The 144,179-nt window shown below is 45.2% G+C and overlaps 1 protein-coding gene across 1 annotated transcript; it reads left to right on the top strand.

The window, feature by feature from the left end:
- Window positions 1-77,262: 77,262 nt before the first annotated feature.
- LOC147689111 (uncharacterized) lies at window positions 77,263-100,079 on the top strand. The gene is made up of 4 exons (XM_086939869.1): window positions 77,263-77,731; window positions 96,854-96,955; window positions 97,706-97,834; window positions 99,625-100,079. The coding sequence occupies exons 1-4, from the start codon at window positions 77,263-77,265 to the stop codon at window positions 100,023-100,025; spliced, it is 1,101 nt and encodes a 366-aa protein (XP_086795995.1). The 3' UTR covers window positions 100,026-100,079.
- Window positions 100,080-144,179: the final 44,100 nt, after the last annotated feature.

Genomic DNA, 144,179 nt, shown 5'->3' with positions numbered 1-144,179 from the left:
GCCTGTTACCATAGAAACAGTTCATGGAACACTTAACTGAGCACACAGGTCAAAAGTTCATCTCACAATGTTGCTAATCAAAACAGCAAGTGTGCTTGACTTTTCAACATATCAGCTTATCCTATGTAATGTTTCTTTCAATCACATTTTGTTAACCAATAAGAATCATGCGTTTAAAAAAACAGAAACATGCACCCCAGTTTTTAGTGTAGAATGTTCTCAAACAACCAATCATTTATTTTATTTTTTCAAAACTGCATCTTATCCACCATTTTAGAAAAATCTTACTGCCATTTCAATTACAGACACCATCTGAGTGCATCCAGACCTCCCTTCAAGATGCTTAGAGTGTTGATTGTGGGACACAGCTATATTTTCTGGAGCCAAAGGTATGAGAAAACAAAGGAATTCACAAAGACCTAGGTTTACCAAATGTAGACATTAAATGGACTGGACAGAGAGGGTTAGAGTGGCACCAATTGATGCCATTGGTTAAATCCTTTTTGCAGCTCCAACACCCTGACCTCATAATTGTGCACTGTGGTGGCAATGACCTAGGCATGACTGGGGTAGGTCTGGAAATGCTTATGATGGACACCTTTAGAGAATTGATGTCACTTTTCCCATAAACTACCTTTGTCTATTCTAACATATGCCAAAGGCAGATATGGAACTGGTCCAATCGATTTTGTCCACAGATTGAGAAAGCTAGGAAACATATGAATAAATCTGTTTCTGCTCTTCTCCGAGACTATAGAATGGGGTCCATTAACCACAACAATCTGCGTTTCAAAATGGATGGCATCTATAGGAGAGATGATGTCATTTTACAGATGAGGGAAACAGAATCTTCCTCATAAACTTTAGACTCTGCATTGGTACTTACTTGTAGGTACTAAAATCTCTCAATAAACACAAGGGCTCTTTTTAGAGCCACCTAAGAACTAAACACAAAAGCTTGATGTATATCTGAAAAATAATATTTGATCGTTGGCTTGGAGTCACGCACCCAATGCGCCAAAGTCTTGCAGCCAATGCGCACAAGTCGTGCACCATATGCGCTGCAGTCACACACCCTACGGGTTAGAAGCTGTAATTCCAACGCGTGCACAACAGGGGGCCCACACAAAGCGCCGCGCTGGGTGCGCGACTGATAATTTTACCGTAAAAAAAGATTTGCCCCTATCACTAATTTTTATTATGCCCGGGGACCCCATCCACCGGGGCTCATAAAAAACATTGGGAACCGTGGGGGAACCCCAATGCCCCCACGATCCCAGCCGGCTACCCGCGTCCTTCGGGAGCCGGCATTGCTTTTCCACATGGGGAGCTGCTAGAATGCAGCTCCCCGTGTGGAAAAGCAATCCGGTTTGGATTTTGAAAGAGAGAGGGGGCTACACAGCCCCATCCCACAATCCATAAAGCCCCAGGGCTGGTGGTCCCCAGGGCTTTGGGGGCCCGTTGAGCTGCCCTCCACAAATTATACTGGAAGGGGCTTTTGAGCCCCCCCCAACAATTTATTTTGTAGCCCCGGGGGTGGCGGTCCCTGGAGCCCCTTTAAATTTATTAATTTTGCTTCCAGGATTTGGCCCCCCCGGGGGCTAATCATAAAAGAAGCTCTGTTCTATACGGCATAATCCTCAAACCCTGTGCGCACTTAGCAAGTTTAAAAAAAAATGGGGGGCCTGGGAGTCCTTCTGGGACCCCCTAAGCAGGTCTAGAGGGCCAGGGTATTTCTACCCTGCCCCCTTTATACATTTTGCACACATATTCCACAGACTTCTTCAGCCTCGCTTCTACCGAAGAACAAAATGGCTGCCAACAGTTCCTAGTTTCGAATGTTGACACCCACTTGACAGCCAATTAGCATTCAGCGCATGATTGAGAGGGTGCGCTCAGGGTGCGCGCAGGATGCGCGGATCCACTGCAGCCATAGATATATATGTACTTTTAACTGTCATTTTCTCAGTAACTACTGAACAGATTGACACCATTTAAGCAAAAGGCATGAGTCTGAACTGAGGACTACCTCTTTTCTAAATTTGGAGTACATCCGTTTAGCAGTTCGGGCTGTAGCTGCGTCTAAAGGTCCTATGGGAAATTGCATGGATGAAAACACGTTTTGGGACTCCCCTTTTTTCTCGGCCCCCGCTTGACAAATCACCCGAGACTTTAAGGATAGGGGCAGACCGGAGATGGCCAAAAGTTTTTAAAATTTCACGAAGATTCATCAAACGGCGCCAAAGTTTTAGGGAAAAGAATGTTGCGGATTTCCTGTGGATAAAAGGTCCTAACTATAACTACCTACTGGCGATCAGCAGTAGGATATATATATATATATATATATATATATATATATATATATATATTCACCAAAGTTGCCCAAAGGCCAACCCAAAGGATAATTCCCCACAGTTCATTTGGTCCGACGCGTTTCAAGCATGTCGCCCTTCCTCATGGACCTAGAAAAACATGGCAGCAGCTGTGTTGACTACTAATGTGGTCCCTCTTTTATTTTCATTTCTTCGTCAATGCACTTTCCAATGAACAACAATAATGCATGATGGGATTAGTAGTGTCAATTATACCCCAGTGGGTCACATGTTGCCATGAATCCATTCGACAAAATTCTTAGTGGGTACAAAATCAATCCTTTACCTGCCGCTTTCAAAACATTCAACAGAGCACCTCCTGTTCCGCCCACCATGGAGACGGAGGCAGACCCGTTTCAATCCGCAGTGATGCCAAGCTGTGGCCGGGTCAGCCACTAATTTATTTTCACCAAAGTTACCCAAAGGCTGGCACACCCAGGTAAGTTACGCTTCTGAAATTCAACGGCAACCCAAAGGATAATTCCCCACAGTTCATTTGGTCCGACGCGTTTCAAGCATGTCGCCCTTCCTCATGGACCTAGAAAAACATGACAGCAGCTGTGTTGACTACTAATGCGGTCCCTCTTTTATTTTCATTTCTTCGTCAATGCACGATCCAATGAACAACAATAATGCATGATGGGATTAGTAGTGTCAATTATACCCCAGTGGGTCACATGTTGCCATGAATCCATTCGACAAAATTCTTAGTGGGTACAGAATCAATCCTTTACCTGCCGCTTTCAAAACATTCAACAGAGCACCTCCTGTTCCGCCCGCCATGGAGACGAAGGCAGACCCGCTTCAATCCACAGTGATGCCAAGCCGTGGCCGGGTCAGCCACTAATTTGTTTTCACCAAAGTTATCCAAAGGCTGGCACACGCAGGTAAGTTACGCTTCTGAAATTCAAAGGCAACCCAAAGGATAATTCCCCACAGTTCATTTGGTCAGACGCATTTCAAGCATGTCGCCCTTCCTCATGGACCTAGAAAAACATGACAGCAGCTGTGTTGACTACTGATGCGGTCCCTCTTTTATTTTCATTTCTTCGTCAATGCACGTTCCAATGAACAACAATAATGCATGATGGGATTAGTAGTGTCAATTATACCCCAGTGGGTCACATGTTGCCATGAATCCATTCGACAAAATTCTTAGTGGGTACAGAATCAATCCTTTACCTGCCGCTTTCAAAACATTCAACAGGGCACCTCCTATTCCGCCCGCCATGGAGACGGAGGCAGACCCGCTTCAATCCGCAGTGATGCAAAGCCGTTGCCGGGTCAGCCACTAATTTATTTTCACCAAAGTTACCCAAAGGCTGGCACACCCAGGTAAGTTACGCTTCTGAAATTCAACTGCAACCCAAAGGATAATTCCCCACAGTTCATTTGGTCCGACGCGTTTCAAGCATGTCTCCCTTCCTCATGGACCTAGAAAAACATGACAGCAGCTGTGTTGACTACTAATTCGGTCCCTCTTTTATTTTCATTTCTTCGTCAATGCACGTTCCAATGAACAACAATAATGCTTGATGGGATTATTAGTGTCAATTATACCCCAGTGGGTCACATATTGCCATGAATCCATTCGACAATATTTCTTAGTGGGTACAGAATCAATCCTTTACCTGCCGCTTTCAAAACGTTCAACAGGGCACCTCCTGTTCCGCCCGCCATGGAGACGGAGGCAGACCCGCTTCAATCCGCAGTGATGCCAAGTCGTTGCCGGGTCAGCCACTAATTTATTTTCACCAAAGTTACCCAAAGGCTGGCACACCCAGGTAAGTTACGCTTCTGAAATTCAACGGCAACCCAAAGGATAATTCCCCACAGTTCATTTGGTCCGACACGTTTCAAGCATGTCGCCCTTCCTCATGGACCTAGAAAAACATTACAGCAGCTGTGTTGACTACTAATGCGGTCCCTCTTTTATTTTCATTTCTTCGTCAATGCACTTTCCAATGAACAACAATAATGCACGATGGGATTAGTAGTGTCAATTATACCCCAGTGGGTCACATGTTGCCATGAATCCATTCGACAAATTTCTTAGTGGGTACAGAATCAATCCTTTACCTGCCGCTTTCAAAACATTCAACAGAGCACCTCCCGTTCCGCCCGCCATGGAGACGGAGGCAGACCCGCTTCAATCCGCAGTGATGCCAAGCCGTGGCCGGGTCAGCCACTAATTTATTTTCACCAAAGTTACCCAAAGGCTGGCACACCCAGGTAAGTTGCGCTTCTGAAATTCAACGCCAACCCAAAGGATAATTCCCCACAGTTCATTTGGTCCGACGCGTTTCAAGCATGTCACCCTTCCTCATGGACCTAGAAAAACATGACAGCAGCTGTGTTGACTACTAATGCGGTCCCTCTTTTATTTCCATTTCTTCGTCAATGAACACCCAGCCTTTGGGTAACTTTGGTGAAAATAAATTTGTTTGCCCCCAGGAACCTCCGGATTGAAGGGGACTTAATCCCCCAATTTACAATGTGCCAGCGGGTGTCTTTGCACACTTGCTATGTTAGGCCCCGCCCACTCCCTGCACCACTGTGCAAACGCACCGAAATAAAAAATATTAATATTTTTTTGGGCACTTGGGGTACTTTCGGGATCCCCTGAGCAGGCCTAGGGGTCAGGGTATTTCTACCCTGCCCCCTTATTTTGTTTTATATCTTTTTTTCTCTGTGTTCTGGTGACTCGCTTCTACCGCGTCACAAGATGGCTGCCAACACTTCCTTGGACTGTTGGCATCCAATCACAGTGAAGCTCGTGCTTGGGACTTAGGCTCCGTCCAGATATCGAAACATTAATTTCCTAATTTCTAAGCAGCAACTGAACGGATTTACACCATCTAAAAAAAGGTCGCTTTCTGATCCAAGCACAACCTTTTTGCCAAATTTGGGGTAATTCCGTTCAGTAGTTTCGGCTGTAGCCTTTCCCAAAGTTTCCTATGGGAAACTGATTTTTGACTTTTTTAATTTCTCAAAAACTACTGAATAGATTTACACTATTTAAACAAAAGGTCGCTTTCTGAACCAAGCTCTATCTTTTTGGCAAATTTGGGGTAATTCCATTAAGCAGTTCGGGCTGTAGCTCGTCGCTAAATTTCCTATGGAAATTAACATGGGGAATTCATGTTTTGGGGCCCCCTTTTTTTCTCAGCCCCCGCTTGAAGAATCACCCCAAACTTTCAGGATAGGAGCTGACCTGGATAGACTTTTTGTGGGCGAATTTTGTGAAGATTCATCAAACGACGCCAACGTTTTTAACAAATCAAAAATGCTTTTCCTATGGAAACTAGGTTGTAACTATAACTACTTACTGGCGACCACATATCTGGGTGTCTGAGTTTTCTTCTGTGGAGAAGCAGAGAACTGTGGCAAAGAAATTTTGGGCCCCTGGCAACCCAAACTTGGACTGCCTGTGAATCAGCCTGGCATATCCTAGAACCGGATCTGGTGCAGTATAGATATATAGCTCAGCGTGGATAGCATTGTGCTAATCCTATGCTTAAAAACTTTGATAGAAAAGCAGACATTTGAGGTGAGCAAATTTAGAGTGCCGCTTGGGTTGAGGGTGCTCAATACAGGAGCTGATTCCACCTAAACTTGGGAACTACCCAGAGTTCTCTCCTTCTTTTTTGCATAATTTAAGCGTCACTCTATGCCTGCAAGGGTATTGTTTTGACTTATACTGGGTGCTCCCTTGTGTCTGGTCAAAGCTAAACCTCTCTGAAGAGCTGTAATGACAGCAAAACACGTGTCAGGGGTTATTTTTATTGATTTCAGGTTTACTTGTATGGTATTTTACCAATCCAAAGCTGTAATACTGTGCCTGGAGTGGTAAATGGCTTTTGTCATTTTACAGCTCAGCGTGGATAGCACTTTGCTAATCCTAAACTTAAAGACTTTGCTGTACAAATGGCAAAAGACTTTGTCCATTTCTATCTCGGCGTGGATAGCACTGTGCTAATCCTATGCTTAAGAACTTTGATAGAAAAGCAGACATTTGAGGTGAGCAAATTTAGAGTGTCGCTGGTGTTGAGGGTGCTCTATACAGGATCTGCCTTCCACCTAAAATTGGGAACTACCCAGAGTTCTCTCCTTTTTGCATAAATTTTGTGCCATTCTATGCCTGCAATGGTATTGTTTTGACTTATACTTGGTGCTCCCTTGTGTCTGGACAAAGCTAAACCTCTCTGAAGAGCTGTAATGACAACAAAACATGTGTCAGGGGTTGCTTTTATTCATTTCAGGTTGACTTGGATGGTTGTTTACCAATCCAAAGCTGCAATACTGTGCCTGGAGTGGTAAATGGCTTTTGTCATTTTACAGCTCAGAGTGGATAGCACTGTGCTAATCCTAAGCTTAAAGACTTTGCTGTACAAATGGCAAAAGACTTTGTCCATTTCTATCTCAGCGTGGATAGCACTGTGCTAATACTATGCTTCAAAAAACTTTGATAGAAAAACAGACATTTGAGGTGAGCAAATTTAGAGTGTCGCTGGTGTTGAGGGTGCTCTATACAGGATCTGCCTTCCACCTAAACTTGGGAACTACCCAGAGAACTCTCCTTCTTTTTTGCATAATCTATGCATCACTACATGCCTGCAAGGCTATTGTTTTGACTTATACTGAGTGCTCCCTTGTGTCTGGACAAAGCTAAACCTCTCTCAAGAGCTGTAATGACAGCAAAACACATGCCAGGGGTTGCTTTTATTCATTTCAGGTTGGCTTGGATGCTGTTTTACCAATCCAAAGCTGTAATACTGTGCCTGAAGTGGTAAATGTCTTTTGTCATTTGACAGCTCAGCGTGGAAAGCACTGTGCTAATCTTATGCTTAAAGACTTTGATGTACAAATGGCAAAAGACTTTGTCCATTTCTATCTCGGTGTGGATAGCACTGCGCTAATCCTATGCTTAAAAACTTTGATAGAAAAGCAGACATTTGAGGTGAGCAAATTTAGAGTGTTGCTAGTGTTGAGGTTCTCTATACAGGAGCTGCCTTCCACCTAAACTTGGTAACTACCCAGAGTTCTCTCCTTCTTTTTTGCATAATTTATGCGTCACTCTATGACTGCAAGGGTATTGTTTTGACTTACACTAGGTGCTCCTTTGTGTCTGGACAAAGCTAAACCTCTCTGAAGAGCTGTAATGACAGCGAAACACGTGTCAGGGGTTGCTTTTATTCATTTCAGGTTGGCTTGGATGGTATTTTACCACTCAAAAGCTGTAATTCTGTGCCTGTAGTGGTAAATGGCTTTTGTCATTTTACAGCTCAGCGTGGATAGCACTGTGCTAACCCTATACTTAAAGACTTTGCTGTACAAATGGCAAAATACTTTGTCCATTTCCATCTCGGCGTGGATAGCACTGTGCTAATCTTATGCTTAAAAACTTTGATAGAAAAGCAGACATTTGAGATGAGCAAATTTAGAGTGTTGTTGGTGTTGAGGGTGCTATATACAGGAGCTGCCTTCCACCTAAACTTGGGAACTACCCAGAGTTCTCTCCTTCTTTTTTGCATATACATATATGTATATATATATATATATATATATATATATATATATATATATATATATATATATATATATATATATATATATATATATATATATATATATATATATATATATATATTACCACAATTCTTCCCTCACAGAAAGAAGGTGAGCCGCACACGTAACTTGCTGAGTTCTTTTAATCAATTATTTGTTGAAACAGCGTGGCAGTCCTGACGCGTTTCGGTCTAACAAAGACCTTTATCAAAGGTAAACCTGCACCCTGCATACCGGTTGTGTCCACAGCCAAATGTCTATATTTTGTAATTCACGCCTCCACTGGCTCTTTATACATTGCATTCTGGGGCATGTGGTTTCAAACGGCAGCCACTTTGTCTATCCCTCCAATGGGCGGTGCTTGTAGCGCTGTTTCTGAAGATCACTTATCCTGCTTTTTTTTGTTAAGAACTTTGTACCGCATTTTTACCCCGCAACCAACCCATTTTCAAAGTTGTTGCAGGTCCAATACCGAAGCCGGTCTTCGGCGGCACATCATTCCCCTGGTATGTTTTCACGATCAGCAACTTCGGCCCCTGGCTGGAAATGACTGGCGCTCTTGGTGGTGCGTCGCTCCTCGGCAGAACCCAGCCAACAAAACATTACCAAAATTCTTCCCTCACAGAAAGAAGGTGAGCCGCACACGTAACTTGCTGAGTTCTTTTAATCAATTATTTGTTGAAACAGCGTGGCAGTCCTGACGCGTTTCGGTCTAACAAAGACCTTTATCAAAGGTAAGCCTGCACCCTGCATACCGGTTGTGTCCACAGCCAAATGGTTATATTTTGAAATTCACGCCTCCACTGGCTCTTTATACATTGCATTCTGGGGCATGTGGTTTCAAACGGCAGCCACTTTGTCTATCCCTCCAATGGGCGGTGCTTGTAGCGCTGTTTCTGAAGATCACTTATCGTGCTTTTTTTGTTAAGAACTTTGTACAGCATTTTTACCCCGCAACCAACCCATTTTCAAAGTTGTTGCAGGTCCAATACCGAAGCCGGTCTTCGGCGGCACCTCATTCCCCTGGTATGTTTTCACGATCAGCAACTTCGGCCCCTGGCGGGAAATGACTGGCGCTCTTGTTGGTGGTGCGTCGCTCCTCGGCAGGACACAGCCGACAAAACATTACCACAATTCTTCCCTCACAGAAAGAAGGTGAGCCGCACACGTAACTTGCTGAGTTCTTTTACTCAATTATTTGTTGAAACAGCGTGGCAGTCCTGACGCGTTTCGGTCTAACAAAGACCTTTTTCAAAGGTAAGCCTGCACCCTGCATACCGGTTGTGTCCACAGCCAAATGTCTATATTTTGAAATTCACGCCTCCACTGGCTCTTTATACATTGCATTCTGGGGCATGTGGTTTCAAACGGCAGCCACTTTGTCTATCCCTCCAATGGGCGGTGCTTGTAGCGCTGTTTCTGAAGATCACTTATCCTGCTTTTTTTTGTTAAGAACTTTGTACAGCATTTTTACCCCGCAACCAACCCATTTTCAAAGTTGTTGCAGGTCCAATACCGAAGCCGGTCTTCGGCGGCACCTCATTCCCCTGGTATGTTTTCACGATCAGCAACTTCGGCCCCTGGCGGGAAATGACTGGCGCTCTTGTTGGTGGTGCGTCGCTCCTCGGCAGAACCCAGCCGACAAAACATTACCACAATTCTTCCCTCACAGAAAGAAGGTGAGCCGCACACGTAACTTGCTGAGTTCTTTTAATCAATTATTTGTTGAAACAGCGTGGCAGTCCTGACGCGTTTCGGTCTGACAAAGACCTTTATCAAAGGTAAGCCTGCACCCTGCATACCGGTTGTGTCCACAGCCAAATGTCTATATTTTGAAATTCACACCTCCACTGGCTCTTTATACATTGCATTCTGGGGCATGTGGTTTCAAACGGCAGCCACTTTGTCTATCCCTCCAATGGGCGGTGCTTGTAGCGCTGTTTCTGAAGATCACTTATCCTGCTTTTTTTTGTTAAGAACTTTGTACAGCATTTTTACCCCGCAACCAACCCATTTTCAAAGTTGTTGCAGGTCCAATACCGAAGCTGGTCTTCGGCGGCACCTCATTCCCCTGGTATGTTTTCACGATCAGCAACTTCGGCCCCTGGCGGGAAATGACTGGCGCTCTTGTTGGTGGTGCGTCGCTCCTCGGCAGGACCCAGCCGACAAAACATTACCACAATTCTTCCCTCACAGAAAGAAGGTGAGCCGCACACGTAACTTGCTGAGTTCTTTTAATCAATTATTTGTTGAAACAGCGTGGCAGTCCTGACGCGTTTCGGTCTAACAAAGACCTTTATCAAAGGTAAGCCTGCACCCTGCATACCGGTTGTGTCCACAGCCAAATGTCTATATTTTGAAATTCACGCCTCCACTGGCTCTTTATACATTGCATTCTGGGGCATCTGGTTTCAAACGGCAGCCACTTTGTCTATCCCTCCAATGGGCGGTGCTTGTAGCGCTGTTTCTGAAGATCACTTATCCTGCTTTTTTTTGTTAAGAACTTTGTACAGCATTTTTATCCCGCAACCAACCCATTTTCAAAGTTGTTGCAGGTCCAATACCGAAGCCGGTCTTCGGCGGCACCTCATTCCCCTGGTATGTTTTCACGATCAGCAACTTCGGCCCCTGGCGGGAAATGACTGGCGCTCTTGTTGGTGGTGCGTCGCTCCTCGGCAGAACCCAGCCGACAAAACATTACCACAATTCTTCCCTCACAGAAAGAAGGTGAGCCGCACACGTAACTTGCTGAGTTCTTTTAATCAATTATTTGTTGAAACAGCGTGGCAGTCCTGACGCGTTTCGGTCGAACAAAGACCTTTATCAAAGGTAAGCCTGCACCCTGCATACCGGTTGTGTCCACAGCCAAATGTCTATATTTTGAAATTCACGCCTCCACTGGCTCTTTATACATTGCATTCTGGGGCATTTGGTTTCAAACGGCAGCCACTTTGTCTATCCCTCCAATGGGCGGTGCTTGTAGCGCTGTTTCTGAAGATCACTTATCCAGCTTTTTTTTGTTAAGAACTTTGTACAGCATTTTTACCCCGCAACCAACCCATTTTCAAAGTTGTTGCAGGTCCAATACCGAAGCCGGTCTTCGGCGGCACCTCATTCCCCTGGTATGTTTTCACGATCAGCAACTTCGGCCCCTGGCGGGAAATGACTGGCGCTCTTGTTGGTGGTGCGTCGCTCCTCGGCAGGACCCAGCCGACAAAACATTACCACAATTCTTCCCTCACAGAAAGAAGGTGAGCCGCACACGTAACTTGCTGAGTTCTTTTACTCAATTATTTGTTGAAACAGCGTGGCAGTCCTGACGCGTTTCGGTCTAACAAAGACCTTTATCAAAGGTAAGCCTGCACCCTGCATACCGGTTGTGTCCACAGCCAAATGTCTATATTTTGAAATTCACGCCTCCACTGGCTCTTTATACATTGCATTCTGGGGCATGTGGTTTCAAACGGCAGCCACTTTGTCTATCCCTCCAATGGGCGGTGCTTGTAGCGCTGTTTCTGAAGATCACTTATCCTGCTTTTTTTTGTTAAGAACTTTGTACAGCATTTTTACCCCGCAACCAACCCATTTTCAAAGTTGTTGCAGGTCCAATACCGAAGCCGGTCTTCGGCGGCACCTCATTCCCCTGGTATGTTTTCACGATCAGCAACTTCAGCCCCTGGCGGGAAATGACTGGCGCTATTGTTGGTGGTGTGTCGCTCCTCGGCAGTACCCAGCCGACAAAACATTGCCACAATTTTTCCCTCACAGAAAGAAGGTGAGCCGCACACGTAACTTGCTGAGTTCTTTCAATCAATTATTTGTTGAAACAGCGTGGCAGTCCTGACGCGTTTCGGTCTAACAAAGACCTTTATCAAAGGTAAGCCTGCACCCTGCATACCGGTTGTGTCCACAGCCAAATGTCTATATTTTGAAATTCACGCCTCCCCTGGCTCTTTATACATTGCATTCTGGGGCATGTGGTTTCAAACGGCAGCCACTTTGTCTTTCCCTCCAATGGGCGGTGTTTGTAGCGCTGTTTCTGAAGCTCCCTTATCCTGCTTTTTTTTGTTAAGAACTTTGTACAGCATTTTTACCCCGCAACCAACCCATTTTCAAAGTTGTTGCAGGTCCAAAACCGAAGCCGGTCTTCGGCGGCACCTCATTCCCCTGGTATGTTTTCACGATCAGCAACTTCGGCCCCTGGCGGGAAATGACTGGCGCTCTTGTTGGTGGTGCGTCGCTCCTCGGCAGGACCCAGCCGACAAAACATTACCACAATTCTTCCCTCACAGAAAGAAGGTGAGCCGCACACGTAACTTGCTGAGTTCTTTTAATCAATTTTTTGTTGAAACAGCGTGGCAGTCCTGACGCGTTTCGGTTAAACAAAGACCTTTATCAAAGGTAAGCCTGCACCCTGCATACCGGTTGTGTCCACAGCCAAATGTCTATATTTTGAAATTCACGCCTCCACTGGCTCTTTATACATTGCATTCTGGGGCATGTGGTTTCAAACGGCAGCCACTTTGTCTATCCCTCCAATGGGCGGTGCTTGTAGCGCTGTTTCTGAAGATCACTTATCCTGCTTTTTTTTGTTAAGAACTTTGTACAGCATTTTTACCCCGCAACCAACCCATTTTCAAAGTTGTTGCAGGTCCAATACCGAAGCCGGTCTTCGGCGGCACCTCATTCCCCTGGTATGTTTTCACGATCAGCAACTTCGGCCCCTGGCGGGAAATGACTGGTGCTCTTGTTGGTGGTGCGTCGCGCCTCGGCAGGACCCAGTCGACAAAACATTACCACAATTCTTCCCTCACAGAAAGAAGGTGAGCCGCACACGTAACTTGCTGAGTTCTTTTAATCAATTATTTGTTGAAACAGCGTGGCAGTCCTGACGCGTTTCGGTCGAACAAAGACCTTTATCAAAGGTAAGCCTGCACCCTGCATACCGGTTGTGTCCACAGCCAAATGTCTATATTTTGAAATTCACGCCTCCACTGGCTCTTTATACATTGCATTCTGGGGCATTTGGTTTCAAACGGCAGCCACTTTGTCTATCCCTCCAATGGGCGGTGCTTGTAGCGCTGTTTCTGAAGATCACTTATCCAGCTTTTTTTTGTTAAGAACTTTGTACAGCATTTTTACCCCGCAACCAACCCATTTTCAAAGTTGTTGCAGGTCCAATACCGAAGCCGGTCTTCGGCGGCACCTCATTCCCCTGGTATGTTTTCACGATCAGCAACTTCGGCCCCTGGCGGGAAATGACTGGCGCTCTTGTTGGTGGTGCGTCGCTCCTCGGCAGGACCCAGCCGACAAAACATTACCACAATTCTTCCCTCACAGAAAGAAGGTGAGCCGCACACGTAACTTGCTGAGTTCTTTTACTCAATTATTTGTTGAAACAGCGTGGCAGTCCTGACGCGTTTCGGTCTAACAAAGACCTTTATCAAAGGTAAGCCTGCACCCTGCATACCGGTTGTGTCCACAGCCAAATGTCTATATTTTGAAATTCACGCCTCCACTGGCTCTTTATACATTGCATTCTGGGGCATGTGGTTTCAAACGGCAGCCACTTTGTCTATCCCTCCAATGGGCGGTGCTTGTAGCGCTGTTTCTGAAGATCACTTATCCTGCTTTTTTTTGTTAAGAACTTTGTACAGCATTTTTACCCCGCAACCAACCCATTTTCAAAGTTGTTGCAGGTCCAATACCGAAGCCGGTCTTCGGCGGCACCTCATTCCCCTGGTATGTTTTCACGATCAGCAACTTCAGCCCCTGGCGGGAAATGACTGGCGCTATTGTTGGTGGTGTGTCGCTCCTCGGCAGTACCCAGCCGACAAAACATTGCCACAATTTTTCCCTCACAGAAAGAAGGTGAGCCGCACACGTAACTTGCTGAGTTCTTTCAATCAATTATTTGTTGAAACAGCGTGGCAGTCCTGACGCGTTTCGGTCTAACAAAGACCTTTATCAAAGGTAAGCCTGCACCCTGCATACCGGTTGTGTCCACAGCCAAATGTCTATATTTTGAAATTCACGCCTCCCCTGGCTCTTTATACATTGCATTCTGGGGCATGTGGTTTCAAACGGCAGCCACTTTGTCTTTCCCTCCAATGGGCGGTGTTTGTAGCGCTGTTTCTGAAGCTCCCTTATCCTGCTTTTTTTTGTTAAGAACTTTGTACAGCATTTTTACCCCGCAACCAACCCATTTTCAAAGTTGTTGCAGGTCCAAAACCGAAGCCGGTCTTCGGCGGCACCTCATTCCCCTGGTATGTTTTCACGATCAGCAACTTCGGCCCCTGGCGGGAAATGACTGGCGCTCTTGTTGGTGGTGCGTCGCTCCTCGGCAGGACCCAGCCGACAAAACATTACCACAATTCTTCCCTCACAGAAAGAAGGTGAGCCGCACACGTAACTTGCTGAGTTCTTTTAATCAATTTTTTGTTGAAACAGCGTGGCAGTCCTGACGCGTTTCGGTTAAACAAAGACCTTTATCAAAGGTAAGCCTGCACCCTGCATACCGGTTGTGTCCACAGCCAAATGTCTATATTTTGAAATTCACGCCTCCACTGGCTCTTTATACATTGCATTCTGGGGCATGTGGTTTCAAACGGCAGCCACTTTGTCTATCCCTCCAATGGGCGGTGCTTGTAGCGCTGTTTCTGAAGATCACTTATCCTGCTTTTTTTTGTTAAGAACTTTGTACAGCATTTTTACCCCGCAACCAACCCATTTTCAAAGTTGTTGCAGGTCCAATACCGAAGCCGGTCTTCGGCGGCACCTCATTCCCCTGGTATGTTTTCACGATCAGCAACTTCGGCCCCTGGCGGGAAATGACTGGTGCTCTTGTTGGTGGTGCGTCGCGCCTCGGCAGGACCCAGTCGACAAAACATTACCACAATTCTTCCCTCACAGAAAGAAGGTGAGCCGCACACGTAACTTGCTGAGTTCTTTTAATCAATTATTTGTTGAAACAGCATGGCAGTCCCGACGCGTTTCGGTCTAACAAAGACCTTTATCAAAGGTAAACCTGGACCCTGCATACCGGTTGTGTCCACAGCCAAATGTCTATATTTTGAAATTCACGCCTCCACTGGCTCTTTATACATTGCATTCTGGGGCATGTGGTTTCAAACGGCAGCCACTTTGTCTATCCCTCCAATGGGCGGTGCTTGTAGCGCTGTTTCTGAAGATCACTTCTACTGCTTTTTTTTGTTAAGAACTTTGTACAGCATTTTTACCCCGCAACCAACCCATTTTCAAAGTTGTTGCAGGTCCAATACCGAAGCCGGTCTTCGGCGGCACCTCATTCCCCTGGTATGTTTTCACGATCAGCAACTTCGGCCCCTGGCGGGAAATGACTGGCGCTCTTGTTGGTGGTGCGTCGCTCCTCGGCAGGACCCAGCCGACAAAACATTACCACAATTCTTCCCTCACAGAAAGAAGGTGAGGCGCACACGTGGAGGGGTGAATTTGCCGAGGAGCGACGCACCACCAACAAGAGCGCCAGTCATTTCCCGCCAGGGGCCGAAGTTGCTGATCGTGTATATATATATATATATATATATATATATATATATATCTCCCAGTGTGACCCTCAGACCTGCGATGCGCTCGGCTACCGGTGTTCTGCGTAGGGGCCGGATCAGGGCCCAAAACGACAATTTTCAATCCAAGGACGCGGAACTCTCGGCTGGGGTTTTAGCCTTGATTTTATTATTTACTTCTGCTCGACCAACGCGTTTCAGCCTACAGCGGCTTGGTTCACGGTAAGTGAGCCATCATTGATTTTAACTTTATATCCCATTTTGCCATAAGAGGGCATTAAGGGATATGTAGTTTTCATATGTTAAATACAAATATATATACAATTATATACAATTTTACAGACAATAATTGCATACATGAAGGAATTTATGAAGCAATTTGGTTATTCTGTTGTGTGTCACAGGTTAGTACTCAATTGATGTGTTTGGCAGTCTCTTGTTTTCACATTCATTTCGCCAGCGCTTCTGAATGGACGTTTGTGATATGTAGTGCAGCGTTATGCGCTTAAGTCAATCATCCATTCAATTCCGCCATGCTTTAGCTCAATTCTCTCCGTTTTGTAACAGTTATGGGATTGGTCCCTCTGTTTGGGTTTTATCGTTGTTGAGGATGTGTGATTTCTACCCATTTTCCATCTTTAAGGTTTCCTCATAGATTTGTACAGTTCCAATGATATGGATTGTTCCATACAGTTAAATGTTGTATGTTGATTCCATGCTGTTTCAATCGGTGTGAAGGGTATAGTACCCTTTTCGACCAAAAGTGGAGACACATTATTGTGATTTCTTGGCTAAAGTGATGTTAACTGTCATATTGCTGTTTGATCATCATTCGAGATGCACATAGAGCTCTTCATCGCTGTTCATCCCTCTCGGCGCCTTGGTTTTTAGTCTGATGATTAGACGCAATTCCGTTTGTCTCCGTTTTTTGCGTCTGTCATCACCTCTCTCATTTGGCATTACTATGAAGATTCCATATAATATATACATATATATGTGTATATATATTTCCAACATCCCCACGAAAAACAGCAGATGCAGGGACTCCCGGTGAGCAGAAGGTTCTTTATTCGTATAGTCATAAGGCGAAGTCCTTCCTGATGCGTGTCGGCTGGTCCCACCCTTTGTCAAAGTCATTTTTTTGTTAGATTATTTCAAATTTAAAGGTACAGAGTACATAGACATAGAAAATAGCACATCCTTTGCCAATATGTCTCCCTCATAATGCATTATGTCCCTTAAACTGGCATAATCCTCATATCAATACAATTCCTATTTTTTACTTATTTTTTTAAAGAAATTCTTTTTACTCTTTTTAATAATTTTTACAGAGAATTCTATCTTTATATAAAGACAGGCCTCCTTGGCACAATAATTTCATATCTAACTTACCCTGGACAGGAAAGCATTTTGGCAAGCAAACTCTTGGGCCAGTGCCCGGTATCTAATAGGTAGTATTATGCTACCAATCTGAGGTTAAGCCTCTAATAGCAATATAAGTGGCATGGCCATCCTCACACTCCATTGCTGATCATGAGTATCCACGTGAAAATTCTAATTCATTAATCGGAATAAAAATTAGAGGATGTAAATGGACACATACATGGTTGGATGATAAAATATGATTTCTAATGGATCACTTCCCATAAAATATGTGCTATAGGGATCCTAAACAGGTCAATTCACATCAAAATATCAAATCCAATTTTATAAGTCCAATCATTCTTATAAATACAATAAATAGTTATACATGTGCAAAACTGCTAAGCATACATGGAGTGCCAAAGTGCCAAATGACCTTGAAATTGGATAAAACCATCTCCTATTGCCCAATCTTTCAATATCCCTAATCAATCGGAATTCCTACATTACATCCGAAAGTTATGCATATGCATAACTGCTAAACATGCCTAAAGTGCCAAAGTGCCAAGTATCATTCTGATTAGAATCAGGAATATCCTAATGTATAAAGTGCTTTACTGCGAAGATAAAACTGTTTCCTATTGCACAATCTTTAAATATCCCAGACCAATTTGCATTCTGGCGTTGCAACCATATAGAGCGTATTCTTAAGACACTGGGAGGGGGGCGGACTGCCATTCAACCCAAATGAACATCTAGCTCCTCCTTTCTGTTCAGACCATTTGGGAATTTAGTATTCAGATCCAGGATGTATCTAGATTCTAGACGTCTCAAGATTAAAACTCTGTTGCCTACTCTGATGTAGTAAACCAGGATCACTATCATGTTTGTCATAGAAGTGTTTAGCCACTGAGTAAGTGAAATCCTGATTCCTAATTGGTTGCTGATGCTCTAACATGCGTTTTTTCAGAGGAAAGATCATACTACCCACACACACTAGTGGGCATGGGCAACTATATATATGTATATTTCCTTAAAAAACACAGGTTTCAGGGATGTTATAATTAGGGATTAGCATTTAAAAACCTTAGATATTCACTGAAAAAACACATGTTTCAGGCATATTATAGTTAGGCTGATATTGCACTCACACAAAACCATAGAAATCCAGCCGCTATAGTTAGCTGAGCTAACTATACCTCACACCCCCATAATACACTGCTGATGACATCACATATTATATCACTCATGACATGGTCAGGGACATCACTGATGACATCACTGGTGACATCTCAAATGACATCACTGATTACATCACCAGTGACTAAGGGGCTTATTTATGAGCCTTGAGTCACTTTTGCACCACTGGTGTGTTACTTTTTGTGACGCACCAGCAGTGTAAAAAATGTGCCTGGTTGCGCCATATTTAAAAAGTGATGCATCTAGGTAGATGCGTCACCTTGTAAATCCCTGCGCTACATTATACCTGCACCAAGGTAAAATGTATGCAGGGGGGTGTTCCCACGCAAGAAAGGGTTATAGAAGTGATGCAGTGAAATCTACCAGATTTCACTGCGCCACTTCTAGGACTCAAATGTGTCAAATTCGTACGCCTGCCTCACAGCAGGCGTAAGACTGACGCAAGCCCTTTCACATGGGGCTTGCCACATGTGAAAGGACACATTGCTGGAGTTGCGTCACTTTTGTGACACACTCCAGCAATGCGTCACTTTTGCGCCATACAGATTCGTCAGAAATACTGACGTATCTGTAACTTCTCGCGACATGATGCGTCATACAGTAAATATGACGCATCAATCATGTCGCAAGGAGGGCACACTGAGAAGTGACGCATGGCTGCTTTCACGCAGCGATGCGTCACTTCTCATAAATGAGGCCCTAAGTGTTTCTAAAAAGTGTAAGAATATTTTATATATATATATATATATATATATATATATATATATATATATATATATATATATATATATATATATATATAATATATATAAGCTACTAACAGAGGACTGAGCCTACTCAAGGTTTTTGATTATACTCACCACAGCATGGACCTCAATTACCAGCATGCGGCTGGTTGTTGGGATATATGCCACGACCATTGAGGGAAGTCTTTCTCGCAATAAAGGGCTGGAAAGCAAGCTGTGGTGTTTCCTCCTTCCTGCTGTGCCAGGTCCATGAATAAGGGGCAGAACAGCCTTGAAACATGTCGGACATGGTGCCACTGAATGAGAGTCTGGAATGCGAGCAGCAGCAGGGCTTTTAAATCCGGATGGTGGGAGAGAGCGTTGTGTGCCCTGTCAGAGCTCAAGAGCTCACTTGCTTGATTACATAACTGCACGGCTACCCTTGGCCGTGTGGAGGAGCACCACTTTCATCTTCAACTGGAGGAAGTCAGAGTTTGGAAGGACTTTTGGAGGGAAAGCTTTCCTTTCATGTGAGCACACTCTCCCAAGGTGACTAACAGCATGCAAACCGGACTCTCTATCCTACTTAAGGAGATAATAGAACTGCTACTAACAGGGGACTGAGCCTACTCAAGGTTTTTGATTATACGCACCACAGCATGGACCTCAATTACCAGCATGCCGCTGGTCATTGGGATATGTGCTACGCCCATTGAGGGCGGTCTTCCTCGCAATAAAGGGCTGGAAAGAAAGCTGTGGTGTTTCCTCATTCCTGCTGTGCAAGGTCCATGAATAAGGCGCGGAACAGCCTTGAAACGCGTCGGACCTGGTGTCACTGAATGAGAGTCTGGGATGCAAGCGGCAGCAAGGCTTTTAACACCGGATGGTGGGGGAGAGCGTCGTGTGCCCTGTCAGAGCTCAAGGCCTCACTTGCTTGATTACATAACTGCACGGCTACCCTTGGCCGTGGGGAGGAGCACTACTTTCATCTTCAACTGGAGGAAGTCGGAGTTTGGAAGGGCTTTTGGAGGGAAACCTTACCTTTCATGTGAGCACACTCTCCCAAGGTGACTAACAGCATGCAAACAGGACTCTCTATCCTACTTAAGGAGATAATAGAACTGCTACTAGCAGGGGACTGAGCCTACTCAAGGTTTTTGATTATACTCACCACAGCATGGACCTCAATTACCAGCATGTCGCTGGTCGTTGGGATATGTGCCACACCCATTAAGGGCAGTCTTTTTCACAATAACAGGCTGGAAAGCAAGCTGTGGTGTTTCCTCATTCCTGCTGTGCAAGGTCCATGAATAAGGGGCGGAACATGGTGTCACTGAATGAGAGTCTGGAATGCGAGCGACATCAAGGCTTTTAAAACCTGATGCTGGGGGAAGGCGTTGTGTGCCCTGTCAGAGCTCAAGGGCTCATTTGCTTGAATATATATATATATATATATATATATATATATATATATATATATATATATATATATATATATATATATATATATATATATATATATAGATATATATAGATATATATAGATATATATATATATATTTTTTTTTTTTCAAGGTTTGCTCAGGAAACGCTGACGGCGGCCCCTCGGGAAGTGGCACCAATGCCGGCCGAGCACGCCGGTACTATAACAGTTTACGAAAGTTCCAAAATCACAGTGCTCTCAGTCCGCAAAATAACACCACACCACAGAAGTCTCCAAGGGTGTTTATTTAGACTAACGACATGTTTCGGCTGCGGACAGCCTTGATCACGTTAGTTTGAAAGAGGGCAGTTTCCTGTTAATATTGTCAAGGTACATGGACAAAGAAACAGGACTTCGTGGCTGTCATCGTCAATGTGTAGTTACATGAAAAAGAAATACATATACATGATTGTAACATCAAAAACTGAGTTCCTTAATAACCAACAGTTGTATTGAAAGGAAAAGGAAATAAATAAATGAATAAATTTAAATTTTACATAACGTGTATGTTTCGTTGTAAATGTCACAATTAATTACTGCCCGTGATACCTCCTCTCCTGTTAACTGCACAGAGGGAGGTGCCTTTATATAAGTCTTTATGCCCCACTATGATCAAAAATAGAAAGGCTGCGGCAACCACCGCCATGCTTGTAGTCGAAAATCGACTCACGGACTACCCGTTGCTATGGCAACCCAGCTCAAACTATTCACGAGCCAAATCGCTTAGGCTGAAAGCAATATGAATGTGCTGCGAGGCGGAAAAAATGTCATCGCGTGTGCAGTTTAAAGCCAAATCGCTTAAGCTGAACGCAATATGGATGCGCTGCGAGGCGGGGAAAATGCCATCGCGTGTACGGTGCCTACTTCTTAATTTACTAGTGGGCCAACAGTAAACAGTGCAATGGAACAATACATGCACACAGACTCCCGTGCATGTATTCAGAGCGTGAATGCAGCTGAAAACAAGAGTAAGTGTGAGCCAACATGTAGCAGAAATTAAACTACAAAACATAGTAAGATGCACAAAGTGCGTGAAGATCTCACAACTATGTTGGTTAAATACATTGGTGAAATTCACAGATGTAGGACAGCATGTAGCAGAAATGTAAACTACAAGACATTGTAAGATACACAGGTTGCGTACTCATCGCACATCTATGTTTGTTAAATACATCGCACATCTATGTTTGTTAAATACATAGGGGCTCATGTCAAAATATTCACTGGTGTTGCTACAGGTCATATACCACAACGCACATAAAAAAGATTTATAAAGGGAATATATATATATATATATATATATATATATATATATATATATATATATATATATATATATATATATATGTATATATACGTATATGTATATATATGTATATGTATATATATATATATATATATATGTATATGTATATATATATGTATATGTAATGAATTCATACTTGTATAGCGTACTTATACCCTGAGGCATCTTGGCGCTGTACGAATATCACTGTGGAACCCTTCCTGGCTTTTCCCTGTGAAATGCCCACTCCTGGGCACCCCCAAGGTGAAGCCAGGCATCCCAGCACTGTTGGGGCTGTTGTGGAGATTAAGCAAGCTATTGCCCAGAGTTGCAGATGATTAGAATAGGCACCGAGGCGAGAATTATCAGGTCCGAGGAAATTGATCCCAAGACCCCCGAGGTGGGAAATGAAACCTGGTCCCGGGTCAGACCTCTGCATCAGAGTCTGCCGCTCTAACCATTGAGCCACACTTCTCCACTATATATGTATATTCACTGAAAAGACCATAGTTTGGGTCCATATTTAAATATGTATTATATATATAGCAATCTGCATTGAAGAATGAGTGGATATGTAAAAATCTGGATAGAGGATTTAATAGCAGTGTGATTGATTGAGTAATTTATAGTGTCTCACTAATAATATTGGAAAGTGACTTAACTGTGTGAATATCTGTACTACTTGGTCAGTTAATGTGTAAACTGCTGCACCAGTTGGTTACTTGCTACGTGAAAGTCTATATTAGTTATTGATTAGTTAACTGATTATTTGCAATGGAGAGTGAATGTGTGTGTGCTTCGGTGGGGGATCTGTGACTGACCAAAGATGTGTGAATAGTTAATTCAGTACGTATATGAGGATAAGACTACGTATTATAACACTTGTTTGGGTGAATGAATATCTTTATGGGTGTGGTAATGAGCAAAAACATTTCTCAATGGGACATGCCCAACAAAGTAGAAAAAAGTAAAATACAGTGTATGTGACAGTTGTTGCATGAGTGACTGTATAGAAAATTGTATACTTGTAATTGTGATTTTATAACACACTAAGTTTGAGTTACTATTATAATGAAGTGATATTTGTATAAGTGTGTAGCTGAGTAACTATAAATAAGATACATTGTTTGCAAAAGTGAGTAGGATGACTGCATAACTGAATAGGATATGTGCTGGTGTGTAATGTTAATATAACTGTATAAGTATATTTGATAGTGTTCTATTGATCATTGACAACATATATGAGTGAATCTATAGGTAAGTGATTGGATGTGCGTGTGGATCTAGGAATTACTGAGTGGGTGTTCAAATACTTGTATTGCTATGTCAATGGATTGAAATATGGTACTCTGTATTTTACAGTGAGTGATGAAAGGTTATAGTAGTGTATGATGTGGTGTATCTGATTGTCACGTGGATGATGTCATAGGCGATGTCATCAGTGATGTCATTTGAGATGTCATCAGTGATGTCACTGACCATGTCATGAATGACGTAATATGTGACATCATCACCAGTGGATTGCAGGCGCAAGAGATACAGTTAGTACAACTAACTATAACGGAGGAATTTCAATGGTTTTGTATGAGTGAAATATCCAGCTAACTATAACACCCCTGAAACCTATGGTTCTTTTCCGTAAATGCACAGTGACTACAGCTGAGAATCAGCATCTAACTCTCTGAGCGTCCTTTCAGACGTGTCCGTTGTTTGTGTTTGCTGAGCCGAGAGCCGGGACCGTTGGTCAGTTAAGGTCGGACGAAGTGCGGAGAACTGCTGCGAGCTGCTACTGTGGACCACTAGGACCGTGCGGGATCCCCGCAGTAATCACCCACTCACCCACTCACCTGCTTTCTTTTCGTCTGCGGGTTTGGGTGGCGGCGCGGGTGCAGTGCAGCGCGGAAGCCAGAGATCCGGCCCGGCTAGAGAAAATGGGAAAACGGGAGCGAAAGCCGATCGCGGACCGCGGTCCGCCCCCTGACCCCGCTCCTGGTTCCCCCGGCTCCTGCAACGCAGAGCGAGTCACAAGGCACACGGCGCGAAGCACAGCTCGAGGGACTGGAGAAAGATCGTTTTCCTCTTGCAGCCGGCTCTTCGTCTCCGTCTGCGTCTGCCAACCTAACTGACCAGCCAGCCTGCCAGCCAGCCAGCCGGCCAGCCAGTCAGACAGCCTTCTGGAGGTGAGCCCGTAATACATTGTACCACAGTACCACAGTATCACAGTGGATGGTTACTGGCCTCCAGGACTCTCTGCCTCCGCCTCGAGGCTGTGCCACCTGCTGTTTGACCGGCCTCCCGTCCGGCTCCTGTCCCACTGCCTTGCAGTCCCTGCAGTTCTGTCTTGGTTCTGACCTGGTTGACGCCGCTCTTGCATTGGTGGCGGATGCTTGTCAGGCGTCTATCGGCCGGGCAGGGCAGGCAGGGCAAAAGGTGACCACATGGTCAATACAGAAAGGAGCAAAAAAATAAATTAATCCTCGTTTCAGCCCAAAATTTATACAAAATTCTGTTTTCTAAAAAACGCAGGGGATACCCTATTTTCAAAGATCAATGAAGTATCCGGTTTACAATCGCCCCTTGAGCCATCTCAGCTACCCCTGCCCTATCAGTTCAGTGGCACACAGTCCCTACAGGACAAGGACAAGAGCAAAGGAACGCACAGTACAACGCCTATAACCTCACCTCAAACAACATCAACGCCCCAGCCTAATAACGGCCAGGCAGGGCGAAAGACCGCATCCGCAGGAGTCATAACAGGGAGGAAACTGACCATAGACACCGACTCAATCCAAGTACACTGGCCAAATAATGTAAAGGATAGAACACCACCAAGAACACCAGTCGATAGCAGTTTTAGCCTCAGCGATAACGCCGAGGGCAACAGTATGAGGAATAGAAAAAGCCCAGAAGCCATAAGCCGCATCAGGGAACTCAAAAACAAGGAGGAAATTGGAATTGATCGTGAGACAGAGAAGGATTTATCCTCGATAGTCCTGAACACTCCTTAATAGAAACAAGAGGCAGGAGATGAGAAGACGGAAAGGATTCAAAGCAAAGTAGAAAGGCAAGTGAGCCCAGCGTCAGAGGTGATAGAAATATCCTCTTATTTGGGGAAGGAGGAATGGGGAGAACTTATAGCTGCATATCCGCAAGACCATAATAGAAGCAGGACGGCTTCAGACATACGGTCCAAGAGAACTGAAGGCACGCAGGAAAATCAAGTGGAAACAGGCACGCCAGAAGGAGTAGCAAACTGTAAGGGGCCACCCGGAAGCCAAGAAAAAAGCGCTTGGCCTAGCCTCGTAAAAACAGTACAGCTCTTGGTGGATGCTCTACACTACCAATCAGAGAAAATGGACGCCCAACTAACGTTATTAGACACTTTAGCCGTGTTTGTGGTTGCCATAGACGGGAAGCTGGGTACATTAAACACGTTTCTCCAGAGCAAATTGGACCATTTTCAAGACACAAGCAGGAGCACCAGCAGTGGGTGCAGATGCGGCCCAATCATTGACAAGCTATCCGTCCTCCCAACACTATTGACAGACCTGTGCACACAGCTCAAAAGACCTGCACAGCAAATCACTACGCTGGGCAGTGAGATACAGGGTCACCTAAAAATAAAAGACACCAAAAATGTTCTCCCCACACAAACAGAAGTGACTGAAAAGGAAAAACTGGTGAAGACCCAGAAGTCGCAAGAAAGATTGAACTGATGAGCACAGGCGTACAAGTACAAGCTAAAAAGAATGATCTAATCAAAAGCATAGCGGGCAACGACATGGGACTAATGAGCCTTTACCAATGGACACCATAGACGAAGATAACATCGATCTAAAGTTTAACACGAAACAGAGGCGAGCCAAAAAACGTAAAGGCAGGAAACATAAACTCTTCTCAAAACGCGAAGGATTCACACAACTCTTTGGCCGATCTATCATTACAGAGCAAAATAAATCACAATCTGGGGAAGAAAAAACTTTAAATCATAATCCCAACGAAATGAGCCATACAACTGATAACTTGGAAAAACCAGTTAACACCAGATCAGATGAACAAAAAGTCCACTCTCAACATGGCCATTTAGAACCTGCCCAAACACCTAGGAATAGCACAACACCTACTGATCCTGGCCTGTCAACCGCGTTAAAAAATAACACAAAGATCAGCCCCAATCCCACGCAAAACATAAAACAAGGACTCACTCTAGATAGAATGGACAAAAGAGTGAAAAGTCAAGCCATAGGATTGACGGATAGTCAACTACACGCTATTAACCAAGTAATTGTGACATCACATATACGAGGAGATCGCACAACAACAGAACCAGCACCTGTAAATCTGACAGGCAAAGCGCACTGGCCGTGCAGAGGGGGGAGACATAAAGAACCCTAAACTCCAATGTGTGGACCTGAAAACATCAATAAACATATACAACGGAGGGCGGTGCACAAACGATCAAGGGAATACCCCAGACGCTATATGGTTCATCCCAGACTTCGTCTCCAAAGGAAGACATGATATCCTCAACAGAAGCAACATATTACGGCTACTATCCCATATCCCTTCACTGGCAAATGTGTCAAGTACAGATTTGTTGTTGATTGAATTTATAGACTTAGAAGGCACAGGAAGGGAAGCGACGAAGGCGACTTGGGCCTCGGGAGCAATATCGCAGAAAATCCTATCTGAATCTGAGGTATTCAAAAACTGGGGCATTATGATAAAACCACATACAAAGCAAAGATATCCAGACATACTATACCCAGGAGCAAAGCTGGAGTCCAGGGATAATGCAGGCAGCCTTAGAACCTCGGTTCTTAGAGGAGCGGCAGGGCCATGTGGAACAGGCAGCAACAAGCACATTGAAATTACTTGCTGGAAAGGAGCAGACAGGGTAGCTCCAACTGAGATGAAAGATCAAAGATGGATTGTGAGAACCATAAAAAATAACAACTGACAAATTGGCCAGAACCCATGGGAGCATATGCAAATCGAACTGTGCATATGCTCCTGGAATAGTAATGGTTTAGCCACCAAAATGTTGGACCCAGAATTCGTAGCTTATATCAGATCTTTTAGTTTTAATAAACTTATATTACTTTTAAATGCAATTTCGCGAAGTTGTGCTCGGTGCGTGCTGCGTGTACGCACCCAACGCAGATCCCATGTGACCAAAAAATAGAGGTTTGATTGGTTTATAACACTTACTGTTCTAGCTATTGAAGAATACTACCCATTTTGATTACTCTTCATAGACTTTCCTTAGGAGAAGACCTGTCCTGAAAAGGACGTCACTTTTTCTTCATTGTAAACCTGAATTCCTTTTTTGGAGACAAAAATGGCAACACCACTGCAAGAATCATCTGATTCTGATGATTTTGTTGCTGAACAATTTCTAGCAGAACTTCCCCTTCCCGAAAGATACACATCCATCATATGGAAATATTTTACTTTTCCAGAGGGGCAAAAGAAATGTAATGCCACCAAAGTAACATGCAAGATTTTGCCAGGCACTACTGCCCAGAGGAGATCCAAACAAGACATACTCCTGTGGCACTGCTAGTATGCGCAAGCACCCCCAATCCATGCATCCTGTGAACTATGCTCACGAATAATGTAGAAGACTACGCCAAAATGCACCTCCACCACCGACAATACCAAGTACCTCTGGGGCATCACCTTCAACATCACCACCAGGCATACGTCCCAATTTGTGAAAGTTAGAATGCACTGTGTGAAGGGCAATGGTTTAATTTGTTATGGGGAGCAATCAGTAGACCTACTTTGCAGAGCAATTGATAACCATCAATGCTAGTTTTTTTTTTATTCCATCAAAGTTCATGGTTTTGTTCATCCTGTTCACTTTTTTTTTCTTTTTAAAAAAACAAAAAAAAATCAAAAAATCAAAAAATATATATAAAAGTACAAAAAACAAAGAAAAAAGTTATTTTCAGAACTAACTACTCTGGTTAAAGAAAGAGCTAATTTCATAAGCTAGTGTGTGAAAGTTTATATAAATGTATAGGTACTGCATAATTGAGTAAATAATGGATTTGTGGTATATGGTGAATATATAACTGCAGAACTATAAGGAAGTGCTGTAGCATGACACTGTAAGCTCTTTAGCTACAGCGTGCTAAGCTACTTCTGAAGCACAGGGATGCAACATAAGTACATAAATATGTTGGACATCTGTGCGTCCCTCTGCACTGCTGCTTAAACTGCAGGCATGTGGTGTTTGTGTAGTGTAGGGGATCGTGCTGGGGGTAGGGTTTTAGGGTTTAGGGTAGTGTAGTGGTGTTTATAAAGTGTAGGGGTTGTGCTGGGGGTATGTATTAACATTACACTATGACCACCCAAAGCACAATTGTCAGTAGTAACCACCCAAAAATTCCAGGTGAAGTTATTAGCAGAATGCTAGGAAAACGTTTATCAATTTTAAATGCTTGTAATCAAGTAAAATTCAAATAATCACATGCAGTGTGCCACAAACGAAATTACCACAGCAGTAAGTCTCCCCAACTCAGATTTAAAGTGGATAAAAACATGTTTCATGTGAGAGACCCATAGGCCAACGCTGCAGCTTCCACATGCTTCAACACCCTCCACATGCTCAGCAAGACCTTCAAATGGACCCACACCCGAATCAAAGAAGACCGTCACCCATGCACTCATCACCAGCAGGCTGGACTACGGGAACGCCTCTATGCCGGAATCAACAAATCTCTACTCCACAAACTTCAGACTGTCCAGAACGCCGCAGCCAGACTCATCCTCAGCATCCCAAGCCAAGACCACATTGCCCAGCATAAACGAGCACTCCACTTTCTCCCCGTCGAAAAAAGTGTAACCTTCAAGCTTCTCACGCACACCTATAAAGCCCTTCACAACACCAAACTCCAATACCTCAATCTCCTTCTACACCCCCAAAAGAAACCTCCACTCCAATGACCAGGCCTTGGCCAAAATCCTCTGCATCCACAGAACAAGAAAGGAGGCACACCCTTCTCCTACATCATGGCTAAGACCTGAAATTAACTCCCCCTCAGCATCAGATGAACCCCCACACTGAAAGCATTCAGGAAGAGCCATAAGACCTGGCTTTTCGAATGACCAAAGCTGCACAAATCCCCCCCACACACTCCCCCAGCACCTGGAGACCCTCACAGGTGAGTAGTGCGCTCTATACATCCCTGATTGATTAATTGATATGCCACCACATTGTTTGTTTGAGTGTTATCAACAGGCCCTGCCATTGGTTTGGCTGTCTATAACTCTTAAGGGTAGTTAAATAATCAGTGCAGCCTTCTTTAATATACACGAATGTCTGAAATTGACTTGGTTTGGCTTCACCTCTGAGAGCTACTTTCAGGGTGCTGGTGAGCTACCAGTAGTTTCCGAACTACTTGTTGGAGACCCCTGGTATGGATAGTAAGTGGGGAATTGTAGTCCTGAAGCACAAATGTAAAGGTCATTACACCACTACATGCATAATGCATAGCACTTTAAAACACTCTATTCCCTAAAGCCTGGCTCACTGTATGAGTACATGCTTACTGAATGAATGATTACAGTAATATAAGGAAAGACACTCAGTGAATTCCTAATTGGATGAATTTTACTTTAGTGAATTAATTACTACATGGTACTGAAAGAGTCACTATGGGATTGTAACAGCAGTCAAACTGTGTTTGCTGGAGTATATGGATAGTGACTGGGGAATTGTAGGCCTGAAGCACAAATGTGAAAGTGGTTACACCACTACATGCAAAGCACTTTGAAGCACTCCATTCTCTAAAGCCAGGCTCACTGCATGAGAACATGTATTAAAATTTGAAGTAATGGAATTAAATAAATTAATACTCAGATATAAATTAGAATACTCAAAGTTTAATAGAGAGTATCTCTGGCACGGAATGCAGGGAAAATAGGAGTTTAGGGTAATGAAGAATAATAATAAAAAGTTTTTAAAAAAGGGAAGTTACTAGAATAATAAGTCGGAAAAAAAGGGGAATGAATGGTAATACTCGTAATAAAAAAAAAAGTAACCTATAGAAATGCTTTAAGAAAGAAAAACAAGTTTAAATAAAGCTTTTTAGAAATTATACGAAAGTTAAAAAGTATGGAAAGAGGAACGTTTACATAAACACGTGGCGAATTAAACAGTGGAAATGAGAACACCTGTCAACTGAAAAACGTGAGTTAAAAGTGGGAGGAGCAATACATTTATCCCATAGACTGCTAAGTAACTGAAAAGTATATAAACCACACCAGTGGGATGATTAGATTTGTTTCAGAGAATCAATACGGGCGAATAAACTACGAGCAAGGTAATGATTCAGGGCTGAGGAAGCATCTTGAGAATATCTTTCATTTCCTCTGAGGGAACATATTGTTAATGTATATTTAAAAATACATAAAACATTATGTGCCCTCCAGAGGATATGGATGAATTTTGACGCAGGAAGGAAAGAATATCGAACAGAGGTAAATTATGTAAATGGGTATATATTTGATATTTTTTAAAAAGAAAGCAAAAATATTTAAATGATTATAAAATGTATGTTTAAGTTGAAATGGAATATAATAATGAGTTGACGAAAGAACCATTACAAGAAATATAGGTTAATTAAGGAATTACTACGTGCAAGGTAATGATTAGGAATGATGGTATCATCTTCAGTTTATCTTTCATTTCCACAGAAGGATCATATTGTTAATGTATATTTTAATTTACATTCATATTTATGATCCTTCAAGTGGAGTTGGATGACTTTCAACAGAGGATTTTTTTTTTTAGTATGCAAGTATTCCCTAATGATTGAAAAATGTACTATAAATACACTATTGACGCAAAAAGGAAATACTATACAATAAAGGAAAATACTCTTTAGCTTCTACAGTGAAAATGGGATAAAAGTATTTATATTGAGTAGTGCTTTTACCAATTTTCACTCGTGAAGAACAGGATGATTATCTTCGCAAGCACTTTAAAAAAAAATATCATATAATTGTGTCTTCAAATGTTAATGTTAATGATTGTAAAATGTAATAATGACATGAAATGTACATAAAAAAAAGAAAGATGAAGTAGTGAGGGACTGTTTGTCATAGCACTTCTATTTGTACTCTATCTGAAAGTAGAAAAAGCCCTAACATTACAATAAAGATGAGGGGGCAACATTTATATAATGTAAGCTTAAGGAATGAGTGCTTATGATAAAATAAAAAATGTGGTCCAACGCGTGATACCAATGAATGAAAAATAGATTTTGCATTTTACCTATGTGATGAATATAAAAGACTCAATAAAATTATTTTGAAAACTTGTGCATTTTTCTTTCAAGCATTCTTTGAAGAATTATACATTTAATGAAAGGACAATGCACTTCATGCTAAAGGAGAAAAGTCAGCACAATTATGATACAATAGAAAATAGAATAATATTTTTAAATACCTTTGCAGTCAACAAACTCGTAAGAAGAATATACAGTAAAAACACCCTACCACAACTAGTTTTTGAAACGCATTGTAAAATAAAGTGCGTCACAAAATGAGCTACGTACATGGTGAGGGTATCGTAACGTCACATAGAAAAAAAAAGCCAATCAACATTAGGATCAGGAAGGTAGAGTTAACCACACAACACTCAATCAATTGTTTTAGAAAAACTACACAAGGAAAAGGATTGGTCGGTAATACGTCTTCTTACAATGCTTCACAACCAATGAAAAAGAGGTGTAGAGAGTTTCTGTTTTTAACATAAGAGCAAATCAGATGACCTTGCAAGTACACGCGGGGGTAGGCAATAGTTGCTTACAATATATAATAACAATTAAAAAAGGGTAGTTTAAAAGAATGCTTTAGAATAAAACACACGTGTGTTTGATTAAATAAAGTTTACGAGGTGAAGTATAATCGACAATCTTTAAAAAATTAACAGGAAAATTATCAGTCACGACGTTAACATTATCGCTGCATTAGCGATCAATCACATGACTTACGTTTCACCACTGCTCCTCACTTCACTTGCAAAGTTCAAAAGAACATGTGCGACATTTGCATAACAAGTGTAGTACGATGCAAATTATTGAGGATGACTTGCTTTCGCAAGACCCCGAAAGGCTTCTTGCAGAATAAGTACGCACTTATCTGCAAGACCCCATTAAATGATTAACCAGGCTCTCAAGGCTAAACACGTCGGAAATCATCTCTCGTCACTTTCTGTTCATCCAGGTTGACCGTGAAAGTGCGTGTCTTCTTCTCTTTCAACTCCTTTCTTTTTCATAATAATCGTTACTCATACACCATCCAGCAAATACCCCACAGATGCAACCCCCTGGATTTGCAATAGTAATTGTTAGTCATACACTATCAAGCACATACCGTACAGATGGACTTACCCTACAGATGCACCCCTGTGGAGTTAGAATAATATTGTTACACCTACACTAACCTGCACTTACCCTACAGATGCACCCCATGGAGTTAGAATACTAATTGTTACCCCTACACTAACCTGCACTTAGCCTACAGATGCACCCTGCTCTCTCTTTCAAAATGCAAACCAGATTCACAACACCCTTGCACCACTTTCCAATAGAAGCCCATGTTCACACCAGAACATGGGTTTCGATTGGAATTCACAAGGCCATATTATCAAACCCATTAAAACGGTGATCATTTTTATTGCCCTGCTTGATAATATGCCCCTTGGTTTGGATTTTGAAAGACAGAGCAGTAAAATCTGTTCTCACTTTCAAAATCCAAATCAGATTGCTTTTCAACATGCAAGTTAGCATCTTCTCATGTGGAAAAACAATGCCGGCTCCAAAAGGATGCGGGGAGCCGGCGGGACCATGGGGGCAATGTAGCTCCCCCCACGGTCCCCAACATTTTTTATAAGACCCGGGGGATAGGGTCCCGGGGATATTTGAAATTACTGATAGGGGCTATTTTTTTTACTGTAAAATTAGAAGTCGCGCACCCAGCACAGCACTCAGTGCGGCCCCCTGGTGTGCACGCGCTGAATGCACGACTCATAATCTGTAGGGTGCGCAACTCCAGGGCCTTTGGTGCACAACTTCTACGTGTTTGGGAGCCGGCATTGCTTTTCCACATATGGAACTACTAACATGCAGCTCCCCATGTGAAAAAGCAAACCGATTTAGATTTTGAAAGAGAGAACAGATTTCCTTGCTATAGGAGGGTGGGATGGACACTCCAGGACACTGCAGGAACCGGCCCTTCCACAACACATAAAGCCCCGGGGAATGGTGGTTCCAGGGGCTTCAGACACCTTGCCCCCCAACTATTTTTTTTGTAGCCCCGGGGAGTGACGGGGCCCTCCAGTGCTCCAGGAGGGGGGCCACGCAGTCCCCCTCCCACAATACATAAAGCCCTGGGGGATGGTGGTCCCCGCGGCTTTGGGGACCTTTGGCCCCTCCCCCCACCATTTTTTTTTAACCCCGGGGCTAAAAAATGTATAATTTTGCCCCCGGTATTTAGCCCCCCCGGGGACTAATTATAAAAAAAGCTCTGTTTTATTTCTTTTTTTTTTACGGCAGAGTCTATGCACCCTACACGCACCTGCTGGGTCTTTTTAAAAAAAAAAAATGGTGGGCCCTGGGGGTCCTTCTGGGACCCCCTAAGCCAGTCTAGACGCCCCCTTTCTACAATTTGCACACATATTCCACTGACTTCTTCAGCCTCGCTTCTACCGAGGCACAAAATGGCTGCCAACAGTTCCTGGTTTCGAATGTTGACAACCACTTGACAGCCAATTAGCATTCAGCGGGTGATCGGAAGGGTGCACTTATGGTACGCTCATGGTGCGCTCAGCCAGCGCTCAGGGTGCACGGATCGTCCGTGCCCATAGATATATAAATGCTTTTAACTGTAATTTTCTCATGAACTACTGAACAGATTGACACCATTTAAGCAAAAGCCACAAGTCTGAACTGAGGACTACATCTTTGCCAAATTTGGCGTAATTCCGTTCAGCAGTTCGGGATGTAGCTGTGGCTAAAGGTCCTATGGGAGATTGAATGGGGAAAACGCGTTTTGGGACCCTCCTGTTTTCTCAGCCAAAGCTTGACAAATCATCCCAGAACTTTAAGGATAGCAGCAGACCAGAGCTGGCCAAAAGAAAGGAAAAGTTTGTAAAGATTCATCAATCTGCGCCAAAGTTATTGGGAATAAAATGTTGCGGGTTTACTATGGATGATAGATCCTAACTATAACTACCTACTGGTGACCGCCAGTAGGTAACATATATATATATATATTCACTGAAAAAACCACAGGTTTCACACCAGTTATAGTTAGGAATTAGCATTTAAAAAACCTTTGAAATTCACTGAAAAAACCATAGGTTTCACACCAGTTATAGTTAGGAATTAGCATTTAAAAAACCTATTAAATTCACTGACAAAACCAGTTATAGTTAGCTGGAAATTTTACTGATATAAAACCAATGAAATTCCACGTTATAGTTAGTTGGACTCACTATAACTTGCGCGTGCAATGCACTGCTGATGACGTCACATATTACATCACTCATGACATGGTCAGTGACATCACTCATGACATCACTGATGACACCATCCAGTGAATATGTGTCTTTCTGAAAAATAAATATTAGTGAGTAATGTTAAAATATTTAAATATATATATTATTGTTTCACTTTGTGTATAAGTGGCTACATGTGTTGGTAAGTAGCTACATGCGTATGTATATGGGTTATTAGATGTTTCTCTTAGTATCAGTATGAGTGTCTATATGGTTTGGTGGGGGTATTACTTAGCACATAGATGCATGAGTGACTGACTCGCTGTTTGTATGTGTTTTGAAGACAGCATATGTGCAGGACTGTATGGATGGATGAGTGTGTATATGTGTTTGTTAGTGAGTGAATGACTGTCTCACTAGTGTCTTTATCAGTAACTACATATGTTTTAATCTAGTATATGTGAATATTGATGTATATAAGTGAGTATATGTGAGAGTAAGAGATTGTAAGAGTTCATGTTTAAATAAGTATGTGTTTCTATAAGTGATTGTTTAAGAGAATAAATATGTGTAATTTTCAATACAAGTAAGGTGGAAGTGTGTGTATAACTCTATATTCAAATAAATGGATGTTCAATAGTTTATTTGCACGTGTAAGTATGTGTGTGAGTAACTTTTGGATGACTGTCGGTGTGTAACAGGATGTATAGGTGTATCACTTCATATGATGAGTGAGTATATGTATGAGTGACTATATAGAACTGTTGGTGAATGACTGGATGTGCATATAGATGGTGGAATTACTGAATTGCTTGTTGTAACTGATATGGGTATCTCCATTTTTTTTTAAATTTCAGTTTCTATTTTTGAATATGTGTTTCAAGGGTTACATTACAGTGAAAGGAGGTCTGTCACTATGTCACAAGGATGGTGTCATCAGTGATGTCATGAGTGATGTCACTGACCATGTCATGAGTGATGTAATATGTGACGTCATCAGCAGTGCATTGCACGCGCAAGTTATAGTGAGTCCAACTAACTATAACGTGGAATTTCATTGGTTTTATATCAGTAAAATTTCCAGCTAACTATAACTGGTTTTGTCAGTGAATTTAATAGGTTTTTTAAATGCTAATTCCTAACTATAACTGGTGTGAAACCTATGGTTTTTTCAGTGAATTTCAAAGGTTTTTTAAATGCTAATTCCTAACTATAACTGGTGTGAAACCTGTGGTTTTTTCAGTGAATTTCAAAGGTTTTTTTAATGCTAATTCCTAACTATATAAGACCTGAAAGCCCACCAGGAATCTCCAGTATGCGCCAGGGGACTGCATTGCAGAGAGGTGTAATGAAGCCACAACCCTTTTTACACCTCTCTGCAACGCAGCCCCCGTGCATGTTTGAAGAGGGGAAACTAATTCCCCTTGCATACTGGGGGCCCCTGGGGGCCAATTAGCCCACCTGGAACCTCCAGTATGCGCCTGGGGCTGCATTGCAGAGGTGTAATGAGACTATGCCCCTTGTTACACCTCTCTGCAACGCAGCCCACTGCCGCGTTTGCAGAGGGGGAACTAATTCCCCTTGCATACTGGGGGTCCCTGGGGTCAACTAGTCCACCAGGAGCCTCCAGTATGCGCGAGGGAGCTGCATTGCAGAGAAGTGTAATGAGGCCACACCCTTGTTACACCTCTCTGCAATGCAGGCCACTGGCGCCTTTGCAGAGGGGGGACTAATTCCCCTTGCATACTGGGGGTCCCTGGATCATATCTGCCCAAACACCGATATTCCGAACGATTGTAAATGACTTTTCTTGAGAAACATTTGGATTTGGATTATCATGTCCTATACTTTGGAATTTTTGAAAGACTGACTTTGAGGATGCTATAAATTACTCAAGTCTGCCCGAATTGTGTGGGTAAAATTGATACCTAGTCACTTTTAATAAGAATATACTTATGTCTCGTCTAACATTTGGAAGAAATATCTAGTTATATGACAACGGGATACCGACATAACTTGAAGGAAATAAGAACGCCCTGAAGAAGTTCTGTTGTACAGAACGAAACGTTTCGGCTGGCTGTGGTACATAAACTTAAGGAAAATAAAAGCATTTGAATATACACCAAGATTCAGCGCTTCAATAAGTACTCTAAGTGATATGATTTGATTGGACTCATTGTGAAAGTGGTGCTGTGCCAAACTTTGGAATATTCTCCACTACTCTCTACTACTTACTCTCTCCCACTCTCTACTACTCACTCTCTACTGCTCTCTACTACTCACTCTACTACTTACTCTCTACTACTCTCTACTACTCAGTCTCTACTACTCACTCTCTACTACTCTCTACTACTCACTCTACTATTCACTCTACTACTCTCTACTACTCACTCTGCTACTCTCTCTACTGCTCTCTACTACTCTCTACTACTCACTCTCTACTCTCTATTACTCACTCTCTACTCTCTACCTCTCTACCTCTACACCTCTACCTCTCTACCTCTCTCTACACGCACACATATAGACATATATGCATATATATATGTGCATATGCATTTATATATATGTATGTGTATATATAAAAAAAACAACGAAACATTTTTTTTTCTAATCAGCTACTTTTAAAACTGTCATTCTTTTTCCCCATGGTACACTCCCCGGTACGCTTACCGGTGCGCGTACCGGGCGCTCACCCCGCGAAAATCAAAAATTTTTTTTTTTTTTTTTTGCCCCGTGGGGCCCTTTTATGGCCCCCACATCAAACCTAGGGGGTCAAGGGGGGTCTACTCTGCCCCCTTATGGTCATTTCCCCCTTTGTTTTGGCCACCTCTTGTGTCTCGATCCTACCGAGACACAAGATGGCGGCCGCTCCGGACTGTTTAGAATGTTTACAGACACCCCAGAGCCAATCAGCTTTCTCCGCGCAAGTCGCGTGACGCGCCCGGTGCGCGTACCGGTGCGCTTACCGGAGCGCTGCTATAGATATATATATTTTTTTGAACCTTAATTACTCAAAATCCACTGGAGCACATATCTTGAGACATAGCAAAGGCACATCGGGCTACCAGTCCCTACAATTTTGCCAAGTTTGGTGGAAATCCATTCAGCCGTTCGGGCTAAAAGTGAAATCGACCGCCCTATGGAAATTAACATGGGGAAAACGCGTTTTGGGACCCCCCTTTTATCTCGGCCCCCGCTTGACGAATCCCCCCCAAACTTTCAGGGAAGGACCGGACCGCCATGAGACCATTTTCCTGAAAATTTCAGGCAGATTCGTCAACCGGCGCCAAAGTTATTCAAAATAGAATGTTGAGATTTAACATTGAAAATTATCCTAACTATAACTACCTACTGGCGACCGCCAGTAGGTAATATATATATATATATATATATATATATATATATATTACCTACTGGTGGTCGCTAGTAGGTAGTTATAGTTAGGATTGGCTACCATAGGAAATCCGCATCATTCTATTGGGAATAACTCTGGCGCAGGTTGAGAAATTTGTGTGTCATTTTCCAAAATTTTGGCCAGCTACGCTCCGCTCCTTCCCTGGAAGTTTCGGGGGGATACATGAAGTGGGGGCTGAGAACAAAGGGGGTCCCAAAACGTGTTTTCCCCGTGTTATTTTCCATAGGACGGTCTGACAAGTCTACAGCCCGAACCGCTGAATGGAATTACGACAAACTTGGCAAAAGTGTAGGGACTGGTATGCAGATGTGCCCTTGCTATATTTGGTGGAACTTGCTCCAGTGGTTTTTTTTTAATTAACTTCAAAAACACATATATATCTATAGGCGTGCTCCGGGCGCTCTCTGGTACGCGTACCGGGGAGCGCAACCGGCGCGCCACGGGAGTGCGCGAGCGGAAATCTGATTGGCTGTCGGGTGTCTGTCAACATTCTAAACAGTCTGGAGAGTCCGCCATCTTGTGTCTCGGTAGAATCGAGACACAAGAGGTGAAAAAGAAAGGGGGCAATAATTAAAAGGGGGCAGAGTAGACACCCCTTGACCCCCTAGGTTTTCTGAGGGGGGCCTAGAACGATTCTTAAGGGCAAAAAAAAGTTTTTGTTTTTTTTAAATTTTCGCGGGGTAAGCGCTTGGTGCGTTCCCGGGTACGCTCTCTGGTACGCGCACCCTGAGCGCACCACGGGGAAAAACAGTGAAAGAAAATAGGTTTTAATAATAATTTGGATTGCTTAGAGGTAGGGTAGCTATAAAAAGAGCTGTTGTGTTATGTGGGTGATTTCAGTACCTATAAGTAGGTACTGATGCAGAGTCTAAAATTGAAGAGCAAAACTCTGTTTTCCTCATCTGAGAAATGTATATTGTTTCCTCTGTAGATATCTTACATGTTGTAATGCAGGTTATTGTGGTATATTCAAATCAAACCATAGTCTCTCAGGAAAGCAGAAACAGATCCTTTTGGGACCTCTTGAGAAGGTCTAGGGGGTGAGGGGCACTCTACCCTGCTCCCTTTTCAAGTTTTTAAGTATTACATTTCACTCTTTTTGGGAGAAGGGAAGTACATGTTGCACTCTATACTATATGTCTCACTTTATACAATCATTTCGCTACTATCTCATAAATTACAAATAGAATAATAAAAAATGTCTCAAACAATTCATAATTTCTAAATATAAATTTATTCTTCAGAATTTTCATAATTTAAAAGAACTTCTAGCATTAACTGATCAGGAATCTCCTCATCAGAAGGGAACTCAATATAGTCCAAACATTCGCTTAATTCAGCATCCAAAGTCTCATCATTAAAATCCCCCATTCCATCTTCTCTCAAAAAAAGGTCTTCTTCATGGATAGTGTTATAAACAGGATCATTCAAGACCTCAATAAAACTCGCCTCAACAAAAGTCGCATAAATTTCAAAATTAATATCAACGGTGTCCTCATTCATATCCATATTCTTTTCAAACTTCTTGCTGTAAATTGCAGAAAAAAAATCACTTGATTTGAGCGTTTTTAGTAATAGATAATATAAAATTAGCTTTATCAAGTATTAAACTCCCCTTACAAATTAACAACTCACCTTTTAGAAAGCAGTAGAAGAGTTAGTACTGTGTAAATTTCACACCAGAAATAGAACACCAAAAATTCCTCACAAATGTACCTCAAAGAGTACTATCACAAAATGGCTGTGTTTCCCTCTCATTTTTCATGTATATTCTTGTAGAAAACCAATGAAACTTCATCATACACAAATTCAAAACCAAAGAAACATTTTAATTAGTTCTAAATTTCAAAAGCTAATTGACTCTTGGGTGTCTGTAAACATTCTAAATGGTCGCATAGTCCGCCATCTTGTGACTCTGAAGAACAGAGACACAAGAGGTGAAAAATAAAAGTGGAAAACGTTGATAGGGGCAGGGTAGAGACACCCTGCCCCCCTTATGTTTTATCAGGGGGGCCTAGGTTGACTCCGAAGAGCAAAAAAAGTTTTAGTTTTTTTTATAAAATTTCGCGGAGTAAGCTCACGGTGCGCGTACCGGTACGCGTACCCTGAGCGCACCACGGGGAAAAACAGTGAAAATAATTAGAGTGAAAAAAAAAATTTTGAGTGCTTAGAGTGCTGTTCCCTTACTCCGGTTCTCTCACTACCCTTCATTCTCTATCCTTTATTCCCCTTCCCCTTACTTTCATCCCCCAGTCACCTTCTCTTAGTACCTCTGCTTCAGTCCTGTTCCTCTCTGTTCCCTTTCTTCGCTCCCTCATTCTTTGCCTTTCTCTCACTCACCTTACTCCGCTTCACTCACTCCTTCTCTTACTCCATCTGTCCTTTCACATCCTCACTACTTCCTTCTCACATGTTATAGGTAGGAATTAGCTTTTAAAAAACCATAGAAATTCACAGAAAAAAACCATAGGTTTCAAAATTGTTATAGTTAGGAATTAGCATTTAAAAAACCTTTGAAATTCACAGAAAAAAACATAGGTTTCACACCAGTTATAGTTAGCTGAACATTTTACTCACACAAAACCATTGAAATTCCCACGTTATAGTTAGTTGGACTCACTATAACTCGTGCGCCCACAATCCACTGCTGATGATATCACATATTACATCATTCATGACATGGTCAGTGACATCCCTGATGGCATCACTGATGACATCTCAAATGACTGTGCAACTGAATGACAGAGTGGAACTGAGATGATATGACCACCTATAGGAGAAGCTACCTGCTTTTTAAGCTACCATCATCAGATGCATACCACATGTTAGAATCCATGTACAAGTAGACATATACCTCTGTCCCGGGAGTGTGGACCCCGGGACATTGCTGGAGACGGCCCTGGGGGGTGGTGGTCCCCAGGGCCATGTAGGGCTCCTGCATGGCCCCTCTACCATCTTCTGTGCAGCCCCGGTGAGGTGGTGGTCCCCAGGGCTGTGGGGGGGCTACGTGCCCCCAAATATCATTAAAATTGCCCCAGGGAGGTGGCGGTCTACATGGCTGCAAGGGCCCCACAGGGTTCCCGCATCATATTTTGGCATTACCCCCTGGGACCCGGCCCACCCAGGGGCTTAATTAAACAAAGCACAGGAGACCGTGGTTCATTTTTTTGCAACACAATTTCAGCCGGAGTTACGGATCCTACTTGAATCCCGCCAAAATATTTTGTTTAGATAGCTTTTGTTGGCCCTTGGGGTCCCTGTGGGACCCCCTGAGCAGGCCTAGGGGCTCAGGGTGTTCATACGCATCCCCCTTTCTTGTTTTTTTATCTTTTTTCTTGTGACTCGGTTGAACACTACCTGGTTGGTACTGTTGGCAGCCAATCAGAGCCAGGCTCGAGATTGGGAGGGTTTGAGGATCCACCGCGGTCACCAGTTAATAATATTTCTAAATATATTAATTTCTCTGGAACTACTTAATGGATTTACACCATTTAACAAAAAGAGTCACTCTGGACCAAGAACTACCTTTCTGCCAAAGTTGGTGTAATTACGTGCAGCAGTTCGGGTTATAGCTGCGACAAAAGTTTCCTATGCCAATTAACATGGAGAAAATGCATTTTAGGACCCCCTCTTTTCACTGCCCCGCTTGATGATTCACCTCAAAACTTTCAACACAGAAGCTGAAAGAAAATAGGTTTTAATAATAATTTGGATTGCTTAGAGGTAGGGTAGCTATAAAAAGAGCTGTTGTGTTATGTGGGTGATTTCAGTACCTATAAGTAGGTACTGATGCAGAGTCTAAAATTGAAGAGCAAAACTCTGTTTTCCTCATCTGAGAAATGTATATTGTTTCCTCTGTAGATATCTTGCATGTTGTAATGCAGGTTATTGTGGTATATTCAAATCAAACCATAGTCTCTCAGGAAAGCAGAAACAGATCCTTTTGGGACCTCTTGAGAAGGTCTAGGGGGTGAGGGGCACTCTACCCTGCTCCCTTTTCAAGTTTTGAAGTATTACATTTCACTCTTTTTGGGAGAAGGGAAGTACATGTTGCACTCTATACTATATGTCTCACTTTATACAATCATTTCGCTACTATCTCATAAATTACAAATAGAATAATAAAAAATGTCTCAAACAATTCATAATTTCTAAATATAAATTTATTCTTCAGAATTTTCATAATTTAAAAGAACTTCTAGCATTAACTGATCAGGAATCTCCTCATCAGAAGGGAACTCAATATAGTCCAAACATTCGCTTAATTCAGCATCCAAAGTCTCATCATTAAAATCCCCCATTCCATCTTCTCTCAAAAAAAGGTCTTCTTCATGGATAGTGTTATCAACAGGATCATTCAAGACCTCAATAAAACTCGCCTCAACAAAAGTCGCATAAATTTCAAAATTAATATCAACGGTGTCCTCATTCATATCCATATTCTTTTCAAACTTCTTGCTGTAAATTGCAGAAAAAAAATCACTTGATTTTAGCGTTTTTAGTAATAGATAATATAAAATTAGCTTTATCAAGTATTAAACTCCCCTTACAAATTAACAACTCACCTTTTAGAAAGCAGTAGAAGAGTTAGTACTGTGTAAATTTCACACCAGAAATAGAACACCAAAAATTCCTCACAAATGTACCTCAAAGAGTACTATCACAAAATGGCTGTGTTTCCCTCTCATTTTTCATGTATATTCTTGTAGAAAACCAATGAAACTTCATCATACACAAATTCAAAACCAAAGAAACATTTTAATTAGTTCTAAATTTCAAAAGCTAATTGGCTCTTGGGTGTCTGTAAACATTCTAAATGGTCGCATAGTCCGCCATCTTGTGACTCTGAAGAACAGAGACACAAGAGGTAAAAAATTAAAGTGGAAAACGTTGATAGGGGGCAGGGTAGAGACACCCTGCCCCCCCTTATGTTTTATCAGGGGGGCCTAGGTTGACTCCGAAGAGCAAAAAATGTTTTAGTTTTTTTATAAAATTTCGCGGAGTAAGCTCACGGTGCGCACACATGGGCGCGTACTAGTACGCGTACCCTGAGTGCACCACGGGGAAAAACAGTGAAAATAATTAGAGTGAAAAAAATAATTTAGAGTGCTTAGAGTGCTGTTCCCTTACTCCGGTTCTCTCACTACCCTTCATTCTCTATCCTTTATCCCCTTCCCCTTACTTTCATCCCCCAGTCACCTTCTCTTAGTACCTCTGCTTCAGTCCTGTTCCCCTCTGTTCCCTTTCTTCGCTCCCTCATTCTTTGCCTTTCTCTCACTCACCTTACTCCACTTCACTCACTCCTACTCTTACTCCATCTGTCCTTTCACATCCTCACTACTTCCTTCTCACATGTTATAGTTAGGAATTAGCTTTTAAAAAACCATAGAAATTCATAGAAAAAAAACATAGGTTTCAAAATTGTTATAGTTAGGAAATAGCATTTAAAAAACCTTTGAAATTCACAGAACAAACCATAGGTTTCACACCAGTTATAGTTAGCTGAACATTTTACTCACACAAAACCATTGAAATTCCCACGTTATAGTTAGTTGGACTCACTATAACTCGTGCGCCCACAATCCACTGCTGATGATATCACATATTACATCATTCATGACATGGTCAGTGACATCCCTGATGGCATCACTGATGACATCTCAAATGACTGTGCAACTGAATGACAGAGTGGAACTGAGATGATATGACCACCTATAGGAGAAGCTACCTGCTTTTTAAGCTACCACCATCAGATGCATAACACATGTTAGAATCCATGTACAAGTAGACATATACCTCTGTCCCGGGGGTGTGGACCCCGGGACATTGCTGGAGCCGGCCCTGGGGGGTGGTGGTCCCCAGGGCCATGTAGGGCTCCTGCATGGCCCCTCTACCATCTTCTGTGCAGCCCCGGTGAGGTGGTGGTCCCCAGGGCTGTGGGCGGGCTACGTGCCCCCGAATATCATTAAAATTGCCCCAGGGAGGTGGCGGTCTACATGGCTGCAAGGGCCCCACAGGGTTCCCGCATCATATTTTGGCTTTACCCCCTGGGACCCGGCCCACCCAGGGGCTTAATAAAACAAAGCACAGGAGACCGTGGTTCATTTTTTTGCAACACAATTTTGGCCGGAGTTACGGATCCTACTTGAATCCCGCCAAAATATTTTGTTTAGATAGCTTTTGTTGGCCCTTGGGGTCCCTGTGGGACCCCCTGAGCAGGCCTAGGGGCTCAGGGTGTTCATACCCATCCCCTTTTCTTGTTTTTTTATCTTTTTTCTTGTGACTCGGTTGAACACTACCTGGTTGGTACTGTTGGCAGCCAATCAGAGCCAGGCTCGAGATTGGGAGGGTTTGAGGATCCACCGCGGTCACCAGTTAATAATATTTCTAAATATATTAATTTCTCTGGAACTACTTAATGGATTTACACCATTTAACAAAAAGAGTCACTCTGGACCAAGAACTACCTTTCTGCCAAAGTTGGTGTAATTACGTGCAGCAGTTCGGGTTATAGCTGCGACAAAAGTTTCCTATGGCAATTAACATGGAGAAAATGCATTTTAGGACCCCCTCTTTTCACTGCCCCGCTTGATGATTCACCTCAAAACTTTCAACACAGAAGCTGAAAGAAAATAGGTTTTAATAATAATTTGGATTGCTTAGAGGTAGGGTAGCTATAAAAAGAGCTGTTGTGTTATGTGGGTGATTTCAGTACCTATAAGTAGGTACTGATGCAGAGTCTAAAATTGAAGAGCAAAACTCTGTTTTCCTCATCTGAGAAATGTATATTGTTTCCTCTGTAGATATCTTGCATGTTGTAATGCAGGTTATTGTGGTATATTCAAATCAAACCATAGTCTCTCAGGAAAGCAGAAACAGATCCTTTTGGGACCTCTTGAGAAGGTCTAGGGGGTGAGGGGCACTCTACCCTGCTCCCTTTTCAAGTTTTGAAGTATTACATTTCACTCTTTTTGGGAGAAGGGAAGTACATGTTGCACTCTATACTATATGTCTCACTTTATACAATCATTTCGCTACTATCTCATAAATTACAAATAGAATAATAAAAAATGTCTCAAACAATTCATAATTTCTAAATATAAATTTATTCTTCAGAATTTTCATAATTTAAAAGAACTTCTAGCATTAACTGATCAGGAATCTCCTCATCAGAAGGGAACTCAATATAGTCCAAACATTCGCTTAATTCAGCATCCAAAGTCTCATCATTAAAATCCCCCATTCCATCTTCTCTCAAAAAAAGGTCTTCTTCATGGATAGTGTTATCAACAGGATCATTCAAGACCTCAATAATACTCGCCTCAACAAAAGTCGCATAAATTTCAAAATTAATATCAACGGTGTCCTCAATCATATCCATATTCTTTTCAAACTTCTTGCTGTAAATTGCAGAAAAAAAATCACTTGATTTTAGCGTTTTTAGTAATAGATAATATAAAATTAGCTTTATCAAGTATTAAACTCCCTTTACAAATTAACAACTCACCTTTTAGAAAGCAGTAGAAGAGTTAGTACTGTGTAAATTTCACACCAGAAATAGAACACCAAAAATTCCTCACAAATGTACCTCAAAGAGTACTATCACAAAATGGCTGTGTTTCCCTCTAATTTTTCATGTATATTCTTGTAGAAAACCAATGAAACTTCATCATACACAAATTCAAAACCAAAGAAACATTTTAATTAGTTCTAAACTTCAAAAGCTAATTGGCTCTTGGGTGTCTGTAAACATTCTAAATGGTCGCATAGTCCGCCATCTTGTGACTCTGAAGAACAGAGACACAAGAGGTAAAAAATAAAAGTGGAAAACGTTGATAGGGGGCAGGGTATAGACACCCTGCCCCCCTTATGTTTTATCAGGGGGGCCTAGGTTGACTCCGAAGAGCAAAAAATGTTTTAGTTTTTTTTATAAAATTTCGCGGAGTAAGCTCACGGTGCGCACACATGGGCGCGTACCGGTACGCGTACCCTGAGCGCACCACGGGGAAAAACAGTGAAAATAATTAGAGTGAAAAAAATAATTTAGAGTGCTTAGAGTGCTGTTCCCTTACTCCGGTTCTCTCACTACCCTTCATTCTCTATCCTTTATTCCCCTTCCCCTTACTTTCATCCCCCAGTCACCTTCTCTTAGTACCTCTGCTTCAGTCCTGTTCCCCTCTGTTCCCTTTCTTCGCTCCCTCATTCTTTGCCTTTCTCTCACTCACCTTACTCCGCTTCACTCACTCCTACTCTTACTCCATCTGTCCTTTCACATCCTCACTACTTCCTTCTCACATGTTATAGTTAGGAATTAGCTTTTAAAAAACCATAGAAATTCATAGAAAAAAAACCATAGGTTTCAAAATTGTTATAGTTAGGAATTAGCATTTAAAAAACCTTTGAAATCCACAGAAAAAACCATAGGTTTCACACCAGTTATAGTTAGCTGAACATTTTACTCACACAAAACCATTGAAATTCCCATGTTATAGTTAGTTGGACTCAGTATAACTCGTGCGCCCACAATCCACTGCTGATGATATCACATATTACATCATTCATGACATGGTCAGTGACATCCCTGATGGCATCACTGATGACATCTCAAATGACTGTGCAACTGAATGACAGAGTGGAACTGAGATGATATGACCACCTATAGGAGAAGCTACCTGCTTTTTAAGCTACCATCATCAGATGCATAACACATGTTAGAATCCATGTACAAGTAGACATATACCTCTGTCCCGGGGGTGTGGACCCCGGGACATTGCTGGAGCCGGCCCTGGGGGGTGGTGGTCCCCAGGGCCATGTAGGGCTCCTGCATGGCCCCTCTACCATCTTCTGTGCAGCCCCGGTGAGGTGGTGGTCCCCAGGGCTGTGGGGGGGCTACGTGCCCCCGAATATCATTAAAATTGCCCCAGGGAGGTGGTGGTCTACATGGCTGCAAGGGCCCCAGAGGGTTCCCGCATCATATTTTGGCATTACCCCCTGGAACCCGGCCCACCCAGGGGCTTAATTAAACAAAGCACAGGAGACCGTGGTTCATTTTTTTGCAACACAATTTCGGCCGGAGTTACGGATCCTACTTGAATCCCGCCAAAATATTTTGTTTAGATAGCTTTTGTTGGCCCTTGGGGTCCCTGTGGGACCCCCTGAGCAGGCCTAGGGGCTCAGGGTGTTCATACGCATCCCCCTTTCTTGTTTTTTTATCTTTTTTCTTGTGACTCGGTTGAACACTACCTGGTTGGTACTGTTGGCAGCCAATCAGAGCCAGGCTCGAGATTGGGAGGGTTTGAGGATCCACCGCGGTCACCAGTTAATAATATTTCTAAATATATTAATTTCTCTGGAACTACTTAATGGATTTACACCATTTAACAAAAAGAGTCACTCTGGACCAAAAACTACCTTTCTGCCAAAGTTGGTGTAATTACGTGCAGCAGTTCGGGTTATAGCTGCGACAAAAGTTTCCTATGCCAATTAACATGGAGAAAATGCATTTTAGGACCCCCTCTTTTCACTGCCCCGCTTGATGATTCACCTCAAAACATTCAACACAGAAGCTGAAAGAAAATAGGTTTTAATAATAATTTGGATTGCTTAGAGGTAGGGTAGCTATAAAAAGAGCTGTTGTGTTATGTGGGTGATTTCAGTACCTATAAGTAGGTACTGATGCAGAGTCTAAAATTGAAGAGCAAAACTCTGTTTTCCTCATCTGAGAAATGTATATTGTTTCCTCTGTAGATATCTTGCATGTTGTAATGCAGGTTATTGTGGTATATTCAAATCAAACCATAGTCTCTCAGGAAAGCAGAAACAGATCCTTTTGGGACCTCTTGAGAAGGTCTAGGGGGTGAGGGGCACTCTACCCTGCTCCCTTTTCAAGTTTTGAAGTATTACATTTCACTCTTTTTGGGAGAAGGGAAGTACATGTTGCACTCTATACTATATGTCTCACTTTATACAATCATTTCGCTACTATCTCATAAATTACAAATAGAATAATAAAAAATGTATCAAACAATTCATAATTTCTAAATATAAATTTATTCTTCAGAATTTTCAAAATTTAAAAGAACTTCTAGCATTAACTGATCAGGAATCTCCTCATCAGAAGGGAACTCAATATAGTCCAAACATTTGCTTAATTCAGCATCCAAAGTCTCATCATTAAAATCCCCCATTCCATCTTCTCTCAAAAAAAGTTCTTCTTCATGTATAGTGTTATCAACAGGATCATTCAAGACCTCAATAAAACTCGCCTCAACAAAAGTCGCATAAATTTCAAAATTAATATCAACGGTGTCCTCATTCATATCCATATTCTTTTCAAACTTCTTGCTGTAAATTGCAGAAAAAAAATCACTTGATTTGAGCGTTTTTAGTAATAGATAATATAAAATTAGCTTTATCAAGTATTAAACTCCCCTTACAAATTAACAACTCACCTTTTAGAAAGCAGTAGAAGAGTTAGTACTGTGTAAATTTCACACCAGAAATAGAACACCAAAAATTCCTCACAAATGTACCTCAAAGAGTACTATCACAAAATGGCTGTGTTTCCCTCTCATTTTTCATGTATATTCTTGTAGAAAACAAATGAAACTTCATCATACACAAATTCAAAACCAAAGAAACATTTTAATTAGTTCTAAATTTCAAAAGCTAATTGGCTCTTGGGTGTCTGTAAACATTCTAAATGGTCGCATAGTCCGCCATCTTGTGACTCTGAAGAACAGAGACACAAGAGGTAAAAAATAAAAGTGGAAAACGTTGATAGGGGGCAGGGTAGAGACACCCTGCCCCCGTTATGTTTTATCAGGGGGGCCTAGGTTGACTCCGAAGAGCAAAAAATGTTTTAGTTTTTTTTATAAAATTTTGCAGAGTAAGCTCACGGTGCGCACACATGGGCGCGTACTGGTACGCGTACCCTGAGCGCACCACGGGGAAAAACAGTGAAAATAATTAGAGTGAAAAAAATAATTTAGAGTGCTTAGAGTGCTGTTCCCTTACTCCGGTTCTCTCACTACCCTTCATTCTCTATCCTTTATTCCCCTTCCCCTTACTTTCATCCCCCAGTCACCTTCTCTTAGTACCTCTGCTTCAGTCCTGTTCCCCTCTGTTCCCTTTCTTCGCTCCCTCATTATTTGCCTTTCTCTCACTCACCTTACTCCGCTTCACTCACTCCTACTCTTACTCCATCTGTCCTTTCACATCCTCACTACTTCCTTCTCACATGTTATAGTTAGGAATTAGCTTTTAAAAAACCATAGAAATTCATAGAAAAAAAACCATAGGTTTCAAAATTGTTATAGTTAGGAATTAGCATTTAAAAAACCTTTGAAATTCACAGAAAAACCATAGGTTTCACACCAGTTATAGTTAGCTGAACATTTTACTCACACAAAACCATTGAAATTCCCACGTTATAGTTAGTTGGACTCACTATAACTCGTGCGCCCACAATCCACTGCTGATGATATCACATATTACATCATTCATGACATGGTCAGTGACATCCCTGATGGCATCACTGATGACATCTCAAATGACTGTGCAACTGAATGACAGAGTGGAACTGAGATGATATGACCACCTATAGGAGAAGCTACCTGCTTTTTAAGCTACCATCATCAGATGCATAACACATGTTAGAATCCATGTACAAGTAGACATATACCTCTGTCCCGGGGGTGTGGACCCCGGGACATTGCTGGAGCCGGCCCTGGGGGGTGGTGGTCCCCAGGGCCATGTAGGGCTCCTGCATGGCCCCTCTACCATCTTCTGTGCAGCCCCGGTGAGGTGGTGGTCCCCAGGGCTGTGGGGGGGCTACGTGCCCCTGAATATCATTAAAATTGCCCCAGGGAGGTGGCGGTCTACATGGCTGCAAGGGCCCCACAGGGTTCCCGCATCATATTTTGGCTTTACCCCCTGGGACCCGGCCCACCCAGGGGCTTAATTAAACAAAGCACAGGAGACCGTGGTTCATTTTTTTGCAACACAATTTCGGCCGGAGTTATGGATCCTACTTGAATCCCGCCAAAATATTTTGTTTAGATAGCTTTTGTTGGCCCTTGGGGTCCCTGTGGGACCCCCTGAGCAGGCCTAGGGGCTCAGGGTGTACATACGCATCCCCCTTTCTTGTTTTTTTATCTTTTTTCTTGTGACTCGGTTGAACACTACCTGGTTGGTACTGTTGGCAGCCAATCAGAGCCAGGCTCGAGATTGGGAGGGTTTGAGGATCCACCGCGGTCACCAGTTAATAATATTTCTAAATATATTAAATTCTCTGGAACTACTTAATGGATTTACACCATTTAACAAAAAGAGTCACTCTGGACCAAGAACTACCTTTCTGCCAAAGTTGGTGTAATTACGTGCAGCAGTTCGGGTTATAGCTGCGACAAAAGTTTCCTATGCCAATTAACATGGAGAAAATGCATTTTAGGACCCCCTTTTTTCCCTGCCCCGCTTGATGATTCACCTCAAAACTTTCAACACAGAAGCTGAATCGGGCAATTAGTTTTGAAAATTTCACAAAGATCTGTCAAACGGCGTTAAAGATATTGGCAAATTGGAAGCTAGGTCCTAACTGTAGCTACCTACTGGAAATTGCCAGTAAGTTTGACATTTTATATATATATATATAAAATACCTACTGGAGGTCGCCAGTAAGTAGTTATAGTTTGAACCTAGTTTCCATAGGAAGAAATTTTTTTCATTTGCCAATAACTTTGGATTCATTTGACGAAGCATCACAAATGTTTCAAAACTAGTTTGATGCTCAACTCAGCTGCTGTCTTGAAAGTTTCAGGGTGATCTGTCAAGAGGGGGATGAGAATAAGGGGATCCCAAAATGTTTTTTCCCCATGTTAATTTCCATAGGAACTTTAGACATGGCTACAGCCTAAACTGAATTACACCAAATTTGGCAGGAAGGAAGATGTTGTTTCAGGTTGCCATTCAGCTGAGTTAACACTGCTCCCAATCCATATCTGCATACATCCATTGTGACAATAGTTTTTTTGCTTTCTACAAATGATTGCAGTGCAGATGCTGTAACTATCTCCTGTTTGACTCTTTCAAAAGTGCTCTGGCAGTGATCAGTCCATACCAACTCCACACCCTTTTTTAACAATACTTTAAAGCACTCTGGCACATTTCCAAAGTTTCTCATGAATCTTGCATAGAGCTCGCAGAGTGCTAGAAAAGATAGCAACTTCTCCCTATTTTTTAAAGCTGGGGCTTCCGCTATACTCTTAACCAGACTAGGTCAGGGCTTTACCCATTTTTCTGAGAAAACATGCCCAAGATATTGAATCTCCCTTGCCTTAAATATGCACTTGTCTTTCCACAGAGTAGCCCCCTTTTTCTTTAACACTCCCAACACTTCAATCAAAACACGATCATATCCACATTCTGTGTTTGAAAAATATCAAAATGTCATCCTGAAAGATCACAACATGTGCCATACCACTGAACATATCTGACATTAATCTTTGAAATAATGCTGCAGCGGAGGCTAAACCATACGGCATCCTACACAATTGAAATACCCCTTCTGGGGTAATGAAGGCAGTCAGATGACAAGTAGCTTTGTCATGCTCTACTTGATAGTATGCTGCCCTTATATCCGGTTTTCTGAACCAACTGGACTGGCCTACTTTTGTGATTAAGTTGCAATCCTTGGTAACAGATAGTTGTCCACCCATATGACTCCATTAAGGCTCAAGTCCACACACATTCAAAGGTCACCTGACTTTTTCTTTACTGTAACACAATGGGTGACAACCATAATGTTTCTTCTGCTTTCTCAATAATGCCTTGTGTGCACATGTCTTCTAGCATTTCAGTGAGATCTTCCCTCACACTAAGAGGGATGTTTTGTAAATTGTGTTTTACCGGTAGCACACTCTGCTTGACTTTAACAGTATATGTAAAGTCTGATAGATTGCCCAACTTGTCCTGATACACTTTGTTGAACTTTCCTTCCCAAAATGTTTTGGGCCACATATTGATCATAGTCTATGCCTTTCAATGGTGACAGGTATGTCCAGTAAATGTTCTTATTGTGATTCCAAATTCAACCTGATGGACCCATCCTAAATATTGACACCTATCCTAGTGACATACACATTACCTTTAATTGACTCACCAAGCACTCCATTGACAGACCAAAAGAAGCCAATCAAGTCTACTCAGCTTCCTTCAAATGCCACCGTAAGATATGTGGTGAAAAGGAAGTTTTATCTGACCATAACTTTTCAGATTTCTCATGATATATAATGGTGATGTGGGCACCTGTGTCAACCAAGAGTTTGATCTCTTGTCCTTCCATTATGACATTAATGTGTGGATCAGCAATGTGTTTCCCTTCTTCAACCTTTTCATTCCACACTCCCAACACAAATTCCTTTCATTCTTTATATCTATAATCATCGCTATCCTCATAAGTTCACTAATAACACACTAACACAGCTGCTCTTGCCTCTTTTACACACCCTAAAGAAATGACTTATTTTGCTGAATTTCTTACACTGTTGACCTCCAGCAGGAGAGTTTCTGAATGACGATACACGCGTTGGTGAGTCACACCTGAAACAGCTAATCCTCGAAAATTGATGAGATGTAATACTGGACCAATTCATTGTTTTGGGTCTTGTACATCCTGGGGGACCTTTGAAAACTGGTTTACTGGCTACAGCTTCAGAAATTGTAGCTTGGATAAACTCTCCTCTAAAAACTTTGCATCCTTGCAAAATCCTTCAATACTCTTAGCTAAGTCTATAGCCTTATCCAAGAATTGATTTTTGCATGTCAATAAACGCTTCTGTATTTTTTTTAATAACACCTTGCCACCAACTGATCTCTGATTAATTCTCCTGTCAAGTTGTCAGGCCCATTTGCCTGCCAACATTTTTAATGCTGTAACATAAATATCAATGTTTTCATTGGGCTGTTGCATTCTTGTAAAAAATGTTGATCTGTGTACCACCATGTTCTCTGTATTCAAAAAGTACTTGTCCAACTGAGCTACAGCTGTGTCGAGCTCGTCCAAATTCTCGGGTTCATGATCAGGTAAATGATCATTCACATTCAGACCCTCAACCCCTTAAATAGTACTACATTAGACTCTTCCTCCTCTCCGGTCTAAATTTCTGTACATCAATTGCTCCTAAAGATGCTTTAAATGATCTTAACCATAGATTCCATTTTAGTATTGGCTCACCTGGGTCCTGTACAAAAGAAGCAGGAGGTGGTACACTTTGCATTTTTGCAATTTGTTATAATGTCCCAAGAACAACAACAAAATGCTTAAAATTAACTGCTCCTAAAAAAACTAAAACCCTAAAAGAAATTAAGCAACTGACAATTAAAAGAAATACAGGCAAATGACTTTCATAAGCATGCAAATCGCTGTGGTTTGCACAAAAGAAATGTTTTTCTTTAAGTCAGCCTGTAAATTGCTGAGAGACGATTTACACCCAAAGTCAACTTTTGCGAGCGTATATTCTAGTTGCTATTATACTCAAGAATAAGAAAATAGGTTTTAATAATAATTTGGATTGCTTAGAGGTAGGGTAGCTCTAAAAAGAGCTGTTGTGTTATGTGGGTGATTTCAGTATCTATAAGTAGGTACTGATGCAGAGTCTAAAATTGAAGAGCAAAACTCTGTTTTCCTCATCTGAGAAATGTATATTGTTTCCTCTGTAGATATCTTGCATGTTGTAATGCAGGTTATTGTGGTATATTCAAATCAAACCATAGTCTCTCAGGAAAGCAGAAACAGATCCTTTTGGGACCTCCTGAGAAGGTCTAGGGGGTGAGGGGCACTCTACCCTGCTCCCTTTTCAAGTTTTGAAGTATTAAATTTCACTCTTTTTGGGAGAAGGGAAGTAAATGTTGCACTAGATACTATATGTCTCACTTTATACAATCATTTCGCTACTATCTCATAAATTACAAATAGAATAATAAAAAATGTCTCAAACAATTCATAATTTCTAAATATAAATGTATTCTTCAGAATTTTCATAATTTAAAAGAACTTCTAGCATTAACTGATCAGGAATCTCCTCATCAGAAGGGAACTCAATATAGTCCAAACATTCGCTTAATTCAGCATCCAAAGTCTCATCATTAAAATCCCCCATTCCATCTTCTCTCAAAAAAACGTCTTCTTCATGGATAGTGTTATCAACAGGATCATTCAAGACCTCAATAAAACTCGCCTCAACAAAAGTCGCATAAATTTCAAAATTAATATCAACGGTGTCCTCATTCATATCCATATTCTTTTCAAATTTCTTGCTGTAAATTGCAGAAAAAAAATCACTTGATTTTAGCGTTTTTAGTAATAGATAATATAAAACTAGCTTTATCAAGTATTAAACTCCCCTTACAAATTAACAACTCACCTTTTAGAAAGCAGTAGAAGAGTTAGTACTGTGTAAATTTCACACCAGAAATAGAACACCAAAAATTCCTCACAAATGTACCTCAAAGAGTACTATCACAAAATGGCTGTGTTTCCCTCTCATTTGTCATGTATATTCTTGTAGAAAACCAATGAAACTTCATCATACACAAATTCAAAACCAAAGAAACATTTTAATTAGTTCTAAATTTCAAAAGCGAATTGGCTCTTGGGTGTCTGTAAACATTCTAAATGGTCACATAGTCCGCCATCTTGTGACTCTGAAGAACAGAGACACAAGAGGTGAAAAATAAAAGTGGAAAACGTTGATAGGGGCAGGGTAGAGACACCCTGCCCCCCCTTATGTTTTATCAGGGGGGCCTAGGTTGACTCCGAAGAGCAAAAAAACGTTTTAGTTTTTTTTATAAAATTTCGCGGAGTAAGCTCACGGTGCGCGTACCGGTACGCGTACCCTGAGCGCACCACGGGGAAAAACTGTGAAAATAATTAGAGTGAAAAAAAAAATTTAGAGTGCTTAGAGTGCTGTTCCCTTACTCCGGTTCTCTCACTACCCTTCATTCTCTATCCTTTATTCCCCTTCCCCTTACTTTCATCCCCCAGTCACCTTCTCTTAGTACCTCTGCTTCAGTCCTGTTCCTCTCTGTTCCCTTTCTTCGCTCCCTCATTCTTTGCCTTTCTCTCACTCACCTTACTCCGCTTCACTCACTCCTTCTCTTACTCCATCTGTCCTTTCACATCCTCACTACTTCCTTCTAACATGTTATAGGTAGGAATTAGCTTTTAAAAAACCATAGAAATTCACAGAAAAAAACCATAGGTTTCAAAATTGTTATAGTTAGGAATTAGCATTTAAAAAACCTTTGAAATTCACAGAAAAAACCATAGGTTTCACACCAGTTATAGTTAGCTGAACATTTTACTCACACAAAACCATTGAAATTCCCACGTTATAGTTAGTTGGACTCACTATAACTCGTGCGCCCACAATCCACTGCTGATGATATCACATATTACATCATTCATGACATGGTCAGTGACATCCCTGATGGCATCACTGATGACATCTCAAATGACTGTGCAACTGAATGACAGAGTGGAACTGAGATGATATGACCACCTATAGGGAAGCTACCTGCTTTTTAAGCTACCATCATCAGATGCATAACACATGTTAGAATCCATGTACAAGTAGACATATACCTCTGTCCCGGGGGTGTGGACCCCGGGACATTGCTGGAGCCGGCCCTGGGGGGTGGTGGTCCCCAGGGCCATGTAGGGCTCCTGCATGGCCCCTCTATCATCTTCTGTGCAGCCCGGTGAGGTGGTGGTCCCCAGGGCTGTGGGGGGGCTACGTGCCCCCGAACATCATTAAAATTGCCCCAGGGAGGTGGCGGTCTACATGGCTGCAAGGGCCCCACAGGGTTCCCGCATCATATTTTGGCATTACCCCCTGGGACCCGGCCCACCCAGGGGCTTAATTAAACAAAGCACAGGAGACCGTGGTTCATTTTTTTGCAACACAATTTCGGCCGGAGTTACGGATCCTACTTGAATCCCGCCAAAATATTTTGTTTAGATAGCTTTTGTTGGCCCTTGGGGTCCCTGTGGGACCCCCTGAGCAGGCCTAGGGGCTCAGGGTGTTCATACGCATCCCCCTTTCTTGTTTTTTATCTTTTTTCTTGTGACTCGGTTGAACACTACCTGGTTGGTACTGTTGGCAGCCAATCAGAGCCAGGCTCGAGATTGGGAGGGTTTGAGGATCCACCGCGGTCACCAGTTAATAATATTTCTAAATATATTAATTTCTCTGGAACTACTTAATGGATTTACACCATTTAACAAAAAGAGTCACTCTGGACCAAGAACTACCTTTCTGCCAAAGTTGGTGTAATTACGTGCAGCAGTTCGGGTTATAGCTGCGACAAAAGTTTCCTATGCCAATTAACATGGAGAAAATGCATTTTAGGACCCCCTTTTTTCCCTGCCCCGCTTGATGATTCACCTCAAAACTTTCAACACAGAAGCTGAATCGGGCAATTAGTTTTGAAAATTACACAAAGATCTGTCAAACGGCGCTAAGGATATTGGCAAATTGGAAGCTAGGTCCTAACTGTAACTACCTACTGGAAATTGCCAGTAAGTTTGACATTATATATATATATATATATATATATATATATATATATATATATATATATATATATATATATATATATATATATATATATATATATATATATATATATATATATATATATATATATATATATATATATAAAATACCTACTGGAGGTCGCCAGTAAGTAGTTATAGTTTGAACCTAGGTTCCATAGGAAGAACATTTTTTCATTTGCCAATAACTTTGGATTCATTTGACGAAGCATCACAAATGTTTCAAAACTAGTTTGACGCTCAACTCAGCTGCTGTCTTGAAAATTTCAGGGTGATCTGTCAAGAGGGGGATGAGAATAAGGGGATCCCAAAATGTTTTTTCCCCAAGTTAATTTCCATAGGAACTTTAGACATGGCTACAGCCTAAACTGAATTACACCAAATTTGGCAGGAAGGAAGATGTTGTTTCAGGTTGCCATTCAGCTGAGTTAACACTGTTCTCAATCCATATCTGCATACATCCATTGTGACAATTGTTTTTTTGCTTTCTACAAATGATTGCAGTGCAGGTGCTGTAACTATCTCCTGTTTGACTCTTTCAAAAGTGCACTGGCAGTGATCAGTCCATACCAACTCCACACCCTTTTTTAACAATACTTTAAAGCACTCTGGGACATTTCCAAAGTTTCTCATGAATCTTGCATAGAGCTCGCAGAGTGCTAGAAAAGATAGCAACTTCTCCCTATTTTTTAAAGCTGGGGCTTCCGCTATACTCTTAACCAGACTAGGTCAGGGCTTTACCCATTTTTCTGAGAAAACATGCCCAAGATATTGAATCTCCCTTGCCTTAAATATGCACTTGTCTTTCTACAGAGTAGCCCCCTTTCTCTTTAACAATCCCAACACTTCAATCAAAACACGATCATATCCACATTCTGTGTTTGAAAAATATCAAAATGTCATCCTGAAAGATCACAACATGTGCCATACCACTGAACATATCTGACATTAATCTTTGAAATACTGCTGCAGCGGAGGCTAAACCGTGCGGCATCCTAAACAATTGAAATACCCCTTCTGGGGTAATGAAGGCAGTCAGATGACAAGTAGCTTTGTCATGCTCTACTTGATAGTATGCTGCCCTTATATCCGGTTTTCTGAACCAACTGGACTGGCCTACTTTTGTGATTAAGTTGCAATCCTTGGTAACAGATAGTTGTCCACCCATATGACCCCATTAAGGCTCAAGTCCACACACATTCAAAGGTCACCTGACTTTTTCTTTACTGTAACACAATGGAGGACAACCATAATGTTTCTTCTGTTTTCTCAATAATGCCTTGTGTGCACATGTCTTCTAGCATTTCAGTGAGATCTTCCCTCACACTAAGAGGGATATTTTGTAAATTGTGTTTTACCGGTGGCACACTCTGCTTGACTTTAACAGTATATGTAAAGTCTGATAGATTTCCCAACTTGTCCTGATACACTTTGTTGAACTTTCCTTCCCAAAATGTTTTTGGCCACATATTGATCATAGTCTATGCCTTTCAATGGTGACAGGTATGTCCAGTAAATGTTCTTATTGTGATTCCAAATTCAACCTGATGGACCCATCCTAAATATTGACACCTATCCTAGTGACATACACATTACCTTTAATTGACTCACCAAGCACTCCATTGACAGACCAAAAGAAGCCAATCAAGTCTACTCAGCTTCCTTCAAATGCCACCGTAAGATATGTGGTGAAAACGAAGTTTTGTCTGACCATAACTTTTCAGATTTCTCATGATATATAATGGTGATGTGGGCACCTGTGTCAACCAAGAGTTTGATCTCTTGTCCTTCCATTATGACATTAATGTGTGGATCAGCAATGTGTTTCCCTTCTTCAACCCTTTCATTCCACACTCCCAACACAAATTCCTTTCATTCTTTATATCTATAACCATCGCTATCCTCATAAGTTCACTAATAACACACTAACACAGCTGCTCTTGCCTCTTTCACACACTCTAAAGAAATGACTTATTTTGCTGAATTTCTTACACTGTTGACCTCCAGCAGGAGAGTTTCTGAATGACGATACACGCGATGGTGAGTCACACCTGAAACAGCTAATCCTCTAAAATTGATGAGATGTAATACAGGACCAATTCATTTTTTTGGGTCTTGTACATCCTGGGGGACCTTTGGAAACTGGTTTACTGGCTACAGCTTCAGAAATTGTAGCTTGGATAAACTCTCCTCTAAAAACTTTGCATCCTTGCAAAATCCTTCAATACTCTTGGCTAAGTCTATAGCCTTATCCAAGAATTGATTTTTGCATGTCAATAAACGCTCCTGTATTTTTTTTAATAACACCTTGCCACCAACTGATCTCTGATTAATTCTCCTGTCAAGTTGTCAGGCCCATTTGCCTGCCAACATTTTTAATGCTGTAACATAAATATCAATGTTTTCATTCGGCTGTTGCATTCTTGTAAAAAATGTTGATCTGTGTACCACCATGTTCTCTGTATTCAAAAAGTACTTGTCCAACTGAGCTACAGCTGTGTCGAGCTCGTCCAAATTCTCGGGTTCATGATCAGGTAAATGATCATTCACATTCAGACCCTCAACCCCTTAAATAGTACTACATTAGACTCTTCCTCCTCTCCGGTCTAAATTTCTGTACATCAATTGCTCCTAAAGATGCTTTAAATGATCTTAACCATAGATTCCATTTTAGTATTGGCTCACCTGGGTCCTGTACAAAAGAAGCAGGAGGTGGTACACTTTGCATTTTTGCAATTTGTTATAATGTCCCAAGAACAACAACAAAACGCTTAAAATTAACTGCTCCTAAAAAAACTAAAACCCTAAAAGAAATTAAGCAACTGACAATTAAAAGAAATACAGGCAAATGACTTTCATAAGCATGCAAATCGCTGTGGTTTGCACAAAAGAAATGTTTTTCTTTAAGTTTGCCTGTAAATTGCTGAGAGACGATTTACACCCAAAGTCAACTTTTGCGAGCGTATATTCTAGTTGCTATTATACTCAATAAAAAAATGTCTTATTTCTCTTTCCATGCAGAGTTCTCAAAAGAAGTAGCCTTACTTCTATTTCTTCAGAGGAGGTCAGACCGGAAGGTGGACTGAAGGCTGTGCAGGCAAGAACAACTGAACCCGCGATCAGGTTAGATGTGTGAGCTGCTGGGTCAATGTCCTGTTCACATTCACAGCTTGGCTTCACACACACAGCGTGGCTTCAAGCAGGTGCCTGGATGCACTACTTGCACTTGCCTGGCCACAGGACAGTACACCTTGGCTCAAGGCAATGGGCATGATCCCATTTTGCGCTTGATGAACTTTGTTGCATACAAGCCTCACGTCGACTTCAACTACCCTTAGTGTCAGTCGGAGCGCGACTCTCGTTCTGAGGGCAAAAGTTGCTCCACACGCCTTTCCCCTTTTTGTCATGGAGAGAAGTGGTTACCTTGAGTTTTGTCTCAACTGATATCCTTCTGTGCACTTTACCCTCTGGTACCCATTTTCTTCTATGAGCAGTGCAGAGATGTCTTCTTTCTTGCTTTGTTGATTTTTAGTTGTCACCAAAATCTTTAAGTGATAACCCATACACCAGCCAAAGTATTTATTTATCAGGCTGAGTCAAGTCTACTTCACAGGGACTCAGGGATAGCAGCCATGAATAGAATCCCATGATGTCAATGGGCATTCTATGACAAGCTCACACTCTGCATATTACATCACCACAGCTCCTTATGAGAGTATTCCTCAATTTTTAAAGGCAAAGTCTGACATCCTTCTTTTGCACTAGAGGGCATTGGGTGACGGAATGCCTTTTCCCTTGATCTATGATCAGCTGACCCCTTGCTCAGTTTGGAAAACCTTATCATACCGGCATTTTACTAATAAGTTCCAGTAAATCAGCCACTGTTATCCTCCTTTGTGAGTGACAAGACCTTCAGTTGCATGCTCAATACCAAGGGCTCTCGTAGGTATAGCTCTTTGAATCATCCTGGTGGAAAGATTGAAACTTAACCACCAAAACTGCAGAATACCATCTCAGCTACCTGAAAGAACTAAACATTATCCCTGAAGATGATTTCAAATCAGCAGTGCAAGCTCTGGTCATTTCGAGATTAAGATTTGGAAATTCCTAATTACCTGGAACACCTATGATCAGAGGTTCACCGCTCAAAGAAGTCTGCCAATCTACTGCCCATCTGATTGCTAGTTCTTGTTCTTTGATCACATTATGCCAGTCTTGGTTACTCTATTGTAGCCTGTCCATTGAGTTCATGTCTTTTCAAAACAGCATGTTTAACTCTCAAAATATTTTGCACTAACTTTCATCTCTACTTGACATACAAACTTTCTATCACTGGAGTCCAAGCATTCACCTGTGTTCTATTCCTTCAGATTACTGTTTAAAGAAAACCCTTAAAGTGTCTCAATCCATCTCAGATTGGCCTGCAAAGCTCTGGAATTTACTTTCATCATGTCACGCCAAACAGCATGATAATCAACCTGTTTAAAAAAAATATATCTTTATTGGTCAATATTCCTGCACACACTACAAGGCAGTTGCAGATATATTTATCAACAACATTATACAACAACTTGGCATTACTCAGAGTGCTCGCACAGGTGATGTGATAATAGCACATTGTAATAGAGGGATTAACTTTAGTAACCATTCTCAATCTATAGTCCCATTCCAGCTTGTATGCAGGAGCTGGACGGTGCCTCACCTCCCTATGTCCGCACCTGCAGGCCCATGTGACATCATCAGCAACATACTCAACTCTCCTGTTGGCCCTGCTCCTGGATCTCTATTCCTTCCCTTTCAGCCCTTTACAATAATTAGAGTGATGGGTCTGCTTTACAAACCTCTCCATCTTTTTCGTCCCTCACGTCCTTCCCTGAATAGGGAAATCTATTCATCATTAGTGTCCACCTCTCTATGTCCTCCTGAGCATTATCATCAGTTATGACATTCTTGAGGCATCCTTTTCTTCCAGGGCCCATTCAATTGTGTCCCTCTGTCATGCCTCAACTGTGGGTACCCTGGTTGAGTTCCAATGAATGGCTCACACCTTTTCTACAACGCCAGCCCCAATGCAGCAAACTTAAATTGCAGCCCCAAGAGACACTGGTTTGTATCTAGGGCGAGCGGCAGCCTAGTTACTCTGCACAACATTTCTAAGATTGCTCTGAGGTAACCCTGTATAGGTCCGCACTCCCAGAGCATGTGCAGGAGAGTGACATTGTGTGCATGGCATTTTCGGACAGACTGGAGGCAGTGTCATATTGGGATCACAGTTAGGCCCGGGCACTCCCAAAAAAAGTGGCCTACATTCCGGAATCGTTAATCGTTTTATAGATTTATATATAGTGTGAACCTGGCCTCTGGCAGGCAAAGGAGAACAACAGAGACTAATTTATGCACCTCCCTTCCTTGACAGGAGAGGGACACAAATTACCTGAGGAGCTCACTCACTGTCCCTAACCAACCCCACACCACCCTAACTTTCCAGTCCTCCTCCCTACCACAGTCCTCTGCAAAGAGAGTGCTAATGGCTTCCCAGCAAATACCACCACTCGGTTTGAGCTCCCAACAGTAAGGCCACGCCACTGACCAATATTAAACTAAACAACTGCCAATATTGGTGCCTCAAATTCATCTGTATTCAAATCAAATATTGGAATTCAACACAACATGGGTCCAAGACTTACAATTCAGTCTGAATCAATCTTTTTGTTTTATTTATATATGTCAAAACATTGATTTATTTAATTTCACAACATTTTCTTTTTTATCATCTATATCGCAAATACAAAAACTTACATTTAATAAAACAATCAAAATGTATTTCAGATCAATCCATACAAACTCTCACTCACCCTTGTCAAACATTCACATACATGACTCTTACAATCACAGCACCATATATCTATTTACAATCCATTTCCGATTCATCTTTTTGCATATTTACAAAAACCATAGCAACCTATTATACAACAATTTGTCTGGTTTTCATCTAATTGGAGCTTTTTTATACATTTAACATTCTTATGGCTCAACAAGAAACTTGTCTAAGCGTTTTGAACTCCTACTCGCTGTGGAGTTCTCATCAGGACCCAATTGCTTTTATCATAAAAGCCTGACTTTGTTTACCCGACGCTGAACAATCAATCTCACACATACGAACGCTTCGATGTCTCCTTCGATTGCCATCCATTGGATGGCAATCGAAGTAGACGCCGTTTCACTCGGTGCGAGCTCGTAGTTGCGCACAGAGGTCTGCCCTGAGCGCCCACATCCACTGATCGCCTCAAAAGGGACTACACAAAATGAAATGAGTGCCCCACATTACTTAGAGACATATGTATTATTTATTAATTTTAAACAATATTAAATATTTTTTACTATGTTTATTTTATTTATTAGTATTATTTACTTTATTTTACACATTTATTTTTAACAGAAAAAAACGATATTTTTAATTACGATATTCTTAACATCTATATTTTGGTTGCGACATTTTTGTACTTACCTTGTTGTAGATAGGATGTCAATACACTTGCCTTCGATATTCCAGCGTAAATGTTTCTGTAGGTCAATAATCTGTGAGTCGATATTTTGTCAGTGATTCATGTCACCTTGCATAATGCAGCCCACCTCGCACCATCGGGACGGGTCAGGGACATGCGCGCTCTAGATCTGGGAACAGGGCGAGCCAATCCAACCTCAGCTCTCTCGGCTACTGTGTGGCCTTTGCAGTACACTAGGAACTGTCCTGCGCTACTGCTGCTCTAACACCTGTTGTTGCCCTAACACCTGCTGTTGGTAGGTGTACATTCCGGTTTTGAACCTGCATCAAGCACTTAGGCAGCATATTTATCTCCACCGAGCCGACCAGCAACGTCTTTTCCCAGTTCCCACCCTCTTCGCACCGCAGTGCCAAAATCTGAAGCTGTGACACCAAGTAATATTATTTCAGGTCTGGTAGTTCCAGTCCCAACCCACCCCTATCACCGGCTCTCTTCATATGTTGGAGGCACATGATACAGTGTCGACTGGGCCAAAGCAGGTACATTAATTTTGCATCAAGTTTCATAAAAGTGGACCGTGGTATTCATTATGTCAGGTTTTATATAGTACATAAACAGCAAGGTAGGAAAGCTGTGTTTGCTGATGCCACTCTGCCCATGATCGAGACTGGTAGTTTGTTCCACAATTTTTTTTAATTTCACAAAAATTTTTTATTGAGAGAGATGAGCAAGCATTACAGACATGAGCATATACATGCATGGTTCCGGTATCAACAAAAGCAAGTATGTAAGTGTAACGGGAACAGAGGGGGGGTAAATTAAATTAAGATAAATCAATAAACAAATAAACAAATAGTAAGGAAAAAAAGAAAACACAGGCATTGCATCAGTACATTTTCACGGTTACAGTCATAGGTGGAGCAAGATAACCATATAATTCAATGAGGTCAGTTGCTTGGCCAAGTAGGCAATACGATCTATGGACAGGGTGCATATGTGCATCAGGTAATCATGGTGGTTTAAATAGGTCGAAGTGAGCGTCAAGCGAGGACCATAGATTCCTATAGGGGGGGCGCCAAGGTGTAGCGGCCAGCGCAATATTGTCGGCTCCTCTGAGGTTCGAAACCCAGTTGAGCCAGTGGGGGAAAGAAGCTTTGCCAGTGTCCTTCCAGTTATTCAGTACGATTTTGACCGCTGCTGTCAAGAGTAGGTCAAGTAGGGTTTTGTCAATTTCATTGAGGGTAACAGCTTTGGTAAAACCCAGGACTAAGGTTGCAAATTCCCTAGGGAGCGAAACATGCAGCACTTTGGTAATGAATTCGAAGATTCTATCCCAGTAGTCGGATACACAGGGGCATTTGAATATTAGATGTTCAAGGTCCCCACCCTCTGCCATGCAGTTCCAGCAGGAGACATCTTCTTTGATGTTGTGCAGGAAGAGTCTCCTAGGAGTCCAGAAAGCTTTGTGGAGAAGCCAGAATTTAGTTTGGGATAGTGTAGGGCTGATTTTGTGTCGTGAGGTAGACTCCCATATTCTGGCCCACTCCACTTCCGAAATTGGTGTGGAAGAGTATGAGTCCCAGAAGGACTGTGTGGATGATGTCAGCTTGGTGCTCTGTGGGCGGATCAGTTTGTACATTCTGGACACCTGATGACCCTGTCTATTAAGCGTGTGAAGGTAGCCAGGAAGGGAGGGGGTGATGTTGGATAAATCTGTTTTGGAGAGGGCCACTTTGAGTTGTAAGAAGTAATAGAAGTCTATGCTCTGGAGTTGAAACTTGTTTTGTAGTTCGTTGAAAGTGAGTGGCAACGGACCATCAAACAGCTGATGAGGGAAGTGTATACCCTTCTCTATCCAAGTAGGATTATTCATTGGTTTCCTTTTGTATAGCAGTTTGGTATTGTTCCACAGCGACTCCCACCGTGTTTTACAAAATTGGTGCGGTAAAAATTTGCTTACATGAAGGAGGGCAGCCTTCGTGTTTCTGAGGATGGTACCTGAGGATACAGTGGGTTGTGGCTTGGTAGTGAGGAGGGTGGAAGGGGGAAGGCCACGCAGAATGGATTTTTCCACCGACAGCCACACCGGGGTGTAGTCTGAGTGTGAAGTGAGCCAAAAAGCCCCTTGTCTGGCTAAGAATGCGGTTTGATAGAGCTTAAAGTCAGCTAGATTGACGCCTCCTAGGGATTTATCAAGCCTTTGCTTTTTCATGCTAATTCTGGCTTTTTTCCCTTGCCAAAGGAAAGAGGAAATTAATTTATCAAGTTTGGAGAGGAATTCTTTGGAGAAGGTGAGGGGTAGCATAGTGCTCAGGTAGTTGATTAGTGGTGATATCATCATTTTTATAGCTTCAATCCTTCCCCACCAAGTAATAAATCGTGGGGACCAACCGTCAAGGATTCTTTTAACTTTTGTCAATGTCAGCATTTCGTTGTGTATGATGGTGCTCAATAATTTGTCGGTAAACTCTATTCCTAAATATTTTATAACTCCTGTTTGCCAAGCTAGACCTGAGTTACCAAGAACTTCTTTGGTGGTGAAGATGTTTAGTGGTTTAACCTCGGACTTATCTTTGTTCAGCTTGTATCCCGATAGGTACGAGTATTTGCTGATTGAGGTCATGAGACCCTCGATCGATTTGGCCGGGTTTTCTGTCGCAATCAATATATCGTCAGCATATGCTGCTAATTTTATCTGAGTATCTCCAAAGGAGACTCCCTGAATGTCTTCATTCCTTTTGATGTCAGTTAGAAAGGGTTCAAGGGCCAAAAGGAAGAGTGCCGGTGAAAGTGGGCAGCCCTGTCTGGTGCCTTGGTAGAGGCAAAATGGGTTAGAGAGGGTGCCATTAATTGCTATCCGAGCCGAAGGGGAGGCGTACAGGGCCATCACCATTGTGATGAACGATTGTCCGAGGTTGAATGAACGCATACAGTATTGAAGAAAAGACCATGATACCTTATCGAAGGCCTTTTCAGCGTCCAGGGTGATCGCGACCATCGGGGATTGGGAGTTGTTAGCTTTCTCTAATATATGGCACAGAAGTCTGGTGTTGTCATTTGACATCCTGTGTTTCAGGAAGCCAACTTGCGACGGGCTTATTAATTTGGGAAGAACAGCGTTTAGTCGGTTTGCTAGGATTTTGGCGTATGTCTTGCAATCAAGATTTATCAAAGAGATGGGGCGGTAGTTTTTGGTGTGGAGAGGGTCTTTTCCCTCTTTAGGGATCACGACTATGTTAGCTTCACTCATAGAAGGTGAGATACATCCACTGGATGCCGTAGAGTTGAGAACAGTGTGGAGCGTAGGGGTAAGTTGGTTTTCAAAGGCTTTATAAAAAGATGCAGTGAAGCCATCTGGGCCGGGGGCTTTGTTATTTTTTAAAGATTTGATGGCCTCTGTGATCTCTGTTTTACTGATTGCGGAACCTAATCGTGTTTTGTCAGCTTCTGATAGTTTAGGAAGATCTAGAGAATCAAGATAGTCGGTGCAAGCTGCTATGTCCAGCGATTTGTTGTTCTTATAAAGCTCTTCATAGAAGGATTTAAATGTATCCAGGATTTTAGGTTGATTGGTGTGGGTAGTATTTGTGGCGTCTTTTATTGATGAAATGGTTGACAGCTTTTGCTTATGTTTGAGATACGAAGCTAGCAGTTTACCTGCTTTATTTCCTTCGCAAAGTTTTAGGGCTTTGAAACGGTTAATCCAAACGCCCGCTCTTTTACTAGTTATGGCATTGTATTCATACTTCTTTTTAGTGAGAAGGTCGAGGGGTTTGTGGTCTTGAGGGTTGGCCTTGTGCTGGTCTTCTAGGGTTCTTATATCTCGTTCCAATTGTTCCAGGTCTTTGTTTAATTTTTTATTGGTTTTAGCTCTAATATTTATAATGACTCCAAGGATTGTGGCCTTAAGAGTGTCCCATAGAGTGTTAGGTTTGGTATTAGCGGTATTGTTTAGGAGTAAGTATTCCTCAATGGCGTCCGCTATCTTGAGTTTGTCCTCTGGGTTGGTAAGAATTTCGTCATTAAAATGCCATCTTCTAGGTGGGCGAATCGAGCGAGAGCCTGCAAGTTTGGTGTGAATACAGGCATGATCGGAAACCAGTTTGGGGGCAATACCAGTTTCTTCAATCAGGTGTGCGAATGAGGTGGATAACAGGATGAAATCAATACGTGAATAGGAGTTATGTGGGGCAGAGTAGAAGGTGTAGTCTCTCCCATCGGGGTTCTGTAGTCGCCAAGAATCTTTGAGACAGTAGCGCTCACAGAGACGGAGAAGGGCCCCATGTGACCGTGAGGGGTGGAATGAGCACTTGGATTGTCTGTCTAGTAAGGGGTCTAGGGGTAGGTTAAAATCGCCCCCCACTATTAGTAGTTCATCTTGGGAGATATGCTCGATGGACCGAGAGACTGAGTCCCAGAATGTGGGATCATCGGAATTAGGGCCATATATATTCACTACGTGAATGGGATCATCCTCTCTGCGTAATTGAGTCACTAGTAACCTACCTTCTGTAACGTGAGTGTGTGATAGCAGTGTCAGGTTGGCATTTTTAGACAACAATGTGATTACTCCACCATTCTTTTTTGGCGCAGGAGAGGACAGGACGTGGGACGACCAATGTATGTTAAGGAATCGCAAGTCCTCCTCAGAAAGCCTGGTTTCCTGCAGAAGAACGATGTCTCCTTTTGTTTTTGCTAGATAGTCGAACACTTTCCGCCTTTTCACCGGGTGGTTAAGTCCTTTGACATTTAGTGATATTACTTTAAGATCGTCTTTGATTGAGTTGGAGTTAGCCATCGGTGAAATGTGTCATCGCTCGGTGGAAAGCTGGCGGTGTGATGTGCGACAAACGAGGTGTTGTGACAAGTTCGAGCGCCCTATTCTGACAAAATCGGATATGTTTTGACGCAACCTTTATTGATAAGACGTATAAGTAAGAGTATTGAGATGCGGGCCTGCAGCCTGGGGTGTGGAAACAATAAGGGGTAAAGTGGACTTGGTGTGGTGAACTGTGTGTGGTATCTCTGCGAAACATAAACATTAGCATAAAAAACAGGATGTGATACAAAATGAGGAGGAACCTACTGAGACTCTGCCAAGTGTCTGCTCCTACATCCTCTCTCTTTTCCCCTTCCTCTAGATGACCCCTCTCTCTCCCCCCACCCTCCCTCCCCCCCAAATACGTACGTAGGGAGTACGACGACAGTACCATGCTACTCAAAACAGGAATAACAATAACAATAATGAGTGCATATTATCAATCCCAGATGACTGTAGACGGTTAGTATAACCAACAAGAAAGCGACATAGAACAGATTTTTAGCAAAAATGCGAATAGCAGGTCATAAAAGTTTTGACCTAATATGAAGCAAATAGGTAAAGAGCTGTTTTAAGATTATGAGAGTATCTAGTAGATACGACCATGGTATACCAGTTGGGATGTGCTACCCCATCAAGTGTTAAGTTTGTGGAATGTTAAGACCAAGTCTGGAGGCGCTACCTTGAGATGAGCAAAGTGTACCATAGTACCCATTGGTCTAAATGTAACAACTTGCGTGAGGCAAAAGCATTCAGAATCGTAAATAGTCACATGCTACATGAAGTCACTGTGCTGGCCAGAGGAGGCCACTCTTACAAACTCACGGTACTGAGGAATCGATGAGCCTGGCAGGCAGAGCTTAGGAGCCCGTGTCAAAAGCCGAGTAAAGTTCTACGGTGGAGGATCCTATCGAGGCAAACGTTGCTGGACCACTGGAGGAGTGACGAGTGACATGGAACTAACTGGCCCCGTCTTGTTGATTCGGACACGTGGTCTTTCTTTTGTTGGAGAGGCCGGTTGATTGGTCCATTTCTTGCGTCGGGCATTCTTTCTAGATGATGCGCCAGGTCTTTCGGGTCCGTGAAGAATCTTGGACGGCCATTTATCATAATTCTGAACTTGGCTGGTCCTGCGAAAGAGAAGGGGATCTAAGTTTAGGACGGAGGTCCAGGAAGCCCTTGCGTACATCCATCGTGTCTTTGGAGAAGTCCTGCGTGAAGATGATCTTGTGGCCTTCCCATGTAATGGAGTGATTTTCCCTCGCATATTGGAGAATCAGTCAGCGTGTTGATATCTGAGTGGTTTGCAAATCATTGGCCTGGGCCCTTTAGCATTCCTGCTCGTGAAGGTAGGGATCCTATGTGCCCTGTCCAGTTCGAGGCCATGTGGGAACTCAGTCTTGGTAATCATGGGGATCCATGATTCTAGAAAGGCCACGCAAGAGTCAGCATCATTTTCTGCGTTTTCTGGTATGCCGAAAATTCTAACGTTCCCCTGTCTGTTGCGGTCCTCCAACTCCGCATTATGGCGTCTGAGGGCGTCGGTGGTGTCTTCCAGGCGTTGGATCCTGGACGCTGATTGTCGCGACAGATCCTCCACATCGCTAATCCGTTGTTCTGCGGCTCCCAGGCCTGAGGTTAAAGCGCTCATGTCGGCCCTAATTGCGGTCATTTCGAGTTGCATTGAGTCTGTGTTAGCTGTGGTTGATTTGGAGATATCCGTAAGGTCTGACAGTTTCTTCAATATCATCTCCATTGTAGTCGCCATGTCTGCTTTGCTTTTGATGGGTGAGTCGGAAATCAAAGGTTCTGGTTTCACTTTTTTTATGATGTTCCTGTCTTCTCTGAATGCCATTGTGCTAGGGACGGTTGGCACTATTAAACCTCGCTGGTCTTGTGGGCAGTGTCCAATGCGTGGGCAAGAGATGGTGGGCAGGAGCCTAAAGCCACACGACTCCAAGGGCGGTATCAAATAAGGAAGAGCTAGTGGGACTCACTTATAGAGGATCACCTCCGTGTGGAAGTAATAACAATAGCGACACTCCAGCGCACATTCCCCAGCTTTCCGCCTCCACGTGGTATTAATAGCCACTCCTCAGCGTTCATTCCTCATGTTGCATTGGTGAAAGTACATTGTTGGTCTGGGGGCTATGTTGGACGACGTTACTGACTTGTAGGGGATATCAGGGCCAGTGAGGTGTTCTCTCTCCCTGTAGTTAGCTGTGCCGAAGCGTGGTTGGCAGCGCTGGTGAGCTCACATCATATAGTGTCCTGCGGGTGCTTGCCTCTTAGTCACTTGTTTAAGGCGCTCGCGTTACCGAAGAGCTGCCATTTTAGGGTCAGGCAAGGCGGGCTGATCAAATAGGTGATGCGGGCGGATAGGTAGCAGTCCTTACCTTAACAAAGGAGATCTGTGTGGCTTTGGAGCGGCTCATGCCCCCTCAGGTGCTTCGGTCCTGGTCTGCGATGGTAGGGCGCGAAGACACTACCTTCCGTCAGGCGACGCCATCCGGACATCAAGGCGCCATTTTAGCCCACACCGCTGTCGGCGCGTGGCAGGATGAAAAAAACAGCTTTTCGTCGCAAATAAGGGTCGGTACTTCCTGATCAAGACACCGGAAGGTGCCCCATGGCTTTAGTAGTAATGTCCGTGAATAACCGCTGCAGTGCGTCGCAGTATCGCCGAGAAAGGGATTGGTGTCGCTCTCCTGAAGTGCGGAGCTCCTGGTTAGGCGGCCATTCCCACTGCCGTCCAAGCCACGCCCCCCACAATTTAACAGGGGCCTCTAATGCCTTGAATGCCCTGCCTATGTTGTAGATGCTCTGCTGCTTGAGCACATGCGTTATCTGTATACATAAGTATAGAACTTTGACCATTTCCCACTGCAGACCCACTTTCAGCAGATCCTCTCTGGGTTCTCTGGCATATGCCACCAGGGGGAAAAAGAACAATTTTGCGTTCTTTGAGCTGCAACTTTCAAATTGACGGAGCTAGGTCATCAAGAATGGCAATGCTTGAATGGGAGGCATCGGATGAATATATTCCAATGTGATCTTTAAACACTGGCATTACATTGTGATAGGCAGAGCTTTAAGTGGGCCGGGACCTGCCGGTGCTCAGCACCAGCAGTTTTTAAAACCAGGTGCCGGGACAGGTCCCAACGGGGTTCTCCATTTTTACCATCAGGGTGCTTCACTGTAACTTCAAAGAGGCTCAATATTCAGTTTCATATAGCACAAACTTGGAGCGTTTTACAATGAGCACCGGTTACATTGCATAAGGGCATAATTTTTTTAAACACAGGTCATGCTCGAACCTGCTTTCTCAGCTAGAAGGTGAACTGTTCTAACCTTAGCTCACAAACTCGCCCACAAGAACTAAACCATTTTTCAATATTATACACAACAAAGTCATAGTTTTTGCTTATTTATCCTATGCAACTTACAGCCATTGAAAAAGCCAATAGTCCTGGCTTTTTGCAGGTGTAATGTCCCTTGTGTTATACATCTGAATGAATGGTCAGTAGCAGCAAAATAACACTGGGGCAGCGCACTATGCTAAACACATATTTTTAGCTTAATCGTGCTAGGCCACACCCTTAATTACAGCGGCCACAAAGAATTCTTTTCTTCTAGTAAGGTCCATGAGTAGAGAAGACCAAGAATTAGGCAAACAGAGTGTCCGCAGTCATTTACTGTTAAAAACTGTTACGGGCATTGAGCCCTATCTCACGTACCCCATCTCTACTCAGGAACGTTTTCTATTGACAAGGTTCCGGTTAGACTTTTTACATTTGTTATTAGCAGTACCAAAAGGTAGCCACAGAGGCCAAGTGTTAGCACCCTGCGGCTGCGACTACAAGTCTCCGCAGGATCTGCTTCACTTCATGTTTTTCTGTAATTTTTATGTGGGACCACGTCGATATTTTTTATTTACTCTTTTAAAAAAATTGAAATTCTCCCAAGTCCGCCCAGCTCTCCTTTATCTACAGCTGCTTCACCCTGAATGTATTTTATTTGTGATAGGATTTTTTAAAAGCTGTTGTTTAGATTAGAAACAGTGTGCCCGATTGAATTGATCTTGTATGACGCATTTGTTTTAAATAAATTAATGTATCTGTTGTGTGTACCGTGTAGAATCCTGTACAGTTTATTAATTTGTATAAATTATGCTGAGTCTTGTCCGGAGGATCTTCATGCTTGCTTGGTATACTCTTGTTGAACTGTTTTAATATGTTTTAACTATGTATCTTTTATGGTTTTAAAACCTAAAACCGAATAAAGTGTTTTGAAATTGAAATATAGCGGCCATGCCCCAATGAGAGACCTCCCAGTTTTTTCATCCCACTTAAAGCCCTGGTTGTAGTACTCCACCTTAATCCCCCAGTCTCCCGTTATCAGGTACCTGTTGCATTCTGTATCCACGACACAGTTAAAATCAACCCCGGAACAGTGGCACAGCAGTGGTGGGTGCGACTAAATCCAGTATGTTAGGAAAGTATGTATGTATGTATGTAGGCATACTGTCACCCAAAGGGCATCCTGGAAAGTATGTCTTATTGTCCATGTTGGGAGCATAGGTAGTCAACAGACTAATGTCTGTTTAGTCCAGTTTACCAAGGTCTAGTAAATATCACCCCTCCACATCCTCACATGAGTAATGGTGTTGGAAGGGGTCCCCGGTGCCACGCATATGAGGACACCTCTCGAATAGGAGGAATATGTTGCAGCAAAAACCTGACTCTTCCACTTATGCCGGAGATTTGTACTTAAGTGTTTGTCAATTCCGTTTCCTGTAAAAACACTATGCCTATCGATTAACGTCTAAGGAGCATATGCACTGCATATCACGTGATTAAATATTCCGGCCACGGACATTCCATGTTAAAAATATGAGCCTCATATCCTAGGTGACATCTGTGTAAGTAGAGATATGCAACAGGCGCTGACATCAGTCAAGGGTATTCACTTGTTGGGGGTTGGCAGTACCCTCAATTTTGCTACGTATAAATCAAGGTTAACTTTCCTGTTCTGCATGATTTGCGTGTACTCATATTCAGCACAAACTAACAGTGGTAATGCCAGTAAACAAAACCCAAACTGTGTGTAACTTCTCCCCAGTCCTCCACCCTCCAGGGAATACACCTAGGGAACCATTCAACTTGTGTCTCCCTATTTTTTCCTTCCATTATCCCCACCAAGGGACGTTGATGCAAAACAATAACGTCAAAGTAAATGTGGCTAATACTGACTTGTGCAGGGGGGGTGCAGAGGCTAGCCAGTGACCACCCACTAGTGCAGGCGAGTCCGCACTTCGCTAGCTCCCACTTCCCAGCCGTCAAATAATGAGGATCACTGACAGAATATCGACCACCAGAATATAGACCTACACAAATATTGTGGTATAAATATCACTGTCAAAAATAAAAATATTGTTATAAAAAATATCGATATACGGGGGGCGTGACTTTGTGTCCCTCCGGCGCCACGAGTTGCCCAGCGTTGTGTAGCATCCTCCTAGGGGCCAACAATACGAACAAAATTGTACCTGCTTGTGCCCGCTGCCTAAAGGAAGCAACTGGTGTCTCTTATCTGCCCACCGGCACGAGATCTCTTGCGATCCGCGGAGAAGCGAGTCGCGGCTGGGCTTGGCCGCCTCTGATTCTGCCGCCCGTACTGGCCGCCTCTGCTTCCCTCGCCCGGACTGGCTGTGATGAATTAGAGCGACCTACCGGGGACTGCGAGCCTGCATCCTGGGTACCCATTGCAGAAGAGCGACCTCGCACTCCGACCGACGGCAGAACTCAAGGACCCCCGCTGAGGGGCCGCAGACGAGGACCGGGCCGCTGCGGAGGGCCGGCACCCACCACACGAGGCCGGTGTTCTTGGGCCTATCCGGGCCGGGCGCCCTGCCGCGGATCGCGGTCTCCCCGTGCTTCTGAGCCCGGCGCCGGGGGCGGCGGAATCGGTCTCGAGTGGAGCCCTAAGACTAGTAGGTGCGTGAGTGACTGCGTGGGGTCCCTATTCTGCTTAGTGGGACCCCGGGAACCGGTGCGGCCTCTACACCTGGTGGCACCGAGGCCGGCCTGCGCCAGAGCAGCTGTGGTCTGTGGGGACTTTCTGGCCTACGACCGCTGCCTGCCAGGCCCAGTGCTGCATTTTTTCGCGGTCTGGGTGACCATAGTGTGGAGGCTTGCAAGGGACGGCCGCCAGGGAAGATCCGCGTCGCCCAGGATTGGAGTACTGGTGCACTGAGGCTCCGGCTCAACACTTGCCGGTAAGTGGGGGTCCAGATCTCCTGCGGTGACAAAGAGGGCCCCCAAGGTTCACACCTGGCCGACGGAGGGTCGGATATTGGGTGCACAGCTACAGACGGAGGTGTGGTCTGCCCCGTATGCCAGGCCTGCTTCGAGGAGGTCCTGGTCCTACCCGCTGATTATCTGGAGAGAAGAGCTGGGGCTGCGACCGGCAGCATCGACCTTTGGACTCGCCGTGGGCCCCTTGCCCGAGGTTTCCACCCCTATCCGAACGTTTGGGTTGGCGGGGTTGACGGTAGAGGCTGAGATCTGTAGCCCAGCGGACCTATGTCCCTGGACCCTTGGGACATCAGCAGCAAACAGTACCTTGGGTTCCAGGGTTCAGCACCAAGTGCGCCTGAGTGAGTACCCGCCACGAGATTTCAGCTACAGGGACAAGGAGGTGAATACGGTGCTGCAGTGACGTGACCGCGGAAGCCTGATCTACAGCCAAGGCGTGCATCGTTATAGGGGGTGTTCTGGCTTGCTACTCCTGTATACTGGTGGGCCTCTAGGCCAGCAACATGGCGACCAGACCCCGTAAGGACAAACTGGACAAGGATGGAATGTCGGAGGGACCGCTGCCTGCGTCGTCCCCTGGGACCAGCAAATCGCCCCCACAAGGAGAAGATGATGCGCCCGCCACCAAGGCCTTCATTGTTGAGCTCTTTACGGCCATCAAGGAGGACATCTCGGAGCTCCGTTCCCAGCTGGCATCGGACTTGCGTGAGGTGAGGAGAGATGTGGACGGCATAGGAGAACGGGTGGTGACCTTGGAGGAACATTACCTGGGGCTGGCGGGACATGTGCACCAGCTCCAGCAGGATGTGCTTAGGCTAACGGAGCAGAATCTGGACCTCCAGGCCCATGCCGAGGACTTAGAAAACCGGTCGCGCCGCAACAACATCAGAATCCGGGCGGTGCCCTAGGAAGGAGAGGAGGGGGACTTGCGAGGCTATGTGGAAGCCCTCTTCCTACAGGTTTTGACGGAAGAAGATCTCAAGGAGATTCGTATGGACAGGGTCCACCGAGTTGGCCTGCCGCGGGGCCCAAGGGCACCACCCCTGAAATATTGGTCTGTGTCCATGATTTCCAGCTGAAGTAGCACATACTCAGGAAGGCAAGATGAATTAATCCCCTGCAATTTCGAGACCACCGTCCTCAGTTATTTCAGGACCTGGCAGCTTCGACACTGCAGAAGCGACGAGACTTCTGACCAGTGACCGCATTCCTATGGGATCAGAACATGGCCTACTCATGGGGCCACCCCTTTCGCCTCATCTTTCGTTGGCAGAACAGGCTAGTCCAGGTCAGATCTTTATCGGTGGACAGGGAGCTCCTTGGCGTAGAAGACACCACCACGACCCCCAGGGACGGGGGTTCCCCATCAAGACGTCGATCACGCTCCTCGGCCTGGCAGAGAGTGGGACGATCTGCGGCTGCGGGGGGGCGGAACCATCAGTTAGCCTGCACGAGAGGGGAGCAGCGGTTGCCTCAGTTGCGCTGATGACGGAGGCGGCACAGGCTGGCGGCTCATCAGCGGCATGAGGCCCCGAGATGGAGCTTCGTGGAAGCCGGAGGGACACATCTATTTCAGGTACCAGGAGTGACCTATGTACTCCCTGGGGAGAAACCCCAGCCCTGAGTTCTGGGTGGTCACTGCCTGGTTTCACAACCCCGACCCTTACGGTCATTGTCAAAAGCCCCTTTTGCAGGCCCTTTCATTGTTTGATTTTGCATTGCCTGTTCAGGCCTGAGTTTTCTAAGGGTTTGGGGGGGGGGATGGGGGGAGGGGGGGAAAGAGGTGGTGGGAGGGCAGTGGTGGTAGCAGGGGGACATGTATGAAAGATTCGTTGTGGATGAAATGCATCAGGTGTGCTGAGCTGGGGGACCTGGGTTGAGGGATGGGGTGGTGGTTGGTCACTGCAAGGTGAGGGGTATTCTAAGGACTGTGCTATCATGCGATGCTTATACTTACGGAGGAGTGGGGGTTTGGGGTGTCAGTTCTGGCTGAGGAGGGGTGGGTCTGCCAGTATGATACCGCTTGTTGAGCTGGGTGGGGTACCATATCCGTGATGCCTCTCACCTTGGGAACGTGGAATGTGAAGGGTTTGAACTCCCCCTAGAAACGGCAGAAGGTTTGGAAATATATCCTTGATCATCGATTAGATGTGGTGGGTCTTCAAGAAACCCACCTGGCTCGGAAAGACGAAACCCGCCCCAAGCATAAGCAATTTCCCCTTATTTATAGGTTCTCAGCCTCCACGAAACATAAGGGAGTGGCCCTTCTATACCGCTCAGTCCTACAATTCCAACCATGGGAGTGCGTAGTGACAAGGAGGGCCGCTGGCTCATGGTCAAGGTTATGCTCCGTGGCATGATGTGCACGTTTTTGGTCCTATATGCTCCCAATGTGGGTCAAAATGGGTTTATTCAAGGCCTACTGCGGATTGTTGAGGGCTTCGTTGAGGGGGCCTTGATTGTGATCGGGGATTTTAATTTGCTATGGCATAAGGAGTTAGACAGCTCTCATCACCTGAGAATCAGCGCCGGTCTCTTCTCCGCCCAGACGCAGCGGATGATGGAGGGCATGGGACTTATAGACAGTTGGCGCTTTCTCCACCCCCCAGTCTAAGGACTTTGCCTTCTTCTCCCATGTTCATCGCTCTTACTCTCGCTTAGACCATATTTTTTTAAGTCAATCTCTTCGGGGGAACCTGCGCGAGGCCAAAATATTCCCTCTATCTGTCTCTGATCACAGTTTGCTTGCGATCTGCTTACATTGGGCAACGGGGGGAAGCGCCCAACGCAAGTGGTACTTTCCATCCTCCCTGGTCCGGGATGAACCACCCTTTAAGGAACTACGTAAGGCTATCTGCAATTTTTTTTAATTCAACCACGAGAACGACACGTCAGTTTTTAATATGTGGGATGCCTTTAAGGCATCGATACGGGGCAGCTGTTTGGCTCTTAATGCTGCCCTTAACAGGCTGAGGCGGACGGAGCGGGAGGAGTTGGAGAGGGAGCTCTCTGCTCTTGAGCTGGCGCATAAACAGAACCCCTCCAGACAAACGCTAGGACCGCTGACGGCGGTCAGGGGCAAACTCAGGGCTCATTATAATAACAGAGCGGAAATTACCTTGCTGTAATTTGGGCGCCACTCCTATTCACAAGGGAACAAGGTAGGGAAACACTTGGCCCAACAACTCAGAGACAAGAGAGAGAAGGAATATATAGGTGGGTATCCAGGACACAGCAGGGACCTTGACGCACCGTGATGAGGCCAAGGCTGGCCTCTTCGGTGATTTCTACCTAGCACTGTACTCGGGGGATGCCCTTGACCCCGGGGAGCAAAGAGATTACCTAAACGCGCTCCCGCTCCCTCAAGTCTCCGCGGAGTGGAACGAACTGCTCACTGCCCCTTCACCAGGGAAGAGGTATTGGCTGCCATTAAAGTTCTGAAGCCCCATAAGGCACCTGGAGCGGATGGATTTACAGCTCTCTTTTATCAAACCTTCGCCACTGAAGTGGGCGACTTTTTAGTACAACTTTTTAATAGCATGGCGGAGACAGGCACGACTTCTGGCTCTATGGCGGAGGCTATCATATCGGTCATTCCCAAGCCAGGGAAGGACCCGTCTAAGTGCTCATCGTATAGATCAATAGCCCTACTTAACATAAATGCCAAATCGTATTCTTCCATCATCGAGAACAGGCTCCAGGATTTGATGCCGGCACTCATTCACCCGGACCAGTCTGGGTTCATTAAAGGGCGCCAGACTCACGACAACACCAGGAGAGTGATCCACCTGATCGAGAAGGCCAACAGTTTCAAGATTCCAGCAGTCCTAGTGGGCCTTGATGCCGAGAAGGCCTTTGACAGGGTGGATTGGAGCTTCATGTACCAGACTTTGACAGCGTTTGGCTTCTCGGCTAAATTCTTATCGATGCTTAAAGTAAACTACAGCAGCCCCCGGTCTAGGGTGGCGGTTAATGGACATCTGTCGGCATTCTTTTCACATTCGCGAGGCACTAGGCAGGGCTGCCCTCTTTCCCCCTGCTTTTCGCTTGAGCATCGAACCTCTGGCGCTAGCTGTGCGGGAGAACCCAGATATTTGGGGATTGCCCTTCACTGGGGAACAGCACAAGATCACCCTGTTCGCTGATGACATCCTACTTTCCCTTTCGGATCCCGCTCACTCTCTCCCCCACGTCCAGGAAGCCCTGTCCCGCTTTGAAGAGGTGGCGGGTTTTAATATCAACTACGGAAAGACCTACATTCTCAACCTCACGCTCTCGCCGGCGGAAGTGGATCGCCTCCGGCCACTCACGCCTCTGCCATGGACTCTCTCCTCCATACTGTATCTGGGCATCCATTTGACTCCCACGATTGGGAAGCTGTACTCTGCCAACTTCCCCCCCCCCCCCTATTGGTGAGGGTTCAGGGCAACCTGGCCCGTTGGAAGCTGCTGTACATATCTTGGCTGGGGAGAATCCAAGCGCTCAGTTTGTCCCTTATTCCTAAGCTCTTATACCTCTTCCAAGCACTCCCTATTGTTCTTGAGGGGGACTTCTTCCGGCGCATTAAAACAGTGATGCTCCCCTTCATCTTGCAGGGGGGCGTGCTCGGTTTTCATTTGCCACTCTCCGGCGTCCGAGGAAGGAAGGAGGGGTGGGCCTTCCCAACATGCACTTTTACTACAAGGCGGCGCAACTACGGGTGTTGGTGGAGTGGACCCAGCCTACGTCGGAGAAACATTGGTTGCATAATGATAGGAGTGTAGCAGGGAGAACGATATGGGACTTAGTGTGGAAGCCCAAAGCTGATAGGCCCAAGAACGCATACATTAGTACCCCCACCAGCAATACTTTGAAGGTCTGGGACTCGGTCTCTGGTGATGAGCGATGGACGTCATTCCCGTCCCCCTTTATGCCTATACACTTTAATCCTGCCTTTCCACCTGCTGCACGGGAAGGTCCTTTTGATGCCTGGAGGGAGGGGGGCTGCCTAGCTCTCACGCACTTGTTCCATGGCTTTGCCCCGCTCACTTTTGACAACTGTATGCGGGATTATGAGGTCCAACAGTCGGAGCAGTTCGGCCATACCCAATTACTCAATTGGGTGCTGTCCCCCTCGGTCAGAGATGCGGCCACCAGACCGCTTACCCCCATCGAGGCCTTCCTCTCTAGGACCTCCACCATGTGGGGTGTCATTTCCTTCATCTATAGCCTCCTTCTTTCTACAGTTTTTTCCTTTAGACGGCGTTACATGGCCCTTTGGGAGGAGCTCCTCGGCCGCACTATCTCGGACGAAGAGTGGTCCCACCTGTGGCATGACATAGCTAAACACAACCATTCGGTGGAGCTTCGGGAGGCCCATCTTAAAACATTGATTGACTGGTATTTTTATCTGGCTAAGTTAAGACGGATATTTCCAGGCTCTTCGGATCGGTGTTGGAGGCGCTGCGGCCTGCTGGGAGACTTCCGCCACATCTGGTGGGACTGCCCTGTCATCCGTCCCTATTGAGAGGAGATCCTGTCCCATATCAAGGAGATACTGGGCTACCCGATCGCGGATTCGATGGCCCATATTCTGCTGGGCCTTCGGGATCCGGATTTTGAACACCAAACCAGGGCGGACAAAAAGATACTTTGGCTATGTATAGGAGCGGCCAAGCTAACCCTAGCAGCGGCCTGGAAGAAAAAGGAAGCCCCAGCAATTTCCCTGTGGCATGCGAGATTGTGGAAGCTGTAGAGCATCAAACGAATGGCTGATATCTTCCTAGGCGATTTTAAAACTTCACGTTCCGCTGGGGATCCCTGGTCCGCTTTCTCTCCAAAAGATTGCCATCTGCGGTTTGCCCGCCTACGGTACGAGCTCTCCATTTATTTCAAGTATGAGTGTTGTCCATCCAGGTGACTGTGTGTGTGCAGATATTGCTACCACCACTGGGGAGGGGGGAGGGAGTGGGGGTGGGTGTGGGAGTTCTTAGTTCATGTTCTAGTGACGCCCCAACACATAGCTGAGGCGGAGAAATGGACAACGCAAAGTAGGGTGCAGGCCTGTTCCATGGTTTTTGATTCTGCAGTGGCACCCACTCCTTGACTCTGTGCTGACTCTCTATCCACGACCTATGCTATGCTTCATGTGCTTCCTTTTGACTCGTGGCCTACTCGGGCCTAGGTGCACGTGCTTATCTTTGGTCCATGCCATCTCTGCCGCCTGACTTTACATATGCCCCCTGCGTGGGAAGTTGTGCGGGACTGTCGCATGTTTTTCTTTTCTATTCTACAAAATATTAACAAAAACACCTATGACAAAAAAATAAATGTCGATAAACAAAATATTGTTTTTATTATATGTATAAAAAATTATGTAAAATTAAATAAATAATAATGGAAACTGAATTTTTTTTAATTTATTTGTAAATTGTAACAATTATAAGTAATTCATTTTATTTAAAAAAATTAAACTTACATACATAAAGGGGACGATTCCGATTTGGGAAAAACCACTCCGAATAGCTGTACGGAGCGTTTTTCCCATACGGATCGTACCCTGCAACGTCCCCATACGTACGATGAAGTACGATTCGTACCAGGAGCAGCACTCCATACGAATTGTACAAAGACCGTACGACTCTAATCTCCGCACGATTCTCCCTCAGAAACCCGCTGTAAATGACATCCGAGCCTGCAAGTACAATTTGTGTAAAGCGCTTTTTTTGCAAGAGCCCAAAACGTCCGGAGACGCAGAGTTCACTTCAAAACAGGTAAGGAATGCACCCCCCCACAGGTAAGGAACGTGCCCCTGGGTACAGTGCGTACACCCCATGTCTGCCGGGGTATGGTGCGTACCCCTGCGATCAAGGGGTGTATGCACTGAACCCCATGATCGCAGGGTGCACGCACCGTACCCTATGATCGCAGGGTGTACGGTACGTACACCCTGCGATCATGAGGTTTACGCACTGTACGGTGTGTATGTGATTGTGTGGTTTTCCGTACGAATCACCCTTACCTGACGTGGACCGTACGAATCACGTCCTCATACCCTGGTCCGGATCGTACTCATCCGGTCGTACAGCATGTTTACGAATCGTACGGTTCACTGTGAGGGTCCTTGTCGTACGGTTTCACCCTTGCACTTCGTACGGTTCGCGACAATTCGGACGGATTGACGAGATACGGATCGTACTACGCGATTCGGACGGATGTGTACGATTCGTACGCAGAGGGCTCCGGATACCATTCAGATGGATGCTTTTTTTCCCGAATCAGAATCGCCCCCAAAATGTAATATATATATATATATACATATATATTACTTAGAAACAATTAATGAATAATAATTTTAATGAATTTTAAATGTCATAAACTTACACCTGTAACATAAAAATTAATTTAACAACTATATTATAAATGACATTTTTTTAAATATTCAATAGTTTTTAAACCTACAATATGCTCTACATTGAGTGCGACAGTATGGAAAGTGTTGTATAGCGGACAGGTAAAAATTACTATTCCCACTGCAGCAAGTGCAACAGTAGGGAAAGTGTTGGATACGGGAGAGGTAAAAAATTATTATTCCCACTCCAGTGAATGCAATAGTAGTGAAATTGTTGGTTAGCGGTGGGGAATAATTTACGATTCCTACTCCAGTGAGTGCAACAGTAGGGAAAGTGTTGGATGGCGAAGGGGAAAAAATTACTATTCCCACTCCAGCAAATGCAACAGTAGGGAAAGTGTTGGATATGGGAGAGGTAAAAATTATTATTCCCACTCCAGTGAATGCAATAGTAGGGAAAGTGTTGGTTAGCGGTGGGGAATAATTTACGATTCCTACTCCAGTGAGTGCAACAGTAGGGAATGTGTTGTATAGCGGAGGAGAAAAAATTACTCTTCCCACTCCGGCGAGTGCAACAGCAGGGAAAGTGCTGGATAGCGGAGGGGTATAAATTACTATTCCCATGCCTGCGAATGCAGCAGTAGGGAAAGTATTCAATAGCAGTGGGGAATAATTTACTATTCTCACTTCAGTGAGTACAACAGTAAAGAAAGTGTTGGATAGCGGTGGAGAAAAAATTAATTTTCCCACTCCTCCAAGAGCAACAGTAGAAAAAGTGTTGGGTAGCTGAGGGGTTAAAATGACTATTCCCACTCCAACAAGTGCAACAGTTGGGACAATGTTGGTTAGAAGAGGAGAAAAACTACTATTCCCACTCCAGCGAGTGCAACAGTAGGGAAAGTGTTGGATAGCAGAGGGGTATAAATTACTATTCCCACTCCTGCGAGAGCAACAGTAGGGAAAGTGTTGGATAGCGGAAGGGTAAAATTTACTATTCCGAAACCAGCTAATACAACAATAGGGAATATGTTGGATAGAGGAGGAGTAAAAATTCATATTCCCACTCCAGCTAGTGCAACAGTAGGGAAATTATTATTTAATTTAAAAAATGTACTTCCCACCATTTACCACTATAAACCCCACAATCAAATTAATTACATAATTGCCATATTTAAATTGTAATTAATTTATTAGCATTAATTAACAAATATTTAATTAATTATAAATAAATTACCTCCCACCCTATTCCCCTATAAACCCTACCACCCATTTCTAAAAACATGACACAATTAACATAATCATCAAACAATTAATGAATTAATTAACTAATAACAAATAATCAAATTTTAAATAATTATTAATAAAGTAATTCCCACAATTAATACTATAAACTAAAATAAAATAAATATTATATAAAAAATATTAATAAAACATTTATAAAAATTAAATTACTTCCTACCCTACTCCCCTATCAACCGACAACCCACTCCTAAAAAAATGACACACTTAACATAATTACCAATTAATTATTACAAATTAACAAACAATTAATAAATAATTAATAATACTTTAATTCCAACAATTAACAGTATAAAATATTACATAACTAAATAATATTTAATGAAAAATAATAATTTAATTATAATTAATTTTCTTCCCACCCTATTCCCCTATAAACCCACAACCCACTCCTACAAATATGACACAAATTCACATATTTACCAATTAATCAATAGAAAATTAACAACCAATTATGAATTAATGTATTAATTAATAGTAAATGAATTCCTACAATTAACACTATACAATCTAAACTAAATAAATACTAATAAATACAAATTAGTATTTCATTTATTATAATCTAATTACTTCCCACCCTATTCCCCTATAAACCCACAATCCGCTATCAGCTATGGAACTAATTAAAATAAAATTAATAACCACTAAAAATGTAACACATATATTAAAAAACAAAAGGAATACTTAGACAAAAAATAGAGTATATGCATTTAAAATACGTACTAAAACATACTAAACATATAAAACTAACTAATCGATATATCGAAAATCGATATTTTTAAAAACTATATTTTTGTAAACGATATTAATGACTTCAGGAGTTTTGAAATCGATATTTCTTACCTTAAAGTCGATATTCTTGACCACGATATTAGTGCAAGTCGACATTTACAACTCGATATTCTGTCTCTATACTCAATAATTAGGCTCTGACTAAATCTAAGGGCTCCTGTCAGTAGCAACAAACAAACAAGGGCAAGGGAGATTCCCACACGTCCGTCAACTGGTTGGGTCCCTCGTGCCTTGCCTAGCCAACCTCTCCAGGTGCCATAAAGTGGTATGAATCTGGTCACGAACAGCAGGTCACTGCTTCACTAATGCATTATGAGGGCAAGACCCAAATCATATCCCAACCAGAGGCCAAGGTCGATGAGGATTGAGGCAGTTCTACACGTTTGTGCACCATTCCCCACATTATCCAGTGTGCAAGACCGATCCCCTTGGGTGCTATTACTGTGTGTCTATTGTGGAGGATGTAATCTAAGGGCCATCAATCTCCTCCTCTCTGCTCTGGTTGCTCCACAAAGTCGCTTTCTTTTTGTCCAAAAGTCAAGGTTCCATCATCCGCTACCACCACCCTCCTCCTGTTCGTCTGGGTCAAGTCGTTCGGTGTCTGAGGCGCGGCATCCGGCAACCCACACGTTCCCCAGAGGGCCTCTGAAGTTGTTCACTGTTGTGACATGCCAAACACCTCCAACCAGTCCCACTCATCCTCATGGTCTGTGAAGAAGTGAGCTCGGCCCTCATTCAGTGCTCTTAATTTTGGAGGGTATAAAAGAATGTAAGAGACCCATATCTCAGAGCTTTTGTTTGACTACGATGTCCAACAATGTAGTGTAGTTCCTATATTCCCAATAGGCTCTGCTCATTGGAATAATATATCCTATAGATATGATGTAGGACTTAATTCAGTAAACTTAATAGTGAGTGCCAGCTAGCTCAGAGGTCACTAGAAACTATCTTGAATACACAAGAAGGGATTAGTTTCTGACAACCGCATAAACATGACAACTTTGCTTCCCTGGGACTGGAACAAAATATCTTCAGAGTCATGGAAACAATAGATAACTATTTTACTCAGTCAATCGTGCATGCTTCGTTTCTACAGAGTTGCAGAGAAATAGTGAGACTGGCGTTTTCAATAAAAGGTTTATTAAACAGTCTTCTTTCTTATGCAAGAGAGGTAAACTGCTTCATTCGTTAGACAGAATGCAAAGTATAATGAGTACAGCGAGATTAGTATTATAAAATAATACTGTAATAGCATTGTATGGTTTCTAAGCCATATAAAAATACATATATAAATAACATAGGCTAAAATACTCAACTGGTGCTTCTAAAATACGCCTACCCCAATGTACCTAATCTAAGTCTAGTATGAGGGAAGAAGTAAGTGCAGTTTAGCATAAGTTTTAGTTCTGCCAAGAATTTCCAAAGGTTTCTCTAGGTTCTAATCAGCTCCATACCTTAGAATGAAGGAGGTCTGGTATGTCTGTCTTGGGACTTGATTTCCCAACACTCCACAAGGGGAGTCAGAAACTTTGGAGCTGGAATCTCAGCAGAGGAGGGCAGCTTTCTGGTCAGTGCGTCAGCTGGAGAGTCGGCTTCCTTCCGCTCTTGCTGTAGCGCACTGCGTTGCGCAAGTAGGTCGTCAAACTGTACCGAACCACACCGTGCTTTTCTATAATAAGTGAAGGTATATTTATACCTTGAAGGTGTTTAGGAATGCCAGCTTTGACGTAAAGTCGGGCATATGAACGTCATGAATGAACCCCTAAGGAATAGTTGTTAATGCATAATACATGAGTTTCTTGGAGAAATCAATATCCAGGCTAGGGGAAGTCCCTTCTGCTTAAGAGTCTGGTTTTCCAAGAAATCGTTGTGACGTTGATGAACGGATGGAATTAGCCATGCCTGTATTTGGGTAGAATGGGCTATGCCTATATAAGGGCTTGATTTCTATGTCTATATAAGGGCAACACAAATTTTACCTATATAAGGGCATGAATCAGGAAAATTCATTTGGAATCTAAAACACCATACAACAACAACACTAACCTGTAGGCCTTGTGCATCCAAGCCTTGAAGGGTACAATTAAACTACAACCACAGTATACTTAGAGCCATTGTCAGAGAAACCATAACAGGCTGATTCCCACTCATATCAAATAAAGTCAGTCCATACTCCCAGGGCTAGTAAAACTAATTGATTTTATAGTTAGAATGCTATTGCAAAATTACAAGTTCCAGATACAGCTCACAATGTTGGATAAAAATTAAGGTTGGTGTAATGTGCCAGAGAATACATGGAGGTCCTTGACTGCTAGGTTTAATATTATCCATGCACATGTTTTGCTTGCTAAGGATTGGTAAACCCCTGTCCATTTCATATCAATCCAGAGTTCTCAAATGTCTCAATTCCATGTGTACTGAATGTAGGAAGGTGGATATCTGACTATGGTTGCCCCCAACTTTTTGCCTGGTGTTTAGCTGGTTTTTCGACTTAGTTGGCCTGGGGCCCTGCTATTCAGGACCCCAGGCCCACTGCTCTCTCTGTAAAATGGATTCCATGTACTCTAGGTACATTTCTAATTGGATACTGAGTCACCTTATCAGCCCCTGTACAGTGTACCTTAGGTACCCAGGGCATACGTGCACCCAGGGCCTACCAGGGGCTGCAGCATGTATTATGCCACCCCTGGCTGGCCATCCAAATCTGACACAACTGGCTGATCAATCAGCTGGGGCAAGGTGGTGTAATCACCCTTTGCTTTAGATATAGTATCCCTATATCTAACCCTAAAATGGACGCATATCCTCCTATCAGTCACTCCTATGGCAGGCCTTATCAATCCTGAAGGCAGAGTGCGTGGAATTATGTGAGATGGTGCTCTAGCATGAACTGAGCCTGTCTGCAGCTTTCGGAACCAAGTCCTTTAGCTGTTTCCATGATAACGCTATACCATATACTCTTAAGTGCATTATAATCCTCGGGGTTATTGCTAAGTTTGGTATAGCATTATCAAAACATGTCGAGTAAGGTGTCATACAAATTGGAATACTACCCCCTCGCCAATTCTGACGACTGGGGTAGCATTCCACCCTTCTAGAGGGACACGACATGTATGTAACTGTGAACCCCGGTTAAAGTTAACTCGAGCCTCAGCATCACAAAATGGATGCTGCCACCACAGACACAAGTCTGACCTCCTGCTGCTGGGAGTCCTTCCAGCGAGGGGGGCTTGGACAAAGGGTTTCCTGCCTTGGGAGGTGCTAGCACCACCCCAGACAGGATTTTGTGTATTAGGTAGGACATGGCTGAAAGGAATGAGACATGCCTGGGGCACACAAGGTGTCCCTGTGCATACACCGGTCTAAACCAGTTCCTGTGGCTCTCCAGCCCCAGCTCTGGCGCAAGACCGGACAAAGGATAGGGGGTGTAACCACCCCCCTTCCTGGTTCCACCCAGAGGAGGGACCTAGTTGTAGTACAACCTCCTTTAGCAGGATAAAGGTAGGAGCTGGTCCCATTACAGATTAGATTATCCTGAACAACTTTACAAGAAGAAACTCTGGACTTCGACGTTCTGCTCCACAGAAGACTGAAGAAATCTCCCTTGTGGGCAAGGAGTGTCCAGCCTGCACAAGCAGGCACCATCAGCGTCCAGCGGCTTCCCTTTGTCGTCTTCCCTCGAGGATCCAGACTTCAGAGCCCGACGAGACCCGGATTCCCAGACCTCTCCGACCTCTACCTACATCTGCAGCACAGCTGAGATCCGCAGGTGCGACGAGACACGTGGGACCGGCCATCTAATCCCCCAGGTGGTGGGAGTGCCCCCAAGAATTTGGGTGGATTTACTTTGGGAGTTCCAGTGGACTCTGGCCTAACCAGGTCCCCTGACTTAGATACTCGTGTCTGTGAGACTGGCATGGGGTTTGCCAACTTCACAGCTTGTCCCAACACTTTGGACAAGTACAGACAGGAACTCCTTATCAATGGTCTAAAAGTTGAGGCCTATAGAGACACAGGGGCTAGCATCACCATGGTGACTGAGAGCCTAGTCCCCTCAAGGCAACTTATACCTGGAGCCGCATACCAGGTGACCAACATTGATGGAGTGCAGAGAGATCATCCCATGGCAGTGGTCAATCTCAGCTGGGGAGGTGTCACTGGTCCCAAGAGAGTGGCAGTGTCATCAAACTTGCCTGTAGATTGCCTACTGGGGAATGATTTAGAGATCTCAGCCTGGGCTGAGGTAGAGCTAGAAATCCATTTTAAAATGGTAAACCTCCATGGTAAGGTTAGTGGGGCAGTGATGGCCACAGCCCCAGTCCAAGATGTCCTCCCTGAACAGGTCAGGAGGGCTGTGCCAGTCACAGCCCAATCTCAGACAGATTCCTTCCCTGAACCGGTTGTCAAGGCTGTGATGGTAACAGCCCATACCCAAACTGAGTCCCTTCCTGAAAAGGTTTTTGGAGTTGTGATGGCCACAGCTCAAACTCAGACAGATGATAGTGTTGTGAAGCCTGAAACTATGGATCACTCCACTCAGACAGAGAGCATTGCGGAGGAAGAGAAATCTCCCTCCCACCAGACTTTAGGAAAGGATCAGCCTCCTCAGGGAACTGATCTTACCCCTTGTGAAGAAACTGCCCCAGAGGTAGTCAGGCCTAGCCTGGCAGAGCCTCTGATGTCAGTGGACCCTTCCAAGGTGGGACCCAGTCTGGAGCAGGTAACCTGCCCCTCCCTACCCTGCCTCAGTCAGCCCAGGGCTGTAGAGGTCAGGGAGGCCAGTGGTGGAACCCAAAGGGCCCCCTGTCCAAAAGAACTCCCCAATCAGCAGATTAAGGGCACTGAAGCTAGCAGACCTAGCCAAGTGAAAATAAAACAGACTCCTGAGGGATCCCCCTTAAACTTAATTAGGGACCTCCCACAGATGGACACTGTTGGGCACAGCCAAACCTGGGACCTAAGGGCCCCAAACCTGACCTGTCCCTCCAGTAAACCAAACAGAGGGACCCAGCCTCCAGCTTTACGTAGCCAGAGGTTGACCCTGAGAGCACACTGCAACTCAGTCCTGGAAAGAAAGGCATGTATGGTGGGTAGTGATTGGAGGAAGTTGAGCCCAACATTAGTGGAGTCTCACTTCAGTACTCCATCCCAACACCAGCCTTTTACTTTGCCAAAACACACCACAGGTAGAGATTCCCTATGGTGGAGACCCTCAGATACCCTTAGGGTGAAGGATTTCTTAGTGGACCATGAGATAGGGGGTAACCATGCCAGTGCATATACCACCTCATATGGCCACTCAGACAATATAGGCTTACCTGGTCAAGGATAGCCTTATCTCCTTTCGTTTGGGGGGCGGGGGGTTATGTAGGAAGGTGGATATCTGACTATGGTTGCCCCCAACTTTTTGCCTGGTGTTTAGCTGGTTTTTCGACTTAGTTGACATGGGGCCCTGCTATTCAGGACCCCAGGCCCACTGCTCTCGCTGTAAAATGGATTCCATGTACTCTAGGTATATATCTAATTGGATACTGAGTCACCTTGTCAGCCCCTGTACAGTGTACCTTAGGTACCCAGGGCATAGGTGCACCCAGGGCCTACCAGGGGCTGCAGCATGTATTATGCCACCCCTGGCTGGCCATCCAAATCTGACACAACTGGCTGATCAATCAGCTGGGGCAAGGTGGTGTAATCACCCTTTGCTTTAGATATAGTATCCCTATATCTAACCCTAAAATGGACACATATCCTCCTATCAGTTACTCCTATGGCAGGCCTTATCAATCCTGAAGGTAGAGTGCTTGGAATTATGTGAGATGTGCTCTAGCATGAGCTGAGCCTGTCTGCAGCTTTCGGAACCAAGTCCTTTAGATGTTTCCATGATAACACTATACCATATACTCTTAAGTGTATTATAATCCTTGCGGTTATTGCTAAGTTTGGTATAGCATTATCAAAACATGTCGAGTAAGGTGTCATACGAATTGGAATACTACCCCCTCGCCAATTCTGGCGACGGGGGTAGTATTCCACCCTTCTAGAGGGACACAACATGTATGTAACTGTGAACCCCTGTTAAAGTTAACTCGAGCCTCAGCATCACAAAATGGATGCTGCCACCACAGACACAAGTCTGACCTCCTGCTGCTGGGAGTCCTTCCAGCGAGGGGGGCTCGGACAAAGGGTTACCTGCCTTGGGAGGTGCTAGCACCACCCCAGACAGGATTTTGTGTATTAGGTAGGACAGGGCTGAAAGGAATGAGACATGCCTGGGGCACACAAGGTGTCCCTGTGCATACACCGGTCTAAACCAGTTCCTGGGGATCTCCAGCCACAGCTCTGGTGCAAGACCGGACAAAGGATAGGGGGTGTAACCACCCCCCTTCCTGGTCCCACCCAGAGGAGGGACCTAGTCGTAGTACAGCCCCCTTTAGCAGGATAAAGGTAGGAGCTGGTCCCATTCCAGATTAGATTATCCTGAACAACTTTACAAGAAGAAACCCTGGACTTCGACGTTCTGCTCCACAGAAGACTGAAGAAATCTCCCTTGTGGGCAAGGAGTGTCCACCCTGCACATGCAGGCACCATCAGCGTCCAGCGGCTTCCCTTTGTCATCTTCCCTCGAGGATCCAGACTTCAGAGCCCAACGAGACCCAGATTCCCAGACGTCTCCGACCTATACCTACATCTGCAGCACAGCTGAGATCCGTGGGTGTGACGAGACACGTGGGACCGGCCATCTTGAAAGAAGCAGCACTTCGCTCCAACACGACTTCTGAGGTAACCTCGTCCAAGTGCTTTGGGGACTGAGAAGCCCTGACCCCGAGCAGCTCCTGCACCGAAGACCAGCCCTCCAGCATCCACAAGATCTGCGTGGGGCCCTTCTGCCTGTTTGCTGCTCGACGCATTGTCTGGTCACTTGCCGGCTGGCTAGTGGCCTCCTAGATGACTAACTTTAAAATCTTCACTGCTGGTCTGGTTGCTCCAGACTGGCTCTTGCTCCCTTCCAAAAGAGGAGCACCCCGGACCCTCCTGGTCTACTCCAGATGCCGTTTCCACTCACCGCGTGGGTTGCCTTTGCTAAGGCCTATTGACTCCAAACCCGGATCCGACACCGCCGACAGTGAGAGCCTGCGTGGGACAGCTCGTGCCTCCATCCTGGTCGTCGAAGACACCACCTGGTCCACGTGGCTGCAGAGACAAGCGTCCACTCTCACCTGATCGCGACAACGACATCTGGTTCCACTCCTGGTTCCACTCCAGTCACTGGCTAGTGACTTTGAACATTGTCCCCTCTGCTTTCAGGTTCTCCTCTTCACTGATCCACCCTTGGATCACACCAGACATCTTTCTCCTGATCGCCTGATGCATCTTTTCTTCCAGGCTCCTTAGACTTCTACGCCGTAACCCGACACGACTTCACACCTATGCACCCGCAGCCTGTGGGTGAGGTAACACGAGCATTTCGGTGCTCAAGGGTAGATTGACTCTCCTAGTGTCCAGTTCCACAGTCGTTTTAGTTGTACATAGTCAGGATTGTCCGTACTCACCTTTTACTTGAACTGTACTGTCCATAGACACTGTTACGCATCTCGCATGTGAGTTCACACTCTGCACACGCATTCCGTGGGCCTCCTATTACCTACCTAGAGTTAGTGTAGCGTGGTCCCAGCGATCCTACAGCCTCTGGACAGCTCCATTCCTTTTATCGACTTTCACATTCCACTTACTTAGTATATGGTTTGTCGTGCCCCTAGGGCACCATTGTAATTTGTGCAACTTAAACGTATTTTTCTTAAGAGTCTTGTCATGTGCTTAGCCCTCTGATCTCATAAAGAGTTCAGAGGTGTTTGTTAGTTAATAAATACCTTGTTTATTTTCATAACTACCTGTGTGGTGTCCTTTCATTTGGTATTCAAGGGGACTGCATGAGAGCCTCACACAACTACGGGAAAACCTGCGAAAAAAGCAAGCCCAAAAATATTTTATTTGCAACTCGAGTCCCACTTTTACATCTCTAAGAGGCCTAGGAGCAATACTGTCTTAGTTAATTGGCTCACAGCTGACACAGCCATATCTACAAATTACAAAAAATGTTTGCAAGACGTTTGTAGCAGAAGAACACCATACCAGCACACAACAAAACACATTTAATGAGCCTTTGAGCAATGCACTTTAGAAAGCAAGACTGTTCCATAAACTGGAAATTAAATCACACTGGGTGTTATGAAGAGGCTGACAGGATCTTTTCAGCCTTCAGAGCAGAGAGAGCCGAGGCCTGTCAGCATCGCCCAAGTGCCACGTTGCAGCTTCCAATTTCAGAATGCCTTTCATGGCGGGAAGAAAGGATAGCTAAAAAGAGCTCTGATTGAGCAGAACGAAATGTGTTTACTAGCAGCGTTACAAAGGAATCTCTTCAGCTCGCCACTATAAACCCAGTTTCTCATCAGAGGAGACAAATCCGGCGCTCTGCATTGTCAAGAGGGAAGCGCCCTATGCGTGCTTCTGCGGATAACAAAAAACAATACATCCTTTGGCAGCCTTTCAAAAGCGCATTTTCTCCGTTTCAATGCATTCGTTTCATTTATTGGTGGTCACCGCTACTTGAAGGTTGCGTTGCAGCACTGCTGGCGAGGTGTTTGTGTCTCAAGGAGGAGTGTGAGCAATCTTAGGGACTGAAGAAACTGCACTGCTGCTAGGTATCAAACACGAGCGAATGCCAGAGAAATGGATTCACACATTTAACAACTAACGCTGAACCCGCATTACAAGTAGCTTCTTAATTCCAATGTGGGTGGTTAGCGGAGTTTCAACTAAAATAAGGCCCTTCTTACTAAATTAAATTAAATTTAAGTTTGCCCGTTTCTAATGCGCTAGAATCAACTCCCGAATGAGTATCTCTGCGCCATAGACCGCTGGGGAACCCGTCCTGGCTTTCCCTGTGAGATTGTCCCTACTGGGTATCTCCAAGGTGAAACCAGGCATCCCCGGCGAATGTGGGGGGCCGTTGTGGAGATGAGGCATGCTAATGCCCAGAGTTGCCGAGTGTGATCCCTGGTTAGAGTAGGCAACGGGGTGAGAATTATCGAGTCTGCTGACCCTGGTCCACGACCCTGCCGCATCGGGAATTGAACCCTGGTCCCAAGCCGTCCTCTGCTTCCGGGTCTGCCGCCTCTAACCAGTGAGCCACACCACTCCACTAGTGGGCTCATTTCTGTTAACAGGAGTTCCTGCCCAGCCCTGCCAACTCAGAAGGTGCCACTGTGTGTCACACGACATAGGCTCCGTTCACACAGTCACCAGGCAAGGAGCTGGCATCACACGGTGGCAGAAAAAACAAGCTGGAAACCTCTCCAAAGAGTGGATTTCCATCTCACCTTCGAGGCTTTGAACAGTCAAGTCCATTAAGGTGTGTGAAAACACCCTATGATATCAGTACTAGCCTCAGCAAGCATTTATTTTTGCAGAAGGGTGTTTGGTGGGGGCGAGGGACAAAAATGCTTCTTCTGTATTTCTTGGCACGCGGCCCAACCCCTCAAAGACCCAGCCCCCTCTTCACACGGTGACATCTTTTTGAGTTGGTAAGTCTGGAAACCCATGTCGGAATTGCATGATCCATGGTCACTACCAGGTCGGTTGTCTTTCAGAGGGGGGACTCCACCTACTCAAATTAGGGGCAGTGTCTGTGTGAAATATTGGGGACAAAGAGGGATAGCTGATAGAGCACGCAGGTCACCCGACTCAGATTACCACACTCACCTAGGCCCATAAACAACATATGATGAGATTTTAATCAGGTAACCTGTGCACTTACTCTAATCAATGATTTATAATTTTCGTTTAGGACCTATACCATTGACTTACCAATCTTTGTCATCGGTACCTATCAATCAATCAATCAATCAATCATGACATTTGTATAGCGCGTGACACACCCGGAAGGGTCTCAAGGCGCTGAGGGGGGGGGGGGATACGTTACTGCATGAACAGCCAGGTCTTGAGATGCTTCCTGAAGGAAAGGTGGTCCTGGGTCAGCCGAAGGTGGATGGGGAGGGAGTTCCAGGTCTTGGCTGCCAGGTAGGAGAAGGATCTTCCTCCGGCGGTGGCTCTGCGGATGCGTGGAACGGCGGCAAGGGTGAGGCTGGTAAGCATGGGCGAATTTTGCGGATCTCGCGTTCGAGAATTTTGCGGATTTGCGGATTCGCAATCCGCAAAATCCGCGAATTCCCGCGAATTTGCGGATTTTTTTTTTTTGTGTTCGCCCGTGTTTCTGCCAGTTCGCGAGGGTTTTTACAATTTCGCAATTTGCGAACTTACCTGTCGGGTCGCAAGTTTTGCGAACTTGTTGTTTCTACATGTCCAGCCTGTTTGGGACACTCTTCTTCATCACTGCCACTCTCTGTCACCACTGCCACTCTCTGACTACTCATGCCACCCTCTGGCCCACCCATGCCACCCTCTGTTTCATCACCACACCCTCTGGTTGTCCAGTGTACCTTATTTTCGGCAAAGCAAAGCACACCTTCCCTGCCTCAAGTGACCTGAATTAATTTGGGGCTGATTAATGTGTCACAGAATATTTTTTTAGCTGGCACCTGCTTCCTTAGTGCGCCCTGATTAGTGATCTTTTGCACTTGCTAAGTGCTTTCATTGTTGCAAAATTAGTTACAACACCTGCCCTGCCCCAACTGACAATAATGAATTAGGGGCTAATTAATGTGTCACTGAAAGAATTTAAAGTTCCAGCCTGGCACCTGCTTGTCTGCTCCTTTAGCTGTAAATCAGGACCTTTGTGGCATACAGTTAAGGTCAGAGCAGGGTCACACAAAATAGTTGCAAGCAGGCAACCGAATTCTGGAGGGCCCCCTCAGGAAGCACTACAAAGAATCGTTACAAATCATGAGGTTGACCTTTTGCACCTGCTCATTGCTTTTGCTGAAATCGTTTTTCGGTTTTTTTCGCGCTATTCGCGGGGCGCGGCGTCGTGCGAAACCGACCGCGGAAGCCGCCAATTCGTGCGAATGAGCATTTTATTTTTTTGCGGCTTGTTGTTTCGCGAGTTTTTTTGCAGTATTCGCGAGCCGCTTGCAGCGCAACACGCGAATTTACCCCAAGGTCGAGTACGGGCGCGGCCATTTTGTTTCCGTGACGTATTTCCGTTTCCGCCCGCTATGTATAATCTCGCGCACTAAGCGCATTGCGAGTAGAGGTTCGCACGAGATCGCGCGGGAAATCTACAGGTTCGCACGAGATCGCGAGGAAAATCTCGCGCGAACTTTCTTTCGCGCTCGTGAACGGGCGCCGGCCATCTTGTTTTTCATTCATTTCCTGTGTCTGGGCATGGTGTTTAATCCTCTTGGTATCTTTGCCATCCTTTGCTTGTTTTCAGTTTTTTTTTTACGATTTTGCTTCTTATCTATCCCTCTCTTTTCCTAGCTGTATATTTTTGTCTTTTCTGCTATTTTTCTTTACTTTTAAACTACTTTTTTAAACTCTTTTCTTTTCTTCTTCCCTATCCTATTCTTTCTTAATTTTCTACTTCTTCCTACCTTACCTGCCCAGACCATGGTCAAGCCAGGCGCCGTGAAGCTGCCCAGGCACTTGAGGGCCGCAGCGGCGGCGGGGAGTGGTGCTGGACCCAGTGGCAGGACAGCATGCGGGAGATTGAGGGGGGAGCAGGTGACGCGACGGGAGATCTTCAGCCCGGAGGAAGTGGGCGCGCTGGTCTACTTCGTCCAGCGCCGCCTGCCCAGGACCATCGCGGGAGGCGGCAGGATCGCGGCCGGCGGGTACAACATGCGGGAGCGCCGGAAGCGGTGGGAGAAGGTGTGCTGGGCCATATCCCACCTCTACGGGGTCCAGCGCACCTACAGCCAGGTCACCCATCGCTGGACGGACCTCCTGGACCGCGAGCGCGACCTGCTGGACCAGCTCGGCTTGGAGATCCCCGGGCTTGGTGAGTAGTAGTAGCCATTTAATCACTCACTACTATGATGTTTTCTCCTGCTCTGTGTTGTTGTATTGCAAATATTTGTTTTTTACATGGAGCAAGCCAATAATGCCGCTGATGACGATTACATTGTAGTTAAATTATATTTCAAAATCTTCTGTGCATTTCAGGTGCACTGCTCTCCTTCTCAGTGGCGTTGCTACTATGCTTATTTGTTTTCTATTTCGTGGTCTCATTGGCCTGAGTAACTATTATGTATGAGTGTACTTTACAGAACTGCGTAATGCTAGACACTAGGGGGCAGATTACATTTACAAGCCCCTTGCGCCACGTTTACGTTGCCTTGCGTGACGCAACAGCGGCGTAAACGTGCCGCATCCCTGCGAGTCATTTACAGCATGACGCATCTAGGGAGATGCGTCATGTTATAAAGCCATGGGCCTGCACCACAATGGGTGCGTTCCTAGTACGCAGGGTGGGCGCCGCGGTCCAGCGGCTGTGCGCCTCGCAAAATTGCCTGCGTGAAATGTACAAGATTTAACGCAGGCACTTCTGCGACGCTGCTACGTCAATTCAATTCCTTATGTCTGCTCGAAGCAGGCGAAAGGACTGACACAGCATGTTAAGTATTGGGTGGCCCTGAGCATTACTGGAGTTGCATTGCGTTGGCGACGTGACTCCAGCGATGCGCCGCTCTTACGTGACGAGATGCCTCACGCAAGTGCCTACCCTTGCGCCAGGGCGCGCCGCATTGTAAATGAGGCACATCTGCCGTGTCGCAAGGGTAGTTTTGCGTGACGCATTTGATCTGGCGCATCTCTGGAGATGCGCCAGAACGCGTAAGTAAGTATGCCCCTAAGGGGCAGAATTGCAATTACCGTCGCATCCCTGCAAAGTAGCAGGGATGCGCCATTAATTGTGCGGCCCGCTACCACCACCAAACATGGTGCGCCGTATTTGCAATGCGGCGCACCATGGGCCCAAAACGTCACCGAAGCTTTACTGCTGGAGTTGCGTCGCAACAATGGCGCAGCTCCATCAATGCTCTGGGGTACCCTATCTCCCCAATGCTGGGTCAAGCCGTACGTCTGCTTCAAGCAGGTGCAGGGTTTGTGTGACGCATCATTGTCCTAAAGGTGACTGATTGATATTTTGTAGATTTCCCTCAGCCACTATTAGGATGTGTTCCAGCGCAGGAATGCCCTCCCTTGCGCCGGAACGCCCCCTGATGGCGCAGGGCTTTATAACGGGATGCATCTCCCAAATGCGTCACGTTGTTATAATATTATACGCCGCACCATGGCGCCCTTTTTTGTTTAGCTGCTGCGTCACAAAAGTCACGCAAGAACGGCGCAAAAGAGCCACAAGGGCTTAAATCTGCCCCTTCCTTTGTAACCCTGACAATAAGAAAAATAGTGGCAGTGGATTGATAGTTTGACTATTTAAATGACTGGTAATGTAGCAGGCAACTGTTAGTGTTGTCACTGATCTGACTGAAATCACAATGGAGTTTGTCTGTCACTTTGCGTCTTGCCTGCGGACTGCTGCCTGCCAGTCCTAGGTGAACGTTTCAGTACTTTGTTTAGTGAGTTACGTGACTTTCGAAGTCACAGGTCCGCAAATAAATGAAAAGTAACCATAATCAATATAATTTCGCAGAAATATTTTGTTATTGTTCTTTTGAAATGTTTGATTTGGTTGACATTGACAAGCAACAATCATCCATGTTTTCTGTTCTTTCTTTCATGTTGTACGTCAGCTCCCCCCAGGGGCGAGAGGAGGACACAGGAGCAGCAGGCGGCGGATGCTGTTCATCAACAGGGCCAGGATCGGGCAGGCGAGGGCTCCTCTGCTGGCCCCAGTAAGTTTTCATTTTAGACTAGTACCCATTTTTCCTAGCGTTCCTCATTTGACTTTTTTCAAAATTGTCTTTGCTCTTCTTGTAGACTGTATCTAAATTCTTATCCTGCCTCTACTATGACTCCCTGTGGTATTACTAGATTATTCTTATTAGTCTGTCTGTGTAGCTAACTAAGATTGCACGGTTGGCGAAACTCCCATGATTCTAGTCAGCAATAGCTCTATCAACTTAGTGCAGTCCTCTGGGATTGTCCATAATGTCTTTTGAACTGTTCTATCTGGACTCATGCTTGCAAAAATTGCAAAACCTTTCGCTCAGTCACTCTAGTCTGGACCAAAAAACACAGATTGTATTTAAGTTTAAAAGCTTTATTAAAAGTAAACACATTTATTAAATGAAGTCATAATAAAACTAAACGTTTAACTGATAATGGAAAAGTGGTTAGTGCTGACGATTAATTGAAGACATTTCTTGTGGTCGAGCCGAGCTCTCACCTGGTTTCAACTTGATCTTGTTGTTAGAAGTCCATCTTCTGTCTGTGTGGAGAAAAATGGTGCGTGTTAAAAAAACAGCCTTCATCAGTTGTGCCTAAAAGTGCAGCAAGACAACCTTCCCTGGAAAAAGGGACATTTTTTTTAAGTTTAACGTAGACAGTCACAAATTACATTGTTTTCACATGTCTTCATTCCTAGACCAAATACTAGTGACTAGTGAGTGCTTCATTCTAACATTCCTAAATGTACTTTGTAGGTGGAACATCTGGTGGCGGGGCCAGTGTGGAGGTGGTGGTGCTCGACACGGAGGCGGAGGGCGATTCTTCAGGGGAGGAGGCGGCGGCGGCAGCTGTGAGAGTTGAGACGGTGGTGGTGGCGGCCAGAGGTAAGCTCTTATATATTCCTTACTTATTGAGATTGAAGACTAGCTGGGAAGGCAAGAATATGAGATGCATGGCTGGGTGAATGATGAAGCAATGATGGGTGGAAGGACAACAGCCTGGGTGGGTGACACAGAAACTGTATGTGTCCATATACCTGGATCATGCTACTATCTGACTCTTAGATAGCATATGTGTATCTAGAGCAGGGGTACTCCTAGTACGGCCCGCGGGCCGGTGGTGGCCCGGCAAGCCTTCGTTGGCGGTGCGCAGACCTTGCAGACAATCACTGCTCCCCCGGCCCCCACAGAGCAGAGGCTTTTTTGTATTTCACCTGTTAGCGCCCCTGCATCTCCACTCTGACAATCACTGCTCCCCCGGCCCCCACAGAGCAGAGTGGAGATGCAAGGCCACAAAGAGGTGAAATAGAACAAAGCCTCTGCTCTGTGGGGCCGGGCAAGCAGTGATTGTCAGGGTGGAGAAGCAGGGGCGCTAAAACAAACAAAGCCTCAATAATATGTTAATGGTCTTTTAAAGACCTGTTAAGTACTTTGGTGTTGTTGTCTGTGTGTGCGCGTTGAGGAAGCGGTCTCAACCCGGGCTGAAGGCTGACACAGATAGACACACACACAGTGAGATGACAGAGGGGGAGGGAGAGGGAGGGCAGGAGGGAGAGAGATGGAGGGAGGGCAGGAGGGAGAGCAGGAGGGAGAGAGATGTATGTAAATGCTGGGTCTGGTGGCTCAGTGGATGAGGGCATCTGCTGCAGGGACCTGTGTGCAACCTCATGGTCACAAGTTATCGTTTTGCTTTAGCCCCGCCCCCTCTGACTCCGCCCCCACCAGTGCGGCCCTCGGCCCCAAACTACACTGTAAATGTAGCCCCTGAGAGAAAGTTTGTGAGTACCCATGATCTAGAGAGAGTAGATGGTCAGTGGATGAACTAAGTGTAACTTTGAAGAGCATGTAACACTGCACCCGCACGTCCGTTCCAGTGTAGGAAAGGCAAGGAAAAGAACTTTTAATTTTGTCCAAATACTACCATAAATAGTAGCAGTAGTTTGTATTGCAAGCACTGCATAGATCCGGTTATTATGGTGGCCACTCCCTACCTCTCTTAATAAGTTTAGTAGTACTCAGTCATTCATGTGTGGATGTATCACTGGTCACTCAATAAAAAGCAAAGCACCTAAAGTCATCCCATATATAAGCAAAAACATCCCATGTGAAGTGATAGATAATCAGATTATTTATCTTCTTCAATTTTCCATTTCTAGTACTCATTTCCACTGTAGGGTGAAAGTTAAATTAATTAAGCAGTAGCCCTTGAGTTGTAATAGAGTATTCTCAGTGCCACCCGTAATAGAAAAGTAAGAGATTCACCACCTGCATGTACTGGACGGGTACAGTAACGCAACGGCAACGCAAGTCTAGGTCACTCCTCATGGCGTGCGTCTCTTTTTCTCGGGTGCAAGTTTACCGCGCTGGCATTATGCCGGCTTGCAGAAAATAACTTACCAATTTTCCTAAACAAGAGATAAGAAGAAGAATAAGACTGGTGTACTTTCATAGTCGACTCCAATGGAAGTCCACAGTGCTCATAGAATTTGTTCCTTAAACTCCCACTAATGTTAGAGCAAGGATGAAGAAGTGTGAGGTTAGATAGATACTGGCCTCAATAGTTATGTAATGCGCTTGCAAGTTGCTAGTTGTACTGCAGCACAAATTTCTGCTGAATGATTGAGTTAATCTTAAAGAGCATTGGTTACAGACTATGTCTTTCTTTCTTCATATAGGTTCTCCTTCCAAACGAACAAGGAGGAAGGAGCTGGCTAGAGCGGCCCGGCAACGGAGGATCGAGGCCACTGTTGCGGAATATCGGCGGCTGGTGGCCCTGGAGGACGTGGAAAGTGTGCGGTCGACAACTACGACAACGTCGTCTGCATCGGCCTCCGTGGCCCCACGGGCTGCCACCCAGCACAGTGGTCCACCGAGACTGAGCCGGGCTGCCAAAGGCAAACGCCACCGCCGAGCAGCAAGGCCAACAGCTGCCTCTCACAGGCCTTGCACCTGCAAGGCAGTGAAGGCACGCCTGCGCCGCACTACCCTGATGGTGTCCCGCCTTCAGCAGGAGCTCGCCTTGCTCCGCGAGGAGCATGATGCCCTGGCCCAAAAAGTTAACAGCATCCACCCATAGTGTCCCTTGCCCCTTTTTTAGAGACTTTTGGGGGGTGGGAATTGGGAGTTGGGTTTTTGGGGACTTTTGAAGGACAATCGTTGGGGTTAGGGAGGGTCTTGCGGGAGATTATTTTGTTAGGGATATAAATATACTTTTTCAAACTTTATCTGAGCATACCTGTTTTTTACTGCTTGCCTGGTGGGTGGGGGTTTAACGTTGACTGTTTTCCTGAAAGTTTATTTCCATTTTCTTCCTTTAAGTGTAAATGCCCAAATGTTTTCAACACTAAGTGCCTCTCACAGACTAAGTGAAGTGAATCCAAGAGTCCTAGGACTTTAGTAGTACTACCTTCAGTCTCTCGTCTCTCGTACTAATACTCCATTATACCCCCAAACCACCAAACGCTTATCTTACCTGTAATTTGTGTTTGGAAGTAGGGCTAGGCCCAGGGCTGGCTCCACGGGAAACACCGAATAACGTTGGCAATCTTGGTCGGATAAAATTTCCTCATAGCGGTGGTACTAGTGGTGTGACACAGTGGCAGTTGCATGCCTATGAAAAAAAAGAAAATGAAATCTGGTTTGTCCTCCTGAGCAATTCAACGGTACAACTGAGAATATAGCAGGTGACAGAAGTACAGTAGAGCAGTGCCACATTGTAGCCTAACAAATGGTAAAGTATAACTACTAATTCGGTTGAAGTTCTTTCACATTAGCAATGGTTCTTTGTCAAGCAGAGTAAGAATATATCATCGACAACTGTGGAAAGAAAGAATGCGACAGTACAGGGCCTGTGTGGAATTATTGATAACGATATTCAACATAAGGTCTCTGTAGCCAGATACCCGAGAGCCTTGCTGGTCACTATAAATCCATTCACAACAACACTCAATGGGGTTGGTCTGGAAGGTGTCAGGTTTACTCCCCGTGATCCAGTCGATGCAAATATGGTTCCACCTCCAAATGTCACCAACACCCAGAAGTGTAAACACAGGGTGTTCGAGGCATTAGGCGAGGGAGAAAAATAACAAACTAAAATAAAAAATGTGGGATGGGTAAAGGTAGGGTCAGCAGGGAAAGGAGACCTGTAACAGAAGACAAGACAGGCATCAGTGAAGTGCTGTCCTAACATACAAGGGTACTCTCATATAGTCTCACTAAATAGTCTGCAAGTCTCCCGCCTACTCATGGGAAATGTAGTTTCATAGTACGGTAGGCGCTTAGGGGCTGCGTAACCTGACAGAAGGTATAGTAGATAGAAAAGGAGAAATTGCTTTTTTTCTAGGTGTCCCCTCACTCACCAGGGTTGCCCCTTGGTGACATGCTTCATCATTGGGGCCATCCCAGTCCTCTACGGCCTGGGGCGTGCTGCGACTTGCGAATTACGTAGGAGCACTTACAAATGACTATGTGTGGTGCAGATAGTGGAGTGGACTAAGTGATGTGTTAAGGGATCAATGTAGAAGCCGAGAGAGAGGCAAGAAATGCAGTCACAGTCAGAGAAAAAGGCAAGGGATACTGTATCTATGTGGTTGTAGTGGTCCTGTTGGAAGTGGTAAGTAAGTTGCCCGCAGAAAAAAAATCCTCCTATTAGCGGCACTCCTCCATTGCAGCCGACGCTTCGTCCACCGATGTTGGTCACCAGAAGACACCCTGTCCACTGCCTGCCTGATGCTGAATTGTGGCTCGCTACTGTGAAGCCTGACTCCATCCTTTTTTCCCCATTGCAGAGACTGAAACCCGGCCTGTAATTATTCAACGAAAAACAGGAAGTGATATAATATTACAACACCACTGATAAATAAATATAAGGTATGTAGGCTGTGGAGTGCAAAAAGTCACAATTTGTTTTTCCTAGTAGACAGTACAATGTTTTTGAAAGTGCGTACTCTGAGTCACCTTTTGAAGGATAAATAAGTATGGGCAAATTAATGTAGCGGATCTTGCCCCTCAAGCTAGGTGTACTGTAAACTGTGTTTTAGAACAAAATTAGATCTTCCTAGCAGTGCTCCCACCCAGACCCTTACTAAAGCCAGTCGCAAAAATGTAGAAGACCCCCAATCAAATCTCAAAAAACGAGGCCTAGCAGAAAACTGGTGACAAAACTTACTTTGAAAGTAAAAGTAGGCCGAAGTACCCTAATTACCCATTACCCACCGTGGATTGCATTCAAACCACTTGCAAGCAACCAAGCAAAAGTAGCCATAGCCAGCATCGCTCCAAGACTCGAAATCCCCCCCACTCAAACACATGCAATAGAAATACTGCTAACCCTAACGAACCCTAAGTTAAGAATAGTGGCAAAGGCTTTCTTTAACTATGCCAAATCCCCCCTTTCCCACCATGGATTTTCTTCAAATGACTTGCAACCAAAATTACACATTCTCACGAGTGCTCTAAGACCCCAGAACTCAGTTTGAAAAATCTAGAACACCCCGAAACACATGCAATCCTGCTGCTAGGGCTAACCCTAACGAACCCTAAGTTACAAAAAGTGCCAAAACTAAAGGCTTTTCCGCGCGGATTTTGTCCCAACCACTTCTACCCGGTATTAGACCTTCCCAGGAATGCCCCAAGACCCGGCAACCCACCCGCCAAGAAGCATAACACCCCCAAACAGGCCAAAAGCAAAATCTCATACTTGCAATATTTCTGGGCCTTCGGTCCAAACGCGCTGCGTAGCTAGGCCATAAGTCGGTGTTGGCACAACGGATTTCCTGAAAAGCAAATGCAATCAAGATTAGAGTGTCCCAGCAGTGCTCCCAGACCACGAAACTCACCTGCAAACACCAGGAAGCCCCCCTAAGAGCACCTCAAAGGCAAGCAAGTCATCAAAAACACAAAAAAAATTCCGCCTGGGATTTGGTCCAAAACACTTTTATCCGGTATTAGAGCTTCCCAGCAATGGCCCCAGAGCCGTCAACCCAGGAGAAGACGAGTAGAAGACCCCCAAACAGCCAAAGAGCAAAAGTACAAAAATGGGGACTTAGTCAATTTTTCACAAATTTCCCAAATCACTCCGCGCGCGCTCTGCAGCTAGGCCCTAAGTCCCCTCTGCCACCATGGATTTGCTTCAAACCTCTTGCAAAGTAAAGTATATATAGCCAGCAGTGCTCCCAGACCACGAAACTCACCCACAAACACCAGGAAGCCCCCCAATTGGCCCCCGAAAACGCTACATAGAGCAAAATGTCAGAAATAGCCAAAATAAAATCGGCCTGGATTTTGTCCCAACCACTTCTACCCGGTATTAGACCTTCCCAGGAATGCCCCAAGACCCGGCAACCCACCCGCCAAGAAGCATAACACCCCCAAACAGGCCAAAAGCAAAATCTCATACTTGCAATATTTCTGGGCCTTCGGTCCAAACGCGCTGCGTAGCTAGGCCATAAGTCGGTGTTGGCACAACGGATTTCCTGAAAAGCAAATGCAATCAAGATTAGAGTGTCCCAGCAGTGCTCCCAGACCACGAAACTCACCCGCAAACACCAGGAAGCCCCCCAATTGGCCCCCGAAAACGCTACATAGAGCAAAATGTCAGAAATAGCCAAAAAAAAAATCGGCCTGGATTTTGTCCCAACCACTTCTACCCGGTATTAGACCTTCCCAGGAATGCCCCAAGACCCGGCAACCCACCCGCCAAGAAGCGTAACACCCCCAAACAGGCCAAAAGCAAAATCTCATACTTGCAATATTTCTGGGCCTTCGGTCCAAACGCGCTGCGTAGCTAGGCCATAAGTCGGTGTTGGCACAACGGATTTCCTGAAAAGCAAATGCAATCAAGATTAGAGTGTCCCAGCAGTGCTCCCAGACCACGAAACTCACCCGCAAACACCAGGAAGCCCCCCAATTGGCCCCCGAAAACGCTACATAGAGCAAAATGTCAGAAATAGCCAAAAAAAAAATCGGCCTGGATTTTGTCCCAACCACTTCTACCCGGTATTAGACCTTCCCAGGAATGCCCCAAGACCCGGCAACCCACCCGCCAAGAAGCGTAACACCCCCAAACAGGCCAAAAGCAAAATCTCATACTTGCAATATTTCTGGGCCTTCGGTCCAAACGCGCTGCGTAGCTAGGCCATAAGTCGGGGTTGGCACGACGGATTTCCTGAAAAGCAAATGCAATCAAGATTAGAGTGTCCCAGCAGTGCTCCCAGACCACGAAACTCACCCGCAAACACCAGGAAGCCCCCCAAACAGGCCCCCGAAAACGCTACATAGAGCAAAATGTCAGAAATAGCCAAAAAAAAATCGGCCTGGATTTTGTCCCAACCACTTCTACCCGGTATTAGACCTTCCCAGGAATGCCCCAAGAGTCAGACCCGGCAACCCACCCGCCAAGAAGCGTAACACCCCCAAACAGGCCAAAAGCAAAATCTCATACTTGCAATATTTCTGGGCCTTCGGTCCAAACGCGCTGCGTAGCTAGGCCATAAGTCGAGGTTGGCACGACGGATTTCCTGAAAAGCAAATGCAATCAAGATTAGAGTGTCCCAGCAGTGCTCCCAGACCACGAAACTCACCCGCAAACACCAGGAAGCCCCCCAAACAGGCCCCCGAAAACGCTACATCGAGCAAAATGTCAGAAATAGCCCAAAAAAAATCGGCCTGGATTTTGTCCCAACCACTTCTACCCGGTATTAGACCTTCCCAGGAATGCCCCAAGACCCGGCAACCCACCCGCCAAGAAGCATAACACCCCCAAACAGGCCAAAAGCAAAATCTCATACTTGCAATATTTCTGGGCCTTCGGTCCAAACGCGCTGCGTAGCTAGGCCATAAGTCGGGGTTGGCACGACGGATTTCCTGAAAAGCAAATGCAATCAAGATTAGAGTGTCCCAGCAGTGCTCCCAGACCACGAAACTCACCCACAAACACCAGGAAGCCCCCCAAACAGGCCCCCGAAAACGCTACATCGAGCAAAATGTCAGAAATAGCCAAAAAAAAAATCGGCCTGGATTTTGTCCCAACCACTTCTACCCAGTATTAGACCTTCCCAGGAATGCCCCAAGACCCGGCAACCCACCCGCCAAGAAGCATAACACCCCCAAACAGGCCAAAAGCAAAATCTCATACTTGCAATATTTCTGGGCCTTCGGTCCAAACGCGCTGCGTAGCTAGGCCATAAGTCGGGGTTGGCACGACGGATTTCCTGAAAAGCAAATGCAATCAAGATTAGAGTTTCCCAGCAATGCTCTCAGACCACGAAACTCACCCACAAACAGACGGAACCCCCCCTAAGAGCACCTCAAAGGCAAGCAAGTCATCAAAAACACAAAAAATTTTCCGCCTCGGATTTGGCACAAACCACTTTTAGTGCTTCCCAGCAATGGCCCCAGACCCGTCAACTCACCTGCAAAGAGGTAGAACAACACCCCCACAAGTGCGGAGTCTTTCTTCATTGGGCGTAAACCAGCCCTCTGCTTTGATGGAAATAGGAGTCTGGAGGAGGAGGATAGAGGAGCATGTTCTTCTGAACTTGTGAACCTGAGGAATGCAGACTGCGGCACCTTCAAATAAATTAGCAAACAAGTGAAGACAGTTCTGCTGATGGGCTTGTTTTTGTGATTATCTGATTAAAGTTTGAATTATATTAACTGTGCACAACAAAGAAAGACAGACACACAGGAATAAAAGTGAATAAGGATGAAAAAGAAAGTTATTGATTCGTTGTCTCATTTTCAGGGCTCGAAGTCGGTATCACGGTCCAGGAATAAGAATAAGGCTTCGTCATCATACTCTGCGAATTCAGCCAGGGTGAGGTCAGTGCCACCTGACAGAGTAGAAATTCCCTCATCTATGGTGCTGGCCACCTCCTCTTCATCCGGCACGCTCTCTCGTACTCTTATATCTGGTGGTATGAGGTGCTGATTCATCTTGATCATTGTTAACCTCTCCACATTTTTGGGCGAGAGGCGGCTCCGTTTGGGAGTTACAATCCCACCAGCCGCACTGAAAACCCGTTCAGAAGACACACTTGCGAGTGGGCAAGACAAGTAGTTTAAAGCCAGGTTGGTGAGCTGTGGCCACAATTCTTTTTTCCCATGCCAATACGCCAATGGGTCAGAATTAACATAGACCTCTGTGGAGTCATTCAGATAGTCCTTCACCATCGACTCAAGGTCCTCCTCCAAGGTTCCTCCACTTTGCGTAGCTCTTGCTGTGCCTCTGACCTTTTGAGAACCAAACCCACGCAGAGCTAGCCAATCCTCTTCAGCCTCCAATGTTTCTGTTGTCTTTCCTGCAGATGATCCGGTTGCCGGTGTCTTTAACGGCTGAGAGGTCACTTGTGCCACAGCCACAGGTGCAGAAGTGGATTGTTTTGACTGGGGATGGCCTGCTGATGTACTGCCATTTCCTTCAATTTCCAGCCGTTCTGTTTCAAACTTCTTGGCTGACAAGGCTAGCCAACGTTTGTACTTTGTAACATCTTCATCAGCAAAAGGAAAGAATGCTCTGCCTGCCAGCGCCTTTTTGTAGCGTGGATCCAGAATAGTAGCACAAATGTAATGCTGTTCTGAGTGGATCTTTTTAAGACGTTCATCACCTTGTAGGAGCTCTAATAATTGCTCAGCCAGAAGCAAAGAGTCTTTCTTTTTGTCATCTTTTCGAAACACAGAACACACCTCCTTCAGTTGGTCCTCCAGCATGTACAACAATGGGATAGCTTTTCCCAAATTAGAGTCCTCCTTGCTGACTGCACGCGTGAAGACCTCAAAAGGACGAAGCATGCGTGTTAGGCTTTCAACTATGTTCCATTGCGGCCCACCCATCCTCAGCTCCTCTATACCCTCTTTCAAGAAATATTGATCGAGTTGCGTATACTGCTCATACAGACGCTCAAGCATGTAGAAGGTTGAGTTCCAACGTGTTACCACCTCCTGGATGAGTGCTTTCACTGGCATTTGACATTGATATAGCATGCTCCTCAGCTGCTTGCGGGCCTTAAAAGAATGCCTGAAATGCTTGCAAATTTTTCGGCAGTTCTCCAATACACTGTACGCTGCACTGCGTTTATTACCCAAGAATTTTTGGACAACCAGGTTTATACAGTGCGCCAAACACGGCACTCTGAAATAGTAACCGTCCCTCATGGCCTTAACTATATTGGAGCCATTGTCCGTGGAAACATAACCAACCTTGCGTTTTAGTGGGGACAGACAGTTAAGGACCTTTGTGTTAAAGACATCCAAAATGTTTTCTGCTGTGTGACGTTTCTCCAAACCAAACATGGCTAGTGTTGCATGTTTCCGAGCACCTTTAAAAACAATGTTAGTGTCAACACCTGAGTTTAGCTTTGCTTTAGCCCCTGAAAAAGAGACCCAGTGTGCAGTGATGCACATGTAATCAGCGCCTGCGCCACTGGTCCACATGTCTGTTGTCAGATGTATAGTGTGAACAGCACTCTTCTGCAAAGCTGCCCCAATCACCTTCAGAACATCTTCATGTAGTGCTGGAACCGCAACTCGGGCAAAATAGAACCGGCTAGGAACCTTCCATTTAGGGCAGAGCACTGCCACTAATTCTAGAAAACCAACCCCTTCTACAAAAGAAAAAGGGAGAAGGTCCAGAGCTAGCATTTTAGCCAGCTTAGTGTTATACAGACGGGTCATTGGGTGGTTGCGTTCATATTGCGCTTCTGTAAACAACATCTTTTTAATGTTGCCCTGGACCAATGATTTACGGGATGATGATGATCTCTTCGACCCAGTTACGCTCGCTGATGAACTTTTCCGCATTGATGTCTCACTCTCTCCCACACTCTTAGTGTGGCTCCCATGGGGTGTGCTGCTGACATGGGAACTGGGTGTAAGTGAAGTGTTTGGATCGTCTTCTTCTACCTCCTCGTCATCAGCAGATGACAAATCAACGTTTTCATTACGTGCAATTCCGGCTTTCTTGACCGCCTCTAGGTGCGGAAACCATTGGACAGGGTGCCTTCTCTCAAGATGACCTCTCTGGCCTCCGGTACCATAGTTAGAACCAAGCTTACCACGACTAAATCGAAGCTTACAAAGGCTACAAATGGCTATGTTTTCCTTATTTGGGCAAACACTAAAGAAGTCCCAAACTGGAGACTTGAAATGTCTTCGGGGGCCGGAGGAGGCGGCGATACTGGTGGTGGTGGTCCTGCTGCTAATGACAGATGAAGTGGAGGATGTGGATTGCCGAACTTCAGTACGTTTTGCACTTTCACCACCACGAATTGAGGTCGAGGACGAGGTGGGTACCTTCTTGCGAAGAAATATGGAAGCGGTAGGTTTTGGTGTACTACTTAACTCCAAATCTAATGATTCCATTTCCATTGCCTCCTCGCCGACATCATCATCACGCTCAGCAGCTTCTCGGGATAGGGTCAAAATGTCTCTTTGCTGCATGCCCGGTGGGGCTGCAGTGACCTTTGTGATGACTGGCTCGTCGTCATCGTGAGAGGCTTCATCACCAGCAGTATCTGTCATTTCTTGTTGAGCCTCATCACACTCCATAGGTTTGAGTTTTTGGACGACCTTCCTTTTACGCTTAGGTGCCGGTGTCAGATCATGGTGTGCCTCTGCCTCACTGTCAGACCGCAGTTGTGGTGGTTCCCAAGACAGATCACTTGCACCAGAACGAGGTGGGCTTGAAGAAGATGTAGACACCCCCCTTGATCTTTTTCTTGCTAGGGATGTGGAAGACAATGAATGATCATCAGGAGGAGTGGCTTCCAATGTTACCTCAGCTTCAATGTCGATTTCCAAATGTGCCCCTACTTCGGGAGGAACAACTATTGTGGGCACTTGTGAACCTCCATGCACCTTTGCTTGCGCATCTCCTTTTGCTGCCTCTCCTTCCACATGTACTTGGGCGTGTACTTGCACATGGTGTTGTTGTTGCGGCTGTGGTTGTTCAACACTTGTCAGATGAGTTACAACAACCTGTGTTGATTCAGGGACATTGCTGCTACTTTCTTGCGATGAGCCAACATCACTGGTCGATGGTGATTGGAGAAGTACACTGACTGCCTCTGAAGCACTCAAGGGCTTTGACTTAAGTTGGCGTGGTGGTGGAGGCACTGAACCCAATGGAGCAGGGGTGCTGCTCTCAGCTTGGTCCCCAGCAGATCCTGCTGCTGCAGGCGTACTTTTTTTTTTGCTCCCAAAAAAAGTGGCGGGTGGCACACCAGCCTCCTTGGTAACTTGCTTCTTCTGCTCCTTACTAGCAACTTTCTTGCTAGAGGAGCTACGGAGAACTTTCTTTGGGGCCATCTTCTTCAGAGCAGGTCAGACAGCAGGCCGCAGTTGCACGAATTGTAGAGTTGTCTGAGGCCAGACGTGACGTCGCGTGACGTTATGCTGCACACACACACCGCTGCAGGACTTCTTCCTGGCACTGGTGGTTCTCTTGAGTCTTGTGCACCTAAAAAAAATGGAAGACAGAGGAACATCAGTTCAGTTATAGAGCACAAAAAAATCGAAAAACACTGCAAAATCAGCACAATCCCAATCCATCCATGCCCTCCATAATGTTTAAATTCAAGACAACCCACAGAAAGACTAGGCCCATGCAAGACTCACTACCCCTGGGCATAAATAAAGGTTGAAAAGTAGGCAAAATGGTTGGAGGCCTAACAACAAAGCCTGCATTCAAAATGGCCACTTGCCTGCCAGCACATGGCCAGTGCCTGTAGCTGCACTCAAAATGGCCACCAGCCACATGGCATGTCCCTCCCCATGAACACCCCCAAAAATCGAAAAACACTGCAAAATCAGCACAATCCCATTCCATCCATGGCCTCCATGATGTTTAAATTCAAGACAGCCCACAGAAAGACTAGGCCCATGCTAGACTCAAATACCCCTGGTGAAAAGGCCACAAGTACAGGCCCAAAAATCGAAAAACACTGCAAAATCAGCACAATCCCATTCAATCCATGGCCTCCATGATGTTTAAATTCAAGACAACCCACAGAAATACTAGGCCCATGCAAGACTCACTACCCCTGGGCATAAATAAAGGTTGAAAAGTAGGCAAAATGGTTGGAGGCCTAACAACAAAGCCTGCATTCAAAATGGCCACTTGCCTGCCAGCACATGGCCAGTGCCTGTAGCTGCACTCAAAATGGCCACCAGCCACATGGCATGTCCCTCCCCATGAACACCCCCAAAAATCGAAAAACACTGCAAAATCAGCACAATCCCATTCCATCCATGGCCTCCATGATGTTTAAATTCAAGACAGCCCACAGAAAGACTAGGCCCATGCTAGACTCAAATACCCCTGGTGAAAAGGCCACAAGTACAGGCCCAAAAATCGAAAAACACTGCAAAATCAGCACAATCCCATTCAATCCATGGCCTCCATGATGTTTAAATTCAAGACAACCCACAGAAATACTAGGCCCATGCAAGACTCACTACCCCTGGGCATAAATAAAGGTTGAAAAGTAGGCAAAATGGTTGGAGGCCTAACAACAAAGCCTGCATTCAAAATGGCCACTTGCCTGCCAGCACATGGCCAGTGCCTGTAGCTGCACTCAAAATGGCCACCAGCCACATGGCATGTCCCTCCCCATGAACACCCCCAAAAATCGAAAAACACTGCAAAATCAGCACAATCCCATTCCATCCATGGCCTCCATGATGTTTAGATTCAAGACAGCCCACAGAAAGACTAGGCCCATGCTAGACTCAAATACCCCTGGTGAAAAGGCCACAAGTACAGGCCCAAAAATCGAAAAACACTGCAAAATCAGCACAATGCCATTCCATCCATGGCCTCCATGATGTTTAAATTCAAGACAGCCCACAGAAAGACTAGGCCCATGCACCACTCACTACCCCTGGTCAAGGCCCCAACAACAGGTCAAAAATCGAAAAACACAAAATTTTACAAAAAAAAAAAATCGAAAAACACAGAAAAATCAGTACAATCCCATTCCATCCATGGCCTCCATGATGTTTAAATTCAAGACAGCCCACAGAAAGACTAGGCCCATGCTAGACTCAAATACCCCTGGTGAAAAGGCCACAAGTACAGGCCCAAAAATCGAAAAACACTGCAAAATCAGCACAATCCCATTCAATCCATGGCCTCCATGATGTTTAAATTCAAGACAACCCACAGAAATACTAGGCCCATGCAAGACTCACTACCCCTGGGCATAAATAAAGGTTGAAAAGTAGGCAAAATGGTTGGAGGCCTAACAACAAAGCCTGCATTCAAAATGGCCACTTGCCTGCCAGCACATGGCCAGTGCCTGTAGCTGCACTCAAAATGGCCACCAGCCACATGGCATGTCCCTCCCCATGAACACCCCCAAAAATCGAAAAACACTGCAAAATCAGCACAATCCCATTCCATCCATGGCCTCCATGATGTTTAGATTCAAGACAGCCCACAGAAAGACTAGGCCCATGCTAGACTCAAATACCCCTGGTGAAAAGGCCACAAGTACAGGCCCAAAAATCGAAAAACACTGCAAAATCAGCACAATGCCATTCCATCCATGGCCTCCATGATGTTTAAATTCAAGACAGCCCACAGAAAGACTAGGCCCATGCACCACTCACTACCCCTGGTCAAGGCCCCAACAACAGGTCAAAAATCGAAAAACACAAAATTTTACAAAAAAAAAAAATCGAAAAACACAGAAAAATCAGTACAATCCCATTCCATCCATGGCCTCCATGATGTTTAAATTCAAGACAGCCCACAGAAAGACTAGGCCCATGCTAGACTCAAATACCCCTGGTGAAAAGGCCACAAGTACAGGCCCAAAAATCGAAAAACACTGCAAAATCAGCACAATCCCATTCAATCCATGGCCTCCATGATGTTTAAATTCAAGACAACCCACAGAAATACTAGGCCCATGCAAGACTCACTACCCCTGGGCATAAATAAAGGTTGAAAAGTAGGCAAAATGGTTGGAGGCCTAACAACAAAGCCTGCATTCAAAATGGCCACTTGCCTGCCAGCACATGGCCAGTGCCTGTAGCTGCACTCAAAATGGCCACCAGCCACATGGCATGTCCCTCCCCATGAACACCCCCAAAAATCGAAAAACACTGCAAAATCAGCACAATCCCATTCCATCCATGGCCTCCATGATGTTTAGATTCAAGACAGCCCACAGAAAGACTAGGCCCATGCTAGACTCAAATACCCCTGGTGAAAAGGCCACAAGTACAGGCCCAAAAATCGAAAAACACTGCAAAATCAGCACAATGCCATTCCATCCATGGCCTCCATGATGTTTAAATTCAAGACAGCCCACAGAAAGACTAGGCCCATGCACCACTCACTACCCCTGGTCAAGGCCCCAACAACAGGTCAAAAATCGAAAAACACAAAATTTTACAAAAAAAAAAATCGAAAAACACAGAAAAATCAGTACAATCCCATTTCATCCATGGCCTCCATGATGTTTAAATTCAAGACAGCCCACAGAAAGACTAGGCCCATGCTAGACTCAAATACCCCTGGTGAAAAGGCCACAAGTACAGGCCCAAAAATCGAAAAACACTGCAAAATCAGCACAATCCCATTCAATCCATGGCCTCCATGATGTTTAAATTCAAGACAACCCACAGAAATACTAGGCCCATGCAAGACTCACTACCCCTGGGCATAAATAAAGGTTGAAAAGTAGGCAAAATGGTTGGAGGCCTAACAACAAAGCCTGCATTCAAAATGGCCACTTGCCTGCCAGCACATGGCCAGTGCCTGTAGCTGCACTCAAAATGGCCACCAGCCACATGGCATGTCCCTCCCCATGAACACCCCCAAAAATCGAAAAACACTGCAAAATCAGCACAATCCCATTCCATCCATGGCCTCCATGATGTTTAAATTCAAGACAGCCCACAGAAAGACTAGGCCCATGCTAGACTCAAATACCCCTGGTGAAAAGGCCACAAGTACAGGCCCAAAAATCGAAAAACACTGCAAAATCAGCACAATCCCATTCCATCCATGGCCTCCATGATGTTTAAATTCAAGACAGCCCACAGAAAGACTAGGCCCATGCACCACTCACTACCCCTGGTCAAGGCCCCAACAACAGGTCAAAAATCGAAAAACACAAAATTTTACACAAAAAAAAATCGAAAAACACAGAAAAATCAGCAGAATCCCAATTCATCTATGGCCTCCGTGATGTTTAAGTTCAAGACAACCCACAGAAAGAATCAGTCCACCCACCACTGAGTACCCCTGGGGAAAAGGCCCCAAAACAGCCCAAAAATCGAAAATCCCAAAATTTTAGTTGCAGCAACTGTAATGCCCCAAACAAACTTACTTGTAAAATTTCTAATCCAACAGTGATCCAAAGAAAGTCAAAAAGGCCTCAAATCCAAAGATCCAGCAGCATCCACAAAAAGTAATCCTTCCAGGTCCACATCCGAATGAAAAGTGACCAGGAGATGGACAAAGCACTGGGAGGAGCCTGCTGAACAGGAACAGGAAGTTGAAGACTATGGGGCACTTCCTTCCTCCCACCCCCCTGCCCCCCTCCCCAAAATGGACTCCTCGCTAAAAAAGTGCAGGCAAATGTCAAACTAAGGAGTTATTCACATAAAAATCATCATTTCTAGAAGGTTTATGCTGCTTGCTGGTGGATTTCTTGTGCAGAATTGCAAATTTATATTTTCGCTCGCCGCATCTCAAATCTCGCAATTGCGAAGTACCGCGAGACGTGATCTCGTCGTACTCGCGTTGACAAACTATCGCTGGCAAGCCGCGATGACGTAATCGCGCTCGCCAATTCCCGCGGGATCACACAGCAAGATCCAAAATGGCGCAGCACTCGCAAACTATCGAAAAAAACAACTCGGCAAACGATGATAAACGCCGCGCGCCGCAAAAATTGTATCACCAACGCCGCGCGCCGCCAAAAAAATCCGCTGCGTGCGAATTTGCGGATTTTGCGGGAAATCCGCAAATCTCGCGGATTGCGGATTTCCCGAAAATCCGCAAAATCCGCGAGCGGAACGGATTTTCCGCCCACGCTTAGAGGCTGGTCGATTGTAGCTGGCGGGTGGGCGTGTAGAAGGTCAGGCGGTCGTTGAGGTACTTGGGGCCCAGGTCGTGGAGATCCTTGTGTGCGTGGGTGAGGAGCCTGAACGTGATCCTCTTGCTGACGGGAAGCCAGTGCAGGTCTTTCAGGTGGCCGGAGATGTGGCTGTGTCGGGGGATGTCCAGGATGAGTCGTGCGGAGGCGTTCTGGATGCGTTGGAATCTTTTCTGCAGTTTGGCTGCGGTACAGGGTAAAGAGGGTGTTTCCGTAGTCCAGTCGGCTGGTGACGAGTGCCTGGGTGACCGTCTTCCTGGTCTCGGTGGGGATCCAGCGGAATATCTTACGGAGCATGCGCAGGATGCTGAAGCACGATGAGGAGACAGCGTTGACTTGTCTGGTCATCGAGAGGAAGGAGTCCAGGATGAAGCCCAGGTTGCGTGCATGGTCTGTTGGCTTGGGAGTGGAGCCCAGGGCAGGGGGCCACCAGGAATCATCCCAGGCGGAGGGTGATGATCCCAGGATGAGGACTTCCATCTTGTCTGAGTTCAGTTTCAGGCAGCTGTTCTTCATCCACTCGGCGACGTCTTTCATCCCTTCGCGTAGGCTGGTTCTGGCGGCGGCGTGGTCGTTGGTGAGGGAGAGGATCAGCTGGGTGTCATCAGCGTAGGAGATGATGTTGAGGTTGTGTTGGCGTGCGATGGCTGCGAGAGGGCACATGTAGACATTGAAGAGGGTTGGGCTGAGTGAAGATCCTTGTGATACGCTGCAAATGACTTCAGTGGCCTCGGATCTGAACGGGGGGAGGCGGACTCTCTGGGTTCTTCCGGCGAGGAACGAGATGATCCACTCCAGTGCCTTCTCTTGGATTCCTGTGTTGCTGAGGCGCTGTACTGGGGTGCGGTGGCAGACAGTATCGAACGCTGCGGAGAGGTCCAGGAGGATGAGGGCTGCTGTTTCCCCATTGTCGAGCAGGGATCTGATGTCATCGGTGGCTGCGATCAGGGCGGTCTCGGTGCTGTGGTTGGCTCGGAAACCGGACTGCGAGGGGTCGAGGGATCCATTCGTCTCGAGGAAAGCGGCGAGCTGTCTGTTGACGGTCGTCTCGATGACTTTGGCAGGAAAAGGGAGGAGCGAGATGGGGCGGAAGTTCTTGAGGTCGGTGGGGTCGGCTGTTGGTTTCTTCAGGAGGGCGCTGAGCTCGGCGTGCTTCCAGCTCTCCGGGAAGGTGGCGGTGTGGAAGGAGGTGTTGATGATGTCCCGTAGATGGGGTGCGATGATGGAGTCGGCCTTGTTGAAGACGTGGTGGGGGCAGGGGTCGGTATGTGATCCGGAGTGGATGGTGTTCATCGTGCGGGTGGTGTCTTCAATGCTGACCGGGGTCCAGTTGCAGAGGGTGGTGGTGGGGGGTGTTGGTTCGGTGGTTGGGTGCATGGTTGGTGCGCCGAAGCTGTTGTGTATGTCGACGATCTTGCGTTGGAAGAACGAGGCGAGTGAGTCGCAGAGGTCTTGCGAAGGAGTGATGTCGTTGTTTCCAGCGCTGGGGTTGGAGAGCTCTTTGACGATGCTGAAGAGTTCCTTGCTGTCGTGGGCGTTGTTGTCCAGTCGTTCTTTGAATGCTGTCTTTTTGGTGGTGCGGATCAGCTGGTGGTGCTTGCGGGTGGCATGCTTGAGGGCGGTCATGTTGTCTGTGGTTTGGTCGTGGTGCCAGGTTTTCTCGGGGGTGCGGCAATTCTTCTTAGAGACCTTGAGTTTGTCGGTGAACCAGGGGGTTTTCTTGCTGCCGGGTCTGTTGGGAGGGGTCTTTAGTGGTGCGAGGTCGTTGGCGCAGGCGGTCAGCCAATGTGTGAGGTTGCTGGCTGCTTCGTTGGGGTCCGTTGCGCTGGCGGGCGGGTGCTGGATGAGGGAGGTGGTGAGCTGCTCGGCGGTGATCTTGCTCCAGCTCCGGCGAGGCGTCTGTTGTGGGTGGTGGATGGTCGTGTTTCTCCTGAAGCTGAAGTGGACGCAGCTGTGGTCAGTTCAATGGAGACCGGTGGAGTGGCTGAAGGAGATGTACTTGCTGGCGGAGAAGACGGGGTCAAGCGTGTGGCCGGCGTAGTGAGTGGGGGTGTTCACCAGTTGCTTGAGTCCGAGGTTGGCGAGGTTGTCCAGCAGGGTGGTGGTGTTCCTGTCGTTGTTGTTCTCCAGGTGGAAGTTGAGGTCCCCTAGGAGGATGTAGTCCGTGAGGAGAGGGTGTGCGGGCTGATGAAGTCTGCGATGTCTTCGCTGAATTGTGTGCGTGGTCCCGGGGGTCGGTAGATGAGGGTGCCTCTGAGGGTCGTCTTGGGGTCGGTGTGTATCTGGAAGTGGAGGTGTTTGGCGGCGCTGAGGGTGTCGTCGGAGTTGGTCGTGACGCGGACCTAGAGTCCTAAGGGATCAATGGTGTTAGAATAATAGGTAAGAACATTTGCACTCATAAAATAACCACAACCCGGGAAAGGTTTAAAACTCTTTATCTAAAATCTTTAAAATGTCATAATCCAAGCATTGAATAATAGAAAATTCTCAATTAGGAAAATAACGATTAGAATGAAAATATGCAGAGTTTTTATAAAGCAGTCTTTACGCATTTGACAAGAGGGTAGGGAGAGAGAAGGAAACAATTCAATGAGACCAAAGCATTTTACCTGGAAAATGCCATACGAGGGGCCACGAACCCCGCCACCGCCCGAGAGTCATTCCCTGCATTGCAGCGCGCCGCCGCCCCGGGACCACAACTCCCGGAAGCCTCAGCGGCGGCGCGCACCTCTGACCTCGCGCCAGCGCCTGGAGGCGCTTTAAATCGGCGCTGAGGTCGGCGGAACTTGGTGGAGACCGAAAAAATTTACCTGGAAAACGCCATACGAGGGGCCACGAACACCGCCACCGCCCGAGAGTCATTCCCTGCATTGCATAGCGCCGCCACCCCGGGACCACAACTTCCGGAAGCCTCAGCGGCGGTGCGCACCTCTGACCTCGGGCCAGCGCCCGGAGGCGCTTTAAATCGGCACTGAGGTCCGCTCTGCGGGGCGCTGGGCGAAGCCTGGGCCAAGGGTGGGCCCGTTTAAGCCCGTTAAAGAACGGAAAAGGACGGGACGGGCCACCCCTCTAACGCCTGCTCCAGGACAGTAAGGTCAGTGTCACTGGAAAATTTATCTGTGATTCTATATATATATTGTTGACTGAGCATCATCCAGTCCATATCAAGGATGCCTACCTCCCCGGATCCAGCCATAGTACCAGTAAACCAACGGGAGGGTCATTAATGGGTACCCTAGACAATTTCCTCATCAGGGTTTCATCTGCCCTTGCTAAGGATATAGAACTTACAGAAAAAAGATTATCCTTGGACATAGACTTTAATAAAAGATCTTCCCTGGGACTTCTGGCAGGAGCCAGATCACCGGCACATTTACAAACTGATTCACAGGGCACGCTTCCTCCGTCTGGAGTGGAGGCTCTTACCCTGTCGCCTCGGGCTGTAACCATCCTGAATATAAGTGACAATTCTTCTTCAAGAGAGGTGGCTCCTGCAATTGAAACGGGTAGAGCCCCTTCACCTAATATTAAAACTCGATCAGCAGCCAAGTAAAAGCAGGACCGGCCCAGCAGAAAGGAAGGGAACAAGCAAAAAGGAAGCGCCCTGGGCCCCAAACATCTGTAGGTGGCAAGAAAGCTAAATCAGACGTTAACTCTGTTCCCACCAATGACCCAGTAGTAAGGCCACCAACTAGCCCTATACAACCCCGATTGGTGGATAAAAACAGACATGGAAACCATCAGGACACTAAAGGGGAGGAACTGCATCGGGACTTGGGCCCTTTTTTTTGGAAAAAATTGAAGGGCACTATCAAGAAGATATGTCACCCATTACATGAGCGTTTGGAATCAATTGAAAATAGATTGGTATGTCTTGAACTTTCATTGGCAGCAGCACAGAAGCAGGCAGCAGCAAGGCACAGTGCGAACAGGGCAAAATCACCAGTAGCCCTAGGTCCAATTGGTCCCAGTAGTGGTGCCGGGACAAGGCAGGGCAGTAGGCCTATTTTGACAACTGATAAGGCGCCTACTGCTAACTTACAAGCTTCTGTTCCGATAGGGGTGGTAAATTTAGCACAGGCTAATGGGGTTCCCCAATCTACTCTGGCCCCGGTAACTGCACCCTTGGTTCACAATCAATTAGGAGCTGGAGGGACATCTTTGAGCAAAGGGAGAAATCAGGGAGGTGGCACTAAGAGGGATGCCAGGCAGCAAAATTTAACTGCTTTACCCAGTGTTCGTAGTGAGGTTCCCTTGCCTTACATCGATGTTGCTCCCCAATCAGCCCCATTTGTGGTAGTCTTGGTAGGGGTCCCATCACTTGTCCAGGGGAAAAGAGAATCATCATTAGACCTCAAGCATAAGTGTATTTTCTGGCTCAACAAGTATCGCCCATTACCAATATGTATGCGAGCTGAAATTATGGGGGTTAGGAGAGTAAACTGGATAGGCAGGGGATGTAAGACGGTGTCAGGAGACTGTATCATCATTAATTTTAGAGACCAGCGATGCGTTAATTTCATTTGCAACTGGCCTCAAAACGATCAGTCAGATGGGATACAAGTGTTACCTTTAGCCTACTTTTATGACCCCCCCAATTTCGGTCTCCTTGGAGAGGGACATGTTTTCACAGGGGATTGTACCAAACTACTGCCCATTGGGGAACATAAGGTTATTCAACAGATTCCAGGCCCTATCGGGGCTGGGGGACTGCGAATGACATTGCGAACCCCAAAGTACCACTTCATGTAGTAGAGAGAGAGGTTCAATGGTGGAGGCAGTGATTCGGATTGGGCACGATATCACCCAGAGTAGAGGGAAAGTAGGGAAGGATGAGGTGGGTCAATGTAACACGTGTGATGGTAACACCGAGGTGCCCAGGGTAGATGGGTTATTGAAAAGACAGAATCACGTATATCAAGGTTTAGGGGGTCTCCCTCAAAGGAGTGAACTGGCTGTACCATCTGACGGACTTTCATGTCAGACATCCCTGGTCTCATGGAATGTGGCGGGCTTGGGGTCAAGACTAAAATCGCAGCCATGGGTAGAATTCATTGACCGCTTTGACATTTGTTTGTTCCAAGAGGTTTGGACGGTTGAACCAATGTTTAGAGTGGGTTATTTGAATTACTTTGTTCCAGCTGTTAAAAAAGGTACGGGGCGTCCTATGGGGGGACTAGTGATATGGGTTAGGCAATCCATGAAATGTGATACCCAGTTGCTCCCAGTTGTAAATAATGATATTCTTGGAGTTAGGTTTAGATTCCATGCTAACTTAGAAATTGATATCTATAATGTCTATGCAAGGGGCCTTCAAGGTGGCAAGAAATCTGATGTTGTATCTGAGCTAGACATATTAGTTCAGGCTACCCCTCCTAACACCCTGACAATGATCGGTGGGGATTTTAATACCACTTTTGAACCCTTTGGGTTGGATGATGTGCACTTAACAGAGGATGAGGACGCTAGGTGGGGAGTTCCTCAGCTTGGTACTAAACCCATAAGGAAGTGGACCGAGGCCGCAATTCAGTTAAAATGCGTCTGTTTGGGAAACCAGCTGAGGGCGGCCAACGGGCGCACATTGTCAGACAAAATGGGAAAGGAAACTTTTGATAATGGTGTTAGGGCAAGCAACATTGACTATTTATTGGTCCCCCTTGGCTTGTGGTCTACCCTTCAGGATATGAAGGTGGTGACCCGTATTGAAAGTGACCACAATTCCTTGACTGCATTTTTTAACCTAGGTTTACAGGAAGGGGTTGAGGCTCATAGGGGTTTCTCTCCTCGAGCTCTAGTTTTGGCAAATGATGAGCGCCACCTTAAGTGGTGTCAAGTTGTTGAACATCAGGAAATTATCTGCAAAATTGAGGGAGATTTGAAAGGAGCACTAGGGGCTCTGGAGGAAGCTACCCGGAAGGGGTTCCCCTTCAATCTACTCTTAGAAGCTCATAACAGGTTTTTTACCAAACTTAAAACCTATTTTTGTAAACCGACCTCAGGTAAAAGAAGAAGCTTGACAAAGGAAGTGGAGAGCTGGTACGATGGTTCGTGCCGCCAAGCTAGGGGAGAGTTGGGACAAGCACTAAAAACTAAAGACATGGGCACAATAAGGTTGGCCCGTGCGAATTATAGGCTCAAACAATACACAGCCAAAAGGGACTGGGAAGAGGCCAAGTGGCAGGATCTCAAGGTGGCATGTAGTGCAAAGAACCCCAAACTTTTTGGGGAAATTTTTAAATGGGACAGAGGAGGGAATCGTGAGAGCCCCCAAAACAATGTTGGCCAAAACGCCTGGATTTCTTTTTTTAAGCCCCAATAAGCTAGTTGGGCGACGGGGAACAATGTGGGAGCATTTGATCATACATTCTATAAGGAGGCTGTCTTCACTGTGGGTGATGTGGAAAGGGCATTCGACCTTGTCACAGAAGGACAGGCTACCGGCATGGATTGTGTCCCCGCAGATTTATTTTGAATTAATAGAGGACGATGGCGGACCTATATTTTACATGTGCGAACGCCATAGCCCAATGGATGGAAGTCCCTAAATCATGGAAAGGGGCTGAAATAGTGCCGCTCTATAAAAAAGGGGATAAGTCACTTGCAAGTAACTACAGGCCAATTAGTCTGATTGACTGTATGCAAAAAATCATGGGGCGGTTGGTTTTGGGCCGAATCCAGAACTGGATGGATAATGATAACATATTAAGTCACCTCCAGGCTGGTTTTTGCTCAAAAACAAGTACCATAGACCAGGTTTTACGCTTCATTATTTTATATTGGAGCACCGTGGTCTTGGGAAATGGCTCCCTGTACGCAGTCTTTGTAGATTTAAGGGCGGCTTTTGACTTGGTCCCACGCCACACATTGTGGGAAGTCCTAGCGGAGCAGGGGATGGCCCCAGAATTGCTAAGTTTGGTTGTCCGTCTGCATGAGGGCACGTTTGCTAGGGTCCGGTGGGGTTGCCGGGGAGAGGTTACAGAGCCATTCCCGGTGGAGCGGGGAGTGAGGCAAGGCTGCGTTATGGCACCAACCTTGTTCTCGCTCTTTGTGAACGGGGTGGCGGTTTACCTCTCCCTGGTCCCGACCGATGCCCCTGCAATGTCTGGTGAGCGGGTCCCGATCCTCATGTTTGCAGACGACACCCTCATCATTTCCAAAACACCTAGTGGGCTGCACAATGCGCTGAAGCATTTTGAAGATTTCTGCCTCGATAGGGGCCTAGAAATAAATACTGAAAAAACAAAATTTATGGTTCTTGCTGACCGCAAGACGCAGGGGTCTTCCAGACCATTCAGAGGGAAGATTTATATGAATGGGTCCCCGTTGGAGCGGGTGGATGCATTCACCTACCTGGGGGTTACCCTTCAGAGTAATCTGGGATGGTCAAGCCAATTGGACATTGCAGTGCTTAAACATCGTCAGCAGGCAGGCACCCTTCTGAAAAAAATTTCCTCATCACTAACAAAGCCCATTAACCCCTTAATGGAAGTTTATGGGCTGAAGGTGCTAAGTTCGGCCCTTTACGGAGCCGAACTTTGGGGATTTGGGGATTTGAGGATTTAAGAAAGTTGACGCTGGCAGAAAATGAATTTTTGCGCAAAGCGACCAGTGTTCCCATAAGTATCCCGCTAATTCCACTAATGTGGGATCCCGGAAAAAAGGCGGTGTAAGATCAAGCATTCTTAAGGCCATTATTGTATTGGCGCCGCCTGTGGACTACCGAAGAACTACAGCATTACGCTTTGGGTCTGAGGGAGATAATGATTAAGGATTCTTGCCATAAAATTCATTGGCTGAGGACCATCCGGTCTCTACTCCTTAAATTGGGTATGAGGGAGCTATGGGATGACCCAGAAAATGCCTTATTTCCCTCTAAAAAAAATTAAAAGAAAAGTATTGGGAGATGGTGATTACAGACATGAGGGTAAAGGGATTATCCTCGCAATTAACAGAACGGTTCTTGGAAATTAAGGATTGACCAAAGCTGGAATTATACTGGGACATTATTGAGAAACAGTTGGACCGTAAACTCTATTTCCAACGTAGAGTAGGTTCCCTCCCAGTAAAGTCTTTTACCGCTAAATGGGCTGGGGAAAACGGTAATGACAGATGCCCTAAGTGTGGAGAGGAGCAAGAGTCATTAAGCCATTTCCTATTCTTCTGCCCTTTGTATACTGCCCCTAGATCGTTGTGGATCAAGCCGGTATGCAAACTATTAGGTATACAAAGACACAGGGAGGCTCTATGAATTTTATGTACAGACCCGACACCCCTAATTGCTCTGGCTGTGGCCAAATTTTTGAAATGGGCTTGGGTAATCCGCAGAAAACATATAGCGGTAGGCATGTGACTTCGAGGCTGTCTATACCCATAAATATTGGGGGCTATTGATATGACATTTTTGTTTAATACTCCTCTGGCCCCAAATGTACCTTATCAGATTGTTTTTAGGACTCATGAATTTATGTAAAATGATATTCGGCATTAGTTTATTGTAGTTTAATATCTTTTTAATATTTATTGTATATGTTTTAATGGATTTTTTTAATCAAAACTGTGATTTTATGTATACTTTTATGACCTAAATCGTCGAATAAAGTTTAAAAATTGAATTGAATTCAATGACATACCCTCATTGAATATTTACCTAGAATGGTGTGAAGAACTAACCCTGGCCATGGGTCAGTTTAAAGGACAGAACCCAAAAAGTGCAGGCACCATAAAGGCAAGCAGGTGCGGATCAGAATTAGGACAGGTAAAGCCAGATTGGATCAGGACAGAACCACCACGAGCTAAGACCAGCACCGCAGTTAAAGTTGCAACGCCTGCATTAATCCCTCTCTGCAGCTACAGCCAAAACCTGGTAAAAGTTATTGAATTCTCCGACAAAGTGCTTCGCCAGCACTTCAGCTCTCAAACCCCGATCTGAGTTTCGAATCTTCCGATCACCTATTGAGGGCGTTGGGTCAGTCAGTGACAGGTCAGCTATTCGGACAAGTAGGACAAATTAACTAACTAAGCCTACCCTAGTTATACTATTTTCCAAGTCAGTGTACCACCCCCCTATGTTGCAAGTGTAAGGATCCCAAATTTTGATTGGACAAAAGAATGAGGAGAGGTCATCGCACCATATCAAAATGAGACTTTTTGAATGAATATTAATGTTTGCGTTCCCGCCCATCAATTTATTTTCTCATGGATATTTTATTTCGACCGGCAGTGAATGTATCAAAAATGATTACAATGTAGTCCATATTTTAGTTCAGCTTCCTTCACGAGGGTCAGAAGTTGACGTTCCCATGAACATCTTCTAGCAAGTCAGGAGTTGGCCGAGTTTCAAAGGTCAGTGCTTCATGGACTTGAGCTTTTCTGCGCAGTCGCAGTGCCTCCAAAAATGGAGTTCAGAAATATAAGTCAGGCCCAAAGTTCGATACATATGACAAATAGAAAAGAAACAGTTTTAGAACAAAGAATAACTGAATGTACTGTATACCACTTACCTCTACTCTATTCCCATTACTTTATTTTTAAGTATTGCATTAGAATTTAGGTAGAAGAAACAACTTAGCAAAAGCAGCAGTGCAAGCTTCATGCATGCTGTAACACAGAGCAGGGATCTTAGTTTTAATGCGCAGAAGCAAAAGATTCCCTCCAAAGCAAAGAGTATGTCATGTCACATGAGTGTGACAGAAGCATGCGCAGTAAGAAATCCCGCGTAGCAGTGGCCATTTTATTGCAAGCGGATTAACATTAGTAAAAGCACATATGCAAGATTCTTCTAGATACCCAATTATTTGTGAAATGCAATATTAATAAGACAAACATATTGGTTAGCGCATTAACGTTCTGTTGAGAGGACTGAATTCAAGCAAGTCGCGTTATGTGCGAATCCTTGCTCCATCATAACCAGGGGGATCAGGACTGGAATTACTACTGCCCACAGTAATTCTTCACCTCTAAGGGGAGCCCCGGGTCCCACACACAATACCTGGCTAATTGCCCACACCTGAGTTATCAATGTCCTGACTATCAGTCATGACTCCAGTATCAATCAATCAATCAATCAAGGAATTTGTATAGCGCGCTACTCAAGGCGCTTGGGGAGGGGGGGGTCCGCTACTGATCGAACAGCCAGGTCTTGAGTTGCTTCCTGAAGGAGAGGTGGTCTTGGGTATGACAGAGGTGGATGGGGAGGGAATTCCAGGTCTTGGCTGCCAGGTAGGAAAAGGATCTTCCTCCCATGGTGGCTCTTTGAATGCGTGGAACGGCGGCGAGGGCGTGGCTGGTCGATCTTAGTTGGCGGGTGGGAGTGTAGAAGGTCAGGCGGTTGTTGAGGTACTTTGGGCCTAGGTCGTGGAGGGCTTTGTGTGCGTGGGCGAGGAGGCGGAACGTGATTCTTTTGTTGACGGGGAGCCAGTGCAGGTCTTTCAGGTGTCCGGAGATGTGGTTGTGACGGGGGATGTCCAGGATGAGTTGTGCGGAGGCGTTCTGGATGCGTTGGAGTCTTTTCTGCAGTTTGGCTGTGGTTCCGGTGTAGAGGGTGTTTCCGTAATCCAGTCGGCTGGTGACAAGTGCCAGGGTGACCGTCTTCCTGGTCTCGGTGGGGATCCATCGGAAGATCTTTCGGAGCATGTGTAGGATGTTGAAACACGATGACGAGATGGCGTTGACTTGTCTGGTCATCGATAGGGAGGAGTCCAGGATGAAGCCCAGGTTGCGTGCGTGGTCCGTTGGTTTGGGTGCGCTGCCTAGGGCCGGGGGCCACCAGGAGTCGTCCCAGGCAGATGGTGATGATCCAAGGATGAGGACTTCCGTCTTGTCTGAGTTCAGTTTCAAGCGGCTGTTCTTCATCCACTCGGCTACTTCTTTCATCCCTTCGTGTAGGTTGGTTCTGGCGGTGGCGGGGTCGTTGGTGAGGGAGAGGATCAGCTGGGTGTCGTCGGCGTAGGCGATGATGTTGAGGTTGTGTTGGCATGCTATGGCTGTGAGGGGGCTCATGTAGACGTTGAAGAGGGTGGGACTGAGTGATGATCCTTGTGGTACGCCGCAGATGACTTTGGTGGCCTCGGATCTGAACGGGGGGAGGCGGACTCTCTGGGTTCTTCCGGCTAGGAACGAGATGATCCACTCCAACGCCTTCTCTTGGATTCCGACGTTGCTGAGGCATTGTACTAGGGTGTTTCCCCGTTGTCGAGCAGGGTTCGGATGTCGTCAGTGGCTGTGATGAGGGCGGTTTCGGTGCTGTGGTTGGCTCGAAATCCTTATTGTGAGTGGTCGAGGGATCCATTCGTCTCGAGGAAGGCGGCAAGCTGTCTGTTGCCGGTCTTCTCGATAACTTTGGCAGGAAACTGGAGGAGCGAGATGGGGCGGTAGTTCTTGAGGTCGGTGGGGTCTGCTGATGGTTTCTTCAGGAGGGCGCTGAGTTCGACATGCTTCCAGCTCTCCGGGAAGGTGGCGGTGTTGAAGGAGCAGTTGATGATGTCCTGGAGTTGGGGTGCGATGACTGAGTCGGCCTTGTTGAAGACGTGGTGGGGGCATGGGTCGGTCGGCGAACCGGAATGGATGGTGTTCATCGTGTGGAGGGTGTCTTCGGTGTTGACTGGGGTCCAGGCGCGGAGGGTGGTGGTGGGGGGCGTTGGTTCTGTGGTTGGGTGCGTGGACTGATCGCCGAAGCTGTTGTGTATGTCTGCGATCTTGTTGTGGAAGAACGTGGCGAGTGAGTCGCAGAGGTCTTTTGAGGGAGTGATGTCGTTGTGTCCGGCGCTGGGGTTGGAGAGCACTTTGATGATGCTGAAGAGCTCCTTGCTGTTGTGTGCGTTGTTGCCTAGTCGTTCCTTGAATGCTGACTTCTTGGTGGTGTGGATCAGCTGGTGGTGTTTGCGGGTGGCGTGCTTGAGAGCGGTCATGTTGTCTGTGGTTGGGTTTTTTCGCCAGGCTTTCTCGAGGGTGCAGCAGTTGTTCTTGGAGTTCTTGAGGTCGTCGTTGAACCACGGGGCTTTCTTGCTTCCAGGCCTGTTGGGATGGGTTTTCAGGGGTGCGAGGTCGCCGGCGCAGTTGGTGATCCACTGTGCGAGGTTGATGGCTGCGTGGTTTGGGTCCGTTGGTCTGGCGGGAGGGTTCTGGTTCAGTGATGTGGTGAGCTGGTCGGTGGTGATCTTGTTCCAGTTCCGGCGAGGAACCTGTTGCGGGAGGTGGTGAGTCGTGGTCTTTCTGAAGCGGAAGTGGACGCAGCTGTGGTCTGTCCAGTGGAGTCCGGTGGAGTGGCTGAAGGAGATGTGTTTGCTGGAGGAGAAGATTGGGTCAAGCGCGTGTCCGGCGTAGTGGGTGGGGGTGTTCACCAGTTGCTTGAGTCAGAGGTTGGCGAGGTTGTCCAGCAGGGTGGTGGTGTTGTTGTCGTTGTTGTTCTCCAGGTGGAAGTTGAGGTCTCCTAGTAGGATGTAGTCAGCGGAGGGGAGGTCGTGTGGGCTGATGAAGTCTGCGATGTCTTCGCTGAATTGTGTGTGGGGTCCTGGGGGTCTGTAGATGAGGGTGCCTCTGAGTGTGGTCTTGGGGTCGGTGTGTATCTAGAAGTGGAGATGTTCGGCGGCTGTGAGGCTGTCGTCGGAGTTGGTCATGATGCGGATGGTGTTCTTGTGGACGATGGCGATGCCTCCTCCAGTCTGGTTGACGCGGTCCCTCCGGATGATCTTGTATCTGTCCGGGATGGCTATGGCGATGTCGGGTGCTGAGGAGGCATTCATCCAGGTCTCCGTGAGGAAGGCGACATCCGGAGAAGTGGTGTCGAGTAGGTTCCATAGTTCCACGGCGTGTCTGTGGACGGAGCGGGTGTTGAGCAGGACGCACTTCAGGTGGTTGCTGTTGGTGCTCGGCTTGGCGGGTGCGGGTGAGTTGCAGGTCCGGATGCAGGAGAACTTGCAGGATTGGCAGGTGAAGGGTCCGTGGGTGCGTCCTGGGGTGGCTCGGTGGCAGCCGGGGAGGCGGCCGGTGTTGAGTGCGCTGATGGTGGCGGAGTCGTACGTCTGGCGGGTGGGGTGGCACCTGCGGGGGCCAGGGGGTCTGGCGCTGGGCGCGGTCCAGGCGCAGACGGGGGTAGACGAGTTTGCCTTTGGCGCACCATTGGCGCACCTGCTGCTCGTGAACGCTGCACGTACGCGTGGACTCTGCCATAAATGGTGTAGTGGGAGGGGCAGAGTGGGAGGGAGGAGCAGCTGGGAGGCGGGAGCAGAGTGGCACGGGAGGGGAACAGGTAGAGAAGGCACAAAGGGGGGTGGGCCGCAGGGGAGCAACGGCAGGGAGCGGGGAGGGCGAGAAGACGGCGGCAGAAACGGCAGGCAGGGAGACCGGGCAAGAACGGGAACAAGAGAAGCAACAAGCAATGAAAGCGGGCAGAAACGGCAGGCAGGGAGACCGGGCACACTTCAGGAGAGCTGCGCGGCGGGTGGAGCGACCGTCACCGACCAGAGTCAGGTCAGGTCACCAGTATCTGAGGTTGGAGTTTCTGGTCCATGCTAAGGAGCACTCCAACGAGGCCCTTATTATTTACATTCATGAGATACCCACGCCTCTATTACTGCATTTGAAACTTACTGCCAGTGGCAACACCTTAAGATCAGACCTCGAGGAATTTAACACTCAAGTACCATGGTACATGTTATCTGTTTGGTGGTGAAATAACACACTATAATGCTATCTTCACCATATGCATCTGCGTAACATGCAAAATGGCCAAAATATCATTTGTGAGTGTTAGTCCCAATTTTGGAACTCATTATGATGGCAGGGTAAACGCCACAGACCTCCAGAGGTGCGGCCATCCCGCTATGCCAATTAGGATGCGACCGCCACCCTGGTGGACTCATCCTGCATATTATGCATTGCGATCAGTGGTCGAAGTGCGGAAAAAAAGTAGGGGAACTGTGGGCGGAGAATCAGAGGGCGGGAATAACCTGAGGATTGGATCAGTGGGCAGAGTTAGAGGTGTGGCCAGGATGCGCAAAACATCCCAATCTTTAGTATTTGTTTAGCCTTTCACTGACCACTTACAGCTTATTATGTTATTTAATTCAACCAATGGATACACATGATTATTTAAGGATTAATATGAGTTATTGACATTAAAATAAATTTACAGAGTGGGATATGTTTCTAAACACAGAATGTCCCAAATAGGCTTAAAAGTGAAAGCACAAGTCATTTGTTTCTGAGCCATAGAGTTTCTGTTGTCAGCAATATACACAGAGACAATCAATTTTACTTGTGTAAATCACTGTATAGGAAATGTTACCTAAGACACAGGACTGCAAGGTGTAGGAGTCACATAACAACCATACTAGTAGCAGCATAGTTTAATAGTGATTGATCTGGAGAAACACAAACTCAGAATTTAGAACTTAATAGATGATTGGGGATTCTCTTTGATAATCATAATCAATTTCTATCTAAATGTACACTTTTTGCAACATTAGGATAAACAAAGGCTTGGGGAAAAAAACATAACACTCTAGTTTATACCTTGCAGTTTGTATGCAGCTATTAGATGATAGTCAATAGCTCATTGTTCTTTAATAGGATTTTAACTTATAAACTGCAAGTAACAAAAGGATTTCACTGACAAAAGCAGTAACTCACTGACCTATTTACATTATGTGCAGTTTGTGATGGGCATGGTACATTTTCATTGCAGCAGGCCCATTAACCCATGAGTCAAAACTTCCACTAGACGAAACTCCGATCTCGCTCTAGGAGGAAGTTTATTCACCGGAGCCAGGAAGGAGGCAGCAAGTCCTTTTAAAACCATAATATACAATGCCACCACTCAAAGTCAGTGCCCGTTGCAGTCACACTGGTTGCACCGCCCTAGAGCCAGCTCTCGTCAGGGGTCCTGTGACCTCAGTGTCAGAGTTACTGTTGCTCTAGGGTCTGCTACTACGTAGGCCTGCCCGCAAGACTGGAGGTGAACTTCAGTATGGATTGTGGTGGGCAAGCCTTTAAGGTGAACCCAATTTGCCACTGCTAGGGCCCACCTGCTAGGACTAGGACACCAGGTCGTCTCCGGTTTTGCGGGGTCTTCTAAGGTCTAGAATGGGAATGTGCTCCCTCAGGCGAATGGTCTGGGGGACTGGTCATGAAGGCGGACCTGGTTCCCCCAGTTCTAAATTCGGTAGCTCTGTTCATAGTGCTACATCCGCTCCTTCAATGACCACCATACAGCCCCACTGAGAGAAGTTCACACTGTCTTCAACATTCAATCCAATTTGACCTGCTATAAACAACTGGATGCAACTCAATTCAAATTACGCAGTAGCCAAGAGCAATATGCTGCCTAAAAGAAAAAGTAACAACATGCTGGAAAAATCAAACACTCAAAGGGTATGAAAGATTAAATAAAGCATGTGAAATGTTAGCGGGAACAACATGATGAACTTAACACGTTTACAGTCATTATTCAGAAATCAACAAGTATTTTTTGCCTGAAAAGTTAAGGACATGACTACAGGGCCCAGAAAGGACACATTTCCGTGTCCACTGCTCATATGGTTACAAAACGTTAGCAGTATGGTTTAAAAAGACCAAATTAGTGAAAACAAAGGCGCCGTACACATTTTGTTTTCCAATCCTCCCATCAACTAGGTATTGCAGTACCTCCAGGAATGGTGCACTTCCTCACCAGGGGAAAACAATGCTTTTCAAAGAAAGACAAGAAAACAAAAGTAGCGCTTCACTGGCAAACTCTGTAAAGTGACGCTAATGTGTTTGGGTGTGAATAAAACCAATATGCCACTTTAAGAGGACTCTATATTGCTTTTAGTTATTTACTTTCATATTTTGAACTGTTTATTTCCGAGGCTGCACTTTTGGAATACAAAAATGTCAAAAACGGCATTTCCAGCAAAAGTGTTTTTCTTTTTTGCATCCATTTCACAGGGGAACAAATGAACGACAGGATGAAAGAGAGGGTGAGAACCATTTCTTGAGTCACGGTTTTCGGTAAGTGAGGAGGAGCTAAACAGAAAGAGAGTGAATAACACTAAGAAAGAGAGGGTGCGCTGTTAGCGACAGAGCAGAAGCGTACACTGTCCTTGTCTAGTCTTTGCAGGAAGCAAGAGACAGAGACTTTTCCTTCTCTGCTCCTCACCCGTCCCCGAACAGCTACTAATGTCGCGCCTTTTCTGCAGGCCTTGGATATTTCTGAGGTCGAGGGACGCATGTTCAATATAAAAAAGTAGGGGAACGGAATTTATGGAATTAAAGAAGTAGAGCCACGCCGTACCCTGCTGATCCCGCCCATGTCGACCACTGATTGCGGTGGGCAGTGCTGTCAGCAGCACCCGCAGCAATGCAAAATATGCATGTTGTGTATTGGCAAGCACAATGTGACAGGCGCCCCACAGTGCCTGCCACCTTGTGTATTCCAATGAAGGGGGGGTTCAATAGTTACCCCCCAAGTGCACTCTCCACCTCCCCAACACCCTGGGGTTCCTTAACGGGCCTCCAATGCCAAAGACCACCTGCCTTTCCATGGCGGCGACGCTGCCATCGAAAGGCCTTTTTCCACATCTATCATAATATGGATGGCGGTGCCTGCAAGGCACCACCACCATATTATCTGCATTTTCTGCCCGGCCTGCAACCCGATCAGCGATAAAGCGGTGGACAGTCTTTCCGTCCGCCGCTGTGCCCCTCGCCATACTATATGGCGGGGGTATCACAGGAACATGTGGCGGGCGGATCGCCACCACCATGCCGGCGATCCACCCGTGATCATAATAGGCCCCTTTATGTCCAGCTGTGTATACCAGACAAGAAAACCACCAAATATACAATAAATGGTGCATGTGCAGTTTTTTTGCTTTGTCTTTACACTACTCTCTAAAGGAAGGTCTGGGTTTTTGATAGCAGAAGGTCTCTTCTGACTTCTCATTTTCAGTGTTCATTTCCTGGATGTTATGCTCCACTCCTATGATTTTTGCAGGTTGAGCATTAACAGAGAATGACATTCCTGATTCTCCTCTATTGTCGATTGTTTGGCAGACAGTTTGAAGGTACTTTCCTCCATCTTTTGATGTGTTTTTTGCTCGTACCAAGGGGAAATCCTGATGAGAATATTGCCTGATCCTAGTCCCACGAGATACTAATGACTGAATATATGCTTAATTTAACACAGGGTCAAACAAAACACTTAGGAGCATAGGGTGTGGCTTTGTATATGTCAATGCCCACATGGAATAACCATTGATAAATATCTCAAGGAATGGAATTGGGATAAATATAGATAGCATTGTTGATAGTGCTGACAGTAAAAACAATAAAAGGTGGATGGCTGTGATGCAACCTGTAATTCAAGATTATAGTGCCGTGGAATTTGATTGTTGAACAACAAGTAACTGAAGGGGGATAGTTATCAATAATGCAACAGGTACAATGACACCAGGATATTTAGAGCCCCACTGAACTCCAATGAGGGTTTTATTTGACCTCCCAACCAACAAAGGGGGGTACATGTTCCTTGATAGAACTGGGGCCCATGGCATCCTTTCTACAACACTGAGTAATTGCCAGTCGGCCAAATAAATCTAAGCTTGCTCACTCACCAAGTAGCCGGCAGGCAGACAATCTACAAGTTACACATACCTGTCAAACTAGCAGGCCTCTTCACAGGAGCCTTTACTATTGTGCTTACACCTGGTGCTGCACGAGCTTCAAGCATTGTTCTCTATCATCTACAATGATGCAGCAGTGAGGTGGGCACATGTCAGGGTGAAAAGGGATGGAAGACCTTGCACCAGTCTTGCTCTAGTCCTTGTACGAGTAATTGCTCCAGCCCTGCACCAGTCCTTGTTCCAGTTCTGTTCCAGTCCTGCTTCAATCCTTGCCCCAGTCTTGCTCCAGTTTTGCTTCAACCCTTGCTCCAGCCCTCAGCTCAAGTCAGCTACTCCAGCATAATGCTTTAGGATTCTGCTCTAATCATCTACCTCATTCCTCCTCCCAACTCCTGCTGTGTGGTCTACTATCTGATTTTTACCCGCTGGGTTTTCCCCCCAGGAGGCTCATTGATTTGGGTACTTGCTGCACAAGCTTCCCTGCACCAGCAAAATGGCTATTCGAAGGGGTCGCACATGGTAAACATTCTTTACAATGATATTCGAAACCTGCATGCTTTACCATGCATGCTTTACAACGCATGCATCTTTTTATTTCAAACCACATTTTATTTGTTTTTAAAGGTACATGATGGAAAATGCCCAAAGCAAACATTACAAATATATATCGATGTAGAAAGTACCATATTTTTGAGAACCTCATTGAACTGGCCTGTCTACATCTGGCTTAACAACTAAAATGTAGCACAGAACAACGCATGCATCTTTACCACGCATGCCATTAGCACGCAGACTTTTACGATGAATAGGCCTTTTCCTTGCATGCCTTTACAATGAAAATGTGATTATTTCGCAGATAAGTGTATTGCACACACACATGCACATATATATATAAAATATATATATATGTAAATGTAAATGTAAATGTAAATGTACATGTATTTATATAGCGCAAATCACTGACCGAGGTTGGTATCTAAGCGCTTGCTTAGGGAACCCGTCCTGGTATTCCCCTGTGAGATAACCCCGGCAGGGTATCCACAAGGTGAAAGCCAGGCGAAGGGCCGTTGTGGAGATTAAGCAAGCTATTGCCCAGATTCGCAGAGTGTGAACCCGTGAGTCGAGAAGGCACCGGAGCGAGAATTATCGAGTCTGTGGATTTTTTTTAGCCCAAGACCCGCAGAGGCAGGGAATTGAACCCTGGTCCAGGGCCGATCTCAGCTTCCGGGTCTGCCGCCTCTAACCCCTGAGCTACACTTCTCCACATATATATATATATTACCTACTGGCGGTCGCCAGTAGGTAGTTATAGTTAGGACCTAGTTTCCATAGGAAATCCGCAACATTCTATTGGGAATAACTTTGGCGCCGGTTGATGACTCTTCACGAATTTCTCAAAGAAGATGGCCCGCTCTGCTCCGCTCCTTCCCTGAAAGTTTTGGGGGGATTCGTCAAGTGGGGGCTGAGAAACAAGGGGGGTCCCAAAACGTATTTTCCCCATGTTTTTTTCCATAGGACGATTAGACACGGTTACAGCCCGAACGGCTGAACGGAATTACAAGAAATTTGGCAAAATGGTAGAGTGTGATTCGCAGATCATGCTTTTGCTTAAATGGTGTAAATCCCTCCAGTAGTTCCTAAGAAAATCAAAAGAAACAAAATATATATATCTATAAGCGTGTACCGTACGTGTACCGTACGGGTACGGTACGCGCACGGTACGTGTACCTTCCCGTGAATGAGCTGCATTCTGATTGGCGGTCAACTGTCTGTCAACACTCCAAACCAGAATTTGTTGGCAGCCATCTTGTGCCTCAGTAGACTGAGGCACAAGAAAGCAGAAAAACAAACGTGTAGAACTCAAAAAGGTGGCAGGGTAGAGGCACCCTGACCCCCTAGGCCTGCTCAGCGGGTCCCACAAGGACCCCCAAGGGCCCAAAAAGTATTTTTTTTGTTTTCAAAAAATCGCGGGGTGTGCGTACCGTACGCGCACGTTACGCGTACCTTTTCGAGAAAACTGCATGCTCATTGGCTGTCAACACTTCAAACCGGGTAGTGTTGGCAGCCATCTTGTGCTCGGTAGACCAAGGCACAAGAAAGCAGAAAAACAAATGAGTGGAACACAAAAAGGGGGCAGGGTAGAAACACCCTGACCCCCTAGGCCTGCCCAGGTGGTCCCACAAGGACCCCCAGGCCCCAATTTTTTTTTTTTAAACCCGGTCTGTTTTTTTTTCAAATTACCCCCGGGGGGACCAAATTGCGGGGGCATAGTGATAAAGAAGTTTGGGTGGGGCCTAATCCCCCCACACTGCCCCAGGGAACGCTGCCCCCAGGCCAAAGCAATGCAGCCCCCTAGCCCATACTGGAGGCTCCTGGTGGGCTAGTTGGCCCCCAGGGACCCCCAGTATGCAAGGGGAATTAGTTCCCCCTCTGCAAATGAGCCAGGGGGCTGCGTTGCAGAGAGGTGTAAAAAGGGGCATAGCCTCATTACACCTCTCTGCAATGCAGCCCCCTGTCGCATACTGGACGTTCCAGGTGGGCTAGTTGGCCCCCAGGGACCCCCAGTATGAAAGGGGAATTAGTTCCCCCTCTGCAAACGAGCCCGGGGGCTGCGTTGCAGAGAGGAGTAAAAAAGGGTGTGGCCTCATTACACCTCTCTGCAATGCAGCCCCCTGGTGCATACTGGAAGTTCCAGGTGGGCTAGTTGGCCCCCAGGGACCCCAAGTATGCAAGGGGAATTATTTCCCCCTCTGCAAATGTGCCCGGGGGCTGCGTTGCAGAGAGGTGTAAAAAAGGGTGTGGCCTCATTACACCTCTCTGCAATGCAGCCCCCTGGCGCATACTGGAGGTTCCAGGTGGTCTAGTTGGCCCCCAGGGACCACCAGTATGCAAGGGGAATTAGTTCCCCCCCTTCCAGCGGGCTACCTTCCAGCCCAGCTGAAGGAAGCTAGAGTCTCCCCACACCTCAAGAAAGCGGGAGCCGATGTTAAGGTACTGAAAAACTATAGGCCTATCTCCCAGCTGCCACTCCTGAGTAAGATCTTAGAAAAACACGTCCTGAACACCTTAGCCAACTATTTGGAGGAACTCCATCTACTCCATGCCAGGCAGGCTGGTTTCCGGCCACAGCATAGTGCAGAACTAGTTATGGCCACGGTCACCGATGAGCTGAGAGTCAGGGCAGACAAGAAACAGCCATGCGCCCTGATCCTATTAGACCTGTTGGCAGCATTTGATAAGGTCAGCCATACCATCTTGCTGGACCGTATCGCTAAGCTGGGGATAACAGGACAGGCGCTCAAGTGGCTAGAATCCTTCCTGTCAGGACGTACTCAGAGGGTTCAGATGGGGGACCAGCTGTCAGGGATTAGTGAAGTGACATGGGGTGTGCCCCAAGGGTCCGCACTCTCCCCCTTATTTTTTAACATCTACCTACAACCACTGATGGAGGAGCTCATGCGTAGGAATTGTGAAATCTTTAATTACGCAGATGACACTCAGCTGCTGGTGCAGCTGGAAGATACAAGGGAGGCTCAGGAATCCGTGAGGAACTTCCTCAGATTCACGGTCAGTTGGATGACCAACAACCTCTTGAAGGTGAATGCTGAGAAAACTGAGGTACTGGTGCTCACCAACCAGGCAAATCCTTGGGGTGATCTGTACTGGCCCCCAGAATTAGGAAAAACTCCTACTCCCGGTACGGTGGTAAAAAGTCTAGGTCTAAAGATCGAAGCAGATCTTACCATTGCCCCTCAAAGTTTTGGCTGTGGTAGGCTCTTGCACGGGTGTGTTGAGGCAATTACGCAAGCTAACCCCTATTCTTTCAGCCTCCACCCTACAAACCATTGTCTCTGCTACAGCCATCTTAAGGCTACACTATGGCAACGCTCTGTATCTTGGTTTGCCACAGAAGTTGCTGAGGAAGCTGCAGGTCGTGCAGAACGACGCAGCTAGACTGATTTTTTCTCTACCGAGAAATTCCCATGCAACCCCACTCCTTTAGAAGCTGCACTGGCTGCTGGCTGCCTGTGAAGCTCAGGGTTCAGTTCAAATGTCTCTGTGTGGCCCATAAGGCACTCTTTGGTAAAGCCCCAGAGTACATTAAGCAGCGCCTGAGGAGGTATGTTCCCGGCAGAACTTTGCGCTCAGGTCAGGCCTCCAATCTGACTCAACCCAGATTTAAACTAAAACCTAAAGGAGGCAGAGCCTTCTCGGTGATTCTTCCGCAACTTTGGAATGAGCTACCGGCCAGTCTGAAGGAAGATTCACAGCTACTTTCCTTCAGGAAGAAACTGAAGACGTACCTATTTAAAAAGGCAATACTTCCGGCCTAATCAGAGATGGCAGAGGGGTTCGGGGTGACAGTATGTTATGTTCTTTCTGTTTAAGCGCTTAGAGACCGGAGGTGATAGGCGCTATACAAAAACTTTATAACATAACATAACACGCCCGGGGGCTGAGTTGAAGAGAGGTGTAAAAAAGGTTGTTGCCTCATTACACCTCTCTGCAATGCAGCCCCCTGGCGCATACTGAAGGTTCCAGGTGGGCTAGTTGGCTCCCAGGGACCCCAGTATGCAAGGGCAATTAGTTCCCCCTCTGCAAACGCGCCAGGGGGCTGCGTTGCAGAGAGGTGTAAAAACATTTTTTTTCAATTTATATTAAAAATATGTAATGTAATTTAAAAAATAAAATATCTAAAAATAAATAATTTAAAATAATGTAGTAAATCAGTATAAAAAATATAACAATTAATATATTTAAAAATGATCATTTACAATACCATTGAAATTCACTGAAAAAACCATAGGTTTCAGCCACGTTATAGTTAGGAATTACCATTTAAAAAAACTTTAAAATTCACTGAAAAAACCATAGGTTTCAGCCACGTTATAGTTAGCAATTATCATTTAAAAAATCTTGCAAATTCACTGAAAAAAACATAGGTTTCACACACGTTATAGTTAGGAATTAGCATTTTAAAAACCTTTGAAATTCACTGAAAAAAACCATAGGTTTCACACCAGTTATAGTTAGCTGGTCATTTTACTCATACAAAACCTTTGAAATTCCCCCGTTATAGTTAGTTCAGCTAACTATAACCCGCGCGCCCGCAATGCACTGCTGATGACGTCACATATTACATCACTCATGACATGGTCCACCATGACGTGTTCCAACCCATATTGGGTCGTGATCACATGACGCGTTGCCATGGCGGGGTATGCGCTCTAAAGTATTCAACCAGGAAATAGTGAATAAACATAGAAAAGTTACTTTCCGGCATAGTGCTTTAACTTTTGCAAAGGCGCAAAAACCATGAAACAATAATCATTCTAAAAAATGCATGAAACATTATTTAAATGTTAGTCTACAATTCCGTAGCAGCATTCTGGTATAGCAGCAAAATTTCTCACTTAGTGTGCAAATGTACAATTGGATAGCAGCAGCTTAAATATTGAAGCAACCAAACATTTTGTATGTAGTGCAAACTTGCAAATTTCATTAAAGCAGCATCCAACAAAAAACTGCGCCAACATGATATTCACACATAATATGCAAAAACAATTTTTTCACTTGATACATGGCAGCATCTTAGTTATGGGCAGCAAGTATGATTCCCTTTTGTCCAAAATATGATATAGCAGCATAATTGTCACATAGTGTGCAAATACACAATTGGATGATAGCAGCAAAAGCATTAGAGAAAGCCCAACCTTTCCTATAATGTGCAAAAGTGCAAAATTCATTAAAATAGTTGTCAAAAGAATACGGCAACATAATAATCACATAGTGTGCAAAATATGCTTGATAGATAACAGTACCATAATTTTTAGCAGAAAACATGATCCCATGATGTGCAAAATATGGTTAACCCAACGCAGTAGCAATAAATAGATATAAATACATATATGATATATATATAAATATACACATATATGCACACTAACGATATAAATAAGAACCATCATTTTTGCAAATGTAATATCATATTACACTCCAGATTCTTCTGCATGTGCGATGGGCTATGCTTTACATTATGCTGCATATTGCACAACTGATCAAAAAACTTATGATGTTAATACTTAATTTCAAATCCTGTCCAATAATTTTCGTTGCACCACTTCTGCTAAACTGTAAAAATCATGCATATTTGTAAACAAGAAAACCCCAGTGGGTATTTTCCCCAGTTGTATCATCGGTCCATATGTGTATCCTATTTTCTTTCCTCATAAATCATCACACTTCATATTACAAACATCAACCTTGAAAAAGTGCCCTAAAAATAGTGCATCCCCTAATGCTAATGTTGTAACAGCAATAACAAAGTTTAGCAACATTGCTATCCAATGCTATCGCAGCCAACCCCCCCCCATAAAAAAGTGAAGCATAAATCATAATTTTAAAATTTCAATTGTCATATATATATATAAAAAGTTTTACGTTATCCCGGTTATCCTCAATAATCGGATCTCGATCAATATGAGCCCATATTGAGATATCTGAAAAGTTTCTTCATCATTTTTACTTTTTAGTTTTAGAATTCTAAAGTAGTGGAAACAGTTATTCAGATTACTTTGGATAATAGCCCACTTTAGAGACATGTATAAAAATCTTCACTGGCATTCAATACTGCCGGATACTTAGAATCCAGCTCAATTATATATCTCGTCTCTAATAGTCGTAACTTCGCCTCTCGGTCACCCCCCCATTTCATAGGAAAGATTGTATTTATTACATAATACTGTAATGAATTGGGGTTGCTATTATGGCATTGTTCAAAGTGGCGGGCAACTAGATACGCCTGATCCTTCCCATACATTGCTCTCATGTGCTGGAGTATCCGTTTGTGGGCTGGCAGTTCAGTACTGCCGATGTATTTAAGCCCACACGGACACTCCAGCACATAAATAGCAAAATCCGTCCTACATGTTAATCTTTTACCAATCATAATAGGATCCTTGTGAAATGGACTAGTATATTGAGTCCTGTTGCTGCAAAATTTACAGGCTTTGCAACTTGGGCATTTTCTAAAGCCCTTCACTTGCGACATCCATGTCCCCTGATTTATTATTCCAGGACAATTGCTTGTTAGTTTATTTCCAATTGATTCAGATTTCCTAAAAGTTAAAGCTGGTTTACTCGAAACCAAATGCCCGATCACAGGATCCCCCTGTATCAGGTTCCAATTTTTGGAAAAAATTATTCGTAGTTCCGAATGTTGCCTACTGTAGGTAAGTGTTATTCTGGTTTGAGGATCAGATTTATTTGTTGTTGAATTTCTCTTTAAAGATTTAGGTACCAGTGCCTCATTTCTTAATGCCAATTTGGTTTTATTAATGGCCTTCTCAATCACCTCAAGGGAATATCCCCTGGCCAAGAAGTGTTGCTTACAGGCTAGTTGGGCAATCTGGCATTCCCTGTCTGAACTGCAAATACGCTTGACACGCAGCATCTCCCCATAGGGGATGCTGCGTATCAAGTGTTGTGGATGGTGGCTCGCCGCGTGCAATATCGTGTTGCCCGCTGTGGCCTTTATGTATAGTCTGGTGGTTAAGACATTATTGTCGACAAACACCTCAACATCTAGAAAACAGATTCTTGTTAAATCAATTGTGGAAGTGAAATTAAGATTTAAATGATTCTTATTCAGTTTATCCACAAAGTTGATGGCAGCTTCTTGTGACCCCCTCCAAATGAAAAATAAATCATCAATATATCTCAGATAAACCACCACATGTTCTTTGGTGGTGTTCCTGAGTTCCCCCATGAGGACCTGCTCCTCCCATAACCCCATGTGCACGCAGGAGTAACTTGGGGAGAAGCAGGTCCCCATAGCCACTCCTCTGATTTGATTTGATTATTGAACAAAAAATAATTCTGTTCCAGACATTCCTTCAACATAGCCAACAGCATCTTATTGTGGGGCGCACAGTTTATGGGTCTTTTATTCAAGAAAAATTCTATTGCCTTCTTTCCATCATTGTGTTTTATAGAGGTGTATAGCGAAGATACATATAATGTCATCAATAACATACCATCACACCATTCTACATTATCAATCTTTCTCAAAAAATCTGCAGTGTCCTTGACGTAAGAGCTCAGTCCTTGTACCCATTCCTGGAGAAAGTAGTCGACATATTTGCTCGTATTCTCCATAATGCTGTTTATCGCCGATATTATAGGTCTTCCCGGTGGATTCTCAATGCATTTAGGAATTTTTGAAATCAGATAGAACGTGGGGATTACTGGATGATCTTCTTTAAAAATTGGTACTCTGCATTACTTAGATATCCCCCGCTCTTCAAAGCTAGTTGCCTTGCATAATGATCATTCCAAGACCCTTGACCACATGTATGTTACTCTTTCTGTAGCATGCTGAATCCGACAGTTGTGTTTCCGCCTCATTCATATACAATTGCCGTGGCCATAAGACCACGTTCCCCCACTTATCCGCTTGTTTCACAATTATGTTAGAATTCGATTCTTTTTTCTTCATCAAATTTTTTTAACATAAATTGCATTTGTTTATTGCATGCCAGGTTTTATAACTGTTGTATACAGTTTCTTGGAATCTAGTGTTACCAATTCATGATAAACATCAAGATTGTCATGCAACATAATGAGGGGGAAGACGGATTTCGGTTTAAAAGATGTTTGCCATGCTCTTTTCTCATTTCCAAATATTACACCATCTGTGGTTACGAAGTCTGGTTGTTCAGTCCGCAATGCCATTGCATTTTCAAAAACCTCATAATCACCAGCATTCAAAAGCGGTGGACTGATCGGATTCACAGGATTAAGAGAGGTATTGATTCTTTTCGGTTGCAATTGGTGAAACTTGGTCAACTTCAGCTTTCTCACAAAGCGATAAGTGTCCAAATTTGTGTCAGTATAGTTCATATTATGTGGAGGTAAGTATGGGCGAATTTTGCGAATCTCGCGTTCGCGAATTTTGCGGATTTGCGAACTCGCAATCCACAAAATCCACGAATTCTCGCGAATTTGCGGATTTTTTTTTTTATGTTCGCACGGGTTTCTGCAAGTTCGCGAGGGTTTTGTACAATTTCGCAAATTGCGAAATTGTACAAAACGCGTGCGAACTTGCAGCAACCCGTGCGAACACAATTATATGAAGAGAAAGAAGCTCCTGGTCACAGGAACAGCACGGGGATTGCGCTCATGAAAGTCAAGGATGCAAAGGCCTCTACCCAGCATCACAGCTGATTTTCCACAGTAGATTTGGGAAGAGGCACACCTGTCCCGCCTCGAAGACGCTCATGATTGTTTTTGGGCTAATGAATGAGTCACTGATTTTGAGCATCAACTAGTTCGAGCGACCATGCAAAGGCCGCCCTCTACCCAGCATCACAGCTGATTTTCCACGGTAGATTTGGGAAGAGGCACACCTGTCCAGCCTCGAAGACGCTCATGATTGTTTTTGGGCTAATGAATGAGTCACTGAATTTGAGCATCAACTAGTTCGAGTGACCATGTGTGTGTTACTATGCAATCGCCCTGAAGGGCGCAGGGGTCCCTTGAGTGACCTGTGTAAGGCTGTGCCTGTAACTATTTTACAATGGCGCCAGCAAGCTGCCAGCGCCGTTGTAAAATAGTTACAAAGTTAGCTTGCACAGGAAGCACTTAGATAAAATAAAGCAGCACCTGCTTCGTTTTATCTAGTGGTTCCTGTGCAAGCTAACTTTGTAACTATTTTACAACGGCGCTGGCAGCTTGCTGGCGCCATTGTAAAATAGTTGCATGAGTGGGGGTTCAACTTTTGAACCCGTTACGCTCGCGGATTTTTTTTGCGGATTTTGCGGGAAATCCGCAAAATTTGCGGATTTCCCAAAAATCCGCAAAATCCGCGAGCGTAACGGATTTCCCGCTCATGCTTATGTGGAGGACAGTAAGACAATCCTAATTCCAACACTTTAGTTTCTACAGGAGTTAGAATCAAATCAGATAGGTTGATTACTGAGTTGGGGTTTGTTGTTGTAATGGATTCCTGTTCTGAAATCTGTTCCATTTTCCTCTGCCTGATTTTTTGGTTATGTTTGTGTTTTTTGTGGCAGTTTCTCTTTTGTTGTCGCTTGTAGTTGCGTTTTGTGTGGTTTGCTCCAGGTGGTAGTCGAGGTCGCAACATTTCCGTTCTATCCTTGCAAAGACAGTCGACCTTCTCTGCCAACTAAAGTTTTGTAAACCCCAACTGCTGGCCTCTATTTGTGTCCATTTCCGGGTCGCTCTCAGCTGCTGAGCTAATGTCTGATGCCGAGGTTGATGCGCCTGTTGTTTCATTGCGTCTCCCTTGTGACTGACTGCTTGTACGTGCTTTGACTGCATCATAGCACCTCGCATAGGTAAAAATATATATACTTATATTACCTACTGGTGGTCGCCAGTAGGTAGTTATAGTTAGGAACTAGTTACATTAACTCCGATTGACGAATGTTCGCAAATTTTTCAAAACTTATGTCCCGCTTCGGTCCACTCCTATCTTGAAAGTTTCGGGGTGATTCGGCAAGTGGGGGGCGAAAAAAGGGGGGTCTTTTAAAACGTGTTTTCACCATGCAATTTTCCATAGGAAGCTTTAGACACAGCTACAGCCCGAACTGCTGAACGGATTTACACCAAATTTGGCAAAAGGAAGCCCTTGGTTCAGAAAGAGCCCTTTTTGTTAAATGGTGTAAATATGTTCAGTATTTTTTTTAATATTATTGGAAAAAGAAATATATATATCTGGGCGGAGCCTAGCTACATAACTCATCATGAGATCTGATTCGCTGTCAGCGGAGGCGGTTTCTCTTTGCGGGCGTCGGGGCTCCGCCCCAGGTACATTTTGACATTTGCAAGTGATTACATTTTTTATAGAGATCACGTTTATTTCATTGTAAAAAAAAACAAAGAACACAGGGCACTGTCTCAGAGTATGCTGCCCCACTCACCAATACCGCTGCACCAGCTCCTCCGCTGTTTACATTTCGTCATGACATCACATAACATGACTGATTGCTTTGCTGCTCCCGGGCCCCAAGAAGCCTGCTATGTGTTTGCCGGCTGAGAACATCACAGCCCTGAAGGCTGTGACGTCATCAGCTAGGCAAAGACATTGCCTGGAGGCCCAGTCTCCACCCCCTGATGGCGTGGAGATTAAGTTAGTCCCGGGCGTTTTTAATAGAAGCCCGGGATCTCTATCTCTCCACGTCAATCAAAGAGTGGAGGAGAGCTTCCCATGGTGTCACCACACCCCCTCCAGACACGTCACAGGGCGTGGTGAGACCCACCCTGTGACGAGTAGTCAAGTGACCATCTGCGCAGGCTCAGAATGCTTCCTGCGCGCATGATTTCGAAGTTGGACCGGAGTGGCAGCCATTTCATGCAGACACCGGACGGTCAGAGTAGACTGCATTAGCTGGAGACTAGCTGAGGTCGGAGCCTCAGTCTGTGCTGTCCTGAACCTGAAGGCGCTACCCTGCCCTGCAGCAGCAGCCGAGTCTATTTGGTTGCAGGCTGCCAGGTGGTTGCTGTCTGGAGCAGACTTGTGAACTTGGGCAGTTCACGCAGGTAAGGCCCCCGGGCGGGCAGTTTTTAACTTATAGGCCTGCATGTTAGTGTTATTACATGTGGAGCGGAGGAATAAGGGGAGATAGTTTAGCCTGCTGCGCCAGAACAGATAATGCCGCGCGCAATATTCCTAAAGAAAATCTGCAGACAGTGAATGCGGCCCGCATTCCCAAAATATCTTATGACTGTTGTGTGCAGATTATGCGGCCCATTTTCTATAGCGTGCGTGCTTTTTTATTTGAATGTGACTGTCTTCAGCACCTCAAGGCCGTGTTCACCTCCGATTCAGATGTACAGGAAATTCATGATATTCCGATGGTGGGGATGATGAGGAGATGGCCATATGCCCCCAATAGGCCTGGGTTGTTTTAGGCATGTCTGTTGTTGTGAGATATGTCTGTATAAAATAACAAAAACCCTACAAAGATGCATGTGAATGGTGGTTAAGCAGAATGCTGGGTAAAGCACAGGATTGCTGTTCATGTGTGTTAAGCCTTTAATTATCTGGGCTACGTAGCCCTTTTAAAGACCCTTCTATCCAGCTTTATGTGTCACTGTCAGGGGGTCCCTACCTGCCACGACTCTGACGCTGATGCTTGTCCCTCTTCCTTTCCGCCTCGGCACGCACAGGATGTCCACAACCCCTCTACGGCCGCCTGGGTTTTCCCGGAGGCGGGACCTTCGACAGTGACGTCATCCCCAGATGTCCAATCATCGCTTTCGACGGCGCTGATAGCACGAGATCTCGAGCGGAAGGAGGCGAACGCCGGAGCAGAGCAGGAAGCATCGGACGTCTTTGCCGCTGGACGGAAGGAAACCGGAGCCGAATTGCTGTGGGAGACCTGAGCAGGACCCGAGGATAGACCACCAGCACTACAGCCGGGAGGCCAACGGGACTACGCTCCGCCCAGCCACACTTCACCTGGAGAAGTGTGGCACTGCAAGGTACGGGCGCGCATG

Source organism: Lissotriton vulgaris, chromosome 10 (genome assembly GCF_964263255.1).
Source record: "Lissotriton vulgaris chromosome 10, aLisVul1.2, whole genome shotgun sequence".
Taxonomy (NCBI): Eukaryota; Metazoa; Chordata; class Amphibia; order Caudata; family Salamandridae; genus Lissotriton; species Lissotriton vulgaris.
Note: the sequence above shows the minus strand (reverse complement) of the source record. Positions and strands in the feature narration are given on the sequence as shown.

What these genes read in the sequence shown, in the direction of transcription:
- LOC147689111 (XM_086939869.1), top strand. Translation starts at nt 77,263, where the DNA reads ATGGCGGAGACAGGCACGACTTCTGGCTCTATGGCGGAGGCTATCATA. An exon ending in ATTCTTTTCACATTCGCGAG is followed by an intron (nt 77,732 to 96,853) that starts GCACTAGGCAGG and finishes GTTGTACGTCAG; the next exon opens with CTCCCCCCAGGGGCGAGAGG. An exon ending in GGGCTCCTCTGCTGGCCCCA is followed by an intron (nt 96,956 to 97,705) that starts GTAAGTTTTCAT and finishes TGTACTTTGTAG; the next exon opens with GTGGAACATCTGGTGGCGGG.